The 138,494-nt window shown below is 42.7% G+C and overlaps 1 protein-coding gene and 1 long non-coding RNA gene across 2 annotated transcripts; one reads left to right on the top strand and one right to left on the bottom strand.

Moving 5' to 3' along the window:
* Window positions 1-279: 279 nt before the first annotated feature.
* On the bottom strand, window positions 280-17,542 carry LOC137341973 (uncharacterized). The gene is made up of 2 exons (XR_010967172.1): window positions 17,466-17,542; window positions 280-963 (listed from the first exon to the last, which is right to left on the bottom strand). It is a non-coding gene; the product is annotated as an uncharacterized lncRNA (long non-coding RNA).
* A 152-nt stretch (window positions 17,543-17,694) lies between these two features.
* Window positions 17,695-106,922, top strand: mapk1 (mitogen-activated protein kinase 1). Its single transcript, XM_068005531.1, has 9 exons — window positions 17,695-17,861; window positions 70,477-70,659; window positions 71,653-71,842; window positions 83,663-83,779; window positions 89,136-89,250; window positions 93,710-93,841; window positions 97,265-97,374; window positions 98,801-98,944; window positions 100,504-106,922. Exons 1-8 carry the CDS (start codon window positions 17,734-17,736, stop codon window positions 98,918-98,920), a joined length of 1,095 nt encoding a protein of 364 aa, XP_067861632.1. The 5' UTR covers window positions 17,695-17,733; the 3' UTR covers window positions 98,921-98,944; window positions 100,504-106,922.
* Window positions 106,923-138,494: the final 31,572 nt, after the last annotated feature.

Here is a 138,494-nt window from a genome sequence, read left to right on the forward strand (position 1 = left end):
TCTGCCCTCTCCTTAACCTTCTCAATTTCCCCCTCCCCGTGGGAAAACATCTAGCCTCTGCTCTGAACCTGCTCTTCCAAATTGTAAGATTTAGATCAAACATTCAGTGCAAGGGAGCTGAACACCTGGGTTCATGGAATAGTACATCATGCTGCAGAGAAACCTTTCAAAGTCCAGCAATATTTTCTGACAAACCTGCAAAAACAATACCAATTTGCAAATGATGCACATTCCAAAAAGAAAAGCCAAGAAACTGAGCTTGTTTTTAGTGTCCTGGGATGAGATACATAACATGGAATTTAATAATAACTCACAACCATGGGGATCTGCAGGGGATACTACATGCCCAGCAGGGAGTTACACAGTGTGCAGAAGTCAGTGGGAAAATTAAATAGAGGATCACAAGATATATGGACGAGGAAAGCCAATTGGCCCATCCTAGCTCAGCCATCAGAAAGAACCCACAGTATCTCCATCACAGCATCCAAAATGATTCCAAGGTTTTTGCCTTCATTATCTTACCAGGAAATCCATTCCATGTGTTGACTACTCCTGAAATCAGTCCTGAATTTTGCTGTTTCCCTCTCAGTTAGCTGCTTTTGATGCTAGATAGCCCAAGTTTTTCCTCATAACTCAGTTCTGTAATGCTGGGGATTGGCCTTGTGACTCCTTCCTGAACTACAGGGCTTGGACGTCTTCTCGTGTCGCAATGACCAAGCTAGGACGCAGCACTCAAGTGTGGTCTGAGCAGAGCCCTCTACAGCTTCAGTGTGGCACCTTCTCACTTCGACTCTAGTGTTTGGCTATATAATTTAGCATCCAGTTTGCTTTGTTTTTTTCTCTTCCGCGGTGATTGGACATGTTGAGCAGCAAGCCTACTAATACTCTCGGATCTCTTTCAACTTCACCCATAGCTTTTTCAATGCCATTCCTGGAGTAATGTCCGTTGCCATTTTTTTCTACCTATGAGCAATATTTTACAAATATTTATAAACTTGTGTGCATTATAAAGCCTCAGTACAACCTCTGTAGACTGATCTCTATTATTCTGGATACCTATTCTAGTTTTTTTTTAAAATTTGGTTTCTGCACTGTCTCAACATTGAAAGTGACCGTCACTTCCTGGTCCTTTCTAAATGCCATTTGCCAATTCTATTCCCTCACTTGCTCATTTTTTCCTCCTAAACATGCAATACTTTGCATTTGTGAGCATTGAATTTCCTTTGCCATATGCATAAAAGATCGACATCCATCTGTAAAAAATGTAACTGCATCCTCTATCCCCACTGCACTCTTTATTTTAGTGCCACTTGTAAATACAAGCTTACAATTGGTTACTGCATCTAGGTTATTCATGCAGGCAAGAAACAACAAGGCCCAAGCACTGATCCCTGTAGTACTCCACTCAGCACTCCCCACCCCCTCCCCAAGTCTGACATGGTGGGGGGAATTTTAACCCCCAAGAATGGGTGGCTTGGGGGCGGTGGGTAGTTAAAATAATTGATTTTTCGAGCGCAACCCGGCTCCAACACGGCCACTTCTGGGTTTAGCGGAGGCACGTTTGGATGTGTGCGAGTAGCCCGCTCACTGCAGTCGGGATCCTAATTAGTACAGGTGGGCGGGTAGTTCTCGGACCAATTAAGGTCCTTCTGCAACGTTAATTAGGTCTTCTATAATGAATTTCACAAACCTTTAAATTTAACGCCTCTGGCGCAGGTTTCTCAGGGCTTGTGAATCTCGCCAGTGAAAATGAGTAGAGATCATGAGGTAAGTGCCTTTATTGCACTGCTTGTGGGCCAGGAGGAGCAGGAGTGTTTCCCCCAGGCCCAACGAGCTTACCTGCCGTGATCGGATCCCCTGCCTACGTCTGACCTCAACCCCTAACTGCACAAATATAATTATAAACATTTACCCACCTTCCAGCACTCCAGCATCTGCTTGAAGTGATCTCTCTCCTGGCATCCGCTCCCCGGATGCTTCCCCACCCGACAGGCAACCAGCCTGTGAATCAAGCTGGCTATCAGGCAGGAAACCCTACCTTTAAATTCAGTAGGACCAGCGGGAAACCCTTACTTCCGGGTTTCACCCACAAAGAACCTCCTCCCCTCTCTTCCCAGCTCCAAGTTAATATCGGAATATCAGGCCTGTGTCGCTCAGAAGTATTTTGTTTCCTGTTTATTCAATTCTTTTTGCACTTGGTCATTATCCCCTGGATTTCCATTGGTTTTAGTTTAACTTTTATTCTGTCAAGTAGGACCATGGTGAAGACTTTCAGGAAGTCCCAGTAAACTATCTAATAGGGACTTCCACTTGTGATAAATGCAGACTTTCCTTCCTGCATCAACTTGGAAAATTTCTGTATTCTAGACAAGTCAGTTTTTCTATTAACGACAGTTAAGCTTAATGGCTTTGCTAAGGTTCAAGATAGAGACTGGAATCCGGATCAGGAAAACAGATCAAATTGATTGATCTGGTAATTTGATAGATGAGGGAGGTTTTCTCTAGATGTTCCATTTGTACATTGTCTCAGGCCTTGGCAGGTCAAGACCCAGATGATGTGTGTCAAATTGCTCATAACTATGCCATGCAGTGGTCCTTCATATAGTGTCTTAGATCTCAGGTGATGGAGGCTGTCATCAGGCACCAGAAATTGTTTAAGAGCTGCGTTTTCAGTTCATTTCGTTTTCTGAAACTGACACTGGGGGGGTTAATTTTAACCCCAAAGAACGGGTGGGTTGGGGGCGGGTGGGAGGTTAAATAACAGCTTTTTGAAGCCTGACCGCAACCCGGCTCCAACGTGCCCACTTCCAGGTTTAATGCGGGCCATTTGGATGCGCATACACATCCGAAACACAAAAGTCGTGTCCCCAATTAATGCCAGCGGGCAGATCGTTAAGGGGGCAACTTACCTACTTGAAATACGAGGTGGGTAATTTTTTGTTGATTTTGAACCTGAAACGAATTTTATTTCACCTGCACAGGTTTTCCATGGCTTCTGAATCTTGCCATTGAGACGGAGGGGAGATGCAGCTGAAGTTGATTTGGCCCTTTAAACCTGTGATTGACACATATCGGTAACAACTCAGCTGGTCTCAGTTCTCTCAGGCAAACGTTTGGCTGAGTGTTCTCTGTGTTGGACCTCGATTCACTCTTCCAGCCATCACTCAATTAAATTAAATATTCAGAAAATAATCAATTGTTAACATTCAGAATCAATCTTGAGTATGTGCACAAGCTTATATTTTTAAGAATGATGACAAGATCTGAAATATTCGAATATTCTGCAGTCAAGTTACTTGAAAGAATCATAAAATTTTATAAGAACTTGGCGCTTTTGCTAATATAAATTCTAGTACTCCTAAATATGTTTCCAATTCTCATCCATTCGTTAACTTTGTATGGTCCATCTCTTCCCTTCTTTTTCTGGCTTTCTCTCTCCATCTTTGGCAATAGGCTTTCCATAGATATTTATTATAAACTCGGACTCCCATAACTATTTGGATTGTGTTTCTTCCTACCCCACTTCCAGTAAATACTTCATCCCTTTCTTTAACTTTCTCCTTCTCTGACATATCTGCTCTAATAAATCTACATTTCACACTAGAGTTCCTAAAGGTCCTTCTTTTTCCTCAGCTGAATCTTCTCTCAGCAGTGATTGATGGACCCCTTGATTGAATCCATATTTCCCATATGCATTAGAAAATAATTGCCAGGGCCATCCGTTATGCTTTTCATCTTTTAATGTTAATACTAGTGCTGGTGCTGCTAGGAAGTGCAAAATATAAACGTTATTGCACTGATCATCAAATCAGCTACAGCATGGGTTAGATAGAGTGGACTTGAATGTGGGGGGCTTGATCAAGAAGTTTGCAGAGGATACAAAAATTGGCCGTGTGGTCGATAGTGAGGAGGAAAGCTGTAGACTGCAGGAAGATATCAATGGACTGGTCAGGTAGGCAGAAAAATGGCAAATAGAATTCAATCCAGAGAAGTGTGAGGTCATGCATTTGGGGAGGGCAAACAAGGCGAGGAAGTACACAATAAATGGGAGGATACTGAGAGGTGCAGAGGAACATGTCCACAAATCCCTAAAGGTAGCAGGACAGATGGTTAAAAAGGCTTACAGGATACTTTCCTTTATTAGCCGAGGCACAGAAGAGCAGGGAGGTTATGCTAGAACTGTATAAAACAGTGGTTAGGCCACAGCTTGAGTACTGCATAAAGTTCTGGTCACCACATTACAGGAAAGTTGTGATTGCACTAGAGAGGTTACAGAGGAGATTTATGAGGATGTTGCCAGGGCTGGAGAATTTTAGCTATGAGAAAAGATTGGAAAGGCTGGCATTGTTTTCTTTGGAACAGAGGAGGCTGAGGGGAGATTTAATTGAGGTATATAAAATTATAACGGCACTAGACAGAGTGGATAGGGAGAACCTATTTCCCTTAGCAGAGGGGTCAGTGAATGGGGAGCATAGATTTAAAGTAATTGATAGAAGGATTGGAGGGGAGCTGAGGAGAATTTTTTTCACTCAGAGGGTGTTGGGGGTCTGGAACTCTGCCTGAAAGGGTGGTAGAGGCAGAAACCCTCAACTCATTTAAAAAGTACTTGGATGTGCACTTGAAGTGCCGTAACCTACAGGGCTAAGGACCAAGTGCTGGAAAGTGGGATTAAGCTGGATAGCTTTTTCGGCCGGCACGGACACAATGGGCCAAATGGCCTCCTTCTGTGCTGTAACTTTTTATGATCACTTCTCTCCTGCGCACCCCGCTATATGTTCCTTCTTTCTGGCCTGAATCTGGAGCTAGCTCTTCATGCCTTCCTCCCCGTGCAGCCTCAATGCTGACCGGCATGTACTGCAATGGGTGAGAGATGCTGGTGGCTCCCATTGACTCTGCTCCACTTCAGTACGTTGGCTGCTGGTCTTTCCTTGTTTAATATTGATATATGTTGTCTGCTGGCTTCTCCCCACCAATATATGGTCGGTAATAAAAAACGTAATGTTGTTTGTAAACATAAGGAAGTGTAGAGTAACTTAAAAATAAGTAAGTGTAACCTCAAAGAGTAAACATCTGTGGAAATCCAGGATGGTTGAAACACACACAGAATCAACAGTAGAATCCTCAGAGCAACAGGCGACCCAAAAGAATGAATCCCAAATAACATGAAACACATAAGCTAACCAACAATTGAAAAAGTCTGTTAACAAATCTACATGAATTACACTTGTGGCTGGCGGCAGGTATACTTGACCTGCAAATAGCTCCGCAAACTTCCGACCTGCCGAGGAAACTACTAATCGGACTTGATGCTGATTTCTTGGGAAGCACCAAGACATCCTATCCAGAAATCGGATAAATCTCAAACTCCTGCCTCATTGCCCCTTCCCCCACTTGACCCCCTCACCTGTTTTCCTCCTCTTCCACCTCACCTTCTTCTCTCCCTCGCCCCTCCTTCTGAACCCTCTCTCTTCCTCCCCATCTTTTTCATTTTCCCTCGCTCCTCTCCCTTACCTTCCTCCTCCCCCCACCCTTCCCCTGTCCTCACCATTTATCTGCACTCTCTCCCCTTCCCATTCCTCCCCATCACTGCCTCTCCCCCTCACTCAGTCTTTCACTTCTCACCCTCTCCGTTTCTCTCATCCTTTCCCTCCCTGTCTTGGTTCAATTATCTCCCTTGGTTGACCTGAAAAGTTGCATTGGTTTTGACTCCCAATGCCAGGGGAGATCAACTAGCGAAAACTGCAACCAATGAAAAGAAATCTCTCCCCTGCAGCACTACCATTGCATCACTTTCTATATCCCCCGGTAGAATAATAAACGTGGCCCCCACTCAACTGAGCAAAAAAAAACAAATCAAACTCCACCCACTGAGCAGAAATTGGGAACCAAGCCATCGAGTGTATATCCGAGAACAGCCCCCCAAAAAATGACCATAAGCCCAATTGTATCCCCACAACACAGGACCACACCACATAGCAGAAATTCCAGGATAGGACAACAAACCTTTGCCTCCCCACCACTGAGCAGAAATTCTGGCATAGGATCAGAAACTCTCATTCACCCCAAACTCAGAAATGGCTGGTTAGGATTTAACCCCCCCACTGATGGCCGAGAACCACCCCTCCCCCCCAACATCTCTGACCCCCTCCTCAGACTTTACCTGGCATCCGCTCCCCAGCTGCTTACCTTTCCACTAGGCAGCCAGCCTGTCAATCTGGCTGGCTGTCGCACGGGAAACCCGGAAGCAAAAATAATCGCCTTCAATTGAGTTGCGATCACAGATTCCGATGCACTCCCTTGACTTCCAGGTTTCCCATGAGAGTTCCCGGCTCCAAGTAAATCTCATGCCCTTGGACTCTGTGGGACAACGTTGGAATCATGTCACCTACATCTATCATTGAAGGTCAACAAGAGACTGTTTCATCCACAAGCCTTAACGAAGTGTGTAAGGAATATATCCTAGGAAAGGATATTTAACCCTTTGCGGATTGATTCTATCTATTGTTTCAAAGTATTGTACTACAAACGGCTGATTTTATCAATACGTTCCTGGCAGAGCGAGTGCATATTGGGATATCGAGGGCACACTTCCCATGATTTCCTGGCTCTAACCACTCATTAACTGTTACTGTACTAAAAAAAAGTTTTATTACCGTGTTTAACATCCTTTGCTATATTCCTCTCCAGTGCCCTTTTTGCACCCGAATACTTCTTTTAAATTGTTTTCATTTTTTCTTACTGTTTTCCCAAAGCTCTTCTCTCTCACTTCCCTCCAGTTTATGTAGAATGTTTTACACTCTTTATTTCCAATTTAATTCCTCTGTTCATCCACCGTGGAGACATTTGGGAGTAAATTTTCAACTTGCTGCCCGGAGGTAAAACTGGCGTTGTGGATCGGCCGTTTGTTAAAGAAACCACCGGATTTTTATTTACATTGAAATCAAGTTGAAAATCTACCTGTTTGTCTAGTTTACACTTATTTCCCTTTGTCATCGATGTGTCTTGCATATTTAATATTACATTTTTACTGTTACCTCTCAGCAGTACTTACAGCTAACTTACATTAGTTCACCCCTCAATCCACTGATGCTTTATTTCTGAAAATCAGATACTTCTGTCCTGGTCCATGCTGGCGCCAATTACCAGATGACCTCAAATTTGATTGCATTATGGTCACTTGTCCTGAGAGGTTGGTTCCATTACTTCTAAATTATGGGTGCCATCCTGACTCTAAGAACCTAGACTGGACGCCAGTTTCGACTTAGCGATCAGTTTGTGTGCCCACATTATTCATTCCTGCTGATTCTAAGATAGATTCTGCGTGCAGACGGAGAAACTAGCAAAGCAGCCATATAGCAAGCGCAACACTGACTGCTGGGAAAATTTAAAGGAGACAGCCACTTGATCGAATGATACAGCACAGAAGGAGGTCATTGAGCCCATCGTGTCTGTGCCAGCTCCGTGAAAGAGCTACCAATTAGTACCCCCCACCCAGCTCTTTCCCCATAACCCTGCAAATTTTTCTTTTTGAAGTCCCTTTTGAAAGTTGCTATTGAATCTGCTTCAGCCACCCTTTCAGGCAGTGCATTCCAGATCATAACAACTCAGAGTAATAAAAATTCTCACATCCCCCTTGCTTTTTTTGCCAATTATTTTAAATCTATGTCCTCTGGTTACTGACCCTCCTGCCAGTGGAAACAGTTTCTCCCTATCTACCCTATCAGAACCCCTCATAATTTTGAACACCTTTATTAAATCTCCCCTTAACCTCCTCTGTTGTAAGGAGAACAATTCCAGTTCTCTAGTCTCTCCAGTTAACTGAAACTCCTCATCCCTGATACCATTCTAGTAAATCTCCTCTGCACCCTCTCCAAGGCCTTGGTGTCCTTTCTAAAATGTGGTGGCTAGATACAATACTCCAGCTCAGGTCTAACCGGTGATTTATAAAGGTTCAGCATAACTTCCTTACTTTTGTACTCTAAGCCTCTATTTATAAAGCCAAAAACCCCATATGCTTTTTAACAGCTTTATCATCAACTTGTCCTGCCACCTTCAAAGATTTGTGTATGTGAACCCCCAGGTCTCTCTGTTCCTGCACCCCCATTAAAATTGTATATACTGCCACTTAACAGTAAATGGCTGCATATGGAAGCAAAAAAAAAGCTTTTAAAAAGGCTAGAAAAGTTTCTGTTGTAGGTTTCAGCCTTTCCTGTGGAGGTAACTTTAAATTTATATAGAACCTTAGTTAGACCACATTTGGAGCACCGTATGCAGTTCTGGTCTCCATACTACAAAAAAAGGATATTGAAGCACTGGAAAAAGTACAGAAAAGCATTAAAAGATGTTACCAGAATTAAGAGGATGCAACTATCAGGAAAGATTGAGCAGATTGGTGCTCTTTTCTCTGGAAAAAAGACTAAGACGATTCCTGATAACAGTCTATAAAATTATGAAGGGGTGCGAAAGGGTGAACATATAGAAACTGTTTCCGCTTGTGGGTGAGTCCAGAACATGGGGGCATCAATGTAAGATAGCCATTAACAGATCAAATAAAGAATTGAGGAGGAATCTCTTTACACAGAGAGTAGTGAGAATGTGGAACTCGTTGCCACATGGAGTGGTTGATGTAGAAAGCATTGATGCATTTAAGGAGAGGCTTGATGCATACACGAAAGAGAAGGAAATAGATTAATACACAGGCAGGGTGGGGAAAGGTAATTCGAGTGAGAGGAGACTCATGAGCAGTATAAACACTGGAATAGACCAGTTGGGCTGAATGGCCCCTTTTTATGCTGCAAATTCTATGTAATTTGAACTTCTCAAATTAGATTCCAATCTTGGCTCAGTGGTAGCACTCTCACCTCTTAGTCAGAAGGTTGAGGGTTCAAACCCCATTCCAGAGACTTCAGCACATAATTTAGGCTGACACTTCAGTGCAGTACTAAGGGAGTGCTGCACTGTTGGAGCTGTTGTCTTTCGCACGAGACATTAAACCGAGGCCCTGTCTGCCCTCTCAGGTGGGCATAAAGGATCCCATGGCACCATTCAAAGAGCAGGGGAGATCTCCCTGATATAATGACCAACATTTATCCCTCAACCAACATCACCAAAACAGATTACATAGGAACAGGTTCTCAAACCTGTTCCACCATTCAATTAGATCATCACTGATCTGTACCTTAACTCCATTTTATATAGAATTACATAGAATGTACAGCACAGAAACAGGCCATTTGGCCCAACAGGTCCTTGCCGATGTTTATGCTCCACATGAGCATCCTCCCACCCTTCTTCATCTAACCCTATCAACATATCCTTCTATTCCTTTCTCCCTCATGTGTTTATCTAGCTTCCCCTTAAATGTATCTATGCTGGTCACTTAAACTACTCCAAGTTCCACATTCTAACCACTTTCCTGGTAAAGCCCTTTCTCCTGAATACCTGGTTGGATTTATTAGTGACTATCTTATATTTATGGCCCCTAGTTCTGGTCTCCTCCGTAAGTGCAAACATCTTCTCTACGTCTATCCTTTCATAATCTTGAAGATCTCTATCAGGTCACCCCTCAGTCTTTTTTCTAAAGAGAGGTTGAGCCTGTTCAATCTTTCTTAATAGGTATAACTTCTCAGTTCTGGTATCATCTTCGTAAATCTTTTTTGCACCTTCTCCAGTGCCTCTATATCTGTTTTATAATATGGAGACCAGGGCTGTACATGGTACTCCAAGTGTGGTACAACCAAGGTTCTATACAAGTTTAACATAACTTCCCTGCTTTTCAATTCTATCCCTCTAGAAATGAACCCCATTGCTTGGTTTGCTTTTTTTTAAAAAATGGCCTTATCGCTGCTTTTAATGATTTATGCCTCTGTACCTCAGATCGATCAGCTCCTCTACCCCATTTGGACTCTCATTTTCCAACCTGCCTCCTTATTCTTCCTACCAAAATGTACCACCTCACGCTTATCTATATTGAAATTAATTTGCCAATTACATGCCCATTCTGCAAGTTTATTAATATCTTCTTGTATTTTGTCGCAGTCCTTCTCAGTATTAACTATACCCCCCAATTTGGTGTCTTCTGCAAATTTTGAAATTGTACTTCCAATTCCCGAGTCTAAATCGGTTATGTAAATAGTGAACAACAGTGGTCCCAGCACTGATCCTTGTGGAACACCACTTCCCACCTTTTGCCAGTCTGAGTAATGACCTTTCACCCCTACTCCTGTTTTCTGTTTTGTAGCCAGCTTGCTATCCATTCTGCTACTTGTCCCCTGACTCCACGTGCTCTGACCTTAGTTATGAGTCTACTATGCGGTACCTTATCAAAGGCCTTTTGAAAATCCAAATATGTTATATCTACTGCATTACCCTTGTCTACCCTTTCTGTTACTTCGTCAAAAAATTCAATAAGGTTGGTCAAGCATGACCGTCCCTTTTAAAATCCGTGCTGACTAGTCCTCATTATATTTTCCATTTCTAGATGTTTTTCTATTGCATCTTTGAGTAAGGATTCCATTATCTTTCCTACCATCGACGTTAAGCTAATTGGTCTATAGTTCCCTGGACTTGTTCTATTTCCCTTTTTAAAAATAGGAATCACATTAGCTATCCGCTGGCACTATTCCCTTTTCTAATGAAGTTATCTCTAGATATAGATAGATAGATAGATATATATATATATATATATATATATATATATATGTATATATGCCTCTGCTATCTCTTCCCTAACTTCTTTTAATATGCGTGGATGCAATCCATCCGGACCAGGGGCTTTATCCTCTCTAAGTTTGATTAGTTTTTCAATTATCTCCCCCCTTTTTATCTTAATTGTCTTCATATATTTTTCGATCTCTTCTTCTAATGTCATGCCCACCTGGTCAGTCTTCCTGGTAAATACTGAGGCAAAGTCATTATTTATTTAATATTTCTGCCATTTTGCTTTCATTACCTGTGAGTTTATCATGTGTATCCCTTAGTGGCCCTATCCCCATCCTGATTTTTCTTTTGATATTTATGTGTCTGTAGAATAATTTACTATTTCTTTTTATATTCCTTGATAATTTAATTTTGTAGTTCCTTTTTACCTTCCTTTTTTTAAAAAAAAACTTAATTCCTAACCTTTTTGTATTCCCTTTTCTCATCCTCTCCTTCTTTGTCTATGTACTTAGTGTATGCTTTTTTCCTTAGTTTCAAATTTGCCTTTATTTCTTTATTCATCCATGGTGTGTCATTACTGGCTAGTTTGTCCTTGCTTTTTAGTGGGATATATTTCTCCTGGACTCGATCATCGTTTTAAATGTTTCCCACTGCCGTTCTATTTCTTTGTCTGTCAGTAAATTTTTCCAGTTTATTTTCCCTAGTTCCATTCTCATTCCCTTAAAATCATAATTTTTTCAATTTATTACTTTGGTCTTTATCTTACTTATGTCTTTCTCAATCTTTATCTTAAACATTATGTTGTGATCGCTAGTGCCTAAATGTTCCTTGCGCTTACTTCTCTTATCTGTCCTGGTTCTTTTCCAATTACTAGATCCAGCAGTGCTTCCTTTCTTGTTGGGCTTTTTACATACTGGGTAAGAAAGGAGTCCTGTAAAAACTCCATTCCCTGTGCCCCTTTACCTACCTCTTCTTGCCAGTTTATTTGGAGGTAGTTAAAATCTCCCATGATTATTATTCTATTTCATTTACTCCTTTACTCATTTCACATATTTAGAATCATAGAATAATAGAAAGGTTACAGCACGGGAGGAGGCCATTCGGCTCATTGAGTCCATGCCGGCTCTATGCAAGAGCAATCCAGCTAGTCCCACTCCCCCGCCCTATCCCTGTAATCCTGCAAATTTTTTCCTTTCAAGTACTTATCCAGTTTCCTTTTGAAGGCCATGATTGAATCTGCCTCCTCCACCTCCTCAGGCAGTGCATTCCAGATCTTAACCACTCGCTCTGTAAAAAAGATTTTCCTCATGTCACCTTTGGTTCTTTTGCCAATCACCTTAAATCTGTGTCCTCTGGTTCTTGACCCTTCCACCAAAGGGAACAGTTTCTCTCTATCTACTCTGTCCAGAACCTTCATGATTTCGAATACCTCTATCAAATCTCCTAACAACTGTCTCTGTTCCCAGGAGAACAACCCCAGCTTCTCCAGTCTATCCACGTAACTGAAGTCCCTCATCCCTGGAATCATTCTAGTAAATCTCTTCTGCACCCTTTCTAAGGCCTTCACATCTTTCCTGAAGTGCGGTGCCCAGAACTGGACACAATACTCCAGTTGTGGCCGAACCAGTGTTTTATAAAGTTTCATCATGACTTCCATACTTTCGTACTCTATGCCTCTATTTATAAAGCCCAGGATCCCATAATCTTTTTTAACGGCTTTCTCAACCTGCCCAGCCACCTTCAATGATTTGTGCACATATACCCCCAGATCTCTATGTTCCTGTACACCCTTTAGAGTTGTGCCCTTATTTATATTGCCTCTCTTCGTTCTTCCTACCGAAATGTATCATTTCGCATTTTTCTGCATTAAATTTCATTTGCCACGTGTCCGCCCATGCCACCAGCCTGTCTATATCCTCTTGAAGTCTATCACTATCCTCCTCAATGTTTATTATCCTTCCAAGTTTTGTGTCATTTGCAAATTTTGAAATTGTGCCCTGTACACGCAAGTCCAAGTCATTGATATATATCAAGAAAAGCAAGGGTCCTAGTACCAACCCTTGGGGAACCACTGGACACCTCCCTCCAGTCCGAAAAACAACTGTTGCTACTGCCCTCTTTATTCCATGGGCTGCAACCTTGATGATAAGCCTACCATGTGGCACTTTATCAAACGCCTTTTGAAAGTCCATATACACCACATCAACTGCATTGCTCTCATCTACCCTCTCTGTTACCTCATCATAAAACTCTGTCGAGTTAGTTAAACATGATTTGCCTTTAACAAATCCGTGCTGGCTTTCCCTAATCAATCCACACTCGTCCAAGTGACGGTTAATTCTGCCCCGGATTATCGTTTCCAAAAGTTTCTCCACCACTGAGGCTAAACTGACTGGCCTATAGTTGCTGGGTTTATCCTTACACCCTTTTTTGAACAAGGGTGTAACATTTGCAATTCTCCAGTCCTCTGGCACGTACGGATGTTTGGAAGATTATGGCCAGCACCTCCACAATTTCCACCCTTACTTCCCTCAGCAACCTAGGATGCATCCCATCCCGACCGGGTGACTTATCTATTTTAAGTACAGCTAGCCTTTCAAGTACCTCTTCATCATCAATTTTTAGCCCATCCAGTATCTCAACTATATGTTCCTTTACTGAGACTCTGGTAGCATCATCTTCCTTGGTAAAGACAGATGCAAAGTACTCATTTAGTACCTCGGCCATCCCCTCTGCCTCCATGAGTAAATCTCCTTTATGGTCCCTAATCGGCCCCACCCCTCCTCGTACAACCTGTTTACATGTCTGTTGAAGACTTTTGGATTCCCTTTTATATTGGCCGCCAGTCTGTTCTCATACTCGCTCTTTGCCCCTCTTATTTCCTTTTTCACTTCCCCTCTGAACTTTCTATATTCTGCCTGGTTCTCACTTGTGTTATCAACCGGACATCTGTCATATGCCCCTTTTCTTGTTTCATCTTACTCACTATCTCTTTCGTGGGATTGTGCCTATTTTGTACCCAAGCCATCTCCCCTTTAAAGGCCACCCACTGTTCAATTACAGTTTTGCCTGCCAATCTTTGATTCCAATTTACCTGGGCCAGATCTGTTCTCATCCCATTGAAATTGGCCCTCTTCCAAGAGAGTATTTTTACTTTAGAGTTGTCCGTGTCCTTTTCCATAGCTATTCTAAACCTTATGATACTATGATCGCTGCTCCCTAAATGCTCCCCCACTGACACTTGCTCCACTTGGCCCGCCTCATTCCCTAGAACCAAGCCCAGCAATGCCTCCTTACTCACTGGGCCGGAAACATACTGGTTAAGAAAGTTATCCTGAACACATTTCAAAAATTCCTCCCCCTCTTTGCCCCTTATATTATTGTTGTTATCCCAGTCTATATTAGGATAGTTGAAGTCCCCAGTTATCACTACTCTATAGCTTTTGCACCTCTCTGTATTTTCCCTGCAAATTTGCGCCTCTATATCCTTCCCACGAGTTGGTGGCCTATAGAATACCCAGTAGTGTAAAGGCACTTCTTTTATTTCTTAACTCTAATCAAACAGATTCCGTCCAGGTCATCCTCTCTCTCCAGTATTTCAGTATTCTCCTTAAATCAATACTGCCAACACCCCCCACCCCCCCCAACTTTCTTTCCTTCCCTATCTTTCCTGAACACCTTGTATCCAGGAATATTTAGCACCCAATCCTGCCCTTTTTTGAGCCAGGTCTCTGTTATCGCCATGACATCATATTCACATGTGGCTATCTGCACCTGCAGCTCACCAATCTTGTTTACCATGCTTTACCACATGCACTGCAAACCAGTCTTAAACTTTCTTGTACTCTCTCTTAGTATGATCCCATCTAATCCTTTGTTTCTCCTTTCCATTGCTACATCCTGGTGCACATCCCCCTGCCAAATTAGTTTAAACTCCCCCCCACAGCACAAGCAAAGTGCCCCTTGAGGACATTGGTCCCAGCTCCGTTGAGGTGCAACCTGTCTGGCCTGTACAGGTCCCTCCTTCCCCAGAACTGGTCCCAATGCTCCAGGAATCTAAAGCCCTCCCTCCTGCACCATCTCTTTGGCCACGCATTCACCTGCTCTATCCTCCTATTTCTATACTCACTAGCGTGTGGCACCGAGTGTAATCCGGAGATTACTACCTTTGAGGTCCTGCTTCTTAATCTCTTTCCTAACTCCTTAAACTCTGCCTGCAGGACCTTATCCCTCTTTCTACCTATGTTACTGGTACCGATGTGGACCACGACCTCTAGCTGTTCACCCTCCACCCCCAGAATGTTCTGTAGCCTCTCAGTGACATCCTTGACCCTGGCACCAGGGAGTCAACATATCATCTTGGAATCACGTCTGCGGCCACAGAAACGTCTGTCTGCTCCCCTAACTATAGAATCCCCTATCACTATTGCTCTCCTGACCTTTCTCCTCCCTCCCTGCACAGCTTAGCCATCCATGGTGCAGTGGACTTGGCTTTGGCTGCACTCCGCAGAGGAACCCTCTCCCTTACCAGTATTCAGAACACTGCAGTAATGCCAGCTGCTGCTCAAGCTCCTTTCCACTATTAAGTGGTCTGTAGTATATCCTTATAAAAGATTCCTCCTTATCTTTTATTTCAATCCCTATGGATTCTGTTTCTATCCTTCTGTTAATTAGCTCCCTTTTTTTCTACTGCCCATTATGTTATCTCTAATTAGTCCACCGTCCCCCTTCCTTCCTTATCCTTTCTGATTATGTTATAACCCATAATATTTAGTTGCCAGTCCTGTTCTTTGTGTAGCCATGTTTCAGTTATGCCTACTACCTCTGGTTCCTTGCTATGGATTATTCCCTCCAGCTCCCTAGACTTATTTTGGACACTGCGTACATTGCTGTACGGGCAGTTTAATTCACATTTAATAGTAGTTCCTTCTACTTTATTTTTAACGGTCCTTTTATACTTGTGTTTTTTAACTCTATTAGTTCTTTGACCGTTTCTGTTATCTTTATTCCTTACCCTGGTCTGACCGGTACACTCATCTCCTGTGTCTTTTATCTTTAGGCTTTTCTATTGTTACCAGATCCCTCCCCCCCACCTTGCTAGTTTAAAGCCTTATCCACCGCCCTATTTATCCTTTCTGCTCGGACTCTGGTCTCATTCCGGTTCAGGTGGAGTCCGTCCCAACAGTACAGCTCCTTCCTGTCCCAATACTAGTGCCACTATCCAATGAAATTGAACCCCTCCTTCCCACACCACTCTTTCAGCCACACATTCACCTTTCAAGAGTGCCTATCCCTATGCCAATTACCACATGGCTCCAGTAACAATCCTGAGATTAACACCCGTGAGGTCCTGCCTATTAATTTAGTTCCTAGCTTCTGATATTCCATTAGCAGGACCTCCTCCTTGTTCTTCCTCGTGTCATTGGTGCCGACATGGACCACGACAACTGGATTCTCCCCCTCCCTTTCCAAGTTCCTCTCAAGTTGCTCCAAGATATCCTTTACCTTTGCACCAGGTAGACATAACACCTTGCTGGACTCTCGGTCGCGACTGCAGAGGACGCTGTCTATCCCCCTGATTATAGAATCTCCCATGACTACAACCTTTGTATTCTGATCCTCTCTCCCCCTTGGACTGCCTCATGCTCCACGGTGCCATGGTTAGCATTCTGGGCATCCTCCCTGCAGCCTTCATCTTTATCCTCATAGGTATAGATATGACCAGTGTCTGCAGGACCTCCTTCTCTACCTATCCTTGGTTCCCACTATCTTGATGACTGACAGTCACACTCTCCCCTTTCTGCATCTGTACTTTCATCTAAGGTGTGACTATACTCTGAAGAAAAGTATCTAGATATTCCTCCCGCTCCCTTAAGCATCAGAGTGTCTGTACCTCGCACTCCAGCTGAAAGACTCAGAGCCGAAGTGTGTTAAGCCAAAGACATTTACTACAGATATGGCAATGCAGGACAGTCTCGCTGCCCACAAACTCCAACACAAGTCCTGACACAAAGCCTGTACTGCCATTTCTAGTTTTTATTTATTAGTAGTTTATTTCTAGGACCAATAGAATCACTTGAGATCTAGATTATATTTAGTAAATGGATTTAGCTTGATTTTAAAATAATTAGTAATTTCTCTTATTTTATGTTTTTTTAATTTAAGTTTTAAAAGTTGATGGATTAGTTTATAGTCCCTTGGTTTAAATCACTTTGCACCTGCTTCCCCCTCTAAACCTAATTCCCACACTCACCAAATTCCTAATTGAAAGTCTGTCAGCAATTCACTCCATTATAAGTTCACTCTCTGTCCTTACCAACCTATGTACTTTACCTGCCTTGCTTCCATAACCCTTAATAGCCTTGTCTAACAAAAACCTATTTATCTCAGTTTTGAAATTTTCCATTGAGCCCCCCAGTATCAATAGCTCCTTGGGGGGAAGAGAGTTCCAGATTTCTACAACCCTTTCTTTGTGTGAAGAAATGCTTCCTAACATCACCCATGAAAGGCCAGCTCTAATGTTAAGGTTATGTCCCCTTGATCTGGACTTCCCCCATCAGAGGAAATAGTCTCCCTCTATCTACCCTATCAACTATTTTAAGCATCTTAAACAACTAAATTAGATCACCCCTTAATTATCTAGTCATAACATTGCTGCTTGTGGGATCTTGCTGTGCACAAAAACAGCTGTGGTGTTTCCCACACAGTTCAAAAGTTCAAAATTAGCTGTAAAGCGCTTTAGGACGTCCTGAGGTGATGAAAGGCACTATATAAATGCTAGTTTTTCTTTCTTTTTCTTTACTCACCACCTTCGAACACTTCCCCCTCTGGGAAACCACTAACCGCTTCCATCGTGCGCTCAGTTCACAGGTGATCTCTGGCCGTCCAATCGAGTCGGTAGCTAGACGGTGCGGGTCAGGTGATCTATCACTGTCCAATAGCGCTGCTCGCTGGGCGCAGCGGGTCAGGTGGTTTCCAGTTGTCCAATCGTGCTTCTCCCTGTTGGTTTGCCGTCACGTGTGCCCGCCAGTCCAATAGACGCGATCCTTGGCCATTCCGGGTGAGCTGAGTAAGATGGCGGCCGCGCCGACTTTGCCTCAGTGCGCAACCGGGCCTGAAGTGATTCGTGGGCAGGTGTTTGACACCGGACCTCGATACACCAACCTCAGCTACATCGGAGAGGGAGCCTATGGCATGGTTTGGTGAGTGCGGCATCGAGGGGAGATGGACCGGAGCCCGCAGAGGGAATGGGAGGGGGCGGGAGAGGAGGCCAGGAGGATGGTGGTGAGGTGGGGGTAGAGGAGGAACAGAGGGAAGTGAAATATAGGGAAAGAGGCTGGATATCCGCGGGGATGAAGGTGCAGCAAAGGAAGGTGTGCAGTTTGGGGAGGATAAGATGCTCGAGAGTGAGGTCAGAGCGTTGGGCAGGGTTGAGAGAGAGAGAGAGAGAGAGAGAGATGCAGGAGATGAGGGTGGGGATTTGGAGGGAAAGAGAAAAGACTGGGGGTTTGGAGGAGGGGAAAGAGGTACAGGAGAGGGGGGATGTGGAAAAGAGTCCGAAATACATGCGAGGAGTTATGAGATGCATGATGGAAGCTGGGGACTTTAGGGAAGGAGGAGGGAGATAGAGAGAAGTATAGGAGAGAAGCTCAAACATTTGGGAGACCAAAAGAGGGAGCTCCAAGAGGTGAGACTTTGGGGAGGAAAAAAGATAGAAGAGGAGGCTGAGCACTTGGGAGTAGCAGGAAATAGATATGAGGGGAGAGATTGGATTTATAAGGGGTAAGGAAAGTAGATCATGATGCAGGGTGTGAGGCTATAAATGCAGTATTTAAATTGGGAGTGGGTCCTGTTGATTTATTCTGAAGTCTATTAATTTTCTTTTGGAGATATAGTTGTAAATATGATTGACATGGCTTGAAATTCTTATTTACTGGCATGCATAGATGCAAATAACCTGTAGAATATACAGTGTCCAAAATTGAGAGATCCAAATGTGGAGCTACTAGCTAATCTTTTTCTTTGATTAGATATGGCAATGCCTTCTATAATTGCAATGGGCTCTTTCAGAGGCCTTTTGCACTACAGCATTGATGCCACCAGGGGCACCATAGAGTGAATTAGGCAGTACTGTCTCAAAGTACAGAGAACCACCTGAAGACATGATTTTTCCTGGAACCTGTGGAGCTTTCTGTCTGCTATGACAGGCCAGTGGTGTGACTACTTGCCTGTGCTTGCATAACTGTTGTCATTGGTGCTGTAATGTGTATGAGGCAGATTCAACAGTGCTAGCAGTCTTAGTACATAAAAAGGTGGGTACAAAAACACTGGACACACATCTGGGGTAATCTCTAATACATTAGTATTTTTACAGATCTTTTGTTGAGAAACTCCTGTGGCCAGGGGATTTTAAAAGTTTTTGTGAATTAGCAATCTTCTCAGGCCAATGATTTTAGCTGAGTTGTGATTCCGTTGGCATTGGCAGCCCTCCATTACTTTGTTTAAGTGGCCATTTTTCACGTCTCAGTCTCGACACTGAGCATTTTCAGACTCTTTGACTCGTGGGCAGTGCAGCCCTGCCCAACTATTTTTGCCCAGTGTCCATGCATACAATTTCCAGCAAGGGTTGCTGGTTGAAGATCAGAAGAGAGAACCCAGGCTGATTTTTGTTTTTCTCCTCTGTCTACAGGAGAAACTAACTGTAGAACCCCAGCTGAGATTACCAAGTACTTTCTGGACTGTCGGGCTCAGTATCATACCAGACAGTGCCTTTGCTTGCTGTTCCATTGAGAAGCAGCTTTTAAAAAAATCTTCATGATTGCTGCATTAATGTATGTAGTGTAAGGCACTTGTCGATTGCCCCAGCACAGCTTTCCCACAGTAATGTTTAAATGTCAATTGTGGCTGGGTTTTTATCCCAGAATTGAAGCCTCATTTCCTGGAGCTGTCATGCTGCTGATAATGGATAGATGTTAACTTGAGTGAAACATTACATCATCAGCTATCTGTTTAAAAATTCACAAAAAGTTGGTTTTGTATAAAGCCTCATTGTTTAAAACTGTTTTCCTGATGTGCTTGTAAGTTTATTTTTCTGAAGTAATGTGTCATAGTACCAGCTAATTCCAGTTTTGTAACTAGGCTTTTTACCAAAGCTTAATGGAAAAATCTCAGCACGGAACTGCCTTGATGCAAAACAAAAATCGGAGCATAGTTTGTAGAAGTCTCATTTTCTGGTCTATTCAATTACAACAAATAAGACAGGGTCAACTGGAAATTTGAATAATGTCTTTTTTTGGGAAGGAATGAGAAAATTGCTTCCTTATCATAGCTTGCTGTAGCACTTTGAGGCCATGACTACTTAGGTTATTAGATCAGAATGGCCTGATTGCCCAAGAGACAGTAGATCAATGTGTGGTTTTAAAAAAAAAATTGCCATAAGCATAGCCAACCCTAAACAATTATATCCCACCACTGCCCTTGGAAGATTAATTATATTGATAGGAAAGTATAAGCTTGTTCTATGTTGTATTCGGGCACCTTGTGCTAATTGAAGCATCTTGGCTTAATGTTGTGACTTCATTGCCTCTTTGGTCATAAAATAAGTTGGAATCTTACAAGCATTAATGTTTGCTCTACAAACAGAGAAGCCATATAAAAGTGCTGTGTAACCCATCCTCTGATATGGCACTATTGGCCAGGATTCCCTCACTAATAGTAAAAATATGTTGTGTAGTTATTTAAAAATTAACTGCCCTTTTTTGTTCAAATGCTGCATTTTGAGTTGGTGTCCCAAATTCATACTTTGGTGCTTTTTGTAGTCACGTCCTTCATTTGCAAGGAGTCTTAAAACCTACTTTCTAAACTGACCCCAAGAGCATGTTATACCAAATCAGACAACTGCAGGCTTTTTGTTCTGGGACACACCCTCCCTGTCCACTCCCCCAAGGTACACTTTCATTTAATGTGTGCTACAGATTCTTTGTATGGCTTTGGGCAGGTAAAGTGTTTTGATTTCTTTTAAAACATACAAACATACTTCTAATTTTGTGATGTTTGAATATGCTTGTTTTCGTGATATTTGCTTCTGGAAAGTGTATAAAAATTTCCCTCTCCATAATGCACCACCCTGTTTAGTTTTTCTGTGGCTTTCCTGTGTGATTAATAATGTCGCAGGATGTCACTGATGTGATGTACTATTTATCCCACTTAACATAAATTTCACTGGTCCCTACTTTTATTTTTCTTTTGCTGCTCTGAAGCCTGTTCAGAGTCTTTTTCCTTCTGATGTGTCTGTTCATAATCTGGTTTATTCTGAAGGTTTTTTTGAACAAAATCTATATTTTCACCCATGCTACATAAAATTCCCCCACTAAAGTCCTGGTCAATGGAGGTGTTCTCAATTAAACTTCCTATATGAAAATTTCTACTTTGCCTTTGCTTGCTGCTTCTCTTTGGCATTGCTGGGACTGGAGTTCACCTGTTGGAGGAACTGTGGGGTTAATCCCACAGCATAGTGGAATGTCATTGTGCCATCTGGCTGCTTTTTGCCCATTCCACATTTTCATTTCAGCTGGAATGTGATTCTGATCTTTCTGTTGCTGATTCTCTTAAATATTTTGCTCCGAACTACAGATTATATCATGTATTCAAACTTCTCCCCTTACATTACTTGTCAATGAAGCAAAATGAAAATATTTTCATAGAATCATATAGCACAGAAGGAGGCCATTCAGCCCATCATGCATTTGCCGGCTCTTTGAAAAAGCTATCCAATTAGTCCCACTCCCTTGCTCTTTCCCCATAGCCCTGCAAATTTTTCCTTTTCAAGTATATATCCAATTCCATTTTGAATCTGCTTCCGCCTCCCTTTCAGGCAGTGTTCCAGATCATCATAACTCAGTGCGTTTTTAAAAGAGATCCCTTCATCTCCCCTCTGGTTCTTTTGCCAATTACCCTAAACATGCGTACTCTGCTTACCGACCTTTCTGCCAATGGAAACAGAGTAAATAGGGAGAAACTATCAAAACCTGTCATAATTTTGAACATGGATTCAATAAGTGAAATGCAGCAGGTGGTGTTTAGCTGGGTCAAATATCCTGTGTATCACAGGGCTAGAGATGGTGGACTTTGGACAGCTTTTGGCTGTTAGTTATACCAGAATCGTGAAAGCATGTGCAGAAAGAGTAGCAAATTGAGCATTGGTGAACAACAGACTGGTGATCTTGTAATGCATTTCTTAAAAGGAGCACCCTGTCATACAACAGCATTCAGATACATCCGTGACTAAAAAATAACACTAATTAAATGCGTTTAATTTTGAAGTTGACTCCAGTGATTTACCTTGCGTGGTGGTTTTACACGTGTGAAGCAGTTCACTGCATGTGTGGAGTTAAGTGCCCATTCAGACAGTTTTTGTGGGGGGGGGGTGGAGAGGGGGAGAAGGGAGAGGGTGTGAAATTGGACTCAAATGTTGTTGCCTTCTGTCTAAGATGATAGTGTAAAATGTCTCCTATGCTGAAGTATGGAAAGTGCATTCTGTTCTCTGTCACTGAGCAGGTGCTTATGGTTTCAGTGAAGACTTTTTGCTCCCTGAAATAAATGCAGTAATTTCTAAAAGATTTTGCACATTTTTAACTTCTTAAAGGAAAAAAAACAAACCTCTTGTACTAATAATCATTCTTTGAGATTGCGATACAAGTTCAGTCTTTTTTAATGGATGGTAGTAAGAAAACTAAACACCACACCTCAAAAGCTGCTTACTTTTTAAATATACCTGGATGTTTGTGTGTGGCCTGTACATTTGCTGCTATTTGCATATCCAGGTATTTCTAGGTGCTGTATTTACAGTACTCTGTAGAAATCCTTTTCTTGAAGTGCTTTAAAGAGTAAAGCACTATTACGAAAGTTGAGCACTGTCCAGATGTGCAACAGATTTGTCACAGTTCATTCTGCTCATTATGTACGGTTGTAACACAAACTTGATTGGAGCTCTGAACTTGGTACTTGTTTTATCTTGTTGCTGCTCTCCCGTCAGGCAAATGATTTGTAGCCTGCTACAGAATGGACTATACAATAAGTGCAGTTAATGGCAAGTTATTGCAGATTTTCCCTCCCCAGCATATTGCTGATGTAGCTTTCTTTAAAACTTCAATGCCATGTTAGGGCTACTACTTTTCATTTTTATTGTTTGTTGATAGCCTTTATATTGTAACAACAGCAACAGGCATTTATATAGTGCCTTGAGCATAGGAAAATGTCCTAAGGGGCTTTGCACAAGCATAGTCAGACACAAATTGACACAGAGCCAGGGCTGATTGGTGAGTGGGACTTGGTGCTTAGGATATTGGCGGCAGAGTTTATGATGAGATGCAGTTTGTATGAAGTGGATGATGGGCGATAGGCCAGGAGATTTGGAATATTGCAGTTTGGAGGTGACAAAAGCATGGATGAGATGAGGCAGGGGCAGAGATGAGCATTGTTATGGAGGTGGAAGTAGGCAGTCTTTGTGATGGAGAGGATATGGGGTCGGAAGCTCAGCTTAGGGTCAAATAGGACATGAGGTTGCGAACAGTCTGGTTTATCTTCAGATGGTGGCGAGGGAACAGAGTTTATGGTGGGGGCAAAGACAATGGCTTTGGTCTTCCCAATGTTTAACTGAGGGAAATTGAGGCCCGTGGATGTTGGACATGCAAGCTATCAACATAGAGGTGGCGGAGAGGTCTGACTAGGTGGTGTCAACGTATATGTGGAATCCAATTTTATCCTTTAACAAATGTTGCAGTTAGTATACTGCATCTTTTCTAAATGTAGTTTGAAATGGACAGGGAGCTTGTTTTGAATGCACACTGCCTTTTCATCTTGCAGCAGTTCATTTTCAATAATGCAGGAACCAAATCATCATTCAGATGACGTGTTTTGCATTGAAGGTCAGAATATTCAGTAATATGTTGTGCTGTGGCCTCTTATTGGCCAGTCTTAATCTACAGACATGAAACATTAAGCATTGTTAAAGAAAAGAAAGCTTGCATTTATGGAGCACCTTATCACAGCTCTCAAATGTCTCCAAGTGCTTCACAACTAGTGAATTCTTAGAATTGAAATGATCTGAATCGTTTCTGCCGATCAGCTATTTTGCACAAAGATCCGACAAACAGCGGTATGATGAATGACCAGGTTAGTCTGTTTCTGATGTTGAAAGAATGAAATGGACCAAGACACTGGAGAAACTCCTTGCTCTTTGAATAGTTTCCATGGATCTTTTATTTCCACCTGTGCAACTGGTTCAGGAAGGCAGACAGGACCTTGGTTCAATCTAATCTGATAGTCGACAGTTCTGAAAGTCCACTAGTCCCTTATTGCACTGGACTATCAGCCTTAATTATGTCCTCAGGTTCTTGCATTAAGCTTCAACATGTGATTTTGCATGGGACCTTTTGCTTACTGATACGTTATAGGAAAAATCACACGTAAATCCACTTAATACTGCTTGGTCTGCTTGTGTGATACTCAGCTAGTCACCTCAAATTGCTCCCAACAGACCTCTAACCACCTGCACTTTACCCCAGTTTTATACAGTGCACAATGCTGTTTCTGGATACTACCCAAGTTTGGAAGGACAGAATCTAGAATTGTACTGATGGGTGGATTTCACAGTTGAATCGAACATAGTGAATGACTTTGCAATTCCACTATTGCGCTTTACTTAAATCCAAGTGACAGTACTTACACATGGAGGGGTACTGCAATGTCTGCAGACGCTCTCAAACAATTACATAGTCACAGCATTTGTGTGGGACTGACATCCAGTGATGGCCAAGGTTTATTTCTAATCTGGTTTAAATAAAAATAGCTAAAGTAATGGAGAAAGCAAATTTATTGATTGTAATTATTAATCTCCCATTTTCATGTGACTACTCACCAATATTAACATGCTGACCGTCACCTAAAGTGTTCTTATCATATGTGTAAATCAAGTTTTCTTTTAAGAGTTACTCTGTACTTGAGGTGAAGGCTGATGGGTGTGCCCCATTGAATGTTACTAAGAATTATAGTTGTCTAGAATAATAGCCTTCAAAGTTCTGTCTATGGTGTACCCCCATAACAATTAACACACTCTTAGGGACCTCTGCAAACCGTGACTCCCTGTTCAAACTTCGGAAAACATCAGCTGCCGAAAGAAAAACAGTGCTTTAATTGCAGATGGTGTCTTTATTGGTTTACAACAGAAATAAACATGCAAGAATGCAGAAATCTGATGACAGACAAACATATCTCACCCCAGTTTGAAAACTCATGGTTCACTATTTATTGAGAGAAATCTGCGAGGCAACTGGGTGGGGAGGAGTTTGCCAAATGTGCAAATTCCAGCTCCTAATATTTGTTTTTACAGTACAATCGAGTAATAGCACCTGTGTTGTACAGGTAATACTAGTAAGTCTTGTCTATATTGCTAACAAGTAGTTACTGTATGAGTCCATTGAGACTAGAATCCAAGTTTCAGATATAGGAAAAGGTAAGTGCAATAGTGCTGTATCTGTATGAGATAACAGCACTTGTTCTAAATTAACAAGCCTGATGTCAGTCTGAAAGCCAGCATGATACTTTTTATAACAATATTATGTACTTCGCCATCTTTACATTGCCTCTTAGCACAGCTTCTGTTGCACCATTACTCTGCCAAGTGAAGCTAATTGGATGGGAGCATCCTAGTGTGCTGACAGGCTTCTATTGGAGTTTAAACTGTGTGAACACAGTCCTGATTTGGGTGTTGTATGCAGATTGTAACGGATGGCATCTGCATATGAACAGTCTCTTAGTTACTATTCATATCGAGGCCTAGCCTTTGCCATAATGAACACTTGTGATAACTGCCCAAGCCATGTGACAGTCCCTATTCTCAAGTGCTATTTCTTGATCCAAAAAACAGTTAATCAGGGTATAAAATTCCAAAAAGTTGACTACCTAGGAACAGGAGTAGACCATTCAGCCCCTCGAGCCTGTTCCACCATTCATTGAGATCACGGATGATCTGTAGCCCGCCTTGGTTCCATATGCCTCAATACCTCTGGCTAGCAAAAGTCTATCGATCTCAAGATTTTAAAAATTATTAATTGAGCTAGCATCTGCTTTTTGTGGGAGAGAGTTCCACACTTTTACCACCCTTTGCATGAAGAAGTGTTTCTTAACCTCTCCTGAATGGCCTGCCTCTGATTTTAAGGTTATGCCCCCTTGTCCTGGACTCCCCCACCAGAGGAAAATGTTTCTCTCTACCCTATCAATTCCTTTCAAAATCCTAAAAACCTCAATCAAATCACCCCTTAACCTTCTCCGTTCCACAGAGTACAAACCTAGTTTATGTAATCTCTCCTCATAATCTAAACCGTAGAGTTCTGGTGAATCTGCGCTGCAGTCCTTCCAAGGCCAATATATCCTTTCTAAGGTGTGGTGCCCGGAACTGTACACATTACTCCAGATGTGGTCTAACCAGGGCTTTGTATAGTTGTAGCAAAACTTCGTCCCCTTTATATTCTAGCCCTTTAGTTATAAAGGCTGACACTCCTTTAGCCTTATTGATTTTTTTTGTACCTGACTACTACATTTTAATAATCTGTGTACATGGACCCCTAAATCTCTGGACCTCCACTGTTCCTAACTTTTCACCATTTTAAAAAATACTTGGATCTATCCTTTTTTGGTCCAAAATGGATGACACCTTTTGCGTTGAAATCCATCTGCTACAGTTTTTCCCACTCACTTAATCGATCAATGTCTCTTTGTAATTTTATGCTCCCGTCTACACAACTTACTATGCCCCCAATCTTTGTGTCATTGGCAAACTTGGATATATGGCTCTCTATTGTTATCTAAGTCATTAATAAAAATAGTGAATAGTTTAGGCCCCAGCACAGATCCTTGGGGGACATCACTAGTCATTTCCTTCCAATCCTAATACATACCCATTATCCCTACTCTCTGTCTTCTACCGCCTAACCAATCTCCTAACCAGGTCAATAATTTGCTTTCAATTCCATGAGCTTTAATTTTAGCTAACAGTCTCTTATAGAAGGCATTCAATAAGATTCCACATATGTCCATGTAAACTACATTCATAGACATTCCCCTGTCGACTGAAGTCACTTCCTCAAAAAATTCAGTTAGGTTTGTTAGACATGACCTTTACAAATCCATGTTGGTTCTATCTAATCAGCTGAAATTTCTTTTAAGTGCTCAGTCACTCTATCCTTAATTAAAGATTCCAATAATTTCCCCATTATAGTTGTTAGACGAACAAGTCTTCAATTTCCTGGTTTCTCTCTCTCACCTTTCTTAAATAATGGAGTTACATTTGCAATTTTCCAATCTGAAGGGACAGTTCTTGAATCAAGGAAGCTTTGGTCATTTATGGCTAAAGCATCTGCAATTTCCTCACCACCTTCCTTTAAAACCCTGGGGTGAAACCCATCTGGTTCACTAATGTCCTTTAGGGAAGGGAACCTGGCGTCCTTACCTGGTCTGGCCTATATGTGACTGCAGACCCACTGCAATGTGGTTGATTCTTAATTGCCCTCTGAAATGGCCTAGTAAGTCATTCAGTTTCACAATCTCGCTTATATAAAAAAAAGTCATAAGAATAAAACCGGACAGACCACCCGGCATCGGATCACTAGGAACCAGACACGACAAAGGCAAACAAAGCCCAGTTGACCCAGCGAAGTCCTCCTCACTAACATCTGGGGACTTGTGCCAAAATTGGGAGAGCTGTCCCACAGACTAGTCAAGCAACAGCTTGACATAGCCATACTCACAGAATCATACCTTTCAGCCAATGTCCCAGACTCTTCCATCACCATCCCTGGGTATGTCCTGTCCTGTCCTACCGGCAGGACAGACCCACCAGAGGTGGCGGTACAGTGATATACAGTCAGGAGGGAGCGGCCCTGGGAGTCCTCAACATTAACTCGGACCCCATGAAATCTCATGGCATCAGGTCAAACATGGGCAAGGAAACCTCCTGCTGATTACCACCGACCGCTCTCCCTCAGCTGATGAATCAGTCCTCCTCCATGTTGAGCACCACTTGGAGGAAGCACTGAGGGTAGCAAGGGCTCAGAATGTACTCTGGGTGGGGGACTTCAATGTCCATCACCAAGAGTGGCTCGGTAGCACCACTACTGACCTGAAGGACATAGCTGCCAGACTGGGCCTGCGGCAGGTGGTGAGCGAACTAACACGAGGGAAAACCCTACTTGACCTCATCCTCACCAATCTACCTGTCGCAGATGCATCTGTCCATGACAGTATTGGTAGGAGTGACCACCGCACAGTCCTTGTGGAGACGAAGTCCCGTCTTCGCACTGAGGACACCATCCAATGTGTTGTGTGGCACTATCTCCATGCTAAATTCGATTGATTCAGAACAGGTCTAGCAGCTTAAAACTGGGCATCCATGAGGCACTGTGGGCCATCAGCAGCAGCAGAATTGTATTCCAGCACAATCTGTAACCTCATGGCCCTGCATATTCCTCTCGCTCCCATTACCAACAAGCCAAGGGATCAACCCTGGTTCAATGAGGAGTGTAGAAGAGCATGCCAGGAGCAGCACCAGGCGTACCTAAAAATGAGGTGCCAACCTGGTGAAGCTACAACTCAGGACTACATGCATGCTAAACAGCTGAAACAACATGCTATAGACAGAGCTAAGTGATTCCACAACCAACGGATCAGATCGAAGCTCTGCAATCCTGCCACATTCAGTCGTGAATGGTGGTGGACAATTAAACAACTAACAGGAGGAGGAGGCTCTGCAAACATCCCCATCCTCAATGATGGTGGAGTCCAGCATGTGAGTGCAAAAGACAAGGCTGAAGCATTTGCAACCATCTTCAGCCAGATGTGCCGAGTAGATGATCCATCTCTGCCTCCTCCCGATATCCCCACCATCACAGAAGCCAGTCTTCAACCAATTCAATTTACTCCACGTGATATCAAGAAACGGCTGAGTGCACTGGATACAGCAAAGGCTATGGGCCCAACAACATCCCGGCTGTAGTGCTGAAGACTTGTGCTCCAGAACTAGCCGCGCCTCCAGTCAAACTGTTCCAGTACAGTGACAACACTGGCATCTACCCAACAATGTGGAAAATTGCCCGGGTATGTCCTGTCCACAAAAAGCAGGACAAATCCAATTCTGCCAGTTACCGCCCCATCAGTCTACTCTCAATCATCAGCAAAGTGATGGAAGGTGTCATCGACGGTAGGAACATGGGTAGGGTCTGAGAGACATCAATCACTGTACAGATATGTAGGAACAGTGCTATCAAGTGGCACTTACTCACCAATAACCTGCTCACCGATGCTCAGTTTGGGTTCCGCCAGGACCGCTCGGCTCCAGATCTCATTTCAGCCTTGGTCCAAACATGGACAAAAGAGCTAAATTGCAGAGGTGAGGTGAGAGTGTCTGCCCTTGACATCAAGGCAGCATTTGACCGAGTGTGGCACCAAGGAGCCTTAGTAAAATTGAAGTCAATGGGAATCAGGGGGAAAACACTCCAGTGGCTGGAGTCATACCTAGCGCAAAGGAAGATGGTAGTGGTTGTTGGAGGCCAATCATCTCAGCCCCAAGACAGTGCTGCAGGAGTTCCTTAGGGCCGTGTCCTAGGCCCAACCATTTTCAGCTGCTTCATCAATGACCTTCCTTCCATCATAAGGTCAGAAATGGGGTTTTTCACTGATGATTGCACAGTGTTCAGTTCCATTCGCAACCCCTCAGATAATGAAGCAGTCCGTGCCCGCATGCAGCCAGACCTGGACAACATCCAGGCTTGGGCTGATAAGTGGCAAGTAACATTCGCGCCAGGCAATGACCACCTCCAACAAGAGAGAGTCTAACCACCTCCCCATGACATTCAACAGCATTACCATTGCCGAATCCCCCACCATCAACATCCTGGGGTTCACCATTGACCAGAAACTTAACTGGACAAGCCATATAAATACTGTGGGTACAAGAGCAGGTCAGAGGCTGGGTATTCTGTGGCGAGTGACTCACCTCCTGACTCCCCATAGCCTTTCCACCATCTACAAGGCACAAGTCAGGAGTGTGATGGAATACTCTCCACTTGCTTGGATGAGTGCAGCTCCAACAACACTCAAGAAGCTCGACACCATCCAGGACAAAGCAGCCCGCTTGATTGGCACCCCATCCACCACCCTAAACATTCACTCTCTTCACCACCGGCGCACAGTGGCTGCAGTGTGTACCATCTACAGGATGCACTGCAGCAACTCCCCAAGGCTTCGACAGCACCTCCCAAACCCGTGACCTCTACCACCTAGAAGGACAAGAGCAGCAGGCACATGGGAACAACACCACCTGCACGTTCCCCTCCAAGTCACACAACATCCCGACTTGGAAATATATCGCCGTTCCTTCATCGTCGCTGGGTCAAAATCCTGGAACTCCCTTCCGAACAGCACTGTAGGAGAACCTTCACCACACGGACTGCAGCAGTTCAAGAAGGCGGCTCACCACCACCTTCTCGAGGACAATTAGGGATGAGCAATAAATGCCGGTCTCGCCAGCGACGCCCACATCCCATGATCGAATTTTCAAAAAAATTATTGGATAGGACCAGTGCCTGTGAGAGTTCCTCTTTCTCCTCTCTGTTCCCACTACACTGCTGACAGTCACACTCTCCCCTTCCTGCTTTCCTCTGAGGTGTGACTGTACTCTTGGGGAAAGCTATCCAGAAACTCCTCCCCCTCCCTTATGTGTCGGCATGTCTCTAATTCTCACGCCAGCTCAAGGACTCTGAGCTGGAGTGTCTTGAGAGACAGTTTCTGCAGATGTGGCAATCTGGGACAGTCTCACTGTCCACAAACTCCCACATATCTCACTCTCTGCCATATCTAATATTTATTGGTAATTTAATTCTATATATATAATAGAATTACTTGACCTAGATTATATTTAGTAGATGGATTTGGCTTGATTTCAGATTAATTGTAACATTCTTTGTTTTTTGTTAATTTTATTTTAGTATCCCTTTAACTCCCATTTATTATTTGTGTACCAGATTTTTATTTAATGCAATTTGGATCCTTTTATTGTTATCCCTTAGATCTAATTAATGACTGATTATTTATATATTTACTGTTGCCCCTTGATTTAAATTATATAGCACCTAATACATAGCACCTAATTCCCCCACTCTCCCAATTCCTGTTGTCACTCTGCTTAGCACGTCATTCTGTTTAGCAGATTTACCCAACTCTCACCAAGCTCTGTGCTTTTGCTCTTTTCTCTTTTCCCCCCCCCCCAAAAAAAAAGCAAATAATATCTATTTTAGTGAAAACTGCTCTCTTTTGGAGCTTTCAATGTTTTCAGTGCTTTCCACTGAATGTTTTCCTTACTGCTTAAAAGGTTGGAAAGCGTGATCAGTATATAACCTGTACTCACCTACGGGCTAGGAGTGACCGGAATGCTGGACAGCAGCCCATTCTGTTTCCTTCTCTAATATGCTCGCAGTTGTTGCATTTTATTTCTAAAGTGGCCTGTAGATTGTTTGCCTGGCAGCTTGAAAATAGCCACATTGTACCTTGCACATCATCCAGTCGTCCTGCTTCTTCAGTATTGGTGTCTTGGTGAATGTTTTTGAAGTAACTGTACTTAGCGGTGCTGCTGGTGTTGATAACTGGCGCATTAATGACCTGACCTGTGTCATGGGTGCTTTTACTAGAGTGCCATCAACGGCACGAGCTAGCATAAATGGACTGGCAGCAGAGACCCACCTCCTCCATTAGCTTGTTTAATATACTGAGCAGGTTCAGTGCATCAGTCTGCTTGTGTTGATGCGAGTGCCCTGACACAAGACTGGCTCAGTGTCATGATCTGCAATGTCATTCATTATGTTGGAAAAGTTAGTTTCACTGTAGGTAATGCACAATGATAGTAGCAGCAAAAGGGCAATCATCCTTTGGTCAGTTCTTGGGATGCTCCATATATGGAAGAACCAATCCTCGTGCACTCTTTTGGCTTCCAGTGCATCTACAGAAGATTGGTGGCTGCCTTAAGAATAGAATGGGAAAGCAGCATAGGGCATTCATTCTGCCATCAGTCTCCCAGGACAGAACTGCGCAGAGTTGTAACCTAATAGTGGCTTTATTTCCCCAAATGGTAGATGGGTTCAAGCGCACATGTTTCTCAAAATCCATGTGTAAATTGCTTGGATTTTAGATTTTGGAAGCTTGAATGCTTACAGGGGTGCTCAGCAGGGAGTCGTTGTAGGAGTTTGGAGCATGAATGCTGTCAGACTTTCAACACAAACAGTAACTAGACAGTGATGTTTCAAGATCTGGTTTGATGAGCTAAATATAACTGTTGGAATGCAGGGTTACAAAAGCTGTAGCCAGCACTCAGCCTCCTTAGTCACACCATTAGGACTCATTTTAGAAGTAGTAATTCTGCTTAACATCCTCTTTTGTTTTCTGTACATTTATAATATGTTAGGTTATTGGGGAATTAGGTGGGAGGAGTTAAACTCTGACAGCTGAAATGATCACGGAAGCACCCTGGGTTAATGACTATGTTTACTGATAACTGCTTTATCACACTGGCTCTGTAATGCCTCTCAAGACAGTTCTCCTGATGTCATTGGTACTTGATGTTTAAACAAAAATTGCATAACATCCTTTTTTGCTTTTTCAAATTGGGCACATATGGTGACTAATTTCAAGCTCTTGCTATTATAACAAAACTGTAGAAAATTGGAGGGTTGGCTGATGATGCAGGTTCCTGTTCCATTCTGTTTGCCAGCCCTAGTGATAACTGTAGCATGAAGCTGATTTCTCCGATTCCTTTACATGGTAGCTACAACTTAAGTTAATGGGGGCACAGTGGTGTTTGGTGATTTTTGTTGTACCAGCCATTCGGAGGGAGACCTGACTGCACCACTTTGACCGTTGCACAAAATTACATTTTATTTTCATTGCAAGAATTCAGAGGAAGAAAGAGAAGTGACCAGGTGTGCAAATATATGATTGTGTGATATTAGAAATGAATGAGGCACTTATTGCATATTTCTATAGCTTTGACTTAATAAGCATGAAATCCAGCAATGTTGCTGTTGCCGTGCAGATTTGAGTCAGCTGCTAAAAGTATAGCGTATACAGTACTTAAAGTTTGTAGATTTACTGTGTTTTTTATTTTCTCAGCATGAGCAGCCATTCAGTTCCTGCTGCATATTAATAAAGTAATGTTACCAAAGGTGTCCAAGGCAAAGAATGGCCTGCTACTAGCAATGCCACAGAGTTGGCAGGAAGCCTCCCCCATCCCCCAGTTAGTGTGCTGTGCACCATCTAGGTCAATAGGCAAACACCACCAATGGCACTGTGTAAGGATGCTTGGAGGTGTGTGAAGATGTTATGGTTTGACTTGTGGCTGATTTTTTTTTTAACATCTCTGGGGGAAAATGGCCTTTGTGATATTAAAGATTGGAAACTATACCTTATCAATGCATTGGGAGCATGGTCTTGAGTAAATACTGGACAGGTAAAACAAAGATATGAAACTACTTATTGTGTGGGGAAGAGCTGCCAGATGACTTTGTCCCCTTACTATGCTTGGTCATATAACTTCATCACTTTCAGAAGGCTGTTTGGTCATGAGAGTTGCTGATTTGTGATCGAGTGGGAACCCTGAATAACCCTTTTTCCTCCCTGGCAGAGGCCAGTTATAATACTCCCACAGCTACATGGCTGACATCAGCTAATTTAACGTAGACTATGAATCAGATTTAGGATTTTTCTGGTCTGTACCATACCACATGGTGAATTTTCTCTGCTAACCTGGCAATGGAGGGTCACTTATAATTTTATTCCCTGAAATAAATAAATAATTAGGTGCTGTAATTCTAAATACTATAAGGTTTTTTGCTCATGTATAAAATCCGTTGGTCACAGTCTGCAAATAGGCCTTTTGAGTGAAGAAAGAACAAACTTGCATTTATATAGTGCCTTTCACAACCTCAGGACATCCCAAAGCTCTTCACAGCCAGTGAAGTATTTTTGAAATATAGTAATTGTAATGTATGGAAATTCACACACATTAAGCAATGAAATAAGCCGCCAGATAATTTGTTCTAGTGATGCTGGCCAGGAAACTGGAGGAACTCCCCTGCTTTTCTTTGAATGATTCCATGGCATCTCTTGTTCACCTGAAGTGTCAGACAGAGTCTTGATTTAATTTCTCATCTGAAGGACAGTACCTCAGACAGTGCTGCACTGGAGTGTCAGCCTAGATTATGTGTTCAAGACTTGAACCCACAACCTTCTGACTTGGTTGAGAGTGCTGACACCACCTTGGTCTCAATATGAATGGGCAGTATTGCCAGTTCACGACTAAAAAGAACCTAGACAAATGGCTGCTCCCAGTTTTCCATTAAAAACAGCAGGAAGTGAAGTAGAGATGTATGGGTAGTATCCATTTTATAACACCTGATCATGTGGCAGTTCAAATTTACTCTTGGAGGGAGACTTTTGTAATTGATTGTTTCGTTGAAACAGCTGGAATTTTGATGAGTAACACAGGGAAATTAGACTCCATTTAATTCCCTTTGATTTCAACTTGCTCCTCCTGGCATGGAATGAGTCGGATTGGCTGTTTGGGTGGTGGTTCTGTCCCCAAGGTTGCACAGACTCATTGTAGCTACTTCATGCTGTTGGTCAGAGCGTTCGGTTAAAGGAGTTAGGGCTGGAACCAGTGGGATTGGAGCCTCAAATTAGCTTAGATCCTGAATGAATTAAACTCCAGAATTGGTTTTCAGCCTATTGCAAAAAAAGCTTGCCAAAAATTCTGATTATTTCTACAGGTTCAGTCTTGCAAAAAAAAATTGCCTGAGGCCACATAACTAGCAACTGGATTTAAACAATACACGATACTTGGACAAGAAAGCAATCGCTTGTGGCTGTCTGATCCTTAATCTGAAAGGGGCTTGATTGTGTTGATGGGAATGATGTGGAGGGAGGATGGGATGCTCCCGAGTATTACATATTCAGATTGTTAGTGCAGGAAGTGAATATGAAATGATTTCATGCATTGGAATTTTATTCTTACATCTTCCTGGTAATGGCGCAGGAGCTACTGCAAACTGCATGCATGGTTGGATAGACATGAGAAAGCCACATGCAACTATTTTCAGTTTCACGGTTGCATACATGAGTATAAAGTTTGCATGTCTCTGCATGCATCTCACTGGATAGTTTAGGTATTAGTAGAAGCAATGAAGAAATGTCACCTAAAAATGTGGCTATCTTTTTAAAAAAATCTTTAAAGATAAACATCTGTGTTTCTCAGTTTTTTAACAAGATTTTCAAGGAGCTGAGGAAAAAAATTTTCACCCAAAGGGTGGCAGGGGTCTCGACCTCAGTACCTGAAAGGGTGGTAGAGGCAGAAACCCACATCACATTTACTTGAATATGTGCTTGAAGTGCCTTAACCTACAAGGCTACGGACCAAGTGCTGGAAGGTGGAATTAGGCCGGGTAGCTCTTTTTTGACCGGCACAGACACGATTGGCTGAATGGACTCCTTCTGTGCTGTAAATTTTTCTGTGTTTTAAGTTGGTTTATACTTTTCAGTTGTGGGGAGGATGAGCGATATGGAAGAATGGGTCATAAAGTGGGAGGGGTGAACTCTGTTTCTAGAAGGCAAGTTACCACTCTTTTGGTCTTAAGCCTTCCTGAGGGACTACCTGGAGAGGAAGCTGAGCACCCTTGCCTGTGTACCTCCACAGTCAGCCTAGCTAGCTAACCTTCCATTCTCTTTAATCATGAACCAACAAAAGAATTCTACCAAGGCAGAGTCTTGGTTTAAGGAGCAACTTTGGGCTTTTGACTTTCGGCATTACTGTGACTGTCTCACTGGAATCTTCAGTAATTATCATGGCATTTACAAACTGAATTTCATTACTTATCAGAGTTTCAATTTAGGTGTGCTTTCCCTCTCCCTCTCCCCCCAACCCTCCACATGAGACATAGCTGTCTAGTCCAGCAACTGATGGTGTCAAGCAAATGTTTTCAAATTGCGCTGTTCAGATACTTGGGAGGGGGGTGTTGTCGGCCAGGATCCCTGAAGTCCTCAGAATTCCATGTTTTGCTGTATTTGTCGACTTACTAGCAAGTTATTTACGTTGTTTATATATGCTGAAACATTCTCGTTATAGGATTGTTTTCCTTGAGAACCTGATATTTCTGTTCAAACTTGGTAGGAGTTGCTCTGGCATTTGGCATGGTTCTCCGGGAGAGTGTCAGTATTTGCAGAGGTTCTCCAGGCATGCATAAATATTTGCAGGAGTTTCCAAGGAGTGCAACAGTATTTTCACTGCTTCTCTCTTGCAGGAAAAATAAGTAAACCATTGGTATCAATATGTTTGTGCCTAATTCCTGATGGAGAATGTACAGCCGCACTTGGTATGGTACTATTCTCCCCCAAGATTCTTCTGATCTCTAGTGTCACTGTAGTTGGGGGGAAAAATATACCATTTTGAAATTAAAATCTGGGGCTTGAGAGGTTCTGCATGGCAGACTATTTTACTTTGGTCTTATTGTGAGGGACTTGTTCCAACTGTGAGGTCATGGTGCCACACTACCTGGAGTAATGTTTTGCAAAAAAAAGTTGTTTTCATTTTGGTAGATCCACACCTCACTGCAGGAGCCAGGATTATTTTTAGTAACTTGGGATTTAACTTTTGATTCTCTTGCTTCCCTGATAATCTAAATTATTAAAAAAGGTCATCAGCCAGAATTCATGGATGTGTAGGAAACTTAGTCAGCAGCAAGAGAACTCTTGTCAATCTGGGCTTTATATAAACCCAGTTCACTGAGGTGAAAGGATAGTGTGTTAGCCCACTCTCTGCCACCCCAGCCTCTTTCTCTACCACCACACATCAAGGATTCAACTTGCAAATCGTGCTGGCTGGAGGTTTGTAATTTATGAAATACTTTGTTGTAGTTTTACACAGGTGGCCACAGTATATCTATTTCAAATAAATTGAAAATGGAGAGGTGCAATTAGAAGAGGTGAACAGATAAACTTTTTTTAAAAAGTGGCCACACTTACTCGTGTACCGTGAGTATATCTTAAAAGCCTCAAATTAAGGAGTTAGTGTTTATTTGTAGCATTTTTCAGTAGCAATTTTAGAGCAGCTTCATAAATTGTTTTGATGTAGGTGAGTATGCTGCAGTTTACAGTATGCTGCTGTAAGTGCACAATGGGGTAGCTGAGCTACCTGGGGTTCTGCTTACATTTTTTTTAATCCTGGGATGTTTTGAAGTGAAGCTTCAGTGTACAAGCAAGATCTGAACATAAAGTAGTTAAATTTTGGGTGATTTTTAAAAATTATTAATGGTCTGTTCCTTTTGAGCTAGGTAGCCACAAGAAAAACTAACTTTTATTGTAATCATAGTATTGTGGTTAGTAACTAAACCCGAGCCACTGTTTTTCTATCCATGTGGAAACTTTTCCAATGTCATAGGCTTTCCTTACTGGTTACAATGAGAAATTGAGTCCCTGCCATATTGATGCACCCTGCTAATTCCTTAATTAGAGGAGGCTTTAGTTAATCTGTATTTACAGTGCGTGGCTCTTTTACGAAAGTGCACTTTAAAACATTTTGTAGAAAGAACATGTGAAGCTGTGAGGATTGTTTCTACTGTTTTGCTCTAACCTTCATTTAACATTGCTATTTAGTGTAAATATTACATAATACAACAACTTGGATTGTTGCTTTACAAGGTTTAATGTCGCAAAAGCGCAGTGATTGTAGCTCTTGGCTCCTCTGTCCTTATGTAAGAGGTTAGGTTATCTTACTTGGCAACACTGTTCCTCCAATGACCCAGTCAGTAAAAGACCAAGCTACACAGATCAAAATGTCCCAAGTTTGATCCCTTGTCTGTGCTGCACTAGATGATTTCAACCAGGGCAGTAGCTAGAGTGATGGAGTTGGTCTCAGCACCTCTGGGTTAGGGAGCTAAAAATCCAGTGGTCGTTGCTGGAAAGTGGAGGATAGCTGAGAACAGCATTAGGCTTGAGGCTACAGTGCCCTCTGTGGTTGAATAGTTACTGATAATCCCCGATCTAGACTTTCAGATGAAGAATTAACTGCTTAGGCGGGAGAAAGGGGGCTGCTGGTGCACTCTACTATAATAACAACTTGTATTTATATAGCGCCTTTAACATAGTAAAACGTCCCAAGGCGCTTAACAGGAACGTTATCAAACAAGAGTTGACACCGAGCCACATGAGATATCAGGCCAGGTGAAGAGGTAGGTTTTTAGGAGCATCTTAAGGATAGAGAGGTGGAGAGGTTTAGGGAGGGAATTCCTGAGCTTAGGGCCTAGGCAGCTGAAGGCACGGCCGCCATTAATGGAGCGATTAAAATCGGGGATGTGCAAGAGGCAGGAATTGGAGCAGCGCAGAGATGTTGGAGGTTTGTCGGGTTTAGGAAGGGGCAAGGCCATGGAGGGATTTGCAAATAAGGATGAGAACTTCACTATAAACTAACAAGAGTCGGGGTGCATTTAAGGGAAAGCTGGATAAGTACGTGGGGGAGAAAGGAATAGAAGGTTATATCAATCGGGTGAGGTGAAGTAACTGGAGTGGGAGGCTTGTGTGGAGCATAAACACTGGCATAGTTGAGCTGGATTGCCTGTTTCTGTGATGTAATTCTATGTAAATGGGGGCCAAAACCAGGCACATTTAGACGACCATGATGGACATACCTGGATGAGAGGATACACGTCGTTATGACACTCGTAGATCAGGGGGACATTTTTGCGCAGTATTTAGAATTTTCAACAGCTTTGTTCGAATTGCACAAGTATTAGTTGGTCAAACCAATCAGGCTGCAGCTGACCCATTGCTCTTATTGGAACCTCTTGTCAGTTGACTTCTCATCACTTGCTATTGTCTGACCAGTAATGGGCACTACCACCAAAGACCAGTGTAGTTAGTTAGAAAACTATTTATTTTCATTCCTGTTGATACCTTGTGGTGTTCTGGTATCAACAGTAGTTATGAGCAATGTTTGCTGTTGCTGATGTGCTGTATTTCTCCTACGTCGTGATGTTTGCAAGCAGCCTGCATAGTTACCTGTCTGCAGTAAAACCCTTGAGTACCTTTTTGTCTCTAGAACAAATCTTCAAAGTATTGGCTCACTTAGTGTTGTACCAAGAAACAGAGTTCATTTTTGAGAATCTGAATTTTTTTTAGTGGGGGTTGTGGGGTGTGGTGGGATAGGGGGTGAAAGGTGCAAGTGTGTAGTCATTTATTTCTGATAGTCTGGTCATGAATAACCAGCTTCATTTTGCTGCTGGTATGATCAATAGTTGCACTGCAATCCTGTACTGAAAACTGCAGGTTACTAATGGGTTATGACTGACATTTCCTGCATCTCCAAATGATGCTTACACATTGCTTTTTAGAACTTATTTTTGTGTGTGTGAATTTTGTCCTCATGAAGCTGAGGATGTTAGTGCAGAAATTAAACACTTCTCTCATTTTGCACTTCAAATGAGAGCATTCGTAATATTCTGGTCAGATCTATATCGGCCCCCATCAGATACTCCTCGTACCCAGGAGTGCAGATGCTATTTGATCATAAACAATGTCTGGAACTGGGTTGACTGCCCATAATTAAATACTCATAGAGTATAAGCTTGGTTATAGTATGAGATGTTAGATTGGGACCCATATTTGGGCAGAGAGCTTTACTCTACATCTGACTCTTGCTCTACCTGACCTGAGCGATTACAATGCTGATAGTGAGGGGGTGAAGGAATATTGAGTAGCCCAGTATGGACAGCTTTTTACCTTGATGCATAGTTCAGAATTCTCTATTCAAACACTTGTTTGAAGTCTCATCCTGCCTGGGGCAACATAATGTGGAGATGCCGGTGATGGACTGGGGTTGACAATTGTAAACAATTTTACAACACCAAGTTATAGTCCAGCAAGCTTTCGGAGGCTTCCTCCTTCCTCAGGTGAACGATGTCACATCGTTCACCTGACGAAGGAGGAAGCCTCCGAAAGCTTGTGAATTTAAAATAAAATTGCTGGACTATAACTTGGTGTTGTAAAATTGTTTACAATGGGGCAACATAGTAATTTAGAGTCTTCTGTTGCTTTGTCTGTGGGAACAATGCCCAAATGTTTTTGTAAAGCTAAATGCTGTTTGTTGTGTGTGACTTTGGGACAGCAAAAAATATTCCCATATGCAAAAGGCTGTAGTTAAATTCTACCTCCATGGTGTGGGTATAGTAAAGTGAACAAGCCTGTCGAAGCACCAAGACTTGGCTGCCATCAGACTGAGTGGATCAGCTTGCCCATGTAAACCAGCAATGTATACAGTAAACTACTGTATTTTAGGCTATGAGCGAGCGCAGCATGTCAAGCAAACATCTGATGGTGTGTAGTATTTTATATTTCACAACTGCCTCAATGATCCGATTTCCCCCCCCCCACAAAAGTCCTGATGCTGTGGCTGACCTGTTTATATTGCAGGATGGATTCCACTGCACCACAAAAACTATGCATGGGACAGTTGCTTGATCGTCATAGTTCAGAATGGGAAGCTACTTTCATTGCTAGTTTACATGGGTGAGCTGATCCACTCAATCTGATGGCAGCCAAGATATATGGTAGGTCTTGGAGCTTCTGGAGGCTTGTTCACTTTACTATACCGGGCTGGACTGTTGTCAGTTGTGTCACTGTAAAGTAAATGCCTCGTGAGACTAACGAGAATGCGAAACAGCGTTATTGCTGTTTTCAGTTGACTAGGAACGGTATAACTAGGCATGCACATGCAGTACTGCTGCACTTTGTTATCTTGTATAAATGCACTGTGTTTAATGAACTCTGAAAGCTTTTAGACACGCTGCTTAATTTCTGCTGGAGACGTCATTGGTGAAATGGAGTGACCACAAAAAGCGTCTTTCTCCCATTCAAAATAAGAGGGTAGAGATTGAATGGAGATCTGTGTCAGCTCTGAAGTAAGAATGAAACTCTGTGGTAAGAGTCCTGCAGACTTCAGAATGGGGTGTGCCTTTGGCCCTGAAACCTTATTTCAGTTAATGAGCAGCCAAGGGATAAAATGACTGCTGTTGTAGCATTCATGTGCAGTGTATAGTGTGATCTTTAATCCATGTTCATGCTACACGTATTTTCATTGGCCTTTGACGATAAAGTGAGGCAACTGAATTTTGTTGTGATATGACCCTTCACTGCAATCCAGTTGTCGTGCAGCTATCACATATTCCTGTGTACACTTGCAAGGACCTTGAAATGTTAACAATTGGATCACGATAGTGATGACACTGTCGGAGCACACATTCCACCCCCCACCTTAAGCAACATAAGTGCCTCATTGTACTATTTCATGTTGCTTCCTGTTCTCTCCCATCGTATGGAATTCTTCATGAAGCCATAACATGTTTTTAGTTTGGTTGCCAGGCAATTTGGGAACACGGTGAGTTTGTGATGCGCCATTTTCTGCAAGAATAACTCCTTTTTGCTTTGGTCTAGTAGACATTCCCAATATTGAGATTGCCACAGTGTAGGTTTCCCCATTTAGTATGTTTCTGATCTCTCAGCTGAACTGTCAAGTATGGAGCAAAGGTCAGGCATAACCCCATTGTTGGGGGAGAAGAAAATTGAAGAATGGATTACCTTGGATGCTTATAGTGGCTAATTATAAAGCAGCACTGATGAGATCTGGAAACATGTTGCTCCCTGAACTCTGAAGCAGCACCAAGCCTCATTGATCAGGGGAAAAGGAAGAACCAGCAGTGTGCTTCCATTGTTGAGGTGCTTTGTAACAACAATGAGAGGCTGGGCACTGGTGTCCTTTTTATTACTTCATTTAGAATATGACAATATGCGTTTTATCACCAAATGTTTGAGTAACTTGACACATTTTAATTTCCTAGTGAACATTTTGGTATGACCAAATCTCGCACTTCTTCCTCAACACTTTATGCTTTGTTTCTCAATCTTGTATGCTAATATTTATTGTAAAAGATATTTGCTTTCTTTTGTCCTTGCCTTTAAATTGGGTAGCAAATTACACTTGCGATTGATAAAGATTGAGTTACAGTGCGAGGCTTGTGCACCATAGAATCATTAATCAACTGTTAGGGGTGGGTGAGAGAGGGAGGCTGTTCACAGTACCAACTGAAGAGCACTTTTTTAAAAAAAGATTAAGATTTTGGCTTAGAACTGTGTTGCTTAGGATAGCATTTTACATATTTTACTGTTTTAAGTTAGTAAGTGTTTTGTGTACTGTTGGCTGATTTCTCCAAAACTAGTGGCATAGATGTTTCAAGGCTTCAGAAACATGTCTTTCCTTCGGTCAGCTGCATGAGACTGGATTCTGATTCTTTGATACATTTACATTATGCTGTAAAAGGTGATCTTTCCTTAATAACAATAATGAGAGTCAGTTGCAAAATGACTGATTTTAGAAACAACACGGTGACATTTAAAATACTGTAGGTTGCCCTGGTTGTAGGAAGTTTACAATATTACTAATCCAAAGGAGAGATTTCTTGATTAAATTGATTCTCTATTGGAGCTGAGCTGAATTGTCTGCAGGTCACCAGGATTAGTTTTCACTATATAAAAGGCATGTGTAGTATTTGGGTGTCTTGATTATTTTGTGTGTTGGACAAGACAGGAAAATCTGTTGGCATTGAGTAATCATACAAGTAGTGCGGATTGTTACAGTCTTGAGACCGAGCTGTGCTTTTCCAGGTGACCTACTGATTTGCTGTTGCTCTGTCTGGGCACTTCAGTTAGTCACTATTTTAACTTTTTGTGAGGTCTTCAAGTCCCTCCATTATCACATTTTCTCTCTTACCTCCCACCCATCTCCCATATGCTTCCTGCATGAAGAAGAATCCCACCTGAAATGTTCATTTTTCAGATGCTGCCTGAGCTGCTGTGCATTTCCAGGATTTTCTATTTTTATTTCAAATTTTCAGCATTCAAGGTTTCCTTCCATCCCAACTTTTTTGTTCTCACCGCAGTAATGCTGACAGATGAGGTTAGTGCTCGAGTGCAAGGGAGTTTTCAAACGCCACTATATGTAACTGTAGGTAAACCCTCCCAATTAGAAGGGATGATTAGAAAGGTGTCTTTGCTTCTAATGTTTACATTCTCCTTCAGCGAGAGCTTTATCAGCTGTTTGGTGCTGCTATTTGATCTGTAGTTGAAAAAAGATAAATCTATAACAGTCAGTAGTCTGTTTCCTTAAAATCCCCTAGCTGATATTCCTAGCTGGAGAGAGAAAAAGGTTCGTTGGTTGTCATGGGGACACAGCTATCCCTGAGACGAGGCTTTAGGGTAGGGAATTCATTGGTTCTCTGAAAATCGAATCTGTAATTTAAGCTTTAAATTTTTTTAAATTAAAATTTCATTGTCGACGTGGTGTTGGTACGGTTGCTTCAACACTTTTTTTGCAACGCGGTAGCTGAAGGGAATTTTTAAAATTAATTCTCGGGATGTGGGTGTTGCTGGCAAGGCCTGCTTTTATTTATTGCCCATCCCTAGTTGGCCTGAGAAAGTGGTGGTGGGGGCCTCCATTTTGAATTGCTGCAATAGCGGTTTGATACAACTGAGTGTCCTCTGAAGTGACCTAAAAAGCCAGTTAAGAGTCAACCACGTTAGTGTAGGACTGGAGTCACATATAGCCAGACCGGGGTAATGACGCAGGTTTCCTTCCCTAAGTGAACCATTTGGTTTTTACGAAAATCCGATAGCTTCAAGGTTTTTTTTTAAACTGATACCAACTTTTTATTTCCAGATTTTTTTAAAACTGAATTCAGATTCGCTACTGCCATGGTGGGATCTGAACTCACTGAAGCTATTTGTAGATAAAACCTGCTTGTGCTTCTAACACGTGGTTTATGCACAATCTGTATCTTTATCAGAAATGTATGTTAATCAGGTAGCTAGATGATATTTTTAGATGTTCTGGGTGAATGTTGATCTTTCCGTTTAATCTGTTGGGTCCTGGGGACCAGCCTGCTGCAGTAATGACATGCTACACTTGCCATGTAATGTGATTGTCACATGATGGAGTGGTGTTTCATTAACTACCAGCCTTATAGCACTAATCAGATTGTGGTGCTGAAACTGTTACAGTACCACGCCTTTTTGGCAGGTTTGAACATTAATGTTTATCACCAGTGGAGCACTGATTGCAAAGCAGCTTAATCCATGCAGTTACCACTCTCCGGCACTCGAGCAGTACTCTAAGCACAGGATATTGGAGGTTAGAGGGAATCAAGGGATCTTTGAGAGTGGCTCATTTAGACTTTTGGGAAAAGGTTGCACAGGTGGGTCAGCATCCTTCAGGGGATGTCGCTCTGAAAACTTTGAAGAGGACAATGAGGCAAATGCACAGCGAGATAGTTTGTCCAACTGGGATCAGGTGCTTTTTTATCAAGGCTTTGTATTAGGTTTCATAGATCTGATCCCAGCAACCTTGTTCAATTCTTTCAGCAGATAATGTCAGATTTTCACCTGATCTTTGGGTCTTCATTTGAGTATCTTATGGCTGCTGATTCCCACCACCCCCATGTAGGAGACTGTACAGGGGAATAGGACACATCAAAAGCATCTGCCCTTTTTGACGGTTGTTAGTGCTTGCCTGTCCTCATTGCTATATTACATAAAGCACAGATGTATTTAAAATGTTCTTTTTAATGTCCTTGCTTGGCTTGAGAGGACAGATAGCTGAGCAAATGACTTGTTCGCCTACATAATAGTCACTGCACTTTAAAGTAATTCATTGTATGCAGAGTGCTTTGGGACATTTCTGAGAGCTGTGATGAGACAAATGCAGGTTCTTGTCTGTAAAATAAGCTTTAGCTGTCATGAGAGATGGGCTATTTGTAGCAAATGATGGTGTAATATTGATTGTATTTTTATATATGTAATGTCAGTGGGATTGAAATGAAACTGGAGTTGAATTCAGTTAATGCTGTATGTTGATGCATGCTCCAGTAATGGAGGTTTTATTTTATGAAAGACAGCTCTTTTTATCAATATGATGGCGATCAGTGAGCAAGCACTTAACCTCTGAATGATGAGGCTTGCCCCTTACTTGAGCACAGTGTTGCCAATGCAGCAGCAGGGTGCCAGAATTAACTGTCTTTGGCTTCTAGGACAAATAATTGGGCGGTGTTGGGGGGGGTGGTGATGGATGAGATGAGAAAGAGTGGAACTTTACGATGAGTGTTCGTGATTCAGGTAAATACCATAATGTTAGACCAGCTCCTGCACACAGCTATCGTATGGAAGACATTCGATAAGTTGCCACACGAGGTTGTTACACAAGATTGGGTCTCATGGGATTGGGAGTAATATATTAGCATGAATTGAGGATTGGTTAATAGATAGAAAACAGAGTAGGAATAAATGGGGTGTTGGCAGGTTATAACTAGTGGGGTGCTGCAAGGATCAGTGCTTGGGCCTCAGTTGTTTACAATATAGATCAATGATTTGGATGAGGGGACTGAATATAATGTATCCAAGTTTGCTGACGATACAAAGCTAGATGGGAATGTAAGCTGTGAGGAGGACAGAGTCTATAAAAGGATGTAGACAGGTTAAGTGGGCAAGTAGGTGGCAAATGGAGTGTAATGTGGGGAAATGTGAAATTATCCACTTTGGTAGGAAGAATAGAAAAGCAGATTATTTTTTAAAGGATGAGAGACTAACAAATGTTGGTAGTCAGAGGGATTTGGGTGTCCTTGCACATGAATCATAAAGTTAACATGCATGTACAGCAAGCAATTAGAAAGGCAAATGGTACGTCAGCTTTTATTGCAAGGGGGTTGGAGTGTAATAGTGTGTTGGTCTTGCTGCAATTATATAGGGCTCTGGTGGAACCACATCTGGAGTAATTTGTACAGTTTTGGTCTCCTTACCTAAGGAAGGATTTACTTGCCTTAGAGTGCAACGAAGGTTCACTGGATTGTTTCTTCAGGGCATTGGTGAGACCACAGCTAGATTACTGTGTGCAGTTTTGATCTCATTTAAGAAAGGACATAATTGCTTTGGAGGCAGTTCAGAGAAGGTTCATTCGACTTGAGAGGTTGGACAAGTTGGGCCTGTATACATTGGAGTTTAGAAGAATGAGAGGTGATCTTATTGAAACATATAAGATCTTGAGGGGACTTGAAGGGATAGATGCTGAGAGGATGTTTCCCCTTGTGGGAGAGACTAGAACTAGGGGCCACGGTTTAAAAATAAGGGATCTCCCTTTTAAGACTGAGATGAGGAGAAATTTTTTCTCAGAGGGTTGTGAGTCTTTGGAACTCCCTTCCCCAGAGAGCGGTGGAGGCAGGGTCATTGAATATTTTTAAGGTTGAGTTAGATAGATTCCTGATTAACACTGGTGTCAAAGGTTATAGTAGGTAGACTGGAAAGTAGGGTTGAGGTCACGATCAGATCAGCCATAATCTTATCAAATGGCAGAGCAGGCTTGAGGGCTGAATGGCCTACTCCTCTTAATTCGTATGTTTGTATGATTCCTGGGATGAGAGGGTTGTCCTATGAGGAGAGATTGAGTAGAATGTACCTATATTCTCAGTTGTTTAGAAGAATGAGAGTTGATCTCATTGAAATATATCAAATTCTTAGAGGGCTTGACAGGTAGAGGGTAGATGCTGAGAGGCTGTTTCCCCTGGCTGGAGAGTCTAGAATTAGAGGTCATAGTCTCAAGATAAGGGGGCAGCCATTTAGGACTGAGATGAGTAATTTCTTCACTGAGGGTTGTGACTCTTTGGAATTCTCTACCCCAGAGGGCTGTGGATGCTTAGTCGTTGAGTATATTCAAGACTAAGATCGATGGATATTTGAACACGAAGGGAATCAAAGGATGTGGGGATAGGGCAGGAAAGTGGAGTTGAGGTAGATTAGCTGTGATATTGAATGGCAGAGCAGGCTTGAGGGGCCATATGGCCTACTCTTTTTATGTGCTTACAACAGCTTGTATTTCAAAGGGATTTAAGGGTAATTTGGCGAGTATAGAAGATTGATCACCTTGAAGGATATGCATTAGCTGCATTGGGGTAGCCTTAGATTAAAGTACTGCACTGTAATTTGGGTTGAGCGCCATATTCATGCACGTAACTAATGTTCATGAGAACATGGTGTTTAAATGATGCTTAAAAAATACTCTTCAAACTAGAAGCAATTGCTGTTTGCATTCCTACTGTTAAGAGGCAGGATCTGCTCAGTACAGAAATGGTTCAAACTCTGCTGCTTTACAAAGACATCCTTTCACTGTCCTTTCCCCTCTAAATGAGAGGTGGCTTTTTCATTTGAATTTCCTGTTCAGCTGATTAAAATCATTTTCCTCTAGTAAATGCCATTCCATCAGTTATTCTTGTGACTTTTTTTCAAAGACTTAAATTCTATTGCATAAAAAGTACTATTGTTTTTGGAAGATTTCTATGGGTTAAAATTGTTTAGACCAGCTGACACAAAGGATAGAGATGCTAAGCAGAAGCAAAGGGAAGAGAGGGAATATCTGAAGGTGAATCTTCCCTACTTACTAATTCATACATCCGAGCAGCATCAGTGGAGGCTGTGGGAGAGAGGGAGGAAGATGAATGTAAAACTACACAGGCCTATTGCAGCTGTCATAGACCTTTCTTAGTCGAGTCAGATGCTGTCTGCCGTGCAGATATACTAGTTGTGATGAGTAAGTGCACCTTCTGGCCACAGTGCCGTCCAGAGTACAATTAACTCCCTGACCAGTTTTAGTGGAGGTAAGAACTAGTGAAGTGACAAATTAACCTAACAAAGGAACATGGCATGAAAAATTACTTGAATCTTGACCAATAAATAGAGGTGATGTATATAAAACCAGGCAATGTTCTTCCACATGGGAGTATATAAGGTAATCAGGCTGGCCCACTATGGATGTGTTCTTTAGTCAATAGTCTCTTTAGCTGTTGCAGTATTGTTATTAGAATTTCAGTAAAATATTGGTAGGCATGGGAAATTTTTGGATTGTGCCAGCTTGGAGTGGTAAAGTGCCCAGAACTGCAATTAGATTATAGATTTGATCATTCCAAACTTGGTTGTGTCTGGGGAGAGTATTTACTGTATAAACGGTGGTTTTGCTTTGCTGCACTGCTTTTAGGAGAGTGGCACTATAGCTTCACTTCCCATTTAGATTTCCATCAGGTGTCTGGTAGGTGCAGGGCTGCGGAATCTGGTGGCAGTTCCTCAAACCCATGAAAAGTGGGCTTCTGTTGCTGCCATTTATATTCCTAACTATAGTTAATGGTGGGAGAACAGGCTGTTTGCCATTGATTTCACTTTACAACGTGTTTAAAAGCTACATTGAAGTAGTGGAGGTAGGACTGCCATAAGTAGTGCAGTTAGAGGTGACAAATTAAGAGCATCACAACATGAGTGTGTGGGTGCACCAGTAAATGGTATTGGTTTAAAGTATTTTTGGGCCCCCTCTGGTGTACTGGTACCAATATACTGAATAAGCCTGGTCACAGCACTGTATTCAGAAGTAAAGGACTGCTGTGGGAAAGATGTGAATGACAGTGAGTCTGACTTGAATTGTTATGGTAAAAATCTCCTTTACTGAGTTTCGGGGGCTTTTACCTTGATAATGGCGACACTTGCAAGTTTAAATGTCCTGACCGTGGCACAGCTGACTTTGTTTCCTAACCGTCAGTTGTGATAACTGCCTCCTCCTGTGGTCTGCTATAAGCACCGAGTTGTGTCATGGTACAAAATGGTATCAGGAAGCAAGAACACTAAAGCACAGAAGCAGTTCAGTGACAAATTCCATGGCTCACTTGCTCATGTTGGCCCCAGAACTGGTGGCACTGTGTAAAGACCAAGCTGGTACAGGGTAGTTGTGTACAGTGAGATTAATCTGCCTTTGTGTGCGAAACCAGTATTTATTGCTGCACAGTGGCAGTGACTGAGGAAGAAACTTCGCCTCTCTCTCGTTGCATTGCTGCTGCAAAGCAGGAGGTTTCAAGGTGGCAATCAGAAGGTGCTTGTCAGGCAGGAAATTGTTAATCCTCCTGCGTCATTGATTGGGGGTAGCCCCTGCTACAAATCCTAGAGGTTGCATGCAGTACCTGCCCATAATTTAAGGTTCTTTTTGTTTTGGTGGGAGGAAGGTGATGGTGAGATGACAGGGAATGAATGTGCAAATAGGGCTTTACATTTTTCTGTTTGGAGACCAAGATTTTTGCTTGGACGGGTAGCTGATTTCAGCAAGTGACATTCTATATGATGCACTCCAGATCTGGGTATGGGATAATTGGGGTCCCGCTTTTTTTCCCCTTCCTTTCCCATCCTAATTTTGCCCACCTCAGTTGAAGCCATTGACCTGTGCTGGGGTATGATTCCATGGGTACTACTGCTCTCCAGTATGTGATCATTCCCTATACATGAGCCATTGACTGAATTTCAGTATTGTAGCCAAACATTCAGGGTCCATATCCACTTTTCAGTACACTGGATAGCAATCAGTATTGGTGACTCTATCCCATTCTCCTTAACCCAAGAGTGCAGAAGCCAATTCTGCCCTTGGCACTGAGAACTAACTCAGCATAGGTTGAAAAATTGAACTAAACCTGTCCCTTGTATGGCTCCGTTCCGCAGTCTGTAGCTCATTTGCCAACAGAGCCATCAGAGGGAGTGAAGAAGAATGTTTTCTCCTTTCTCTCCTGAATTGTAAACAATTTTACAACACCCAAGTTATAGTCCAGCAATTTTATTTTAAATTCACAAGCTTTCGGAGGCTACCTCCTTCCTCAGGTGAACGATGTGTCCTGAAGACATGGACTCCTTGCTAGAATGTGGTTTATGGGTGCCAGTTTCCCTCCAGTACCTGACACAAGTGACCATCATTCTTCCTTGATGGTAATTATCGGCAGGTTGTTTAACTGTGAGGGTGCATCACAGCCAAACCTAATCCTGTAATTGTATGTACTAAATTACTCATTGGATTGTGATCAGAAGTGCTACTCTCCGCTATTGATTTATTTTTCCCTTTTCAGCTTTACATCCATCTACTTATCGAGATGTACCTGGAGTCAAATTCATAGTTTAACCATGATTTTTAGAAACTAATCATCCGCATACATGGAAACCCGGCCTTGTGTTTAGGTTTTTGTTTCTGGTGGAAACTAATTTCACTCAATACTGATCAGGAGTGAGGACCCATGTCCAGGGGCACCCAGGACAATCTTGGCACCTCCACTGCTTCGACTGTGATCAGCTAACTCGGCACAGATTGAGATTTGAGGCTGTGACTTCCTGGTGTGCAAGACTCCCTTCCGTGCAGAGCAGTGCATTTACTAACTGGCTACGGGGGAATGGGGAAGAATGGTCACTGTTATCTCCTGGAACTCATTTTGACTGTCTTCAGGATTGGCGAAGAATCCCAGAATTCTTTTTCCTTGAATGGTTTCTGTCTGCCATTTTTGTATGTTTTAGAAATTTTGAAAAGCTGACGCTCATGACTGATTCAAGTTGGGTTTGTGGCATATTCAACATGTCTTCAGCTTTACTTCGGTTTAACTCCAGCTAACTCACCCAGGAACATTTTGTATGCATGTTAATCTCTCCCTGTTGCTAACTTGTAGATTTTCAATCGAAATGGTTCGGTTTCTTTTAAGCTAAGGAGTCTGCATTGCACTATAAAGAGGTTGGCTCAATTTTAAGGTTTTTGTGTCTTTTCAAAGCTGTGAATCTATTTTAGTTATGTAGCACAAAGTTTTCTGTGTTGAATGGCCTGTGTTTTCACTCTTTTTGAGGCAGCATTGTACAAAAATGTTGGGCTGACTGGGAACCGTGCCATATTATAAATCTGGTTTGGGACTGCTGCCCACAAAAATGCCGGGCGGGGTTTGGGACTGTTGCCCAGAGTAACGCTGGGCGTTGGGAGTACTTCCAGAGTCTGTCTAAACTTAAATTCTACAGTTCTGGTTGCTTTGTTTCAAGTGCTAATGATGTAAAGGAAGACTGAAGTCCAACTCACATTTTAAAAGCCCCAAATGTTACCAATTTTTTTGGAGTGGGGGCGACAGGTCGGAGAGACCGTAAAGTGATAGTTTTACATTTAAGCAGCAATTGCACATCTAACCAGCTAACAGTGTAGGAAGGTCGATGACTAGCCAAGGACAAATATTGAATATCATGCACCACAGTAATGAGGAGTGGCTAAACCTGGCAGTGTGGTTAAGTACTGATACCGCATTCAAAAATTAAAATGTCTGGACTGAGCTGTGCACAGGGATGGTTTTGTATAGTGTGATGCATTAAAGGTGCAACTAAAATGTTTTGCCATCCCGGGCTTCTTTTAAATTCCAAATAGTTACAGAATTGCAATATAACATTATATTTGCAAGTTTATATTTGTGTGCTGATGACCTCATTGGGGACAGTATCTGGTCCATGATGAGTTAATCTACCCAACTGAAATGAGAGATTTTGTTTATCACCTCTTGCTCTGACTGATCTTGATCAGAGGGCTATGAGCAGTAAGTGCCAGATTCAGTATGAGAAATGAAAAGCTATATCTGTGACAAAATGCTATTTTAATTCAGTTTTGAGCATTGTCCAATTTTGGCTATCAGGTAAGGAAGTTTGGAAAGTTGCTGACACCCTGAATATTGGAGATCTGAATGGACCTGACAGCTGTCCAATTCAACCTCGTAGCCAGTGTAATTCTGGTGCTTTGAATTGGTTCCAGCATGGGGTAAATCCACCTCTGAGGTAAATTTCCTGTTGGGACTAGTTGTTTAGAGGCACCCAGTGGAACCTCCTGGATTTCTTCCAAAACTGCTCCATTCAGTTGGTCATGTAAAGTTAAATGGGTTTGCATCCAGCTGGTAGAATATTAGATGCACCTTTGGGCTGCAGTACCAAGGGGTGGAAGTGCACTCGGTTTGATGTGGATTTGACTGCCGTACCTGAATTAATTCTCTGGGATCCAATTATGTATGAGCTAGAAGAGGGAGAGCAGTAAGTGAGTCCATTAATGCTCAGGGCAAGCTTTTTTTTCAGTGTAGTGTATATCTGTATCCTCTAATAGGGATGGTGGCAGAACTCAGAAGTTGTAGTGTGGGGTAATATTTCATTTGTTTTCTTTGTACACTGATGTAACCTGTTGCAATTCACTTTGATATAAAAGTGCCATCTGAAATCTTCAAAGACCTCTCTCCCCATGACACTTTAAAAGGTTGGTCTATAGTTGCTCCTGTTGACCTCCTGAGTTTGGCTGGTGTGTGAAGTTCAGAGAGTTCAGTTGCTGAGGCCATTGCACCGCAGATGCCTTCCATAGCTATCCTCTTCAAAGTGCAGAAAGTATTTTAAAACGGTGGGCTGCTGCTAAAATGTGCAATTTTGGAAGTCTGTGTAGTATAATCTATAACAATTAGTGTCTGCTGGAAGCAACTGGTGAAATTTCAGAATTATCTTACTCCCCAAACATTATCCTTAGTCCTGTGTAATGTTTGTTGCTTCGTGACTTTCACTTGGCGCAGGCTGCAATCCAAGCTGCAGTGTAGGCCTCGTGTCCATGGCAACCTCCACATAACTAGCATTATTATTGCACACAAAGGTAAACTGTTCAGTCTAAAAATAGTTTGTGGAAAATTCAGTTAATTGTATAAAATTGGATAAATCTGTAGGTTAAAATGGGCCTCTTTTTAAACCACCGTCTGCTGCTGACACTAGCTTAATATTTCATCCCCCTCCAGCTTTCTGTTGCTGATGTGTACAGCATCTTAATCATGTGGAAAATGTGTTGAATAAACAAGGCGCCTCTGACTGGCAGTTTATTTGCACAGTAACTAATTCTGGCATGTTCCCAGTAATATTGAGAAGAGGCTACTGGTGGCACCGGGTGATACAGCATTGACCTAGTACCCCACGGGATGCCTACTCAGCAATTCTCATAACTATTCTGCAATACTGCTTGGCCCGAATTGTGATGGATTCAGAAGTCTGAGCCATTAAGGAGCAGTCTACGAATGAAAGATGATGTGGAGCAGTACCCTTTGTTCTTGTAGTGGGAGCCCATGATTGCAGGTACTGTTCCACCAAAATGCACCATTTGTAAGAGCTGTAATTTTTACTGTGGCCTGATCCTAGAATGCTTGACCCTCGCTGTTTGGGTACATAGTGGAATGGTGTTTCCAGGTACTCCCTTCATCCTGTTAATTATATACACAAGAGATTAATCAGGGACTTTGGGGGTGAGTTATTTGCTAATAAAGAAGACAAGGCTGTACTACGTGGTCAATGCAGGGTACTGTGTGAAAACATGCCCTATTTAATACCCATACAGGTCGTTTTTTTTTAATTGCCTGGTCAGTGACATGCTTATGTTGTCTTCGACTATGACTTAAAAATACAATTTCACAGCCTAGAGGGAAAAGGTATCGCCCACGACAAAACTAGACTGTACAGTCCAGGTTCAATTCCTGATTTTAGCTGAGTTTGCTGATCTGAACTGGAGCAGGGATCTGGTCACTATAGTTGGCCTCTGTGCTCAGAAGGCTAGGGAGGGAACATGACAGCCCAGATTCTTGCTCTTGATCGCAGTTCAGTGATCCTTGCTGGAAAGATCATGTGTGTGGCCATCAGATGAGGACGGGCTCAGTTGCCATGCCCTCATGGTTGAAAAGCATTTCAACACTTACCATCTGGAATCCCAACTGAGATATCAGAGTGGCCAGGCCTGAGGGGGGCGGGTGGGTGGGGAGAGAGAGATCCTTGACTCCTTTCTTTCCTATATTTCCTTTTTTTTTGCAGTAGTTTTTGCTCCTGCTTTTCTGCATAGTACGAACCACTCAATCATTGCCTGCTTTAAGCATTTGGGCATGAACCACCAGCATTCAGGAAGTAATTGATAAGCTTTTCAATAGCAGCTGCCATTTTGATGACTGGATTGCTTTGTCAGTCTGTTTAACTTTACCATCTGAATTACTTTCAGGCCAGGATTTCAAACTTTGCCTCAACAGTACTACAGGAGGAACTGAGCAAGATGTTCCGAATTTGTGTTGTCTGAGTAATTTCAATATGGAGGAAGGAGGATGAAAGTCAGTGAAGACAGCATTGGAATAGTTGAATCTGGAGGTGACAGAGGGACAAGTGAATAAGGGATTTGATGCTTGATGAAAGTGCTAATAAAGAAGTTATGGTAAAAGTGATGTGGACCACCTATAATCAAACAGCAAGCCGTTAGCTCTTGCCTGTGGATTTTTTGTGGGTGCGTCAGTATTAAATTTTAGACTGATATTGGATACTGCTTAATACTGTGCTGAAGATTTGTTACGTGCAAAGTGTATCATAAAAGCCCATCATTGGTGATCACTGCCAATCAAAATACTTACAGCTCTTTGCAAGATATTTGCAGGTTGTAAGGAGGATTGTATTACTGCATGTTATCTATGTGGATTTGCAGAAAGAGGGGTTAAGATGATCGCACTGTAAAACGCTGACTACTGTAGTGCCCACTGTAGGCATACAAACCTAAAGGGCTCAGGTTTGATTCCTGGTGTGAGCCGAGTTAGCTGATCTCAGCCAGGACAACAGCTGGGGCATCATAACTGGCTTCAGTGCTTCTGGACTAGAAAGAGGAAAATTCAGCCAGCATTCCAGCTCCCAATTGCTATCCGGTGACTCCTGAAAAATGTCTGTTTCGATGCCTTTTGAGAACGTGATTGGGTTCAACTTTGAATTCCTCGCTGGTTAAATAGCTTTCAGACGTGAACTGTCTACTAAAACAACTACTTCCATTTATGTAGTGTCTGTAATGTTAAAGTCCTTTGGTGCATCAGAGTAAGCGTGTGGAAAACTGCTGAGCCAGGAAAGGAGAGATTAAAAGCTTGGTTGAAAAGTTGAGTTTTGAGGCAGTTTTTCAAGGATGGGGGAAGAGACATTTAAGGTGAGGGAATTCCAGACGGTAGGACCCACGTGGCTAAAAGCCCTGCCACCAATGATGAGGCAAAGGGAACGAGGGGGGGATGCACAGGAGGCTGGAGTCGGACAGAATGTTAGGGGCCGGATGAGGCTGGAGCAGGTTACACTGATGGTGTCGAGCAAGGCAATGGAGGAACTTAAAGACTGGGATGAGGATATTTAAAGTTAATGCATTGATGGACAGAGAGTTAAGTAGGGGTGAAGATGAGTGGGGCCTAGCGCAGGACAGGATGGAAGATGGAAAGCCAGCAAGGAGAGCTTTGGAGTAGTTGAATCTGGAGGCAAAAGAAGCATGAATCAAGGTTTCAGTAGCAGGATGATTGAGGCGGGCACTGTTAGGGAGATAGAAGTAGGCAGCCTTAGTGATGGAGAGGATATGGGATTATCTTGGGGTTGATCAGAACACTAACGTTGCAAATAGTCTGCTTCAGCCTGCGGCAGGGGGTTGGAGTTGGTGACGGGAACAGAGTTTGTGGCAGGGGCTGAAGTCAATGGCTATTTATATTTACCTGGGGGAAGTCTAGGTATACAAATGAAGAATGGACAATGTAGCAGATGGCAATTGTTGCCCATGGAATGGTACCCTAGTATGAGTCAGCAATGAGGTCCTACAGATTTTTTTCAGAGCTCTTCGCCGATGATTTTAAATGCTGGATTTGATGTCAGCAGTGTCGACTGATTCAGCTTTGGGATCTGTGACTTATCGGATGCTTCACAGGCATCTTGAGCTATTGTATGTAGCACAGTTCTGTACTGGACATGCGATTGCTGTAAATAAATAGTTAGTCTGCCAAATCTGAGCTGAGACCTCATCTCGAATCTCATAATTTGTAATTGAATTACTGTTTGTGGTGGAGCTGAAAGGTCAGCCAGGTTTCTGAGTTTGACCTGTTTGCTATTCTGTATTCAATTACGAAGAGCTTTACAAAAAGTCTGATACCGGATCCATATACTAATGTGATGTGGTTGAGATCGGCATGCAGAAAAACTGTAAGGCAGCAGATCTGCAGCAAAATGCTTTGTTTTGTATAATTCCCTCACTGTTTTTGTGGTCTCCCCTTTCAGTGCTCCCATGTTGTGCACCATTTCCCATCCAATACTCTTTGTAACCAGCCACCCGCATGTGCCATGCATCATTACCCAGCCAATGGCCTCTTAAGTAGCCTTTGGATCATGGCATACACCAGTCCCTAGCCACAGTTAATCTTAATATTCTGTGAAGAGGTTCTGATTGTCATTCACCATAATCACTTGAGAACCCAGCTGATGTCAGGAACTCATAATGTGGAAGAATAATTTGGACACACATGACATTTTACCACTGGGCCAATTTAAATGTTAATGTACAGTTGGAGTGTCCATATGATTTAACATTAGACATAATCAATGCTGCACATACCATGAAGAGGCGTAAATCCCTGACCTGGTGCAGAGTATTTATAGATGGTTTTAATGCACTTAAGATTATCACTTATTTTGCTCTAATGTATTGTGAGGTCGGCTGTGGGTAAAGTACTGCTGTAGCAAGCCTTAACAGTTGTGTTGGTGCGCTTGCAATTACTGCAGTAACAAAGTCCAAGGGCACAATCCGAATTGAGGCAGTACATTAGCCTGATTAAAATATCAGTCGGAGCTGCAGAGTATGTGCAGGTTCATCTACTGCCTAAGGAGAATATTTTGAGTGTCACTCGGGCTGTATGCTAACGTAGAGAGCAGTACATGCAAGGAGCGTGCCAGTGACAGGTTAATTACACCATTATCAGCATCTAAGCCATATAGAGTTGGTGACATTGACTGAAATTGTTCCGCTTCTAATGTGGCTGAGCAGAGAAATCAATGTTAGTTGACACTTTTATGCTGAAGTTGGCAGTTTGTGACCATTTTCATCTGCGTATACCCCTTTGCAGCTAGTAACCATATGGCAGCCCATCTCTGGGGAGACTCAACCCTTCACTTACCCATGATATCTTTTGTTAACAATATCTGTGCTCTTTCTCCATTCTATATCCCCACTGTGTTGAACTCGAGGCTCGTTATACTCTCCTACTCTAACTCCTTCATTTTAAGCATTTCTAAACTGTGGAACTTGTCTTCAATTTTCCTTTCTTACAACCTGCAGGCATTTAAAACCTAAGCTTGGTGTAGCCTAATAAATACTTGCTAATTAACCATGTACCTTTTTCTGCTTTGTTCAGCCTTGGTGGTGTCCTGCACTCTGGGTCTACAGGTGGATGTAGATTTCCATGCAGCTTGATTTGGCGATTAATAAATGTGATGGGTTTCTGCATGTCAGACACCTTACTGATCAAATAAAAGCCTTAAACTGGATATGAGTGTACACAGTACTTCTTTGTGATTAATTTTGGTCTTATTTTCCAAAGTATGGTAATTTAATGCTTTTACCGGCTGGTAATGGCACAGCAATTCTAGATTCTCATTTTTAAATAAGGAGGATAATTGCTCGGAATCATTTACAATATATGCTTTTTCCCTGTCAATTCTTGAGTAAATTGTATAAATTAGAAATCCTTTCCTGTATCAGATGATTGAATAGTGGATTAAACTAAAACAAACGTGCAGCAATAAGCTGGTGCATTGCAGAGAGAGTATATTAAAGCAACAGGATCTCTGCTACAGGATCTCTGCTGCCCCAATGGCTCATATAGTTGAGTGATGCAGGCCAGGAAACTCCCAGATTTGATCCCTAGTCTATTCTGAATATGATGTGGAGATGCCGGTGATGGACTGGGGTGGACAAATGTAAGGAGTCTTACAACACCGGGTTATAGTCCAACAGCTTTATTTGAAATCGCAAGCTTTCGGAGCTTTCCTCCTTAGTCAGGTGAGTGTAGGATTCCATAAAGGTACAGCACATATAGTCAGAGAACAATGCCTGGTGATTACAGATAATCTTTCCAACTGCCCGTTATCACACCTCGGTAGAGATATAATCAAAGGCGTGGAATGGTGTTCAGACAGAAACATTACATACAAGACTACTGAATACACAAACGGTCAGAACACAGAGAGAGAGACACCCGAAAGGCAGTTGTATTGACCAGTTGTATTAAAAACAGATAACTTTTTTTTCGCTGGTGGGGTTACATGTAGCGTGACATGAACCCAAGATCCCGGTTGAGGCCGTCCTCATGGTTGCGGAACTTGGCTATCAATTTCTGCTCGACGATTTTGCATTGTCGTGTGTCTCGAAGGCCACCTTGGAGAACGCTTACCCAAATATCGGAGGCTGAATGTCCTTGACTGCTGAAGTGTTCCCCGACTGGGAGGGAGCCCTCCTGTCTGGCGATTGTTGCGCGGTGTCCGTTCATCCTTTGTCGCAGTGTCTGCACGGTCTCGCCGATGTACCATGCTCCGGGGCATCCTTTCCTGCAACGTATGAGGTAGACAACGTTGGCCGAGTCGCAGGAGTATGAACCATGTACCTGGCGGGTGGTGTCCTCTCGTGTGATGGTGGTATCTGTGTTGATGATCTGGCATGTCTTGCAGAGGTTGCTGTGGCAGGGTTGTGTGGTGTCGTGGACGCTGTTCTCCTGAAAGCTGGGTAATTTGCTGCGAACGATGGTCTGTTTGAGGTTGGGTGGCTGTTTGAAGGCGAGTAGTGGAGGCGTGGGAATGGCCTTAGCAAGGTGTTCGTCGTCATCGATGACATGTTGAAGGCTGCGAAGAACATGGCGTAGTTTCTCCGTTCCGGGGAAGTACTGGATGACGAAGGGTACTCTGTTGGTTGTGTCCCGTGTTTGTCTTCTGAGGAGGCCTATCCGATTTTTCGCTGTGGCCCGTCGGAACTGTCGATCGATGAGTCGAGCGTCATATCCCGTTCTTACGAGGGCGTCTTTCAGCGTCTGTCGGTGTCCATCGCGTTCCTCCTCGTCTGAGCAGATCCTGTGTATTCGCAGGGCCTGCCCATAGGGGATGACCTCTTTGACGTGGTTAGGGTGGAAGCTGGAAAAGTGGAGCATCGTGAGGTTGTCCGTGGGCTTGCGGTAGAGTGAGGTGCTGAGGTGCCCGTCTTTGATGGACTGATCTCAGCTGGAGGCTGGGTGGAATTTGAATAGGGGAGGATAGGGTGCAACAGTTGACCTTGTTGTCCCTGGGTTAAGGAGGGGGAAAATTGGCCATGGTTCCCATTTATCATCGTTATCCGTTGTTCCTACTGGAAGTGCGAATACTTGGACATAAGGTGAGGACAGGATTGTAATGCTCTTGTGATTGAGTAGCCTGCTGACATCACTGGTCGATGCCCTTTAAACTATATCTCCGCAAGAGGCCAGTGCCTTCAGGGAGGGGATAAACTGATTTCTCTATGAATAGAGTGTGAATTTTGGGAATTTGCAGAGAAGGATTCAGGATCCTGTAAATTGTAAATGGAGATATACAAGTATAGCATTGATGTAGCAAGTCCAGGGGTCAAACAGAAACCATTGTTACTGTGTTTAGTTTATTGGCTATGTCGCAAGCCCCCTCTCGACCACCTAGACTTTGAAAGCAGTAGAATGAACGTTATCAGGCAATGACTTGAGATAAACTAAAGAATGGGTTTGTTTATTTTTAAAAAGGCAGATAAGCCATAATAGACAATAGAACAAATTACAGTAGCTGAAAGAACTTTACTGACACCTTCAATACAAAAATAGTGAACAATACAACTCTTTGCTAATTCAATAATACAAGAATTTGCTTTAGCATCCAAAACATAACTTATACTTTAGGATTTTATTTGGAATGGGGATTGCGCGACCCCTAATTAAAGTGGCCTCTGGAACAACTGTCATAAGATTGACAGAGGTACACTTTTTCCAGCAGCTTTGAAGTTCGACCCAAAACAAAGGAAATCAAATATGCATCTTTCAAAATCAAATAAAGCCACCAATCATATATAGAATTAAAGACACAGAATATCTGCAATCCCAAGGGCCACCACTGGAGTGCTCACAGATTCCACCTGCAACAGTTTGCATTTGTATAGTGCCTTCAATGTAGAAGAATGACCCATGGTGCTTTGCAGAAGCGTAATCAGACAGAAATTGACACCAACCCAAAGAAGGTGATATTAGGAGGGGTGGCTAAAAGCTTGGTCAGATGTAAGTTTTAAGGAGGGGAGGAAGGTGGAAAGGCAGAGGTTTAGGGTGGGAATTCCAGAGTGTAGGGCCTGGACAGCTGAAGGCACCCCCACTAATGGAAGGGCGAAGGGGATGCACAAGAGGCCAAGGCTGGAGGAATGCAGAATTCTTGGAAGATTGTAGGAGTAGAGGAGGTTACTGAGATGGGGAAGGGTGAGGCCATGGAGGGATTTGAACACAAGGATGAGAATTTTAAATTTGAGTTGGGCCAGGAACCAATCTAGATCTCAGACTGTGAACTATTTATAACATAAGGAAATATAGCGTTTATTGTCTTTCTCTGTCAAAGCAGCTATTTTTACTAGTGGGGTGGTTGTTCACTGTGCATCTTATGACGAGACAAGAAATGAATCCAGATTCATATAACTGGTATCAGAGTCAAGGCTGGAAGAATAGTTCAAATGTGTCAGCAAAGCACCTAGATGAGTTTGGATGGCATAGAAGATTGTAAATGTAGGACATTCACAAACCCAGCCCTCACAATGTGACAAAAATGTTGATGGCCTACTGCTCTGTGAAATCCTGGACTTAATGGGTTGTAGCCTCTGATGAGTGGCTTCCAGCGAGGTGTAGCTGTATTTCGACATGTATTCCCATGTCCATTTATAATAGTTTGAGGTGTAAAAGACCTTCGAGCTATTTGCTGGAGTAACCATCCCCTAACTCATGCGTGCTATTTTGACATGTCCCACTGCAGTCCCCAGCACCAGGATGGTACTGCTACAACCCTGCACAGTTGGTGTCAGCAGTAAGATGTGAAGTCCAGTGATGTACAGTAGATGAAGAGTTCCCTTTTAATTCGATTAAAATGCTGTTTAGTAGATCTTTCCTCAAACCAATTTTAATGCAGAACAATTGCTTAAAGAAAACTTGCATTTATTTAGTGCCTTTCACATCCTCAGGACATCCCAAAGCACTTCACAGCCAATGAATTACTTTTGAAATGTGGTCAGTGTTGCTATGCAGGGAAATGTCAAATTTGAGCACAGCAAGGTCCCGCAAACAGCAGTGGTAGTGTTGGTTGAGGGATACATGTTGGCTTTGACATTGGGAGAACTCTCCAGCTTCTCTTCGTATAGTGCCTTAGGATCTTTTACGTCCACTTAAGCAGGTAGATTGGGCCTTGGTTTAACATATCGTTCAAAAGACAGTACCTCCAACAATGCAGCAGTCCCCCTGAAGTGTCACTGAAGTGTTAGCCTAGATTGTGCTGAAGTCCTGGATATAGGCTTGAATCCACAACCTTTTGATATGGAGTTGAGTGCTACCTCTGAGCCAAGCTGACACTTAAGGTTCAGTCCTTTTGAATAAAGGATTTTTTTTGCAAGATTAATTATGTAAATCTAATGCAAGTATATTTCCCCCCTCCTTGCTATTCCATGAGAGGAGCATAAATTTTGCATTCCCAGGTTTCTTACCATTTCTGTAGATAGTTCCATATTTTCCCTCTTCTGTGTTCTATTCTCAGCTCATATATAGAGATTAAATATTTGCAGCATTTTACCTCTTCACTCTCCTACATGTAATTCTTGACCTGGAGCTTCCTATAATTTTCCATACATACATTAGATCTGAAAGGGTGCATACAGGATGGTTAGTGCTGAAACATAATTATTTCACAAGATAATTAAGGATGAGGAAGTCCATTCAATTCCTCTTTCATCTATCAAAAAAGAACCTAAAGCTCCCTCCATTGCAGCATCCAGATCTTTAAATGATTCCAAGGTTTTTGCCTCCACTCTATCCAGAAGTTGATTTCATGTATTGATCACTTTGTTAAAATAATTTTCTGGATTTACCTCTGCCGTGCAGTCAAGTCACCTCTCAGATGCCACCTTTGACACGAGGGATCTGCTTTGTAGCTCTTCTCTGCCTCTAGCATGTGACTGTCTCACTTGTGTCTTGGTGACCAGGGCATTGTACAGTTTGATCATGGCTTCTTCTGACTTGTATGCTACTGCTTTGGCAATTATAGTTCAACATTCAATTGGCTTTGTTGACTGCTGCTCTGCATTGGTTGGATGTATTGAACTTTAATCTACTAGGACTCCCTAGACCCCTCTCAATTTCATCTTAAGCAATTTCAACACAATTCACGGAATGCGGGTCGCCCATTTTTCCTTCATATGCAGAGCACTTTAATTTGGCCACATTAAATTTCATATGCCATTTTTCTACCCACTTACAAACTTTGCCCATCTTATTCTGTAAATTGAGTTGCCTATTCTGATTCTACTGCTCTACTAGCTTGGTATCTTCAGATTTGATTAATTTGTATCGAGTTTCTGAAGCCAAGTCAGAGGTAAATTAGAAACAGTAATGATCTCAATACTGCTCAGGACCTCCACCTCCAGTCCAGCAGAACTCCACTAACATACTTGTTGTTTTCTATCTTCAGCCAATTTTTTTTAATCTATTGTGATCCTCACAGCTTTTTGTCAAATGCCTTTTGGAAGTCTGTGTGCACTGTTAAAGCTTTCCAGAATCCACTTACATTGTCACTTCCTCAAATAAGTCAAGTGGTTGGTGAGGCAGGATCTTCCCTTTCTGAATCCTTGCTGTTTACGAGATTAATATTGTACAGATAATCCTCAAGTTAACCCCTGATTAATTTATTAGCGACTGCTCCTAGCAAGGGTCGTTCATTAGGCCTTATCCTGGAATATTGCTCTGAGATGGAACTAACTAAATGCATCATAGTCCTCTATATTGTGATGTTGAAATATGAATTGTTTTTGATGTAGTTAAATACATGCAATTAGACCACATCCATTTCCCCTTCCCTTTAAACCCAGACTCCTTGTACAAATGTGAAGATTCGTATTTTTATCTAACCCACTGTCTGCCCTAATAGTTCATAGTTTCAGGAGGTGCTGGGACTATCGAATGGTGTTATCAAAACATGCCAACTTGGACTGTCTAAATTATTTTTGGATGATTGCTGTCATCAGGGTGATCTTTGGTTTGTTCCATGTATGCCTGATACCAATGTACAGTTAGTTTACTCTATCTCTAGCTAAGCTAACCGACTTAGCTAATGTAAAGTACTGGAGGGGTTTGGATACCATTTTGAAGCTGTAGTAGTTTAGTCATCTGAGCCCATTTTGTGAGAGCCTTAAAATTCCTATATATAAAAGACTTAATATGTAGCCTAGGTATTTACAGAATTGGAACTTTGCCATTGGAGTTCTGCTTGACTTAGTGTTTTCTGTAATTGTCATTATGATCCTTTTTTTGGTTTGGCATTTTTTTTGGTTTGGCAGTAAGTCACATGATAGGAAATGATATTTTGCAACTGTTATGATAGAATTATGGAGTCAGCTGACAGGAAGTGAGTTTTAGGTGAGAATGCCACTGCTGTACAGATGTATAGTGGAAAATTGTATATTACAAACAGTCCCATCTAAAGCTGTGAAATGGGATTAGTCTTAGATCTGGCTGTTATTGATGTTACCTGGGAAGTGGGGTGCAGAGGAGCTGCTGGATGATTCTCCACAGGGAGAGTAGTTGCTCTTCCTCATTTATAATAGCAAGTCTAGTAGCAGGTTGCTTGCCTTCAGTGCATGATACGGGGAAGGAATAAATGTGATGCCAATCCCCCAATTAAATAACACTTGCCTGTTTGTAAAATTAAGACCCAGTGTTTGGTGTCTGTTTGGTCTCCTTTTATAATTAGCTGCAGTTAATCCAACAGAATTTGCCTTGATCAAATATGGTTGATTTGCTGAGTGTACTTGCTTTATTTTGCCAATTGATTGGAGTGGTGTGTGGAAACATGCCCCTCCCATATGTGTGCTGCAGTTTGGCTTTCAGCAAGAACAGTTTTTATGCTTTCTAAAACAGGGAAATTAGCTCATGTCAGCAGCAGCAGCTGTAATTAAACACTGATTGTGTGGCAGACCTTTTAATTGCTGATCAGAGCTTTGGCAGCCTGGTGTTTCCATGACACATCGCTGTCCTTTGTTGCTCTCCTGCTGTTAATTAAATGGACGAGGTATAGTAAATTCATCTTGCCAAGATGCTCATTGAAAAACTCCTTTTATCTTAATGAAGCCACGTAGATGTGAATGGAAGAAGCTGTTGTTCCAACACGCTCAGGCTAATCCCAGCAGTGCTGATCTTTTGTGTTTTGGATCCCTGCTTGAGTGATTTGTGAATTGTGAAAAAGGATGGGAGATTGACATGCAAATTGAAATATTTTTTGAGGGTGGAGCAGATAAGTAGAAATGAGGGAGGGCCATTCAGCCTATCTTATCCCATCATACAAATCCATGTGCAGAAGTCACGCGGACCATTTTATCTTTGTCCTCCCAGGACACCTTTAAGCTCCATGTTGTACAAATGTGAGTTGGGAGTGTCTTTTGTTATAAACTAGATAGCCACATGGTGACGGATGGAATACTAGAACCTAGTCTTCAGTTGCTTCAAGCCTTTATTCAGAGATCCACATTCACAGAGATCCACATTACCACCTGAATACAATTAACACTAATTAATATAAATCACATGGATGCAATTAACTTTTTTTTGTCAATGTTTTCCCCTCTGCTGGGGTTGCCATCTCTGACTGTACAATCCCAAGATCATCAGCAATTCTTTGGTAGTTTACCCAAGTGACAATTCATGTGAGCTGAGACAGTGCTACAGGTATAACTGTCCTTGATCTTCTCTGCCTGATGTCAACACACTTGCACTTTTTGGGAACTGAGTTATTTTTAAACCTTTCCCCTAATTGCTGCTGTGGCTGAGATCAGGTAGCTCAGCACGAACTGTAAATTGAACCTGGGCCCTTCTCGTCTGTATAATTGAGTACCACACTGTGCTGCCTTAGTCTATCGGGGTAGCCTTTCAATTTTTTTTTGAATGCGTCAACCAAATCTGAATCCACTGCTGCAGACAACAATCTTATTATCTATTTCTCTGGAAGCTTTTAATTAAAGCACCTTACTGCTATCTGCCCAGAGTGGCTGTATAATTAAACAATGCCTGTTTAAAAGGTATACCCGGTGTGAGAATAAAGTGGTTTGTTGTTTAATCTTTAAATTTTGCAACAATATCCTAATGGATGCAGCTAACAATATTGATTGGGGTCGTACCACTTTTAAATGGATCATAACCACTGACTTCAAACATGAGCACAATTTGAGATTGGACTTTGTGTGGAGGAGATATTAGGATGAGTTTGTTGCTTAGTGTGTTTCTTTATGCAGTTGATTGTCCAATAGCGATTTAGTCTGGTTCTGGACTGACAACTGAGCTTTTGCTGTTTTTGGCAGTTCTTCATTGTAGACTGTATAACCCACGCAGTTTAATTTTCACTAGTCTTCTCAGTAAAACCACAATGTCTGCTGTCGAAGCCTGGCCACCACCAGAAGGTGTTGATGCACGCAGATACCTTTAAGCAGTTACTAACTGAGGTTACCCATGTGGGATGAGTTGTGGTTGTGAAAGTATTTTTTTTGCAATGTTAATCAGGACAGGCTGTGCACTATTAATTGGGTTGATTTGAATTTGATACTTTGTCATGTTTTTGCTGCTTTCAGTGCTAGTTTTTAATTCTGCAATCTGATACTTTCATGGGAATTGTTTAAAGTTGCCTTCTGTAGAACAGGCTGCTTACCTCTATCAAAAAGCATCAGGACAATGTTTCAGCTGTATCTGGATTACTGATTTAGTGGGTTGAGATATTGTGCCTGTGGGGCTGAGGTGTTATGGATGTGTGCAGAGGCCGACTGGGATGGTATAAACTCAGTGCTCTACAAATGCCCCCAAGGTCACCAAGATAATCTCTTAAAAAGATGCCTCAAATTTAGCCATTCCACTCACTGAAAGGGCTGGTGGATTGAGCAGCACTGTGGTGCTACAGATAGCAACACAGTTCTGTTTCCACCTGAGCTTCATGCTGCACAGGATGGATGCTACAGTTCTAAAAAGATGGGACTGTAGAAAGAGAAAATAAATTGGCAAAACTGAGACACAAATAACCAACCAAATGGCAGTATAGTCCAAGATTGCCCTGGTCTCTGACAAAAGTGACAATAAGTTAGGTTTGTGGGGGGGGGGGGAAGAGAAAGAGAGGAAAAAGAATTTACTTTGGACCCTACAGTAAATTGCTAAACTTAGTGCAAATGTTCAATTACATAAATGCTTTTGAGAAAAACATTGACCTCATGGATAATTTTTGGGGATCATTATTCCTTAAATTGAATTATGAGTAGGAAATTGTCCTCTCTGCTCCACCACTTTCCTTACATAGTATGTGTAATCTTAATATTGCTGCTTCAGCTTTACATTGACATGGGGAGCTTGGGCTTAGTGTACAAGGTGAAGCAGCAATACTCTCAGGGCGGTAGAAATCCATTGGTGACCTTGACGCATATTTGGCGAGCCTTTAGTCTGTAGATAATCAGCTTTTGGAGATGTGTACATGTGAATCTGGAGGTTGTGCAAGTGATCACCATCTTGTACATTATTATTTGAGGCTCTAAAGACCTGTTGATGGGCAGATGACGACTAGGCTGAGACTGCCATCAGTGCTTGCAATCTGTGCTGTTTGGAATAAACAGTGGCTTGAAGTCCCTGTTTGCACTTCCACTGCTTGTTCATGCTGACTGCAAATGAAAAAAAAATGTAAATGTAACAGTGTTCAGCTACTGCAGGTCAAAGCTATCAACTTTGTGACGGTAAAGGAGCTGCCTGAGCACTTGTGTGCGAATGGCCTAATTTAAACAGTAATTGTGTATGTACAGTGCAGAGAATAATCTACACATGGTAGGCTATGTACTAACCATGTAGCTGAAGACCTTCCTCTGCCACCACAGACTCACGGGGCACTTTACTCGTGAGTCGTTTTATTTAAAACACCATGTTTTACTTCAAATATATTATCATTCCATCTGCTGCTAAAATAGCTGGATTTCCTGCAAAAGTTAACCCCAAAATTAAGAGAAACAGAGCTGAGCAAACGCACAACGAGTTGACCAGTAACTGAGAAAGAAAGACCGGTTTAATATTTCAGGTGAGATCCTTCAGAACTGGTGAAAGGTTACACTCCATGCTGGCCTGTCTTTTCTTCAGATGCTGATCGGACTGTTAAATATTTCCAGCGTTTCCTGTGTCCAGCATATACTATTTCTTTTCATCCCTTAAACCATAAATCCTTGTTGGGCTGGTGAAGCTCTTGCACACTTCAGTAATCTTACAGCTTTTGTCATTGGTCACTCCAGGCTGTTGATCACGTGAGCTGGAGCAGGATAACAATTACATTAAGTAGACTGCTGAACACCATGCCACGGTCTTGGGAGAGCAAGCTAATTGTGCTGCTCTCCCACATTTAACTTCTTTAATTTGAGGTCGTGCATGCGCTAATTGAATTTGATATTTTGGTCATTGCTTGTGTGCAAAATGATGTCATGAAGCTCCATCATGAACTAGCCGCCAAAGCAAGCGACGCACTTATTGGCAACAGGAAGGCTGGTGGCGATCAAGAAGAGCCAGTACAAAATTGGTCTCCCTGGCTGCCAGTTTTTAAAAAAAATTCTAGCGGGTTTATTTTAGTGGGGCTACGTGAGAGCTGCAGTACAGAACCCAAAGACCAACATATAAGCAGCTTAATGGATGAGAGGGTTGTCCTATGAGGAGAGATCGAGTAGAATGGGCCTATATTCTCTATATTTAGAAGAATGAGAGGTGGCTTCATTGAAACATACAAGATTCTGAGGGGGCTTGACAGGGTAGATGCTGAGAGGTTGTTTCCCCTGGCTGGAGAGTCTAGAACTTAAAGGGCATAGTCTCCGGATAAGGGGTCAGCCGTTTAAGACTCAGATGAGGAGGAATTTCTTCACTCAAAGTTGTGAATCTTTGGAATTCTCTACCCCAGAGGACTGTGGATGCTGAGTCATTGCATATATTCAAGGCTGAGATAGATTGATTTTTGGACTCCAGGGGAATCAAGGGATATGGGGATCGGGCAGAAAAGTGGAGTTGAGGTCAAGGATCAGCCATGATATCGAATGGCGGAGCAGGCTCGAGGGGCCATATGGTCTGCTCCTCCTCCCATTTCTTATGTTCTTAAGTATCCAGCTGTAAATCTCATACACTTCATTAACCATTCAGTGCCCAGCAGTACTGACAGCTTTTAACTGGTCAGCTACATGTTGTAGCTTGCCAGTAGTTATACCTGTGTGTATTCTGTCCATGAATGATAGGAAGGCAATGCAGTCACTAGGCATATTTAGCGTGATACCTGTACGTTTTCATTTTGGCACTTAAACCAGTGCAGTTTCTAATGTGTCAGTCTCTTTGCTCTTAATTCATCGCCTCAAATTTCTCACTGCTATCACTGCCAATTACAGGCCAGCCACCCTAATGTTACACAGCTTAATGTCGCCCTAATGGTACACAACTTAAAACGCTCCCCCCAACGATAGAACTTGACTTTAAGCCAAGATCCATAATTGTACTGCTAGGTATTTCTTGCAGTTCAACTGAGACAGTACAAGAACTTCATACATTGTACTTTCCTGAAATACAGTGTTGTAACTAGAGAGCAGGGTGAAACCTTGCATTGAAAGATGTGTTACCTCTGGGTGGTGGGTGCATGTACTTTGTTTTTGTTTTGCTGTGACTAGACTAATGCCCAGAAGATTTGAATTAATTCAGATATTAGTGTTAATTTTGTGAACCTGTAAGATGCACAGCCAGAAATGAATATTAACTGGTCAGTGACATTCCAGATCGTCTGTCTTCCCTGCAAAATGAGCTTACTCATGTGCCTATGTGACTATACTCATAGTATTTATAACTAATGAAAATGTGACACTGTCCCCAGTTGACTATTTGTCTGGTTTGGGTTAATTTTTTCCCTAATTTTATTACATTTCTACCATGGATGTTTTTGCCCCAGTTTTCTCCCCTCCTCTCCCAGAGCCACTGACCGGTTGGCTCACGATTCCACAGGTGTTGGTAGCCAAGTGGTCATTTTACATGAGTTTAGAGTTGAGGTCCAAATTTGTGTCACATCTGTCCCGCAAACACCGGCAATCATCCCACAAAGAACACCACGATTTGTTTGTACGTGCAGCTTGAGATATGCTAATTAATGAGAACGTGGACTAAAACCTTGTGTATGGCCCTCAAGGTTCCATGGTATGCACCTAAGCAACCCTCAAAGATAAAAAGATTGTGCCTTCCTGGCCTAGATGATGAAGGTCAACAGTGTTTGGTCAGTCAGGGCGTTGCAAGTGAGCGCGATCCAAACATACGTGCATCCCACCGTATAGAATTATTGCAAATACTTCATTCACGTTTTTACAGCCCAGGTGAGGGTTGTGAAATAGCTCTTCAGAAATTATTCTACTTTGTCAGGTATGATTTATGGAACTGATATTCCAATGTTAAATTGACTTAATTTAGTTAAGTTATGTTATGTCTTATGCATTCTAGTTGATGTACAATAGATCTAGTCTTCTATGAATGCCAATTTTAATTCTCTACTTCTATCACACTACGTGATTCTGGGTATCCTGCATACAGTTACAGAAGTGAGCTGAGCAAAGAGGTGCAGGCTGGATGTCTCGCATTTAGACTTAAGGAACCGAAGGATCAATTGGACATGGCCAAGTTGGAGGTGTGCTGCTTTAAATCTAAAGCAACTAAACTGATCAGTTGAACATTTGAAACATATTCTGTAGAAGTCACGCTTCTTGCTGTGAGGTGTCATTTTCCCAATGAGAGTCCTGCATCTTAGCTTATCTGGTAGCACTCTTGCCTCAAAGTCAGAAGGTTATGTATGGGTTCAAGTCCCATACCAGGGTTTAGTCTCAAAATCTTAAGCTGACACTGCAGTGCAGTGCAAAGGCACTGTCCTTCAGGTGAGATGTTAACTTGTGGCCCTTGTGTGTCTGTTCTGGTAGTTCAAGTGAATCGTAAAATCCTATGGCACTGTTCCAAGAAGGCCAGGCAGTTCTGGTTTCCTGGCCAACCCCCTCAGCAAATGCTACCAAAAATCCAGATTAATTGGTGGTCATTTTACTACTTGTGGGCTTTTGGTAGGCCAAAAATGGCTGGTATTTGCCAGCCTAGTAGTTATTACACATCAAGTAATTCATTGTATGTAAGTGCCTTAAGATACTTCTCAGACTCAATGAGGTGTTTTTACAGTATGGATTGATTAGGATAATGTAATGGCTAACTCTTCCCCTCCCCTCTTATCTACTCTACAGCATTGCCACTAGGACATGACTCACTTCTCCCCTCCTTCACCCCATTCCTTTCCCATGAGCAAACCACTGAGTTCATCTTCCTCCTCTTGTCCTCCCCAGCCTCCCCCTGATAAGATTAGAACTCATTTAGGGGCTTTTGTCCTCAGATGCCATTTTGTAGTTTATTGGGGCACCCAGTAGTGGATGTTTAATCTGTCACTCAACTGCTATGACCTTTGACCTGATACTGTTTTTAAAAGATTTACCCATCGTTATCCCTGACCTGTCTGATTTTTAAAAATGTCTATTTTACCATGTCTATCCTATCCCTGTATATTGTGCAGGTTTATTGCTGAGTGTTGCCAGCCTTTACAGGGAGCTTGCTTCTTGATTAACTTGTGTTCCAATCCAATGAAACGTTCTGTGTGTTTTTACAGCTCAGCCCATGACAACGTGAATAAAGTTCGTGTGGCCATCAAAAAGATCAGTCCTTTCGAGCACCAGACGTACTGCCAGCGGACCCTGCGTGAGATTAAAATTCTGCTGCGCTTCAAACATGAGAATATCATTGGCATCAATGACATCATCCGAGCCCCTGCCATTGACCAGATGAAAGATGTGTATCCTAGTCGTACAGTAGTCTTTTTTTCAATGAGGCTGATTGATACATGGGATTAGCACACTGCCCTTTCATCTCTAGATCATCTGAGTTTGAATCCAGCCAGGCTAATGGGATGAAAGGTTCCTCTATGTGCTGATTGTAAGGGTCCTACATGAAAGGAAATGAGCACTATCAACTCAATTCCTGGTGAGTGTTGGCCCAAAGCAGATAAGTATGTATAATTTAGCAGTGAATTTCAATATTGCTCAAAGTCTACAAGGATGGCTGGTGTGCGGTGTGGAAAAATTCCCACTTGCGCAGTGAGGATGCTCTTCTGGTGTCAATGCATCTTCTTAGGGCAGAATAAATGGAGCTTTACCCAGCATCTGCCTTCTGCTACACCTGATCCCAGAATGTAATCATTCTGGCAAAATGTTTCATTCCCCAGTACTAACTATCCTCCCCTTGAGTGCATATGTGCACCCCAAAAAATGAACAAAAATAATGAACATGCAGTTATCTGACTGTAAATCACTACAACATCTGGGTGCAGTGCTGACAACTTTGTTCATTGGATGTAATTTAATAATCAATCGTCCCCCATGTTGAGTGTCTGGTGACTATATATGGAGAGAAGGCGTGATGGTTCTGTGCCTTTGTCACATATAGCTACACCCTCCTGACCAAACCAGTGTTGAGTTGATTTGTGACACTCAGAGGAAGCTCTTCTGAGGAATGGTTGTTTTACTCTGTCTGTCGGTGTTAATACCATAGATCTGGAATGTGGTTAAAGAGCAAGGGAAGAGTTTTCATTTGACTTGCATGTTTTATGAAGTCGCATTGCAAAGGTAAATAGAACGTTACTGGAGCTGCAAGTTTCTTTTAAGTTAAATCGTGTATTTTCCTGTTGAATCCCTCGGTTCCATTTTTCTTCTTTAACAGGTTGCATAGGTTTAACGTAGGGCATTCCATGTTGAGCATATTGGTGTGGCTTCCTTGACTTTGTTCCCAGGTACATTGTTCAGGACCTGATGGAAACAGACCTGTATAAACTGCTGAAGACTCAGCATCTTAGCAATGATCACATCTGTTACTTCCTGTATCAGATCCTGCGAGGGTTAAAGTACATCCACTCTGCCAATGTCCTTCACCGGGATCTCAAACCATCCAACCTACTGCTCAATACCACCTGCGATCTGAAGGTTAGTATCATTGCATTTCCCTTTTTATTACAAATTGCAGTGGAATTGACAAACTAGTGAGAGTGAATGTTGGTGTACCAGTGGCTACTCTGAAGGGGCACTACAATCCCATCCGGTTGTCCCCTCAGACTTTGCAGGGAGTGTGATTAATGCCTTTTGGGTAACAATGAACTAATACTGCAGAGCAGGCGCTTGTATATTGCGCAGCAGCAGAGTTGGCCTTATTTGCACTGGCAGTTTGACAAATACATGTATACATATAACATGTAATTAATAAATAATCTCCCACTCAAATGTACAGTACACACCTGAGACAGCTGCAGCTTCTGGTAGCTAAGATTCTACCCATTCCTTTCTCCTTCCTCCACCTCCAATACAGTTGATCATTACTGGACTGCTTGCTCCATTCTCTGTTAGCCTTTTAATTCTGTCAGCAGTTGTGGGGATAAAGCTGGTTGCAGTTGCAATGACTGTTGGGTGTTGGATAACAGAGGAGCTGGGGATCTGTGCAGGTAATGTGGAGCCGTTGCTGTGACCGTTGTCTGCACTGGGTCAGGAGAGCATGAGAAAGAAAGCCTCGGGCTACACCAAGCCTGGTGACAGTAGGGAAATTGGGGCTGGGTGGTGGAGAGCCAGACTTTGGTGTCATATGGTAAATCTTGCATTTGATTTGCTAATGAGCATTTGGGAACGAATCAGAACGCTGATATAGTGGCAACAACCAATCGGAGCTTGGATTAAAGCTCGCTACGAACAATGACTCCGATACGAGTGGACGGACATTTAGGTTCCTCGAGTTAGATGTATACAGAGTGAATTTTTTTGATCCTCCATTGTGACTGCGGGGCACTAAAGAGGGTGTAATCTGAGCTGTGTAAATGCTGTGTTGAAGTCGTGTTACAAAATCTCATTTTGAGGTAGTAACTGAGCTAATGTTCGGTAGCTGAAAGGGTATAATTAGGGCTTCTGGATTCTTGTATTTTGAGTTTTTGTTTATTTTTGGTCAATTTTGATCCATTTTAACCAAATCATTTTCAGTTCTGTCATTAATCCAAGAATAGGCAGTAATTAAGTTTGAAATTATATGGCTGAAAAGCTCACCTGTTGGCCCATCAGTTTGGGTCAGACTGAGACAAATTTACATCTTAACTCAAGCAAATTATTATTGGTGGTATTAGGGTTTAAACCTAACCTCTCCATATAATTAACTCATCTTACAACTCTGACCTGTGGGAATTACTTAGGTTGGCCACAAGTAGTGGTACCTTTAAATAAACAAGTTAAGATACAACAATTAATTTCTTAAAAATTGAAGTGACACTTTAATTAGATACTATGTTTGGTGAATTATCCAATTTACTCAGATTAAGGGGGATTTATCTTAATAAACTGGTTCCATATCCAATTAAACTTTCTTATTAAAAGTGTCATTTTTTTCAGATTGTCAAATGGTAAGCTTTGCAGATGTCCAATTTCAAAGGATTTAGGGTTGAGCAGCATGAAAAATATTTATAAGTAGATAATCCTTGTGCGTGCACTAATGTAGCATTTATAAATGGAAATACAAGGTATATTTTTCTATGATCAGTATGTACTTTCAGCTCTGGCAGTCCTCACTGAACACACAAGATTCCAAGTACATGGTTAATGAAATTAGAATGTTATCTCACCCTGTATTATTCAGTGAATTTCTGAGACCGACCCAGTCAACTAATAGTTTTGAATGCATTGCCAACAAATCAGAATAGCCAAATGTTTAATGAAAATTTAATCTCTGATGGCGCCAGCTGTTGAGGTTGGATAGACTGGAATGTTTGAGATGTTTCTAACTGTTCCTTTTTTTGATCTGCCAGTGGACCCTGCAGTGTAGTGCTTTCTCATCCACTTCGGCAGAGCTATAAAACCTAATCGCCAGTAACAAGTGGTATGTTTCTGTGTATTTCTATAGTATAAACCACCTCAACATCATCCAGCCAGGAGTCAGTAAAACTGTTTTTTGCTTTTGCTTTGGTTTCTTTTTCTTCAAAGCAATTGAGTTTTATTTTTCAATAAAATGCAGTAAAATCTAAAACAGCTGGAAGATCAGAACATTATGCCAGGGTTCAGAGATTTCTGAACCTGAATTGGATTACATACTCTCACTCAAACTTTTTAAGAACTTCTAAACGTGCCTATTTAATAGCCATGATGTGGAGATGCCGGTGATGGACTGGGGTGGACAAATGTAAGGAGTCACACAACACCAGGTTATAGACCAACAACTTTATTTGAAATCACAAGCTTTCGGAGCTTTGCTCTTTCACCTGACGAAGGAGCAAAGCTCCGAAAGCTTGTGATTTCAAATAAAGCTGTTGGACTTATAGCCTGGTGTTGTGCGACTCCTTACATACATATTTAATGAACTAGCAGGACAATACAACTAACTGCAAAGGATAGCCACATCACCCAATGATGCCCACGGCAAGGGGATTGCATTTTTTTAACCTGTAGGGATTTTTTTATGATATAATTTTTGTAATAGGTATTTTTAATGGATTTTGGATTTATATGCAGTAAGCCAGCAGTTATGAAACTGGGACAGCAACACTGTACATTCCTGCTTACTGTCTAATGTCGCAATCAGTGCTATCACATCTGATCACGTTCTCTGGTGGTACTTATGTTATCCAGTGGCAGACTGCAGGGGTATCGAGCATTTGCAAATGTTACATAATACTGATATGGGCTTGGGTAGAGAACTTTTCTAGCCCCGAGGCTGTCATTAGAGTCCATCTGTCATGTTAGAGGTAAAGTTGTGTCTGCTCCTGACTGGCCTTGCCTGGTAGATCATCTCACTTTATTAAAATGATTCATTTGTTGATTGAAAATCCAGTTTCTTCTCTTCCCAAATCTTCCCTCCCCCAGGCAATTATTTAAAAAAAATAAGTATGCTTCCAGATATATATGATGTGGAGATGCCGGTGATGGACTGGGGTTGACAATTGTAAACAATTTTACAACACCAAGTTATAGTCCAACAAATTTATTTTAAATTCCACAAGCTTTCAGAGGCTTCCTCCTTCCTCAGGTGAACGGTGGGTTATACTGCTGCTGTATATAATCCAGTCAGAGCAAGTGTCCAACAATTTTTGAGGCACGGATTCAAACTTGTGTCTTTTTAGTGTGCAACTTGCTTTGTATAAAATCAAATTCTCTGTGACAAGAATGAAGCATTTTTGTGTATGGTGTATTATTTTATTCCCTTTTCTTTGGTCATGGTACATTCGAGTTAAAACTAATTACTGCTAGCTCAATTTTTTTTCAAGCTGTGGGGAATAAACATTATGGTCTAGTATGCTCAAAGCATTGATACACATCTGCTGATGAACAAAGGGGAGTTTAATATGCTAACGTCTGAGCGGGGAGCCATTAATCCCAGTAGTGTCTCTGATAACTGGCTTCGCAAATTGATAATTTCTCATCATTCAAAGTGGGGCAAGCATCCTATGTAATTGACATCTAAAGTAATGGGTTTGATTGATAGCTATACAAATTGGGGGCATACAATTTTAATGTCCTTTGTTCTGGGTTATCTTCAAAGGAATTTGGCATGCATCTTGGCTGAATTGCAGTCAGAGAGCAGTTCAGTTTGAGACTTCCTTCAAACTTCCCGTGTTCAAATCCCTCCATGTTCATGTTGAGTACTATTCACTTACCTGTTTAATGCCAAATAAATCTGTTAACTTATAGCATGAGCCGCAGTCTGATGTGTATTCTTTGATCTCCTGAAGTTGAAGCTATATGATGGCACACAATATATTCTGGAATTAGAGTCTCGGGGCAAGGATTTTCTTGTTTAATCTTTGGATCTTAATACATTTATTTGGATTTTGGGCAGGAATAGTCTCTAGTTCATGGAGGATGTGAGGTCCACATATGGACATGGTTAGTGACACTGAACCCAAGGAGACTATCTGGCGTATAACCCCAAAAACTTAACAGTTCCTTAAGTTGCTAGAATCACCCCTCAAAATTATCAGACTTAATTGGATTCAGTTCCTTTTGGGGCCTGCAGGTAACTAAATAGAGTGGAGAACCGTTTCAGGCATTTGCTTTGTATAAGTGACCTCCTTTGTTAAAGAGCAACCTTTCATGATTAAATAATATAGTCATGAGGTGTTGATAACAATCTATCACTTTTCATCCTCTTTGTTCCCTTCCCTCCAATACATGCAAACATACAAGAATTTAAGAACAGGCAAAAAAGGCATTAAGCCCAACAAGCCCATTTATTTTTCATAGATCAGAGGCACTTGTCCCTCCTCATCTTATCCCTTAATATTCGTTCCTCATAAATGCCTATTTATACTGTCTGCTTTGTTTGCTTTCCCAGCTAACCTGTTCCAGAAGTCTTTGGCACTTTGTTAAAGAGAAATTGAAATGGTATCTAAATGCAGTGCCATCTATCCTATACACCATCATTAAACAGGTGGAGTAAAAAGACAGTGCAGGAAGTGCAGAGAAGGCCCATCAGCATCTAAAAAGAGAAAAGACAGGTTACTGTCTCAGTTGTAGACCCTCAGTTCTTTCATTTTTACAGGTACTGCTGGGTCTGCTGTGCAATTGCAGCTTTTTCTGGTTGTTTTATATTGTATTATTTGACAGCTATCAATGGGATTTATGACTCCCCTGATGGTCCAGTTGGTAAAGGCCATACACACCATAAGGTCGCAGGTTCAATTCCTAGTCTGTGGCTCACACTCTTGGTTGCTATTGAGGGACCACTGCTGAAAAGTGAGTGCTTGAAAGTCAGGTGAGGTCTGGCTCAGCTGTGGTGACCTCCCCCTTCCCCTGGTGGTCATATACTCTTGGTACCCATTAGGCTTATACAAAGAGACTAGTTACCTGGGTGAGTGACTGGTACCAAACCTCAGTGGGACTCTGTGCCTTCAGGGGACAAGTGGGTGGGGAGAGGAATGGAATCTAGTTTTGAAATTGGCTACTTTGAGGTCTCCCATTAATATACTAGCATACCACACCAAGGAGTTGTAGGCTGCAGGTTTGTCAGTTGTGCTTTCACATGAAGGAGACTTCCAGCCTAGGTATGGCTAACGGAGCGAGTTGGTAGGTGGGTTTCAGGAGCTTTATCTCAAGATGGAAAATCAAACGGTGATCCAACATGGACCTTTTAAGGTCCACTAAAATAAGAACGTAATAACTACTGAAATGCCAAATATGGAGCCTTGTAACAATAAGATGAATCACAGTATGCACTCATTAAAAGCCTTACAACAATAACTTGCCTTTATATAATGCCTTTAACGTAAAACATCCTAAGGCGCTACACTGGAGTGTAATCAGGCAAAATTGACTGAAAAGGAGACATTAGGACAGGTGAACAGAAGCTTGGTCCAAGAGGTAAGTTTTAAGTCTTAAAGGAGGAGAGAGAGGTGGAGACGTTTTGGGAGGGAATTGAAGTCTTAGTGCCTCGGCAACTAAAGTCACGGCTGCCAATGGTAAGGCGACAGAAGAGGGTAATACACGAGAACAGAATTGGAGGAATGCAGAGTTCTCCAGAGGGTTGTAGAGCTGGAGGATGTTAGAGATATGGAAGGGCCTCTGCAGCCAGGAGCATGTGTCCCGAAGGCAATGTTGCCTACCCTGTGCCAGAGTTAAGGACCTCTCCGGGCTGGAGAAGAACTTGGAGGGGGAGGATCCAGTTGTCATGGTCCACGTAGGTACCAACTACATAGGTAGGACTAAGAAAAAGGTTCTGCTGAGAGTTTGAGCAACTAGGGACTAAATTTAAAAAGCAGAACCACAAAGTGGTAATCTCTGGATTATTACCTGAGCCATGAGCAAATTGGTTCAGGTAATAATCCTAGGGTCAATAGGATCAGGAAGATGATACGTGGCTCAAATATTGGTGTGGGAGAAGTGGATTTCGATTCATGGGGCACTGGTACCAGTACTGGGGGGAGAGAGAGCTGTTCCATTGGGACGGACTACACCCAAACCATGCTGGGACCATCAGCGAATCGAATAATTAGGGAGGTCGATAGGGCTTTAAACTAAATGGGGGGGTGGGTGGGGGGTGATAGGGTCCCGGTGGAGAGAAATCTCGACTATTAAAGAGGAAAGACAAGGAAGCAGTGCAGGAAAGTGATTGGGGTAAGGATAACCAGATTGTGTTAGGAAGGGACAAAGCATACAAACAAGAGTGCACTAACAAATAGGGTCCAGGTAAGAAAAAATGGTAATAAGACAAATAGGGCCACAGTACAAAAAAAATGTTAAGATGTCTAAAAATGTTAAGACAAATCTAAAGGCACTGTATCTGAATACACGAAGCATTTGTAATAAGGTAGACTAATTAACAGCACAAATAGATGTAAATGGATATGATATAATTGCAATTACAGAGACATGGCTGCAGGGTGACCAAGGCTGGGAGCTGAATATTCAAGGGTATTCGATATTTAGGAAGGACAGGGAAAAAGGAAAAGGAGGTGGGGTGGCGTTGTTAGTAAAGGATGAAATCAGAGCAATAGTGAGAGGATATTGGCTCAGAAAATCAAGATGTAGAATCAGTCTGGGTGAAGCTAAGAAGCACCATGGGGCTGTAAACACTGGTGGGAGTTGTCTATAGGCCTCCAAACAGTAATGGTAATGTAGGGGATTACAAGAAATTAGAGATGCATGTAACAAGGGTACTACAGTAATCATGGGTGACTTTAATCTACATATAGACTGGCCAAACCAAATTAGCAATAATACTGTGGAGGATGAATTCCTGGAGCATACACGAGATGGTTTTTTAGATCAGTGTGTTGAGGAGCCAACTAGAATAAGCTATCCTAGATTGGGTATTGTGCAATGAGAAGGAGTTAATTAATTTTGTGCAGGGTCCTTTTAGGGAAGTGTGACCATAACATGATAGAATTCTTCATTAAGGTGGAAAGTGAAGTAGTCCAATTGAAACTAGGGTCCTAAATCTAAACAAAGGAAACTACAAAGATATGAGGAGTGTGTTGGCTGTGATAGATTGGGGAGCTTCATTAAAAGGCATGACGGTGGATAGGCAATGGCTAACATTTAAGGAACGAATGCATGAATTGCAACAGTTATACATTCCTTTCTGGTGCAAAAACATGGGTGAAAATAAATTCACATCTAATCTGTGGTAAAGTAAAAGATGCAGTTTATTAAAACAGAGCTCTGGGAGAACGGTCTGCGAGCACCTTCTCCCCGATCAACAAAATTCACAAGCTTATATACAGTACAAGACTGGAGCACACCGATGGCCGTTACTACATTACTTATTCCTTAGCCAATCCGGCTCCGTGGCAACATTCAAAAACAACCTAATTATAACTTTGCATCGTTAGCTAAACCCCTTCTTTTAGTTCTGTCTTTTATCTAAGTTTGTCCAGTTATCTGGACAGTAAGGTCCATTTTTGCTGTATCGTGGCTTCAGTCGATCTGAGTCAGTGACTCGTGATTGGACATGGCTCAAAGGTTAATCAAATATACCCCGCATACACCCGCATGACAGTTGCTACTTCGTAACCCGATTGTGCTGCAAATTTTAACCTTGTTATTGCAGTTTTTTATATCTCCACATGCTTAATCACTTTTGTAGTTCAGTTTCTGACCATCTGTTCCATTTGTGTTTTTTTTTATAACTAGTCTCAGCTGAAACTAGGTTGTCATTCTGTGTCGCTCGACTGCAACATTCAGCTGGTTCAAATCCCAACCCTTCAAACACAAAAGGAACAGTGGCCCAACCATGGCTAACAAAAGAAATTAAGGATAGTATTAGATCCAAAGAGGAGTCATATAAAGTTGCCAGAAGAAGTAGCAAGCCTGAGGATTGGGAGCAGTTTAGAATTCAGCAAAAAAGGACCAAGAGATTAAGAGGGGGAAAATAGAGAGTAAACTTGCAAGGAACGTAAAAGTGGACTGTAAAAGCTTCTACAAGTATGTAAAAAGAAAAAGATTAGTGAAGACAAATGTAGGTCCCTTACAGTCAGAAACGGGAGAATTTGTAATGGGGAACAAGGAAATGGCAGAGCAATTAAACAGATACTTCGGTTCTGTCTTCACGGAAGAGCACACAAATAACTTCCCAGAAATGCTCGGGAACCAAGGGTCTAGTGAGAAGGAGGAATTAAAGGAAATTAGTATTAGTAAAAAGAAAGTGCTGGAGAAATTAATGGGACTGAAAGCCGATAAATCCCCAGGACCTGATAATCTGCATCCCAGAGTACTAAGAGGTAGCCATGGAAATAGTGGATGCATTAGTTGTCATCTTCCAAAATTCTATAGATTATGGAACAGTTCCTGCAGATCAGAGGGTGGCAAATGTAACCCCACTATTTAAAAAAGGAGGGAGAGAAAACAGGGAACTACAGACTGGTTAGCCTAACATCAGTAGTAGGGAAAATGCTATTGTATTATAAAGGATGTGATTACAGGTCATTTAGAAAATATCAACGGGATTAGACAAAGTCAATGTGGATTTATGAAAGGGAAATCGTGTTTGACAAATCTACTGGAGTTTTTTTAAGGATGTAACTGGTAGAATAGACAAGGGAGAACCAGTGGATGTGGTGTATTTGGATTTTCAGAAGACCTTTTGATAAAGTCTCACATGAGGTTAGCGTGCAAAATTAATGCACATGGGATTGGCAGTAATATACTGGAATAGATTGAAAATTGGTTAACAGAGAGTAGGAATAAATGGATCTTTTTCGAGGTGGTAGGTGGTGACTAGTGGGGTACCGCAGGGATCAATGCTTGGGCCCCAGCTATTCACAATATATATCAATGATTTGGATGAGGGAACCAAATGTAATATTTCCAAGTTTGCTGACGACACAAAACTAGGTGGGATCGTGAGTTGTGAGGAGGATGCAGAGAGGCTTCAAGGTGATTTAGACAAGTTGAGTGGGCAAGTACATGGCAGATGCAGTATAACATGGATAAAAATGTGAAGTTATCCACTTGGGAAGGAAAAACAGAAAGGCAGAGTATTACTTAAATAGTGATCGATTGGGAAATGTTGATGTAGAAAGGGACCTGGGTGTCCTTGTACACCAGTCACTGAAAGCAAATATGCAGGTGCAGTAAGCAGTTAGGAAGACAAATGGCATGTTGGCCTTCATTGCAAGAGGATTTGAGTACAGGAGCAAGGATGTCTTACTGCAGCTATAAATGTAAGGAGTCGCACACCACCAGGTTATAGTCCAACAGCTTTATTTGAAATCACAGGCTTTCGGAGCTTTGCTCCTTCGTCAGGCGACTCCTTACATTTGTCCTCCCCAGTCTATCACCGGCATCTCCACGTCATTACTGCAGCTATACAGGGCCTTGGTGAGACCACACCTGGAATATTGTGCAGTTTTGGTCTCCTTACCTAAGAGAGGCTTTACTTGCCATAGAGGGAGTGAAGCGAAGGTTCACCTGACTGATTCCTGGGATGGCAGGGTCTCGTATGGGGAGAGATTGGGTCAACTAGGCCTGTATTCACTAGAGTTTAGAAGAATGAGAGGGGATCTTACTGAAACATATAAAATTCTGACAGGGCTAGACAGACCGGATGCTGGGAGGATGTTTCCCATGGCTGGGGTGGGGGGGCCGAATCCAGAACGAGGGGTCATAGTCTCAGGATACGGGGCAGGACATTTTAGGACTGAGATGAGGAGAAATCTCTTCACTCAGAGGGTAGTGAACCTGTGGAATTCTCCACCACAAGGCTGTGGAGGCCAAGTTACTGAATATATTTAAGAAGGAGATAGATTTCTAGACACAAGGCATCAAGAGGTATGGGGAGAGAGTGGGAATATGGTATTGAGATCGGGCCATCATCATATTGAATGGCAGAGCACGCTCGAAAGGCCGACTACTCCTGCTCCTATTTTCTATGTTTCTGTGGAAGCTCAGCTCAGTGTCAAATAGGACGCTGAGATTGCAAACAATCTGGTTCAGCCTGAGACAGTGGCCAGGGAGGGGGAATGGAATTACAGATAAAGGTACTAGTTATCCCTGCACCTGGCCTGTTCTCTAGGAGGTAAGTATTTAACCGCACCTCGTCGCTGGCTACCACAGTTCCCCAAACAGTTTGTCGTACAGGTTTAGAAATGACAGACCTGCTGCTGTGCCTGACAGTAGATCAGTGTGGACTTTGGCAACGATGGCACACGTTGGTGTGTGCCACCCAAAAATATAACTTTTAAGAAGAACAAAATTGTGGCAGAAACCCCATAGAAGACCAACTGGAGGATTTTTTTTGTTTTTTCCTAAAAGTGCTAAATGAAGTGACCTGTTGTTTTTGGTAGGTTACCGATATCCGAAGCCTAATTCTAATGCTGAGGTGATTTTAACATAAGAGTGAGGTTTTTGTATGACTTTTCAGTGTTTGAGACTTCTAAATATGCCTGAGATTTGTTCTGTCTGTTGAAGTAGCTCAGTCTGTTGCATTTCGTATTTATCACAGGGAAAAAAAGATTAGCGAACAGACTTCAGCTGTTGCAGCAAGTGTTTGATGCCAAATTCACATTGGTATTGATGTAAATCCAGTGCTAAATTTGTAATACAACAATGATATGCAAATCAGCATCTCTACATGACCGTCTCCCATACTTGTGGAACGTCTGATGCCAGATTCACATGGTGTTGGCCCCAACGGTCATACTGTTGCCATCATAGTGCCCATAAACTGTTGTGCGTCACATCACAACTGGCACAGGAACCAGTCTGCTAACTGGCATCTGTTCAACCGCTCTTGAACTAGTGTGTGAAAGTGTTTGTGAACGGGCGTGAATTTGGCACTGGAATTGAAGTAAAACAACATAACCCTGCTGTTCCTTTTCTGGCTGCTAAACAGTAAAACTGAAAATCCACGTTGATGCTGTAAAAATATAAATTAAGTGAAACGTGTAGTAAACACTGTTTTTCCAACAGACGATTCCTGTTCAACTAGTGCTGAGCCTGGATTTAATGGTCTCTATTGCTACTGCAGTCAGTAGTAAAATTACTAGGTTGATATAAATGAGCTTTTCTAAAAGGTTGCCGGGGTTGGGTTTCGGATGTCAAATTTCACTATTTTGTCTGTGGCTCAGCATTGCCAGATGCAGCATCCAATTCAGTGCAGTCCCCAGGGTGACCATTTAGTCCAATTTTCACTGTATTTGGGCATCTTCACCTCCATTTACTGTCAGTCTGAGAGTAATTTCCCAATCAGTGAACAAACTGATATCAGCTAACAGACTGAAAACCTCTCTCTATGCCTCCTGGGTTTCTTGACTGTCTTAACACATTCTATCAAACAAAATTAGTGTTGAAAATCAACGGTTTTGTTTAAACTGTAGGGCCAGACAGCAGTGTCCTGCATTCCACAGGTCTGCTTATCACCCACCCAGTCAAATGTCTGTTAATGGGGGAAGGATGCAGTGCCTTGTATGGGTTTTGTGCATTTTCTTCAACTTCCATTGTTTTAAATCTAAAAATGAGGATGCAAAGTGAAGAGCTTTTGTATCCAATTTGCTCGAGCAAATTAGACCTCCCGTCAATATAAGACTAGAGGTAATGTGGGTAGGATGTATTACCAGAATAGTGGATGGGAGTTTTGGGATGTATGGATTGGTCATAAAGCTTTAATCTGCAATTTTGGTGGAGGTAGTAGCAATACTAACTTACACACAAGGTCTGTGGCTCAGGTGTGGCTGTGGGCCTGTCCTCAAATATAGAAAACCTTTTCTTCAGATGTTCAATACATGGAGTGGGAAATGCTGTGGCTTCCTGATACATAAATAATGCTTTGTTTTTCCTCCCTTACAGATCTGTGACTTTGGACTGGCACGTGTGGCTGACCCAGACCATGATCATACCGGGTTCCTGACAGAATATGTTGCTACCCGTTGGTACCGAGCACCTGAGATTATGCTTAACTCCAAGGTGAGCTCTTTCACCTTTTTTATTAATCCTAACCCAGAGGTGACAATGTAAGATTGAGGCTGTACAAAAATAAACAAGCAATGTCCTAAAAATCAAAGACCTTCTGCTGCTCAGTCCCTAAAGGTGGCTGTGCTGTGTCTTCCTGTAGCAACACAACATCTTCAGTTATTTGTTTTCTGTTGAAACTCAAATCCATTAAGTACCATTGTTAATTGAATATCCTTGTTGTAATTCAAATTAAAAACATTGAGGCCCCCCACCAGAAAAAACAGGGTAGTAGTATTGAAAATGACAGTACATCGAACTATAGTGAGCAGCCAAATATTTTGGTTTGGGAATGTTGGATGGCCTCGGAGTGGGTTTGTCTTCCTTCCTGTTTTATTCTGGTTCAGTTGGGAATTGCCTATAATACAGTTGCATCATTTGTCATTCGGTGAGTATAAGAAATGGTAGCGGGAATAGGCCATGTGGCCCCTCGAGCCTGTTCCACCATTCAGTAAGTCCATGGCGGGTCATCTGCCTCAACTCCACTTTTCCGCCCTATCCCCGTGTCCTTTGATTCCCTTAGTATCCAAAAATCTGTCGATCTCAGTCTTGAATATACTCAACGACTGAGCATCCACAGCCCTCTGGGGGAGAGAATGCCATAGATTCACAACTCTGAGTGAAGAAATTCCTCCTCATCTCAGTCTTACATGGCCGACCCCTTATCTTGAGACTATGACCCAAGTTCTCGACACTCCAGCCAGGGGAAACAGCCTCTCAGCATCTACCCTGTCAAGCCCTCAATGTTGTATGTTTCAATGAGATCACCTCTCATCTAAACTCCAGAGAATATAGGCTCAATCTCTCCTCATAGGACAACCCTCTTATCCCAGGAATCAATCTAGTGAACCTTTGTTACACCATCTCCTAAGGCAAGTATATCCTTTCTTAGGTAAAGAGACCAAATTGGTACACAGTACTCCAGGTGTGGTCTCACCGGAGCCCTATATAATTGCAGCAAGACCTCCTTACTCATACTCCAACCCCCTTGCAATAAAGGCTATCATACCATTTTCCTTCCTTATTGCTGGCTGTACCTGCATGTTAACTTCCTGTGATTAGAGTACAAGGACACCCAAATCCCTCTGACTACCAACATTTCTTAGTGTCTCACCTTTTAAAAAATATTCTGTTTTTCTGTTCTTCCTACCAAAGTGTATAATTTCATGTTTCCCCACATTATACTCCATCTGCCTCCTTGCCCACTCCTTAACCTGTCTATATCCCTTTGTAACCTCTTTGCATCCTCCTCACAGCTTACTTCCCCACCTAGCTTTGTATAGTCAGCAAACTTGGATACATTACACTCGGTCCCCTTGTCTAAGTCGTTGATATATATAGTAAATAGCTGAGGCCCAACCACTGATCCTTGCGGCACCCAGCTAGTTACAACCTGCCAACCCGAAAATGACCTGTTTTAATTCTCCTATTTTCTGTCCGTTAACCAATCCTCAATCCATGCTAATATATTATCCCCAATCCCATGAGACCCAATCTTGTGTGGCACCTTATTGAATTCCTTTTTAGAATCCAAATATACTACATCCACTGGTTTCCCCTAATCTACCCTGCTACTTGCACCATCACCATGTACTTACTTCAAGTCTGTCACTGGTGGGAGCAATTTAAGCTGACAAATTAAACACATCACACGTAAACCATGTTGGCTTAAGTGATTTTTTAAAAAAAAAATACGTTAAATATTCCTGGAGCCAACACTGATAGAGATGAATTCCACTAAATGGGTTTGAATTAAGAAATTTAAGTGTTCACATTATATCTGCACTTTCTGTTGTAAGCTCTGAAGCTTAGCTTGGATCACAGAAGTTAGGGAGAGGAGGCAAAATCTGCCAGTGTGATGAATTGTTTTGTTAAATGCCATGATGTCCCATAGAGCATTTTAAAAGCTGCTAATAACAGCAGCTGTGAATCTTGTAAAGCTTGTAGGAATGTTGATGCTAGCTTGTACCTGAGGCAAGGGGTTGATAGATTCATCATGAGAGGAGCCCCTCTCTGTTTTGTCTGGAGTTTCTACTGTACAGATACTGAATTATTTGGCTGACTAGTCTTTGTCCAACTTTAAACTGGTCACAATGTTCCCTGTGTGCTCATGGTCCTGGTCATCAAATGAGAAATAAGATTAACAAGGCAGTAACAACTACAGGGCTCAGCTGTTGCTCCTGGCTTACATGGGTTTTGACTCTGACAGATTGTGTTGCTAACTCCATTCTCAATAGTTTTTTTTTGTCCTCCTTTGAACAGTGTTGGGGAGAACTGTTGAGGGTGGTGATGTGAGTAAATCTAGATTACAAGTAATGTGGCCAATTCTATAACACGAATCTTCAGTTGGAGAGTATGAAAGGGTTATTTGTCAAATAGCCTATATAATAGGCTATGGAATATTGTATTAGATGTGCATGCTGTCCAAAGTTGGGTAGGGCCAGTGCCTCATAAGTGTGCACATAAGGTCAAAACCAACCAGGAGTCTCATTTGTTTTGTAAAATCTCTGCAGTTTTTTTTCCAAATTGGACCTTGTGTTCAGTTTAGTTACTGAGTACCACATAGCAATAGATAATTGGTGTCAGAAGTGCAGCTTTATAGGATAATTGACCCATGATATCAGAATGTGAAGATTATCATGTTCTAAGGAAGCCACAGGAACCAGCATTAGATAGTTGGTATGTGTAGATTCTCAGTGTCTGCCCCAAACTGACTCCCAGATTTCTTTAAAATCTGATCTGAAGAAATGGCTCGTCCTGTTGTACAGTGACAAAGTATTGCACTGACTTGTTTTCTCGTAACTCCCACCTGCAGCTCTGGAGGTCTAGGTATTAAACACTTGCAAAAGCAATGTTCATTGCTAATTTTGCTGCAGAGGAGAGGCCCTGTGCAGAGTCCAGTCTATAACATTATGCAGCTGTATGGAGGGGCGGTGCCAGGTGCTGGAAGTGACTTGCCCTGCAACAGAGTTGAGGCTGAAACTGAAAGCAGTTGGAGTCCCGGTGTCCCTGACTATTGCACACGAGTTAAAGACATTGAAATTAAGCTGAATTGTTTCTCTGTACCAGTCATCCAATTGTGCGACTTCCCCATGGGTGTAATAATTCTGTTGTAATTTATAAACGTCTGTCGTTCCATTGTTCATCCTGCAGTCTTGAGTAATGTCTGGTTGCAGAGAAGTCAAGTCTCCACAGTTTTAAAATGCTGCTTTTGTACCTTCGGAGCATCAACTGTCAGTGAAAGCCAACCTAATCATTTATGTGCCTCGGTGGTGGCTGAGAATTACTGTAATTAATTCTGAATACTGAGGGCATTTTGTTTTGTTACAAATGAACTTGCTGTCTGTTTCTTCGGTGCTTGTGAAAATCTGCACAGCCAAGAGGATGCCCGGCCTGCTCCTTACTGCGGACACAACGTTCTGCTGTGGGTCACGCCAGACCCCCATAGAGCATGTGGAGATAATGTGTAGCTGATAGAAAGTAGGATGAATGAAATTTAATGAGTTGTAAAGCGCAAATGCAGGAAATCAAATAAACCGGCAAATGCTGGAAATTACCCCATGTCAGTCAGCATCTGGGAAAGTCAAGCCAGGTAGATTAGTGCTTTGGGTGCCACCTTGCCGACTAGCCCCACCTGCAGTTAGTTTGTCTTTTCTTTTTACCTGCATATTTCCAGCATCTGCTTTATTTTTTACTTGAGACATTTTAACAATGTTTGTACAGTCTGCTTGTTGGTGCTTTTCAGGGGCTAAAGTATAAGGAGGAAAGGTAATAAGGTCAATAACATACTTGTTCTAAATGAACAAAGTTAGACTTGCAGTGGGCTTGAATTCACTCTGGTACGTTAATGTCTATTCAATTGCAGGATTACATTCTAGTTTTCTGAATCACTTCTCATTCGTTGTGTTGAATTCCCGGTCAGCAGACAACTGCGTAGTTATGGTTTCTGCAAATGGGCCATTGTCGACCTACCAGCAGTTTGAATCTCGGATTGGGATTTAAGTAGGATGATCATATTGTAAAGATCCTGCCTCCACGGCACTTCAAGTTTTCACTTTTTTAATCAAATTTTCTGGGAAGTTTTAAGTTTACTAATTTAAAAATTGAGTCCGTTTGAACATTGTGAAAGAAATTCAATGTTCACAAGCTGGTCAGTTTTCAAATCTGGTTTTTCCCGGTTTACTTACCCTGCTTATACAAAACTTGTGTTTCTAATGGTGTACAGGAGAAGGGGTAATTTGAAACACTATAGACAACATCGTAAACTCCTTGCACAGCAGAACGGCGCCCAGAACCAATCTCGCATGACTCAAAAGTTGAGATTTCTAAAAATTGCTGTTTAGCAAATCTATAATTTTTTTAAAAAAAAGTGAAAAACTGATTTTAAAATCCAGGAATTTATCAGCTCAAATGGATTGATCTACTGTGATGGTAAGCTTGCATCATCTGTGATTTCTCTTCACACATTTCTAACTTCACTGTGACATTGGATGTGCCACTTCCCAATAACCAGTTGGTTACTCTCTCCCTCTTCCCCCTGCACCCCCCCCTCCCCCCCAGAAGATGGTGCCTTGGGCTGGAATGCGATTTCATGGGCACTGGTAGCACCAGTACCTCATCCAAATGGCAACTTTCATTTGAGTCTAGACATTGTCAGGCTATTTAACTGTGGATGCTACAACTGAATTCAACTATGTCCACAGTCTTTGTGCACTCTGGTATGGCAGGGAATGTTAGCTTTTAAAAAAAAAAGTCAATCCCTTTTTCTTCCTAGCCCAGAGACACTGTTGCCAGTATTGTTACCCTGCCGCATCCCCTGGTAGAATCATAAAGCTGTGCAGACTGGGGACCAAAAGCACTACCTCCTTGATCTAATAGCCTGTTAAAGAGCAACATTGATAGAGACCTAGGAATAAGTTGCTCACTTTTGTAGTTACTCGTGCTCAAAATGGAGCGGTTTGTAAGTTTATCAGAGCCCTGAAGTTTCATACAAATGTTCTTTTAATTTGTCTTGTATGTGTATCAATTTAAAGCTGCACTTCATAATCATGTGGCTGCCACTGCCTATCTGATTATACATCACTGGACTTGGAGAGGCAAGGGCAGCATGAGATTAAATGGCTGCCTCCTGTACTTTTTGTGACTGTACCCCTGACAGCAATGACAAGGAAAAAGTAAATACTTTCTGATATCGGGGTTCAGGATTTATTGCAAAGCTACTTGAAGTCTATATTCTGGCTAGTCTATGTTTATAATTCATTTTTAATGCATAAACCTAGGAATGTACACTGCAGTTCTGTTTTTCTTGCAGGGTTATACCAAGTCGATTGATATCTGGTCAGTAGGTTGTATCCTGGCTGAGATGCTCTCCAATAGACCCATCTTCCCAGGCAAACACTATTTGGATCAGCTCAACCATATCCTTGGTAAGAAATACAGTAGCACCTTAACTCTCCTAGAGAGCATGGCCTTGCTTTTTATTTGAGTTTGAGAGGAGACTGCTTAGCAGCCGAATAGTCCCCACAGTATTTAATAAATTCTTTCTGAATTGTCTTTGGTGGGGTTGGGAAGGAGAGTGTGCAATTTGATCAGTTTTCTTCCTAGTAATTTTTGCTTGTCCCCTGAAATCTGTTAAATTCTTGCTGGGGTACAGCTCCATGATGCCATCCACACCCCTCTCTCCTCCCCCCCCACCCCAGTATTTAACTCAAATGGCCTTCATGTGTGAATGTTTGCAAGCTGTTGGACCTGGGGGATGGCGAGTGTAGAAAAAGGGAGAGGAAGAATGCATGTGCATGATAGCCCAGCTCAATCCTGTCCCCTCCCAATTTCTCCACGCTTCCAGTAGAGGTTGCTCAGTAGTGATCAGGATTGGGAACCCTGGCTGGATAATCTCACTGGGCCATTTTTGCCTCTTTTGAGAAATTCCATTTTGAAGTTTGTACTTTCCGATGGCTTATTTGCACTAAAACTAAAACGTATACACAAGGAAAGGTTGCAAGTGAGATGAAAACATGGACCTAAATGGTTAAATTAGGGAGCTTGGAGAAATCAGAAAAGAAACTTGATGGCTTTGAAGCCAAGAAAATGGGAATGAGTAAAATTGGATATTGCACAAAAGGCAGAGGTTTCGAAAAAAAAAATGTTATTTGTTCATGGGATGTGGGCGTTGTTGGCAAGGCCGGCATTTATTGCCCAGCCCTAATTGCCCTTGAGAAGGTGGTGGTGAGCCGCCGCCTTGAGCAACTGAGTGGCTTGCTAGGCCATTTCATAGGGCGATTAAGAATCAACCACATTGCTGTGGGTCTGGAGTCACATATAAGCCAGACCGGGTAAGGACGGCAGGTTTCCTTCCCTAAAGGGCATTAGTGAACCAGATGGGTTTTTACGACAATCTGGTAGTTTCGTGGCCACCATTACTGATACTAGTTTTTTTTAATTCCAGATTTTATTTAATTAATTGAATTTAAATTCCCGTGCTGCCAAGGCAGGATTTGAACTCACGACTCTGGGATATTAGTCTGGACCTCTGGATTACTAGTCCAGTAACATAACCACTTTGCTACCATACCTGTTAGCTGTAAAGAAAATTAGGAAACAAATCTCGGGCATTTGGGTAAATAAACCCAATTCTAGGAGCATACGCCCAGCTGGTAATCTATTAAAGATTAAGGAGTTATTTAATGATGGGTGCGATAGGGTGGAAAATGGGTGTTTATCCATACATAAGCAGATAGTGTGTTAAACGAGCAATGTTTCCTTAATGCTTTCTCAAAGCTGTCTAACTCTTTAGGTTTTAATATTCTAGTTTGAAAATAGGTTAGCAGGTAACATAAAAGGGAACCCAAAAGTCATTTTATAAACATATAAACAGTGAGGAGGATAGTAACAGACTTCAGGAGGACATAATCAGACTGGTGAAATGGGCAGACACATGGCAGATGAAATTTAATGCAGAGAAGTATGAAGTGATGTATTTTGGTAGGAAGAATGAGAGGCAACATAAATTAAATGGTACAGTTTTAAAGGGGGCGCAGGAACACAGAAACCTGGGTGTTTATGTACACAAGTCTTTGAAGGTGGCAGGACAAGTTGGCCTTGCCAGTGACGCCCAAGAACCCACATCCCAAGAACAAGTTAAAAAAAATTGAGAAGGCTGTTAAAAAGGCATACAGGATCCTTGGCTTTAAAAATGGAGGCATAGAGTACAAAAGCAATGAAGTTATGCTAAACCTTTATAAAGCGTTGCTTAGTATTATGTAATTAGTAAATGCTGGAGTATCATGTCCAATTCTGGGTACCACACTTTCAGAAGGCTGTCAAGGCCTTAAGGTACAGAGGAGATTTACTAGAATGGTACCAGCAATGAAAGACTTCAATTATGTGGAGAGACTGGAGAAACTGAGGTGGTTCCTTCTCAGAGCAGAGAAGGTTATGGGGAGATTTGATAGAAGTGTTCAAAATAGTGAACGGTTTTGATAGAGTAAATAAGGAAAAACTGTCTCCAGAGGCAGAAGGGTCTGCAACCAAAGAACACAGATTTAAGGTCATTGGCAAAAGAACCAGAGGCGACGTGAGGGGAAAAAAATTTATGCAGCGAGTTATGATCTGGAATGCACTACCTGAAAGTGATGGAAGCAGACTCAGTAATAGTTTTCAAAACTGAATTGGATAAATACTTGAAGTGGAAAGATTTGCAGGGCTATGGGGAAAGAGCAGCGGAGTGGGACTCATTGGATAGCTCTTTCAAAGTGCAGGCATGATGGGCCAAATGGTGGTCACCTGGATGGAGCATGGATAGAGGATTGGTTAATGGACAGAAAAGAGAGTGGGGATAAATGGGTCATTCTCAGGTTGGCAGGCTTTAAGTAGTGGGATACCGCAAGGATCGGTGCTTAGGACTCAGCTGTTTACAATCTATATTAATGACTTGGATAAAGAGACCGAGTAGTGTATCCAAGTTTGCTGAGGATACAAACCTAGGTGGGAAAGTAATGTCAGGAGGGCAAGAGTCCGCAAAGGGATATAGACAGGTTAAGTCAGTGGGCAAGAAGGTGGCAGATGGAGTATAAGTTATTCACTTTGGTAGGAAGAATGGAAAAACAGAATATTTTTTAAATGGTGAGAAACTATTAAATGTTGGTGTCCAGAGAGGCTTAGGTGTCTGATACAAGAAACACACAAAGTTAGCATGCAATTAGGAAGGCAAATAGCATGTTGGCCTTTATTGCAAGGGGCTTGGAGTACAAGAGTAAGGAAGTCTTACTACAATTGTACATAGCTTTGGTGAGACCTCACCTAGAGTATTGCATATAGTTTTGGTCTCCTTATCTAAGGAAGGATATACTTGCCTTAGAGGTGGTGCAATGGAAGTTTACTAGATTAATTCCTGGGATGAGAGGGTTGTCCTATGAGGAGAGATTCAGTAGAATGGGCCTGCACTCTGGAGATTAGAAGAATGAGGGGTGATCTCATTGAATCATATAAGATTCTGAGGGGATTGACAGGGTTAGAGGCTGAGAGGTTGTTTCCCATGGCTGGAGAATCTAGATCTAGAGGGCATAGTTGCAGGATAAGGGTCGGCCATTTAAGACTGAGGTGAGGAGGAATTTCTTCACTCAGAGGGTGGTGAATCTTTGGAATTCTCTACCCTAGAGGGCTGTGGATGCTGAGTCGTTGAATATATTCAAGGCTAAGAAAGATAAATTTTTGGACTCTAGGGGAATCTAGGGATATGGGGATCAGGTGGGAAAATGCAGTTGAGGTTGCAGATCAGCCATGATCTGATTGAATGGCAGAGCAAGCTCAAGGGGCCATATCGGGTCCTACTCCTCCTATTTGTTATGTTCTTGTGTTCCTGTGCTGTATCATTCTATGATTCTAGTATATAGACTATTTGATTGTTATGCTAAACCTTTGCACATCACTGGTTAGGCCTCAGCTGGAGTATTATCCAATTCTGGGCACCACACTTTAGGATGGCTGTTAAAGTCTTGGAGAAGGTGCTGAGGAGATTTACCAGAATGGTACCAGGGATGAGTGACTACAGTTATGCGAAGAAACTAGGATTGTTCTCCTTGGAGCAGAGAAGGTTAAAGGGAGATTTAATAGAGGTGTTCAGAATTCTGAAGTTCATTTTATCAAAACCCAAGGAGAATCTGTTTCCACTGGCAGGTGGGTCAGTAAGCAGAGAACACAGATTTAAGATAATTGGCAAAAGAACCTGAAGCGAAATGAGAATTTTTCTATGAAGTGAGTTATGATCTGGATTGCACTGCCTGAATTGGTAGTGGAAGCAGATTCAGTGGTAACTTTCAAAAGCAAATTGGATATTTCTCAAGGGCAATTAGGGATGGGCAATAAATGCCGGCCTTGCCAGCAACGCCAACATCCCATGAACGAATAAAAAAAAGAAATTTGCAATGCTGTGGGGAAAGAGTGGAGGAGTGAGACCAATTGGATAACTCTTTCAATGAGCCGGCACAGGCTCTTTGGGCCAAATGGCTTCCTTCTATGCTGTTAAGATTCTATGATTGTGGGGGGTATAAGCTGTGCTTAATCCTGTCCTGGCATTGATACATGTGCACTTTATTGCAGGGGTCACTGGTTAGGGAGTTGGAACCATGGCTGATTTTTATTTTTCCCTCATCCAGGGGCCCTAAGTCCTGTTGTAATACCCAAGCTGTCACTCTAGCTGAGATCAGCTAACTCAGCACAGACTGGTGATTGAACATGGCATCTTGTCTGCATGGTTCAGTGCCACACCACACGGTGTATTTACTGGCCACACTGTCAGTGAACTGTCCTTTCCAATTCTTGTCTGGTTCTCAGTGAAATTTTTATCCCAGCAATGAAGTTCCAGTATAACCCACTATTTGTTTTTAGGTATTCTTGGCTCACCCTCTCAAGAGGACCTGAACTGTATAATCAATGTGAAAGCCAGAAACTACCTGCAATCTCTGCCTCACAAGAACAAGGTTCCGTGGAACAGACTGTTCCCCAAGGCTGATGGGAAAGGTAAGAATCAGCACAAAGTGCCAATCAGGAGTGTGCCTGCAGATCTGCCTGCATTGCTCAGCTTAAGTGAGACTTAAGAGATCTGAAAGTTGAGGTGCAGAGAACTTGCTTTCCATCCAGACCTGCAATCCTTTTGGGAAAGAACTGTAAATGATTGGGTATTAGTAATTTTGCCTCTGGTCCAAGTAGAAGTGCCCTTATGTAGCATGGGAACAACAGTTCATATGGAGGATGTGATAGCCAAAACCCTTTTTTGATTTGCCCTGTTAATGATTCATGCATTCAAAGAATGAAATGGAGTGTACCAAGTACTTAACTATTCACTTGGACCTTTGGAATTATGATCAGGAGTGAATATCCAATTCCATTCATGCATTATTAGTTTGTATTCATGAATAGAGAATTCACTATTCCTGCTTTCTACAACTCACTATTGCAGTGCTGTCTATCATTTTCTCTTTCCTGCCCAAGTGAATTGAGTCCCATTGACCCAGCTGAAATTAAATTGAACACACTAAAGACTAAAACCTGGGACGTTCCTGGTTCAGTTCCACATTAAATACTTTGATCGATTGACCTATCAGCAAAGCAGGATCCTTCTCTTTCTGAACCACTTCATTCTTTGATTGCATGAAGCCTACACATACTGCAGGAGTGAGCCCAACCCAAGTCATCAACAGGGCAAATCAAATAAGTATTTTTGGCTATCACATCCTCCATGTGAACTGTTGTTCCTATCCACTCTATCTAGGCCCCTCAGAATTTTATACATTGTTAAATCATCCCTCAGCCTCCTCTGTCCCAAAGAAAACAACTCCAGCCTATCCAATCTTTCCTCATAGCCAAAATTCTCCAGTCCTGGCAATATCCTTGTAAATCTGCTCTGTACCCTCTCTAGTGCAATCACGTCTTCCCTGTAATGTGGTGACCATAACTATACGCAGTACTCAAGCTATGGCCTAACTAGTATTTTATAAGTCCGAGCACAGCCTCCCTGCTCTTATAGTCTATGCCTCAGCTAATAAAGGAAAGTATCTCGTATGCCGCCTTAACCACCTTATCTACCTGTCCTGCTACCTTCAGGGATCTGTGGACATGCACTCCAAGGTCCCTCTGTTCCTCTACACCTCTCGGTATCCTCCCATTTATTGTGTACTCCATTGCCTTGTTTGCCCCCCTGCCAAATGCATTACCTCACACTTCTCTGGATTGAATTCCATTTGCCACTTTTCTGCCCACCTGACCAGTCCATTGATATCCTCCTACAGTTTAAAGCTTTCTTCCTCACTATCAACCACATGGCCAATTTTTTGTTATCATCTGCAAACTTGTTAATCATGCACCCAACATTTAAGTCTAAATCATTGATATATACCACAAAAAGCAAGGGGCCTAGGACTGAGCCCTGCGGAACCAACTGGAAACAGCCTTCCGGTCACACACACACCCGTCGACCATTACCCTTTGCTTCCTGCCACTGAGCCAATTTTGGATCCAACTTGCCACTTTCCCTTGGAACCCATGGGCTTTTACTTTTCTGACCAGTCTGCCTTGTCAAAAGCCTTGCTAAAATCTATGTAGACTACATCAAATGTGCTATACTCATCGACCCTCCTTGTTACCTCCTCAAAAAATTCAATCAAGTTAGTCAGACGCGACCTTCCCTTAATAAATCCATGCTGGCTGTCCTTGATTAATCTGTGCCTTTCCAAATGACGATTAATACTGTCCCACAGAATTTTTTCCAGTAATTTGCCCACCACCGAGGTTAGGCTGACTGGCCTGTAATTATTGTCTATCCCATTCTCCCTTTCTTCCCTGTATTGGAATGTACAGCTGTTGATCTTTTGGTATAATTTGGGATTTACTGATGCCACATATGAAAAGAAAGGCAGGAGAAGAACATCAAACTCTCTGCACCTGGACAGTGCGCACCACTGATCCATCTCTCCCAAACATACAACATCTTGGGGGAAGCAAGAACAGAGAAAAACCTACAGCTAATTCAGGAAAACTTCTGGGAAAAACCTCTGATTCCCCAAGATAATCAAGCAAAGCTCAAGGAAGTTGTAGTAGCGCATAGCTCCAAATAATCCCAACTAACCAGCAACTTATCTTCTATAAATAAAAATGTTGTCCTCATGTAGGAATCTGTCAATTTCCCCCATAAAAGACTGCAGTAATGGAGAGTTGTACAATCATCACTAAATTGAAAAAGACCTAGCGCAGCTGCTCTGGCAGTTGTCCCACACAATCCCTGCTTTTATTTGTAACTAGTCGATCTCCTGTGGCTTTGTGCACAGTAAGTCAGAGGATATAGCCATTCTCTTATCTGACTCTGCTGTTTCTCTCTTTGCTCTTGTGCTTCTTTCCCCTTAACTCTAGCTGCTTTTTGTCCTTTTCTACCCTTTTCAATTGGCAGATGGTGGGTGATGTGACTTGGTGTGGTGGGGAAAGGAGCCGCCCTTGCTTTTTTGTCATTGTCTCACCCCTGACCCTCCATCCACTCTGCCTCTTTTCTCCCCCCTCCTCCCTCCTCCCCCCCCCCCCCCCCCCCCAGGTGAGTGATAAAGGGCCAGTGGTCCCCTCACCCGCAACCATGTTCCCTCCTTCCTCTTAGGCATATTTTGCTAAATCAATTTTTTTTTGATAGTAACTATCTATCTGCCTTCCTCTGTTTGTGTGTCTTTCAATTTCTCCCCAGCTTAATACATTTTCTAAACTTTATAGATCACTGGACAAAAGCTACAACTGGTGTGTTAACCAGAGCATCATTTTTCCTTACATGTGTGTGTGCCCCCTCTCACGCTTTGTTTAAAATAAACGCAATATAACTTTTGAAATTTGCCCCCTCCAAAATTATATGAAGAAAAGCTACTTAGTAGAAAGGGTTAGAAGCTACAAATAAATATTCCATCAATGCAGCTGACCTGAACTGATTCATCCTGGAAAATTAGGTACACTGCACGTGTTCAGATTACACAGTCCAATTCAGCTCATACCTGGGCATAGTAACAAGGCTAAGTCCAGGCTTTTGGGAGATGCTAAGGCCTTCGGATGAAAATTTTAGAGAAGGCATTGAAAGACCACAGACAGTTCAATGGATAAAATAGATTGTTATAAAATATGCAATTTTAAAAAAAAATTGTCCAACCCTTATTTTGGACATTACAAATTTGTTGCTAAAGAAAAAAGGTAGATGAAAATAAATTTCAGAAAGCATTTTAAGTGATTTGCAGGAACCTCGTGGCTCGATTGCACAAACGTGTTTGCACAGAAAACCCCATTATGACTGGACATAGGAATTTGTAGTAGGAAAAATTTGGCACAAAAATGTGACAACCGGAAGCTCAGTTGTACAGATGGGAAGATGCGCGGTCACAAGATTTTCAATATATTACAGATGTTTCCTTTTTGTTGCAGCTCTGGATTTATTGGATAAAATGTTGACCTTTAATCCACACAAGAGGATTGAAGTGGAGGCAGCTCTTGCTCACCCTTACCTGGAGCAGTACTATGACCCCAGTGATGAGGTAGGGCAGCGTACATTTTTGCTGAGTTCAGGCTTGCACTACATTGTCTGGGCTGCATCGTGGGACCTTGGCAGTGCATTGTGGCAACTGCTGCTGTAGATGGAGGTCTTTGTTTTGGTCTTGCTAGTTGTGTAGTGTCGAGGTCAGTGGTGGGAATATACTTCAGGGCTTCACTAATTTAATAGAGAGGAAATAACTATTGATAAAGGAAATGCTGTGGCTGTTATATTTTAAATAGATTTTCAAAAGGCATTTGATAAGGTGCCACATGGGCTTGTAAAAATGAATGCTCGTGTTATTAAAGGGAGTGTGGCAGCATGGCAAAGCAGTGGTTAATGGGTGTTTGAAATAAAAACAGAAAAGGCAGGAAGCACTCAGCAGGTCTGTCAGCATCTGAGGAGAGAGAAACAGAGTTAATGTTTCAGGCTGATGACCTTTTGTTAGAACTGGAAAATGTTAGAGATTAACAGTTTTTAAGCAAATACAGAGCCAGGGAAAAGAGGGTAGAGGAAAGAGCAATGTGGAGGGCAGGAGTGATTAAATGACAAAAGTGCAAGGCAAAAGGTGGTGGTAATGGGACAAGTAAAGAAACAAAAGATAGAATCATAGAAGTTTACAACATGGAAACAGGCCCTTCGGCCCAACATGTCCATGTCGCCCAGTTTATACCACTAAGCTAGTCCCAATTGCCTGCACTTGGCCCATATCCCTCTCAGAAGATGAGTCCAGAGGAGGTGTAAATGATTACAGCAGAATAGCAGAGGGGGAGGGAAGCATGGAAAAGCAGAGAAGGCTCCCGTGGCCCGAGAATGTGGTGGAGAAAGATGGGTCGACAACAGCACATTTGGGGACTTTGGGGGGATGGGTGGTTGAACATAGGAATAGGAACATAGGAAATAGGAGCAGGAGTAGGCCGATCGGCCCCTCGAGCCTGCTCCGCCATTCAATAAGATCATGGCTGATCTGATCCTAACCTCAAATCTAAATTCATGTCCACTGGATATTTTGATGAGTGGGCGATGAGAGGTTTGAAAGGGAGGAAGCCAAATCCATAATAGCTTTTAAAAGGGAAGTGGGTAAATGTTTGAAAATAAAAATTTAAAGGAGCATTGGGGAAGGGTAGGGGAATAGGACTAAATGGATAGCTCTTTGTCGCACAGGTGCGGTCAGCTGAATGGCTTCCTCCTGTGCTGAAAAATTCTGTGGTGTATTGATTGACATTACAGCTTGACCTACTGTGGGACCATTTCATATTAAGTTGGGGTGCTCAGAAAATGAAATGCTAGCCACACACTTACAGCTAGCTTGACCGCTTTGGGGTGGTTTGAAGCACAGGAGACCCCCTCAGAGAATGGGGCATAAAAGAAACAAATAGCTTTTGGTATTTGTTCCCCAGAAGTGGTGCTAATTTGTAGTGTGTTTTCAGCCTATTGCAGAAGCACCCTTTAAGTTTGATATGGAGCTGGATGACCTACCCAAGGAGAAGCTGAAGGAGCTGATCTTCGAGGAGACAGCCAGGTTTCAACCCCACTATCAGCATTCCTAAACTATACAGCGCCCTTGCATACAGGTAATCTTTCACACATGACTACTCTGGTACAGTGTGGTGATAAAACATGGTTACATTTTAGATACTCAGTGAAGGCTGTATAGGTGATCAATCCTGTGTAAAAACAAGTGTCATTCTTCCTCGCTCATTTATCCTCCCAATGTTTTAAGCTTGTTCTGATGAGTGTTGACTGATTCCCAGCTCTACTGCAAAGGCTGGAGTTAGCACAACTTCCCTAAGAGGCTGTAGTTGCTTATGAAATCTTGAAGTGTAACGCGCTTCTAAAAATGTCATTTTTATGTTCATCAATATGAGGGATGCCAGTGATGGGGAATGGACCCGATTCTACACTGGGTGTTTATTGTCGGCGTCAAGCACCCTGGCCACGTGTAGAATGAAAGTTCTTTTCACTCTACTCTAACCCAACTCATCCCATCCTTGGAAGCACTGGTGTGAATTTGTTTTCATTCCCACACCAGCCACCCTTGCAGCTTCTTTGATTCGTAATGCCAGTTTAATGGGAGTTTGTGTTGAGAGGATCAGCCTTCTAGCTAAATTGCATCCTAACTTGGTGCTATTTGAGTAACCAGAAATCCCCCTCTCTTTACAAATGGAAAAAGATTTTATGTTGATGGCTGGGAAATTTGTTCAGTCACTTGGACCACCTTTCTTTACCTTCAGCACTTACCTTGGGTCTATCACCGAGACTAAGGGTGTATATAGTAGTTCTTGCTGCCTTGCATTCTCCCACCAGGCATATGTCTTTGGGGAGAGATGCTTTGTGCCAAGATATTGTGAAAGGTATAGGATCTGAAAGTCATTCTTCTCAAACTCACGGAGGGCCCCTTTGAGCCAATGGTTTCATATGATCTCCACCTTGTAATTAAAGGCAGTTGCTTTGCTGACTCTTGTTTCTGAATGTTGGTGTAAGGGAGCTTCACATTCTACTAATCTGCCACCTCTTATTTTGGCAGTTCACCATGCCAATTTTAAAATCTTCCTTTTGAGGTTTATCGCTGAAGTGTTGCAGTTTCCAATTGTCCCATTGGTCATTGGCATGTCAAACTTTAGCAGAGCTCTTAATTCTGACCTGATTAAATTGAGCATGAATGAGTTGTGACATTGAGCAGGCATCCAAAAATGAGGGAAAAGGAGAAATGTACAGTCAGATAACAGGGCTGCAAAGATGTAAAAGCATCAGGTGGGTTTTGGGGCAAAATGATAACTATTATAATAAAGGGTTACTAGTCTGTGAACTGCACCCTACATTAAAGTTTTAAAATGGAGCTGGGATTGAGTGTTTTACAGTGCAGGTTAACAATATCATGTATTCAACTACTATAAAGCATTTGAAATTAAAAACGAATAATATTGGAAATCTGAAAGAAAAGCACCAAAATGCTGGCAATGCAAGTGATGGGTCAACAGTTGAAGCACTAATGTTACTCAGCTGCTAACTCTCCTGCTGTACATTACCACCATTTTCTCTCTTTATTTCAGGACATTTCCTTGGGGCAAGGGGAGGGAGTGTACATAAATCATCCCCAACGTTACTAATTTTCAGTATGTTGCCTTTCTAGGGCCAGGACTGCAGGACTGGACATGCTCAGAGTTCGTTTGTTTCTAACTCCTCCTGAATCCTGTCTCGTGCATCTCAGCTTATTCATTGTACTCTCTCTTTAAAAACTCTGCCGTGGCACCTGTAACCATGGAGATTATCCATTCTGGAAGCCATGGCGTTTTTTGCTTGCTTTGGACTCTTTCTCGACTCGGAGGCGAGAATTCACACTCCGGTTGTATTGGTGTTTGCAAAAAATCTGAAAGCTGTACAGCCAGTGCGCACTCATTTAGTGATTTACATCCCATGTAACTTAGCGATGGTGTTTGAAAGAAAGCAGGACTGGCTTATTGAACTAACACACACATATGGCAGACACCTTTGATTTCAATAAGCACTTCAGTTTAGTTTTTTTTTTAAATGCACTTTGAGAAATATCGAAGTATAACTGATCATTCAGTATTACAACTGCTCGGTGTCCGGTCACATCAGTGAAAGGTCTGTCGTTTCAAATCTTTGAATGCATTGCATGGGATTTCTAAATCTTGCATGTTCCTGTGCAATCCCCACACACAGGCCTAGTGAAACATTTAGATATCCAATGAGAGGAAAAGGATGTGATTGTAACCTGCATTCTTTTAAACCAGTGTTGCTCTGTTGGTTGGTTGTATAGATTGTGTGTACTTGTACACTGTAAAGATGGCTGCCCTGCCAAGGTAGCTCCCTCACTAATGAGTCTTTTATAGATTTAAAAGTAAATTACTGGTATATATCCCTGAAATGTTATGTAATGTTGATATATATCAAGGACACTATTGTGTTTTACTCTAGTTTTCTTTTAATGACATTCCATTCGATATATTAAAAAAAACTAACTATTCCATTTCAGAAACGTAGACTTGATAACAGATCCGAGTTTAAAGTCTTACCTGGTCCGTAAGAGGGTTCAGCCTCACGTTGTCCTGTAACGGTTTTCTGTAATAACTGGCTCTATCAGAGGAAGTACAAATGGAGGATGCTTTAGGTTGAAAATGTATGAGCAGTTGTGAAGGAAACCTCAATGAGCGGGTCTTCTTGAGAGCAGCTTAGAATTCTAAGACCCTGTGTGCTTTTGGCATTGAGAACGAAGGGTGCCGTAAAGATTCCTGTCCCTTTTCTGTGTTCGCAGAGTGTTTGTGGATGAAGCCTGTACAATGTGGAGCTTTCTTAGCTATATTTGAATTCAAAGTGCAGTGCCTGATCCTTAGTCTCGAAACCTATTGTGGTGACAATTGCCTTGTACAATTTACCGTGTCCAAGCATGACTGTTAAGCTTTGTATACAAAGACTGTCCAAGTGCCACACACACACACACACGTGTACACAAATATTTACTACGCACGCAAACAGACACATAGTATGGGTAAATCTTATCGCTTCTCCAAGCTTCGTCCTAATCCTCTCATCGGTTTCCTCTCTGGTTTGCTTCCTGTATAAATCATGTAACAATTAGCTTTGTTCCTTTCTTTTTAAAAAAAAAGAAGCCGCCTTTTGCAGACTCTGTGATGTAACTGTATAGAGCACTCTGTTTCTATCATGTATCTTGTTCAGTTGGCTTTTTGTTCTGGTTGGTCTGTTGTTGCCTTTATAAATTGTGTACCCTCCAGAGAAATCTAAACATCTGATATAATAAATGGAAAAGCGGTTATGATTAATTTTTAAAAGGAGAAAAAACCCTGCAACAATAGGTGTCAATGTGATGTGACCGCATAGACATACCTGATTGTATTGTGACTGGTATTGGATTAAGCATATTATATATATGGACAAACTTGTAGGTACAAAAAGATTTATTTTGCCTTAAGTTTTTTTCAATGTTATATATGTAAACAAATTTTAATCTGTTAATGAATGTTCTTTTTGTTTCTGGCACATACAGCTCTTGTAAAATTCTTTAAATCGGTGTCTCCCTGCATCTTTTAAATACAGTATGTTCTATACACAACTTCCAACAGCGTGCGTGACTGATCTCTTCAGTTCTGTTCCTTTTATACGTCATATATATTAGAGTTCTTTGAGGAAATAACGGGCAGGGTGGATAAAGGGGAACCAATGGATGCAGTATATTTGGATTTCCAAAAGGCATTTAATAAGGTGCCACATAAAAGGTTACTGCACAAAAGCTCATGGTGTTGAGGGTAATATACTGATATGGATAGAAGATTGGCAAACAGAAAACATCTGAGTCGGGATAAAAGGGTTATTTTCAAAATGGCAATCTGTAACTAGTGGGGTGCCGCGGGGATCGGTGCTGGAGCCTCAACTATTTACAATATATATCAATGACTTGGATGAAGGAACAGAGTGTCTTGTGGCCAAATTTGCTGATGATACAAAGATAGGTGGAAAAGCAAGTTTCGAGGAGAACACAAAATGTCTGCAAAGGGACATTGACAGGTTAAGCGAATGGGCAAAAATTTGGCAGATGGAATATAATGTGGGAAAATGTAAAGTCATCCACTTTGGGAGGAAAAATAAGAAAGCAAAATATTATTTGAATGGAGATATATTACAAAATGCTGTGGTACAGAGGGATCTGGGTGTCCTCGTACATGAAACACAAAAAGTCAACATACAGGTGTAGCAGGTAATCCAGAAGGTAAACTGAATATTGGCCTTTATTTCTAGGGGGATGGAGTATAAAAGCAGGGAAGTCATGCTACAACTGTACAGGGTGCTGGTGAGACCACACCTGGAGAACTGGGTACAGTTCTGGTGCCCTTATTTAAGGAGGGATATACTTGCATTGGAAGCAGTTCAGAGAAGGTTCACTAGGTTGATTCCAGGTTTGGAAGGGTTGTCTTATGAGGAAAGGTTGAACATGTTAGGTCTATACTCATTGGAGTTTAGAAGAATGAGAGGAGATCTTATTGAAACATACAAGATTCTGAGGGGACTCGATAGGGTAGATGCTGAGAGGATGTTACCCCTCATGGGGGAATCTAAAACTAGGGGGCATGGTCTCAGAATAAGGGGTTGCCCATTTAAGACTGAAACGCGGAGGAATTTCTTCTCCCAGAGGGTCATGAATCTTTGGAATTCTTTACCCCAAAAAGCTGTGGAGGCTGAGTCATTGAATACATTCAAGGCTGAGTTAGACAAATTTTTGATCAGCAAGGGAGTCAAAGGATATGGGGAAAAGGCGGGAAAGTGGAGTTGAGGTAAAAATCAGATCAGCCATGATCTCATTAAATGGCGGAGCAGGCTGGAAGGGCCAAATGGCCTGCTCCTATCTCTTATGGTGCTTCGGACTTATTTTGAACTCTTGTTTTTCTGGGCTCCTGGAAAGTGCAGGATACATGCAATGGTTGCTGCCTGGTGTTCGCTGTTGGTTAAATGGAGTCAGGGTTACAAGAACGTGAGCTGAATGGAGCCAGTGCTGACCTAGGCAAAAACTTACAATTATGTAATGGAGCATCCAGCAGCCTGGTGACCTCTGAAACCGGTTCCATGTGCCAGAGGGTTAGCAGAAAGAAGAACCATACATGACCTGAGCACAGTTGGAAAGGAGCCATGTTTCGACAGATGGCGCTGTGAGAGAGGGAGACACAATTTGGTCACTGACACTTTATACTGTCTGAGATGGTTCATAGTTTTTCAGGGGCCAATTTGTTACAAGTTGCATACAAGTGGAAGATTTCCACACGGTCCTGAGCTGCCAATTGTGGGATTCAGCATAGCTCCCTCTCCAATGGGATATGTGGTAGGGGAATCAGAAAGTTGCACTATCCCATCAGGTGTACAATGAGTGGGAAGGAGCTCTGTTAACTGTAGTGAGGCTATTGTTTAAAAGGGGGTTTGTGCCTCTTTGGATGATGTGAAACTCCTAGCTCCAAGTGGGAGTAGGAGCTAAGTTCTCCCATGGCAGTCAAGCAATCCTAAGAGCAGAATGGAGGGTTAAAAGACAAATCATTTACTTTCATAGGAACCAGGATCCATACATAAAATTATTTACAAATGAGGAAAATACAGGCTGGTATATGTAAGCAGCTTTCATTGTGCAAAGCAGTGCTCTGCATTGAAACCCTGTTAAACTTCTCTATGGGATCTCAATTTATTTTTAAATGTACACACTATTGATTCCCTTCTTTCTCCCCCCTTACCCTCCCCCCACAATTTTCTCCCATTTAAAATGCTGACTTGCACTGTTGGTATGGTACCACAGGTGCCAAGTGCCCTCTGCTACCTTGCCCAGGTGGCCATTCTTGTGATACATGTCAGTTCGTGTGAATAAGCTAATCAAGGAGGGCATCACCGCAAAGCCTGTTCCTCTACTTCGTCAGGGGTTTTTTTGACCTCCGTTCCTCAGAGACTCTGTCGGAAGCCAATTGTTGCTTGTCTAGCATTGTCCCCTCAGAACTATAGCAAACAAAAAAAGTGTCAGCTTTGAGCAGTTTTATTGGTCAAGGGATTAATGACCAATCTTTGTGTTGCTTTCTTGCAGTCTTGGCTGCAGCTAATTATATGTCTCTGGTCCAACCAGTGAAGTCAGGCCAGATGAGGCATAGGATTTGGCAGCTTTCTGTTTGCACAGTTATAGCTCTGAGGTGGTCCTATATGACCATTTCCATGGTAATTGCATAGAATTACAAAGAATGTATAGCACAGAAACAGGCCATTTGCCCTAACATGTCCATGCTGGTGTTTATGCTCCACACGAGCCTCCTCCCTCCCTATTTCATCTAACTCTGTCAGCATATCCTTCTGTTCCTTTCTCTCGTGTTTATCTAGCTTCCCCTTAAATGCTTCTCTGCTAGTCGCCTCATCTGCTACTTGTGGTAGCGAGTTCCACATTCTAGTCAATCTCTGGGTAAAGAAGTTTCTCCTGAATTCCCTATTGGATTTATCATTGACTATCATATTATGGCCCCTAGTTCTGGTCTCCTGTGCAAGTGGAAACATCTTCTCCATGTCTACTTTATCAAACCCTTTCATAATCTTAACCTCTATCAGGTCACCCCTCAGTCTTTTTTCTCGAGAAATTGCTGCTCATCGGTTTTGAGCACTGAGTGGTCCAAGTGCACAGTGAGAAAAATCTCATTAATTTCTCTTCATTGTGACCAACAACGAACAACATTGCAGTGACTGACATTAGAGCAGTTTAATCTGATTTTTCTTGGATTATGCAAAAGAATTGCCTCTAACCTTACCAGGGTCATAAATAGAATATAAATTGGGAGGGTTTGATATTTGCTTCCCATTTTCTCTATAACCCAGGCATCTGAGTACTAGAATGGCAGGAAAATAAATATACTACAACCCATCTAGCGAATATACATTTCTAAATGTTATTCTAACAGCACTGGCGATCTGCTAATTCAGAAGCTCTTCAATAATTGCATAGTCAGACATTGCTGTTTTATAATGAATCAGTCAATTGCAGGAGGATATGCATCTGTCTTTTCGCTGAACTGCATTTTAGATCAGATCAATGGTGCCTAAATTCGTTAGCATCCCAAGGGTTGCCTTCAAAAAAAAAAGTGAGTATTGACACCACTGTACCAGCCAGTGAGGTTGGGGCAGGCGGGACTTACAACAGTCTATTTACTCAGCAAACAGTCTACAGTGTCTATTTAAGTACGTTACAACAAACAGAACTCATGACCGAAATTATAGTAGACTCTCCCGATAAAAGCAGAATTATTTCTCCAGCAAAATGCGGTGAGTGGAGGATAGTTACATCATACAAATTATGTGCATTAAATCAATCCCAGTCACTTACAACAGTGCGGTCTCCAGGTGTGAATGATGGGGGAATTACCTCCAATCTGGCTGGGACTTGTCACAATATGCAGCCAAAGAAAAAAGGCCCTGACCAATTTAGTAGTGCCCAAGCTCCCATGCAGATAGGGTGTGAGCCTCTGCATTGCTAAATTGGTTATTATTGAGCCTGTTGCACCCATTTTATGGGCCTAAATGTTAAATTTAGACCCCAATGTACTGGATAATCTCAGTGCTTCTCATTAGTGGATGGATAGACTATAATAGTTTGGATCATTGGGTCAGGCATTTTTGGGAAAGGGACAAAATAGTTCCTGTTTGGATGGGAGACCAGCTTCATGTGTGGGAATTGAGTGATTTGATCAGAACATCCCAGTAATATTCTAACAGTGAGTTGCTGCTCAGCTGGGCTTCCAACGTCAAGTTCTCTTTGTTATCATAGAGACGTGAAGCTTTCTGAATGTTGACCTTCAAGTGCTACAGAGGGTTTTATTTTTAGGTTCGGGGAATATATGAATCTAGAAACGTTCGGTGATTCTGTACATTTCTATTTGTAACTCGATACATCCGTTTATATATGTTTGTACAAACATGCAAGTTTTGCATAGAGGGATCGGAGAGTGAAGGGCAACTTAAGTATGAAGACTTATTCAGAGTGAAATAAAAGGCAGATTACCCTGACGTGGACTGCGTTAATCCTGCTGTTCTGATGCAATGGCTTAACAGCAACTTGTAGCAAAACTTTACAGAGGAAATAAAGAACCTTGAATGCATTTTGTGGAAATAAAAATTAGGTATTTAAAAGCAGAAGCAATACATTTCTCTCCAATTTCATCCCTTCCTGTAGGAGTTGAGATGCTAGAATACGTCTTAGATGGTCATCAAGCTCACCAAAGTGATTCTTGTGTGGGTCTTTACACCGAACATTGGCTAACTGTCCATCCCTGTGTATATCACAGCTAAATCTGATATTTTCATCCTAAGTCCAACATCTATACTCGTATATTGTGTCAGCTGTGGATAGCAATCTTCCCTCAGTCAGAAGGTTGTGGCTTCAAGTCCCACTCCGGAGCCTTGAGCACAAAAATCTAGGCCGACACTCCAGTGCAGTACTGAGGGAGTGCAGCACTGTCGGATGAGATATTAAACCGAGGCCCCGTCTGCCCTCTCAGGTGAGTGCAAAAGATCTCATGACACTCTTCAAGAGCGGGGGAGTTTGCCCCATTATCCTGGCCAATATTTATCCCTCAATCAACATCACTAAAACAGATAATCTGGTCATTATCTAATTGCTGTTTGTAGGAGCTTGCTATGTGCAAATTGGCTGCCGTGTTTCCTACATTATAACAGGTCAAAATTGACTGAGGCTGTGAAAGATGCTATATAAGTGCAAGTTCGTTATGTTGTTAGGAGGCACAACTGGAGCACTGGTTGATCCTTTCTTCTATTCCCTGTCTCTGAGGCCAGTTCTTTTACCCCTGTAGCTGTCCTGGCTGACTGCACATGTTGGGGATTGAACCTAGAACCTTCCTGGTCTCTAACTCAGCTCGAGTTTACACATTAGTTACTCTGGCCCTGCTAAAATAAAATTTTGGTGAGGGGGTGGGTGTGGACTGGGGGAGATGGGGTAAAGATTCCCCATTTCCAGCTGTCTTTGTGCTCTACATTAGGGTAGGGAAGCATGTATTATTGCTCTTAAAGTGAAAATGCATTAGAAATGTAAAGATTATGTAAAATTTATACATGGGTCACTTTTATGATATGTTTCTTTCAAGTCACTACAACTAAATTAGCTGAAAGTGTTGAGAATGCAGCGAAGATTAAAGCAGTTCTGCTCCAGGATATGACCCGGATTTGGAACTGCATATGTCACGAGGGCTATGCCCCTGAATGCAACCATTTTATGTTGCTCAACCATAATGGCTAAATCCTTGTGCTGAGAGCCAGTTGTATCTGTGAGGCATGTCGTGGGCTAAGAATCTCAATGGATGCAAATGAAGTCTAAACTCAGGATGAGCAAAAACAGGCCATTTAGCGCAATGGATCCATGCCAGTGTTTATGCTCCACACAAGCCTCCTACCCTATTTCATCTAACCCACATCTTTCTTTATCCCTTTCTCCCTCGTGTGTTTATCTAGCTTCTCCTTAAATGCAACCGTGCTATTTGCCTCAACTACTCCTTGTGGTAGCGAGTTCCACATTCTAGGGTGGTTAATATACTAAATCAGAGGTGTCCAACCTTTTGGACCAAAGGGCTGGATCCACATGCCACAATTAGTTGAATGGGTTGCATATGATTAAAACATCAGGCAGATGAGCAGCTAAAGCATTCCAAATATCTCAGGATGTGAGTGTTAACTTTTTTTTATTTGTTCATGGGGTGTGGGCGTCGCTGGCAAGGCCAGCATTTATTACCCATCCCTAATTGCCCTTGAGAAGGTGGTGGTGAGCCGCTGCAGTCCGTGTGCTAAAGGTACTCCCACAGTGCAGTTAGGTAGGGAGTTCTAGGATTTTGACCCAGCGACAATGAAGGAACGGCTATATATTTCCAAGTCTGGATGGTGTGTGACTTGGAGGGGAACGTGCAGGTGGTGTTCCCATGTGCCTGCTGCCCTCGTCCTTCTAGGTGGTAGAGGTCGCGGGTTTGGGAGGTGCTGTTGAAGAAGCCTTGACGAGTTGCTGCACTGCATCCTGTGGATGGTATACACTGCAGCCACAGTGCGCAGGTGGTGAAGGGAGTGAATGTTTAGGGTGGTGGATGGGGTGCTAATCAAGCGGGCTGCTTTATCCTGGATGGTGTCGAGCTTGAATGTTGTTGGAGCTGAACTCATCCAGGCAAGTGGAGAGTATTCCATCACACTCCTGACTTGTGCCTTGTAGATGGTGGAAAGGCTTTGGGGAGTCAGGAGGTGAGTCACTTGCCGCAGAATACCCAGCCTCTGACCTGCTCTTGTAGCCACAGTATTTATGTGGCTGGTCCAGTTAAGTTTCTGGTCAACGGTGATCTCCAGGATGTTGATGGTGAGGGATTCGGCGATGGTAATGCCGTTGAATGTCAAGGGGAGGTGGTTACAGTCTCCAGTTGCACTGTGTCCTAGTGGCAGGGATATCAAAAAAATTAGAATACCCAAAGATTTAAGAAATGGTAAATTATTCTGGAAAATAATTAGTGCTTCTGGGACATCCTGGGTCTTGCTTAAGGGATCCGAGAGGAAATTTTGACAAGACTTCTGAAGTGGCTGCAAGGGGTAGAATTTCCGCAAGTATCCTGCCAATTGCTATAATCTTGATGGAAGATCAACGCCACCCTTTTCTCCAGGGTTTCTGTGGATCTTCTGCCAAAGTTACGCTGGATAATCGGGAGAACCCCCGTGGAATTTCACGACTCTAGTTTTTTTTTGCCTTTCCCAGGAGGTGGGGTGAGAGAGGGATGGTTGGTGCATGGGGATGAAATCATCTGAAGGATGGTGATGGCCTTTTCTCATCCAAGATCCATAAGCCAATGCAAAGTAAAGCTTATAGGAAGAGAAATAGATGTCATATGTACTCCGTAATTGGTGTTGAAACAGTTATGGGTGACATTGAAATAGCTGAAGGGGTATTAGTAGATTTGGTGCCAAACATGTTCAATTACTGTGGAGCAGCAAACAAAAAGGAAATTGTATTCTAAGCCATGGAGTCAAAAATGTGTCACACCACATTTTGAGTACCATGTTCTCTGGTCACAAGGGAGACATTCAAGCCCCAGAAGCATTACAGAATAGAGCCATGCAACTGATCTCTAGTGTTAGAAGGGAAGACTGGAAAAACTCTGGCCTTTCAACCTTGAAAAGAGACAACTTGAAAGGGGATATCATAAAATACAGTGAACGTAGAATGTACAGCACATGTCCATGCCGGTGTTTATGCTCCACACAAGCCTCCTCCCACCCTATTTCATCTAACCCAATCAACATATCTTTCTTTCTATTCCTTTCTCTCTCATGTATTCATCTAGCTTCTCCTTAAATGTATCTGTGCTATTCGCCTCAACTACTCCTTGTGGTAGCGAGTTCCACATTCTAACCATTCTCTGGGTATAGAAAAATGAAACCTGGAGCACAAATTAAACTGTTAGGGCAAACCAGTACAATTTCAACCCAGTGAAAGGCAAATTTATGATATGGCAAGAAGTTCTATAACCAAAGAGTGATCAAAACATGGAATGGACTTCACAACTGAATCATTTAAGAAACAGCTAAGTGCTGTGGTGGGGCAACTGTATGGTCTTTCTGGATGTGAGCTAGGATAGGCCAAATGGCCTTCTGCATTGATTCCATCATGTGAATTGCAGAAATTAAGTGACATGGAATTCAACCAGAAACTTACTGTACATCCCTCTTGACCGGTCGAACTCCCAGTCAAACCTTGTGTGTCGTCTCTTCAAATTGAGTCACAATTGCCCTCAAATTAACATAGAAACAACGTTCCTCTTAATGGTATTAACCAGGAGCAGTCAATGGGTCCAGGCTCTCGGGTCTGGGTTACCTTGCGTTGTTTGGCAAAAAGAGATCGGATACTTCTTCACTCTTGGCCCCATCCTGCTTCTAAGGGTATCAAAATTCCATTTTTGTTTTAAGTAGCACCTTCCTTCTACCCAGCTGCCAGGTCAGGCAAGAAGCCTTTGTTTCACCTGCTTAATCATATTAACAGCCTTAAGCCCACAAAGCATTACTGTTCAATTTTACATCCCAAAACACTGGCATCCTGTTCTCCGGTTAGATACAGCAAAATGCATACAAACCAGATACAGCAAAATGCATACAAACCAGACACAACTTGAGAATTTTAGCAAAACCGTAAAATACTTGTCTATAATTAAGAGATCATGTCACAGTGTTTGTGCTGTGATTCTGCATTATCACAAGATTCATGCATCTGTTTTCATTACAGTTCCCTTTGATTCTCTTTGTAGCAAGTTCTTGCTGTGGACCAGGTCAAAGGGGAGAAAGTGAACTACTTCTGGGGAAGGAAGGAAAATAAAAAGTTGAATCAACTAGGCCTGCTCTTGTTTGTCTCAGCTACAGGCAGCTACACAGAGATGTTGGTAGAGGCTGGCCAGTTGCTCCCCTTTCTATTGTCAGATGGTGCCTCAAAGGGTGGTCAAGGACTTAATGAGGAGAGAGATGGTATAAAAGTAGGAGATAGTACTCCACAGTCTGTGCCTCACTGTAATCGGATGTTAGTCAGCAACTGCAGAACCTCACCCACAGGAAGCTGAAGCCATGCTGTTATTGGGAAGAGAGTGAAGGCTAGATGCTTCATGGTGAGGGAGGATCAGTGGAATATTTACCCTGCCTGGGACACTGTTGTACAGCTGGCTGAAGAGCAATAAAGGCAACAGAGGAGAGAAAATTAAACATAGTGGATGTCCCACATTTTTCTTTCTGTCACATTTTCACGTTCCCAAAAATACTTTGTGGCCTGTAATAGTTTCAATTATCATCTGATTTGATTCTTTTTTTGGGCAGCTCAGTTCTCTGACACAAAGACTGACCTCTGACCCTGGAACTAATTGCATTGTAGTAATGATTAAAGGAATACAGAAGGGGGAAGTACTTGTTCATAAACAGGTCCATGAGCCAAGATGAAGTAATAATTTAAATAAACTAGTGGATCTCCTATAGGATTGCTCATGATGAATCGAAGGATATACTAAAAGTCTGTGAGAGATGTAGTGATAGACAGTGAAGTTATGTGGATTAAGTGCTTTTTCACTTGTTCAAAAATTCCAGAAACCAGTCAGGCAACACTTAGTGTAATGTATTATATGCAAAACTTTTACTATATTTTGAATCTACTGAGGCACGGCTCATGGTGAGTGAGATGATATGCTGTTTTATAAAGATAGGGACATTGTACTGTCAGTTAGAATATAGGTTCATATCCCTTTAAGGTTTGGATGCGTAGTTTGTGAAATGAATAGTGGGGTCAGTTGCAGGTCAGCCTAAAGATCAGAACTCTGGTTTTATTGATTGATGGGTCAGTTAGCTAATTGAGAGACAAAATCGATATGTTCTTGGAGGGAGGCAGGGAACTTAAGTGCTGAGCGTTTTAAGAGTTTTTGCATCTGAAAGAAAGAGTTGGGTAAAGGAGGTAGAAAGCAAATGATCCTAATTGCAAAAACAGTTTCAACTTTCCTACAAGCTTGGAACTATTCAATTGTGAGTTGGGGCTAGTGGGGAAATTATCAGGGAAATAATAGCTGGCAGCAAAATACCAGTATTGAGCAGAGTGAAGAGAAAAGAAAGCATTTAGAGCTTATACATCCCCAAGACTTTTATATTTTGTTTCATTATTCTAGTCGTCATATCATATCTTCACACTCTTCCCTGACACGAGGCCACACGTGCCTTGGCCTTATCAGAGTGTCAGCACTCTTGTCTTTTAGTCAAAAAGCCGTGGGTTCAAGTCCCACCCCAGGCACTTGAGCACAAAATCTAGGCTGACATTTCAGTGGAGTACTGAGGGTTTGCTGCACTGTCGGAGGTGCCATCTTTCGGATGAAACATTAAACCGAGGCACCTTCTGCCCTCTCAGGTGGACGTAAAAGATCCCATGGCACTATTTCAAAGAAGAGCAAGGGAGTTCTCTCTGATATCCTGGGCAATATTTATCCCTCAACCAACATCACTAAAAAGATGATCTGGTCATTATCACATTGCTGTTTGTGGGGCCTTACTGTGCACAAATTGGTTGCCGCGTTTCCTACATTACAACAGTGACGACACTTGAAAAGTACTTAATTGGCTGTAAAGCGCTTTGGGATGTTCTGACGTCATGAAAGGCGCTATACAAATGCAAGTTTGTTTTTTATTGTATTTGGCAAGGTCATTAGTATTACAGGACTCAGACAGGAGTTGGCAGCACAGCAGGTGGAACCACTGTTTGGGCTTGTCAACACAGTCACACATCATTGAGTTACTGTCATTGTAACCCATTCCCACATCATTACTTTTGAACAACCAGTATCAGCGCTTTAGTGGTTGAGGCATTACCAGGTTGGACACAGTTCAGAGGCTCCAGCTGGGAGATGCTCATCAGGTTCGATATCCAGATGCTGCGGCTTACTCCCCAAAGCCTTTCCACTATCTACAAGGCACAAGTCAGGAGTGTGATGGAATACTCTCCACTTGCCTGGATGAGTGCAGCTCCAACAACACTCAAGAAGCTCGACACCATCCAAGATAAAGCAGCCTGCTTGATTGGCACCCCATCCACCACCCTAAACATTCACTCCCTTCACCACCGGCGCACTGTGGCTGCAGTGTGCACCATCCACAGGATGCACTGCAGCAACTCGCCAAGGCTTCTTCGACAGCACCTCCCAAACCCACGACCTCTACCACCTAGAAGGACAAGGGCAGCAGGCGCATGGGAACAACACCACCTGCACGTTCCCCTCCAAGTCACACACCATCCCGACTTGGAAATATATCGCCGTTCCTTCATTGTCGCTGGGTCAAAATCCTGGAACTCCCTTCCTAACAGCATTGTGGGAGAACCGTCACCACACGGACTGCAGCGGTTCAAGAAGGCGGCTCACCACCACCTTCTCGAGGGCAATTAGGGATGGGCAATAAATGCCGGCCTTGCCAGCGATGCCCACATCCCGTGAATGAATTTTAAAAAAAGATGTGTTCTCTAGGCATTAATTCTTCACTGTTTCACATTGGAGTTGAGAGGGTTGATAGAGTGCAGGAAGCTGCGTCTCGACTTCAGTCTACTCTGAGCAGGACGGTGCTGGAACAGTGGATGGCGAGGATCGTTAGATTGTCTGTTTCTTTCGGCTCTGGCCACGGCTGCTCTTTGTATGTCTGGAGGTGTAATACCCAACAGTAGGTAAAGATCGCCTAACCTGGGTAGGTTTAAGGCAGCCAATAAAGCAATGGCAGCAGGTATGAGGACCTCAGTTCAATTTATTTACATAGGCAGAGCATTCCCATACCAAGCAAGCATATTCGGCAGCAGAAAAAGAGTGCCAGAGCTGTAGTCCTGATAGTGGTTGGATCAGTGCCCTACTTTGAGTTAGCCAGATTTTGTAGGATTTTATTCCTAGCTCCTGCCATAGCTTTGATCTTAATGATGTGTTCCTTCTAATTCAAAGTGCAATCCAGTGTGTCACCCCAAGGGAGACAGGGTTGAAACAATGGTCTTTCCTCTACCACTCAATATGTTTGGCTTCTCTATTCTTAAGGTGGAATGCACAGATCTCTGTCTTATCCAGATTGGCTTTGAGTTGATTGGAAGTATAGTATTGTGTCAAGCCAGCTAGTTTCTTTGATCCTATCATAAGTCCAGCTTTGAGCAGTAACACAAAGATCATCTGCATATAGGAAGCTTCTGATACCAGGATGGACAGCTTAGTCATTGCTATGTAAATTGAATAGCACATGTAGGAAATCTGCCTACTTTTCCAGTGGTTCTTAAACCTGGACAAATAGTCAGACAAAGGAAGTCCCCATTCAAGGCAGTTTCGTTAATCAAAAGTGATTATTTAATGATGTTATAATTCACACAACATGAAACAAAATCGAGCAATGCATGCAACCGTACTCCACACTTAAACAAGCAAATCAAGTAATAAATATCACCTTCAAACCAGGGATTTCTGCTTCAAGACCTGTTAAGATTGATCAAGTCTTTTGAAGACATCCCTCCTGTGGGTGAGCTTTGATAGACTTCCACCTGACTGCAGTACTAATTCCATCCTGATGTCTTTGCTCTTTTGGGGTTGATGAAGTAGGGATAATGTCATTTTGGCCAATCAACCCCTGTGGCTAGGCTTCAACCATGACTAGGTTTTAATGATTGACAGTTATGGCTTGGGACCAGGTGCAATGGTTGCATATGTTTTCCAGACACCACAGAATGTGTACTCCCTCAGTACTGCACTGGAGCATCAGCCTGGATTATGTACTGAAGTCTCTGGAGTGGGACTTGAACCCACAACCTTCTGACTAAGGGGTAAAGAGTGCTACCACTGAGACCACGGTTGACACTGGGGCTACTAGTTAGGCCAGATGTAGACTTGGTTTTCCTGAATTTAGACAGTTCAGCACCAGCAGCATTCAAGACCATCAATTTCAGGAAGGTGACCTGAAATATGCGTTAGGCCCCTTATTTGCATATATGCATGACCAGTTTGTCTGCTTCACCATGTTTGGTGGAAGAGTGCTGAGAACTGACCAAAAACTGCCCTTCCTCATGGAGATGATCGGAAATCAGCAGTCCTGTACAACACCTCTTGCTACCATCATCGTGCACAAAAGCCAGTGTTCAACGCTCCCCCAGTGAAGTAACCTGATCCAAATTGGTGGTTAGGTGTCGGGTGTGTCCCTGGTAGCTTTATGGGAGACATTTACTGTCATATCTCCCATCAGTCAGTGGGAGCCTAACGTAAAGACATTTTTTAGTAAAGAATCTGAGTCGGGGTCGGGAAGCAGAGAGGGAAAGATTTTAATCAGGCTGGGCAGGGGAGACGATGGGGGGCAAAAACGAGGCAGGGCTTAGTGTTGAGCGGCAATGCTGCAACTTGGTTGGGCCAGAGCTGGGCGAAGAAAATGATAAAGGGGTGGTCAGCTCACCGACAGGTTGTCGAGCAGTGATGTTGAGAAGGTGCTGGTTGGGTGGGAGCCTGCATCGGAGGCCGGTTATAGCGGGCCGAGGCTGGGAGAAGATAATGAAAGAGAGCTGATGGCTTTGCGGGGGCTGGGGAGATCTGGCTGCCCAAGAGAAACCTTTAAAGAGTTGCAGCCAGTGCTAGGAACCTTTGGCGAGGCTGGGAGCCAGGAAGCCCACTTGAAGAGCTGGGAAGGAAGAGGCTGATGGTTAAAGGTCAAGAAGCTGCAGGGAGAGGCAGTGGAGGCAACAAGGCAGCGGAGAAGAGGCAGCAAACAGAATAATAAATTAAAATAAAATTTAAACAAGAAAATTTTAAAACCTGCCTGCACAGAAGGCAAAATTGTGGGCAAAGCTGGGTGACTTGTGCCATCGCCACCAATGGTGGGAGAACTGAATAGTAGGGCTCAGTGTTACCCATTAAAAGTCATAGAAACAGATGTTATCACTTGGTGTTACCAATGTTACAGAAGCGTTACTAAGTTGCGAGAGCAGGATCTAGATGTGACAAGCTGGTGGTTTCAAGAATTTTAATATATTACTAGTAAATTTCCCGTGGCGATGGCCACAATCAGTTGATGAATGTAGCTATGACTATGTTGGGACAGAGACTTTAGAAACTCACTCTGCAGAGCCACCTCTTGGTCAGAGTCTGCAACTACATCGTGACAGTTGACATAGCAAAAGTGAATGGGAACTATTGGCACAACAATTTACAATGGCAAATGTTGACAGCAGGAAGTAAGGTTTGTGGACAGGAAATGCATGCCCTGTGCAATATTTTTAATAGCATATTAGACAGATCGATTACAGATTGATAAATTCACACTAACTTTGTACCTGTCAAAAACCCTTGGTGCTTTTTACCAGATTTTTCCGCTGGTTCATTGATACCTTCTCAAGCTTCAAACAGGCACTTAAAAAAAGAACTGGTTCTAATCTTGGGAGCAGTAGAATTTGTAGCCCGTGTTCGTGCTAGGTTGACTCGACACATTTCATGCCTGTCGAATGAGGTTGGTGAGACTGTTCTTGCTGGTGACAGTTGAGTACGGGGGAGGAGTGTGGGAGCCCGGAGCCATCTGTCTACCCGCGGTGCCATTGTGTTCACATCTGCTTTCATCTCACTTTTCAAAAAACACCCTTAAGTGTTTTATTTTTCTCCTCCCTTTTTGTTGTAGTGGAGGTCAGCTCCCTCAGCAACACCAGGACTGGCTCAGCTGTCTGCAGGGAGGTGACTAATGTGCTGCCACGGTTACTCGGGTCCTGATGGCTCGGTCCATTGACAAATTAATTTAACCTCCGATTTTGTTTCCTTCTCATCTCCCGGTCTACAATTCAAACCCAAGAAGAAGTGAAAACAGGCGGCAGTGGTGTTCCCTCGGTGGCTGCGAGTGATGGAGGGAACGGTGTTACGAAGGTAAAAGATGCTGAAGAGTAACGAATATCCATCCCAGATTTCCGACCCTCCCTCCCCCCCATCCTCTGGCTGAGGAGCACTGCACTGATTCCCTATTGTCGATGTCGCTGGTTTATTGTGGCACATGAGCTAAATTCCACATTTATTAGATGCATTTCTTGGATTTTTACTGGTGTTTTGGGGATCATATTCCATGATTTGATCCATTTTCCATAAAACGGAAAAGTAGTCCTTCTCCATCTGTCTATCTGTATTAAAACAGTGCGTGCACGTATTCCCAGTCTGTCTGATCACACTTCTCTGCCACGCTTAATTATAGGCAAATTTATTCTAGCCAAATTTCTTCCAACAATCCTTTTTTCAAATAAAAGAGGCAACCATTTTCATTCTGACTTCGAGCTGGAAAATGTACAAGCACCTTCCAAACTGCAAACTTTCCTCAAACAGCAATTAAACTCTAATTGACTTCAGGCAATTGGGTTTTGCGCCCTTAAAGGTACAGGCCACCTTAGAGGCCGAATAGTACATTTTGCATTACATTGAATAACAGCAACACACCAGCCATTATAAGACAGTGTATCGTCTGACGTTCCATGAACAACGACACAGGAAAATTGTTAAAATATATATATCTTGGGGGAAGATTGATGGAAACCCTGGAAAAATAGCATCAACGGCTGTTTTTAGCTTTTATCCACTTTCTCCAGGGATTCTGACGATCTTTTTGCCCGCATGCACTTCCTTTCAACTTTTTCCATTAGCAATTCCCAAGTTCACATTTTTTTTTCCTGGAAACTGCTAATGTAAATCAGGTTGTAATTGTAGCATCTCTCCCTCCCCGTACTGGAGGTGCTGCAGCGCTACAACTAGCAGGGCGGTGTAATTACAATGTGACAAGTTTACATAGATAGTTTCCATTACAATTGTGGACAGAGTTTATAATGGCTGCTGCGTTTCTTATATTACAACAGTGACTGCACACCTTTATTGGCTTGGAGCGATTTGGTTGGGTGGCGGGATATCCTGAAGACATGAAAGATGCTATATAAATGCAAATTATGTTTTCTTTGTGTTGTATTTTTACCTACCCAAAGTGGGTAAGGAAGGAAAGTAAGAATTCCGGTTTCCAAAAACATCATGAGAGTTTGCTGGCACGGCCGCATTAAGCCACCTGAGAACCCTTTGGTTACAAGGGACCCTGACTTGAGGGGGGCCCTGATGCCAAGCCGAACAAGTCTTACGATTTATCGTCTCGATGTTGGTGAGTTGCTAAATGTGCACTGATCAGCTGTTCAGGTCCCGAGAGATTGGAGAGCGTCTTTTCAGGGTGGTTGGGAGAAATCATTGGAGGAAAAGACAGTGGAGGTCACCGGGGTAACTGAGAAAGCACCAGGGGTAGTGAAAGAGTAACAAAGGGATAGAGAAAGAGAAAAAGAGAGTAAGAGAGATATACGGAGAAGGTAACAAAAGTATACAGACTAAGGGGGGAGTAACAGAGACACAAAGAGTAACAGAGAGACGCGCACAAAAATGGGAGAGTAACAAGTCAGAGAGAGTCAGGCAGAGTAAAGGGAGAATAACAAACACGAGAATCAGAGAGAGAGAAAATTTAAAGTAACAGAGACACGGGGAGAGTATAACAGAGAGAATTGTAATGAGCCAATAACACCAGTTCTGGACCTCAAAAAGATTCTTGAGTGAGGTAAGTGGATTTTATCTGAATACAACTGGAGCCTCCTGCCTTGTTGTGCCCCAGGAACAATATATCAACGGCTAGAATAGAAAAACGCAGCAGGCAGATTGCACCATTTTACGTGAACATTTCTATGCTTTTCTAGGGCTGCTAGTAGACCGTTTCATTCCCCCTCAATGTACATTACGTGCACTTGTGAAATTAGAGACAAGTACAGAGAAGTAGAGGGTGAGGAATCGTGTGGATTCTTGCCCTTAGCTTGGGAATACTATGTGACAGAACAGGATCCCCTTCAGGTTACCCAGTCTGGTTCTTCACTCATATTTGGAGGGATTATAGCAAAGCTTAAACCCTAGATCTTAAACCCATGAAGTGTCCTTATCCATTCTGATATTACAGTATCCTAGACACGTGTGATGAATCTATTGGAGATGAAGCCTAGTGTCAGTTCTGTCCTCCCAGATATTATAAAGGAGTCAGTTCCCTTACATAGTTCATGGACAGGATGATTTTGAGGAATGTAAGCTCCTCTGTACAGTGTGAGTCAGGTCTGGAATTCCTAGAGCTGCGATGCACTCTGTGGATTATTAAAAGATCTTCTGATCAACTTACAACTGGAAGGGGGAGGGGCACCAATTCCATCTGATTAAGTTACAGCCAAAGCAGCCTTTAAGAATGCCATTGTAAAGGATCTATTCCTAGTGTGTGATGGGTTAGCTGATCTCAGCTGGGGCAGCAACTGGTGTATGCTATGATTGGCCTCAGTGCCCCAACACTAGGGAGCTGCGAAATCAGCCCGGATTCCCACTTCTGATCACTATCCAATGACTCCTTCTGGAAAATGCCCATATGTAGACATTGAGCGAGAGCAGTACTGAGCTTAGCTATGATGTCATCCTCGGTTGGACTTCTCAAGGGCAATTAGGGATGGGCAATAAATGCTGGCCTTGCCAGTGATGCCCACATCCCATGAACAAATAAAAAAAAGCTCCCTGTTGATGTTCATTGACTAGGTTTAACCATGAAGAACAACCACTTGGGAGGAAGCAGCAGGGAACGGCTGGTGCCTGTGTGGAACTGTACCCCAATACATCAGTACCCTCAGGACAGAAACTAAGGGATGCCAATATAAAGGAAGCATCCATTATATGGGGGAGGAGGCCACTTTAGGATTCCACAATACTATGAAACCCATTTAAGTGGTCAAATGTTCACTTTTTCAGAATCCCAATGCATTTGCTATTAACTCACCCTAGACATTCTGGCTAAATGCACAGTGGACAATTGTTTGAGAATTGAGTGCTGCACTCCCAGCCCGTGGGTTAAATTCGACAGTGTACAGATCAACAAAAAGGTTAGTGCCTTTTAAGCTCCACTTGCGCAATCTGTCCCGTGCTGCAAACTTTACATCTGAGGAGCACTTCCTTGTTAGCCTGTTTTCTTTCTGTTCAAAGCAAGTGATCTCTTCCACATGACAAATATTATTTGTTTTCTGTTCTCTGCTGTTGCTGTTTCAATAGAGCACTTCTGTCAGGAGAGAGAAAAACTGCCTCCTCAGTAGTGAACTAAAGGCTGCCCGGAATGGACTTAACAACTGACTTTACCCGGGAGACCTACCAAAAAGCCAACTCTAATGAGTGCCACCTGGCTGACCTCTCTCTGGATCTGCTCCTTGCACAAGGAGTCTCTCTCTGGCTGCCTCCCACACTTGAGATGACTCAGGCTGCCGAGTGCTATCGTGCCCTCATTCCAATTTATGTACACCACACTTTGCAGCAGAGATCACCAAATAGGTGGCAGCAGCGATAATCCTGACTGATTTCCCCCTTCTTAACTCAAGAGTGCTCAGGATCGACAAGATTTTTATTAGGTAAAGCTATCAAGGGATATGGATCAAAGGCGGGGGAGTTAATCCATGATCTAATTAAATGGCAGAACAGGCTCAAACTGCTGCTGTTCCCATGACTCATTGTAAGGCCCCATTGAGCACCCCGGCTATGATCAGCTAACGCAGCATAGACCTGAGACCTTATATTGAGTCCTTGAATTTGTTGTTTTTCAAGGAAATTAAATGCCTGTGGTACAGATAATGTAAGAGTTGAGATCTTAATAATTCTATTGGGGTGGGGAAGAAGATGAAAAAGATTGTCATATTTTTGGGGGTTTTTATGCTAGATATTCTCTTGGGCTCACCGTCACTCCTGTGAGCGGATCTCATGCCCCATATGATCTGGAGTGCACCCTTTTTCTGCCTAATATTTTGATAAACAATATCATAATGTGGACCCTTACTCCATGTATCACATGCAGCCACACGAGTTCTCCTTTCTCTACAGACTGTGGACTGGATAAACACTCTTACCAAATTTGAGTCAAAGGCTTTGAATTAATAGGTGAATTTATTTGCTTAAGATAGATGAATAAGCAGTATACGTTTAAGACAGGATCTTGGGTCTGAAACTACTGTATTAAATTTAAATAAGGGCAATTATAAAGGAATGAGGGCAGAATTGGCTAAAGTGGACTGGGTAAACAGATTAGATGGTATGATGGTGGATAAGCAGTGGCAAACATTTAAAAAGATATTTTATGACTCGCAACAAAAAATATATCCTTGTGAGGAGGAAAGACTCCACAAAAAGGATGAACCAACCATGGTTAACTAAGGAAGTAAAGGATGGTATCAGGTTAAAAGAAAAAGCATACAACATGGCAAAGATAACTGGTAAGCTCGAAGATTGGGAAAACTTTAAAAACCAGCAAAGGATGACTAAAAGAATAATAAAAAGGGAGAAAATAAATTATGAGAGTAAACTAGCAAGAAATATAAAAACTGACAGTAAAAGCTTTTACAAGTATATAAAAAGGAAGAGGGTAACTAAAGTAAACATTGGTCCCTTAGAGGATGCAACTGGGGAAATAATAATGGAAAACAAGGAAATGGCAGAGGAACTGAACAGATATTTTGTATCTGTCTTCACAATAGAAGACACTAACAACATACCAATAATAGTAAAAAATCAAGGGGCAAAGGGGAGGGAGGAACTAAAAACATTCACTATCACTAGAGAAAAAGTACTAGGTAAACTAATGTGCCTAAAGGCTGACAAGTCCCCTGGACCTGATGGCTTGCATCCGAGGGTCTTAAAGGAAGTGGCTACAGAGATAGTGGTTGTAATCTTCCAGAATTCACTAGATTCTGGAAAGGTCCCAGCGGATTGGAAAACCGCAAACGTAACACCCCTATTCAAGAAGGGAGTGAGACAGAAAGCAGGTAACTATAGACCAGTTAACCTAACATCTGTCATTGGGAAAATGCTAGAATCCATTATTAAGGAAGTAGTAGCAGGACATTTGGAGACTCATAATACAATCAAGGAGAGTCAACATGGTTTTATGAAGGGGAAATCATGTCTGACAAATTTATTAGAGTTCTTTGAGGAAGCAACGGGCAGGGTGTTTAAAGGGGAACCAATGGATGCAGTATATTTGGATTTCCAAAAGGCATTCAATAAGGTGCCATATAAAAGATTACTGCACAAGATAAGAGCTCATGGTGTTGGGGGTAATATACTGGCATGGATAGAGGATTGGCTAACTAACAGAAAACAAAGAGTCGGGATAAAAGGGTCATTTTCAAAATGGCAATCTGTAACTAGTGGGGTGCCGCAGGGCTCAGTGCTGGAGCTTCAGCTATTTACAATATATATCAAAGACTTGGATGAAGGAACAGAGTGTCTTGTGGCCAAATTTGCTGATGATACAAAGATAGGTGGAAAAGCAAGTTGCGATGAGGACACAAAGTGTCTGCAAAGGGATATTGACAGGTTAAGTGAATGGGCAAAAATTTGGCAGATGGAATATAATGTGTGAAAATATGAAGTCATCCACTTTGGGAGGAAAAATAAAAAAGCAAAATATTATTTGAATGGAGAAATACTACAAAATGCTGCGATACAGAGGGATCTGGGTGTCCTCATACATGAAACACAAAAAGTCAACATACAGGTGCAGCAGGTAATCTAGAAGGCAAACGGAATATTGATCTTTATTTCTAGGGGGATGGAGTATAAAAGCAGGGAAGTCATGCTACAACTGTACAGGGTGCTGGTGAGACCACAACTGGAGCACTGCGTACAGTTCCGGTGCCCTTATTTAAGGAAGGAAATACTTGCATTGGAAGCAGTTCAGAGAAGGTTCACTAGGTTGATTCCGGGTATGGAAGGGTTGTCTTATGAGGAAAGATTGAACAGGTTGGGTCTATACTCATTGGAGTTTAGAAGAATGAGCGGAGATCTTATTGAAACATACAAGATTCTGAGGGGACCCAATAGGGTAGACGCTGAGAGGATGTTACCCCTCATGGGGGAATCTAAAACTAGGGGGCATGGTCTCAGAATAAGGGGTCATCCGTTTAAGACGGAAATCAGGAGGAATTTCTTCTCCCAGAGGGTCATGAATCTTTGGAATTCTTTACCCCAAAAAGCTGTGGAGGCTGAGTCATTGAATACACTCAAGGCTGAGTTAGACAAATTTTTGATCAGCAAAGAAGTCAAAGGATATGAGGAAAGGGCAGGAAAGTGGAGTTGAGGTAAAAATCAGATCAGCCATTATCTCATTAAATGGCGGAGCAGGCTTGAGGGGCCGAATGGCCTACTCCTGCTCCTATCTCTTATGGTCTTATGGAGATATATATTTACCTACACCTGAACAAAGATGCAGTTTGCTTTCTATCTTAGCATAGGCCCCAAAAACCTGGGATCCCCCTCCACCACCATAGCAGTGAGGGAGCATTAGGGTTCCCAACCCTCCCGGAATGACTGGGAGTTTCCTGGAGTTGAGGGTTCTTCCCCCGAACACTGCCTCCAGCAGCCCGGGAGATCAGCGATTTGAATTTCCTGCTGCAGTGCTCCACCTCACCACCTCCCTGCTCCGTCATGGCACTGGAGAAGCCTCCGGCTCAGTGATGTCACCCACAGGGAGCCACAACCGCGTGGCATGCAGGGAGGGGGCTGGAGAGTCGGCAATCGGGGAGTCGAGGCAATCGGGGAGTCGAGGCAATCGGGGGTGTTGGTATTTTATGAGTCTCAGCAATCTGGGAGTCTCGGTAATTGGGGGCTCTTATTTGGGGGTCTCTGAAATGGGCGAGTCTCTGAAATGGGGGGGAGGTTCCTCAGTTCCCCCTCCTCCCCACCCTCAGTTTCCCCTCCTCCCCACCCTCAGTTTCCCCTATTCCACTGCGAACGGGTGGTCTCCTGGTCCTTGGAACTTCTAGCACAAAACCATGAGCAAAAATACTCAACGTCAGGGGACCCAACCATTGTAAGTTAAATTAAATAACATTTGTAGAAGTCATGTGATCAGGCATCACATGGTCAGTTATCACATGATCAAACCTCCAGGAATACCTCCAACCAGAGTTGGCAACACTAGGGAGCATGGACTTCTCTGTTGCACGTTTATGTGCATTGACCCTGTCTGAATTCCTGGAGTCAGACTAGGTACATAACGCTGGCCGGCAACCTGCAGCAGTATCGGCGCAACTGGGACATTCGCTAGGAAGGGGAGGGCCGGCAATAGCAGCGTTGCTCAGGCTTTGAAGACAGAGCCGGCGAGTCCGTCAGAAGAGTGAAGAAATTGCAACGAATGGGCCTCTTTGTGACCGGTCACTGTACGGAACACAGCCTGTTGTTAACCCTGTTTCAGCCTTCCAAAATGTACAGTTTGCCTGTTTCATGCAGGCGGGACACCAGAGACAGGACTGGTGGGAATTCCAGTGGGGTGAATGTCATCTTGATAATCCAGCCTCCTTCTGGGACATTCATGTCAAAGGAGATGTCTGCAGGAGCTGCCAGTCCCCGCCCTCTCCCACCCACCTCAGGAAACTGCAGCACTTCTTAACAGGGCACAGAACCCACATAAAGGGGAACGGCGTAGAATTCACCTCTGGATGCTCTGAAGACATTGTGGGCATTCAGGGCTATAATCTCTAACCATATGTTTACTTACTACAACCTCAGACTAACCTCACTTGTCAGGCTGGCATGGTACTTTTAACACAGTCTTAAGCTGGTGACTGCAAGTTTTAAACATTCTGACTGCCCTCTCCGTCCGACTGACTTGAGATAATATAAATCTGTGAGATGAAGTCTCTGCCCACAGAGCTGTCAACCACAGAAGGCTTCAGCCAATCAAAGGCCCCACCCTTTCCTCAAAGGACTCAATAACAGCTGTCAATCAAAATCAAGCAATGGCCTGACCTTTGAACTGTGACCAAAGGGTTTCCAGGACTCTCGCTGGCTATGTGCCACACTGGGCAAATTGGAATAGAGTGACACGTTAAATAGCGATGTGTCTCAATGTACAGGACAATGGGAGCCTGTCTGACAGTAGCACAGGATGCTCGAGATGGTAAATGACACACCCTCTGGATGATGAACTATTTCAGACTTCAGACCACCATTGCATGGACCAAAACAATTTACATCTCGAGGGGACCGTTTCCAGTTTCCTGACAGCTTCTGTTAACAAGAATATTTTGAGGGACCTTGGTGTTTAAACCTTTTTATGCTGCTCTTAGTAGCACAAGGTTAAAAAAAATTCAACACAGGCAAAAATCCATTTTACCACAATAAAGTTGGGGTTCACTGCCCTTCACTCAATCGAACAAATAAAAAAGGAAAAAGTGAAAGGAAGAGGGAAATGAGAGGAAGAAGGTTTATATCACACAATATATTTGATGCAGTTGGAAAACAGAGACTTTATTTTTTAAAGAGCTAAACGTTTTTACGCTGGGTTTATACAGAAGTGAGATGCAGTAGTTTTCATCGCATCACTAACCCTCTTCTACAAATGTATTATCTATGTTTTAGCTTTAATTAAAACTGGGATTAAAATGTCTAAACGGTGTTAGGTAGATTTGTGACACCTCTGCTAACCCGCCTGACAACTCCCCTGTTTGGTGAGACCGGCCTCTTTAAATCCTTGGACCGGGGGTGGGAGTAGGGTCACTGACTCCTGGTATAAAAATCCTGGGGTGGGGGATGCCATAATATGCAAATAAACATTCAAACAGCAAACAGTAAGGAAAAAAAAGATGTCAGACTGTTAGTCCAAGCGACAATCACAGCTGAACATAAATCCAGGTGAGAGGGGAGGGCACATTCAGATTAATATTCTGTTTTGGTGCAGTCGAGATTTTCTTCATGTTAAAGGGAGCAAACCATCAAGCACCAATATAAAAACACTGAAACAAACTCAAACTGCCCGACCGGCTGAGTTTTTCCAGCATTTTCTGTTTTTGGCACCTATTTAAATTTGCTCTGAAACTGTGTCAGACACTGCCCTCAAGTGGCTCAAAGCTCTTAAACATCGACCATTGCCTCCCTGTTATAGTCCAACAGCTTTATTTGAAATCAAACTTCAAATAAAGCTGTTGGACTATAACCTGGTGTTGTGCGACTCCTTGCATTTGTCCACCCCAGTCCATCACCGACATCTCCACATCATGCCTCCCTGTGCAGACTCCGCACTGTCTGGACACTTGCCTGTGGGACGCACGGGTGACCAGCGAAAGTCATGATGGATTGACTGCATTGAATCACTGGCAGTTGACTTTAGCTTGGACAGACTCCCCGAGTTTTGTTAGTGGGGTCTGCTCCTTCCAGGGAGGGTCTTTGTAGATGTTCGTCCAAGCCCACCCACCACTGGTTTGCAGAAAGCAGTATGTTGGCCTTGGTGCTTTCCGCGCGAAGTGCAACTACGGAGAAGCAATTATATATGTTTTTTAAAGAGTTAATTCAGAGTTTGTTTTGTAAACATTTCTTTCTTCTCTGCTCTCGTGCACTTTGGGAAGCAACAGTCTAGCTAGCAAGAGGCAGCGGAGAGCAGTCTTGTCCCCACATATTGCTCAAACTGCCTTTGTTTCCAGCAGGAAATGGCCGTACAGACCAGGGAAGTTGCAGGTTCAATCCCAGGTCTTTGTTGATCTCAACTGGAGCAGCAATGGGGCAATGCAATTGGTTCAGTGCCCATGGGGGGAATCAGCCAGGGCTCTTACTTCTAACCGCTATCCAGTGATCCCTGCTGAAAACTTTGTGTGCGTTTGAATATGTGTGTGAATGAAGAAAGAAACAAAATTAATGAATGAAAGCTAGCTGTATAAAGAATGAAAGAACGTGCATTTATATAGATCCTTTCACAACCTCAGGACATCCCAAAGTGCTTTACAGCCATTGAAGTAGCTTTTGAAGTTTTTCAACCAATTTGCACACAGCAAGGTGCCACAAACAGCAATGTGATAAATGTCCAGATAATCTGTGATGTTGGTTGAGGGTTAAATATTGTCCAGGACAATGGGAAGAACTCCCCTGCTCTTCTTCAAAATAGTGCCATAGGATCTTTTACGTCCACCTGAGAGGGCAGACGTTTCATCCGAATGACTGCACCTCCGACAGTGCAGCACTCCCTCAGTACTGCACTGGTGAAAACATTGGCTGAGGACAGGATTGGGCCGAGCTCTGAGGCCCCTCATGGTGCAGTAGCTTGCCGACACTCACTGCACAGGCAGAGTGACTATCTGGGCGAGGCTCTGGACTGCTCCTGGTCCTTGCAGAACTGCACTTCAGCAAAGGTTAATTCGATCAGGAGGGGTGGCAAGAAAAGTGTGTTTAGACCAAGGGCCTTAAATCCACATGCAACCCCCAATCCTTTGCAATTCAGCCCCTGAAGGCCATAAATTCAGGCCTATTTGTGCTTTTTAAAAAAAAAATTCCAGCTTGTTTGCTTAAATGTTTTGGGCCTTGGGGATTAACAAGTGGCTATTTCTACCTATGTTAAATCAGAACACTGTTGATATTTAATCTGTTGATATTTAGCAACTTGAAATCGACACAAATTGAAGGAAATACAGATTTAAACTTTAAATGTGGCCCCCAAGGCTCTATGGTTTGCAGCCCACAAAGACAAAAGCTGAGACCTGCCCCTGGGCTAGGCCAACTCACTTATCAGACGGAAGAGACCTTTATCTCCCCAAAGCCGGATCTGATTCCTTAGCCCTTGGCTTTTGGAGGAATTCCCAATGCTGTCCTCACTGACTTACAAACTCATGGAATTCCCAGAATTGTGACTGGGAAAAGGATTGTTGGCTGATTCTTTCCTTCTCCGGCCTGAGGATGTAGAGACAAACTAGGTACTCCAGCTGTGATAGCAACCGAGATCAGCTAATGCAACATAGACCAGGAACAGAAAATGGGACCTTCTGTGCCCCTATAGCTCAGCACCACACGGACAGTGCCTCGACTCACCGGGCAACCCACAAACATCTATTCATGGAAATGTATTTATTCTTATTATGGCAATGATGTACTTCTCAACAACTACAATAACAACAACAAATTGCATTTATATAGCGCCTTTAACATAGTAAAATGTCCCAAGGCGCCTCACAGGAGCGTTATCAGACAAAATTTGACACAGGGATATTAAGAAAGAGGTAGGTTTTAAGGAGCGTCTTAAACGAGGATAGAGAGGCGGAGAGGTTTAGGGAGGGAATTCCAGAGCTTAGCTGAAGGCACGGCCGCAAATGGTGGAGTGATGAAAATCGGGGATGCGCAAGAGGCCAGAATTGGAGGAGCGCAGAGATCTCGGAGGGTTGTAGAGCTGGAGGAGGTTACAGAGATAGGGAGGGGCGAGGCCATGGAGGGATTTGAACACAAGCATAAGAATTTTAAAATGGAAGCATTGTCGGAGCTGGAGCCGATCTCCATATCCCAACTTGACCTGTTCCCTTACTCCTCTGGCACTTTTGAGTATTGGAAGCAAATATAGGTTAAGGTATTTAGGGGAACCAGGCTCGAAAGGGTTAATTAGTCAAGGCTTTGGCTGAAAGTACTGTACTACAACGTAAACAGTTTTTAAATTAACTTACTGCAGCTGCAGGCACTAACAGCCATGAGAATCTTGTTATTGCAAACTAAGGGAGGCACATAACGGTACCCCCACTCCTTCAGACATACTGCAATGCTGAAACTGGCCATCTCCTGTCACCTTTGAGGCCTATAGGATGGTTTATCAACCGCAAGGACTGAGGAACATTGTGCTAAGGATAAGGAGGGATGGGGGGAGCGGGGGGGGCCACCAAGGCACCGTCTCTTCTGGACAAATGCGTGTTGTCTATATGATTGGGTAAATTAAGGGGAATATTTTGGAAAATACCTGATTGGATGTATTTTGCCGCAGCTCTGTTTTTGGGGTATAACTGGGAGTCAGAGCCTTTGTTAAGTGCAGAGGACAAAAAAGAAAGTACCAGGCAGGTAAATGAGAACAAGAGTACGTGCATGAAGGAACGGGGAACGAGGTCACGGCTTCTACCTAAAGGACAACAGGGTAATATAATTCTCAATTGTGCTTTGTAATCTACTGCTTAAATACTGTAATGTATTGATTCTTGCTTGTGCTGAATAAAGCTAAATGGCTATTAACCATTATGCTGTCAGTCTCAAACAGTTGAACAGAGTCAAATTGACTACAGTACCTCACAGTCTACCATCCCTCACACATCTTCAAATTCCTCAAAGTCTGATGACTTGCTTGCTGAAAACTCTTCCTTATTCTCTTCACATAACCTCTGCACCAAGCAGTTCTTCATCCTCATTATTTTAACCTGTACCTAAACTCTCTTCCCCCTTCCTCTGATTTCTCCACTCTCCTCTCCTTATTCAACTTCACCCTGCAAGTTAACTCCCCTCCCCCACACACATCCATTGCCATTCCCTTGATCTTGCCATCTCTGACCACTTCATTATCTTGCCCATCCCAAGTCCTTCTGCCACTTGCCCTCTGCCACTGAAAACTATCCTGAGCTCCTCTCCAAACACCTCTCCTCCAAACTAAATCTCCTTTGGTCCTGCACATATCATGATATCACCACCTCTGTTGATCTGCTAAGTAACTGTCTTGTCTCTGCCTTCAACACCCTTCTGCCCACCAGATCCATTGCAGTTACTGCTCCAATCTCCCTGGTCCAACATCCATCTTTAGAACTTCAAACCCAAGGGTTGCTGGCAGGTATAATATTCTACTGGCCATGTCATTCACCGTTCGATCTTGTGACACAGTGTGACCTTGCTCTTTCTGCTGTCAAACCCTCCTACTATTACAGGATCACACTGACTGATTACGGCAACCTCAACTCTTCTCCACAACAAACTGCCTTCCACTCCTGCCCCTATCCAGGCTCACATCTGATGCCGGATGCAAATATGTCATGGGCTTCTTTGTTTCCAAAGCTGAGACTATCTACTCATCTGCCTCAGCCTTCTGCTGCCCAACTATCTAACCTCGCCCCTAACTGTGACCCTAGCAGCTTCTCCTCTACCTCTCCCCTCCTCAGCTTTCATCAGATTCATCTCCATGAAACCCACTATGCGGTCCTTCAACCTCCTCCCGACCCAAATCCTGACCACTCAACTACCTCTCCTTGGCCCAGTGCTCACTGACATTGTTAACCGCTTCCTATCCTCAGGTATTCTTCCCCTTGCCTTCAACATTGCCATTATCACTCTCTCCTTAAAGAGCCCACCCTTGACCCTTCCATGCTTAACCAACTACTGTCCATTTCCAACCTCCTTTTCATCTCTAAAATTATTGCTACCCAGCTTGGCATACCTCTCCCTCCATTCCCTATTCAAATCCATTCAGCTGTTGTATTTTATATTCTTGAGATGTGGGCATCGCTGGCAAGGCTCAAGTACTTGTCCAGATTTATCTACAGATAAAATATATTGACACAAAAAGACAAAGCGAGATACTAAATAGCACAATATTTGTACACTAGAGTTGGAATCAATGGCCCTTTTTTGGCAACCCACTTCTTGCAGTTTCTTTTCAGTAACTTTTTGAAAAGATGAACGGTGAAGGTAAATTATGAAATGATTCCACACAAAGCATCTATTGGCCCCCAACACCTATTAAAGGCAAGCTGAATAGAAAACTGGGGACCATGAGAGGGTTCCTGGATCACAACAACATCCTTACTTTGATGTAGAAGCATAGCTGTTCACAATGACGATCTTTGATTGAACTAGCCACCAAATCAACAGTGATGCTATGACAATGGCACTAATCCTAAATCAATCTTTACAATGGATCTTCTAATGGAACACATATGTCTGCATCTAGCAGATGATACCCAATCATCCCAATCTGTACACCTTTAAACTTATTTCCCTTGCCATCAAAGGGAATCCTTTTATCAGCTATGGGTTTATTTTCCTGCAAATTAAGTATCAATAAATGAAGACAGCCTTTATTTGACACTAGCTCTTTTTTAAAAAAAACAAAGATATAAAATAAAGACAAAAATTCCCTACTTTTCACCGTTGCCAAGAGGAAGCATTTACATGAAGATTAGGAAGTGGCCAAGGAGGAACCTTAGACCACGCTGGAGGTGACCCTATGGAGATGGGGGAGAAGCCATTGTATGAGATGCCCTGACTACATAGGGACAGGTAAGAACGAATGCACGAGTAAGCTGTGCCACAGAGATAGACTGCAGAGGAGAGGCAGTGGACAAGGATGGAATGGTCAACTTTATTGATGGCTGTGGACAGGTCAAGCTGAAGGAAAGATCATGTGCCATGGTCATGGTCACACAGAATGTGGTTGGTGATTTTGCCTATGACAATTTTGGTGCTGTGGGCATGTCAGAGTCTACTGGAGTACGGTAGTGTAGTAGTTATGTTACTGGACTAGTAATCCCAGAGAACATGAGCTCATAATCCCACCATGGCAGTTTGAGAATTTGAATTCAGTTTTTAATAAAAAGCTGGTATCAGTAAAAGTGACCGTGAAGATATCGGATTGTCATAAAAACCCAACTGGTTCACTCTAGTCCTATAGGGAAGGAAACCTGCTGTCCTTACTTGTTCTGGGCTAGCTACTCAGTTGCATCCAGGGCAACTAGGGATGGGCAATAAATGCCAGCCTTGCCAGCGAGGCCCACATCTTGAGAATTAATATATTTTTTAAAAGACTGAAGGGATTTGAATATGGAATAGCAGGCGAGGTATGCGAACAAGGTCTGCTAGCGTGTTATCGTTCCACCTTCTGAGGTGATAGAATCAAATCACCATGATTATGGGGAAATTGTTTCGCTTGGGCTGGGCCAACCCATATCCACAGAGGATAAAGACACAGCTTTCAGTTTATAATAGACGCAGGGGCATAGTTCTCCTGATCTCCCACCATAACAACATCTTGCATCTATATAGCGCCTTTAATGTAGTAAAACATCCAAGGCGCTTCACAGGAGCGTAATCAGACATAAATTGACACTGAGCCGAAGAAGGAGACATTAGGCCAGGTGATCAAAAGCTTGTTCCTACAGATTGGAGGGTGGCAAATGTAACCCCACTATTTAAAAAAGGAGGTAGAGAAAAAACAGGGAATTACAGACCAGTTAGCCTAACATCAGTAGTGGGGAAAATGCTAGTCTATTATAAAAGATGTGATAACAGAACACTTGGAAGGCATTAACGGGATTGGACAAAGTCAGCATGGGTTTATGAAAGGGAAATCATGCTTAACAAATCTACTGGAGTTTTTTGAGGATGTAACTTGTAGAATAGATAGGGGTGAACAAGTGGATGTGGTGTATTTGGATTTTCAGAAGGCTTTTGATAAGGTCCCACACAAGAGGTTAGTGTGCAAAATTAAAGCACATGGGATTGGGGGGAATATACTGGCATGGATTGAGAATTGGTTGACAGACAGGAAACGGAGAGTAGGAATAAACGGGTTTTTTCCAGGTGGCAGGCAGTGACTAGTGGGGTACCACAGGGATCAGTGCTTGGGCCCCAGCTATTCACCATATATATCAATGATTTGGATGAGCGAACTAGATGTAACATTTCCAAGTTTGCAGACGACACAAAGCTGGGGTGGAATGTGAGCTGTGAGGAGGATGCAAAGAGGCTCCAATGTGATTTAGACAAGTTGGGTGAGTGGGCAAGAACATGGCAGATGCAGTATAACATGGATAAATGTGAGGTTATCCACTTTGGTTGTAAAAACAGGTAGATTGTTATCTGAATGGTGATAGATTGGGAAAAGGGGAGGTGCAACGAGACCTGGGTGTCCTTGTACACCAGTCGCTGAAAGCAAGCATTCAGGTGTAGCAAGCAGTTAGGAAGGTGAATGGAATTTGGCCTTCATTGCAAGAGGATTTGAGTACAGGAGCAGGGATGTCTTTCTGCAGTTATACAGGGCCTTGGTGAGACCACACTTGGAGTATTGTGTGCAGTTTTGGTCTTCTTATCTGAGGAAGGATGACCTTGCCATGGAGGAAGTGCAACGAAGGTTTACCAGACTGATTCCTGGGATGGCAGGCTGACGTATGAGGAGAGATTGGATCGACTAGGCCTATACTCACTAGAGTTTAGAAGAATGAGAGGTGATCTCATCGAAACATAAAATTCTAACAGGACTAACCAGACTAGATGTAGGAAGGATGTTCCCGATGGCTGGGGAGCCCAGAACCAGGGGTCACAATCTCGGGATACGGGGTATGCCATTTAGAACAGAGATGAGGAGAAATTTCTTCACTCAGAGGGTGGTGAACCTGTGGAATTCTCTACTACAGAAGGCAGTGGAGGCCAAGTCATTAGATGTATTCAAGAAGGAGATAGATATATTTCTTAATGCTAAAGGGATCAAGGGATATGGGGAGAAAGCGGGAACAGGGTACTGAGTTAGACGATCAGCCATGATCATTTTGAATGGTGGAGCAGGCCCAAAGGGCCGAATGGCCTACTCTTGCTCCTATTTTCTATGTTTCTATGTTTCTATGGTCAAAGAGGTCTTAAAGGAAGAGACAGAGGTGGAGAGACAGAGAGATTTAGGGAGTGAATTCTAGAGTTAGGGCCTGAACAGCTGAAGGCACGGTCGCCAATGGTGGGGCGCAGGAAGTGGGAGATGCACAAGAGGCCAGAGCTGGAGGAACCGTAGAGTTCTTGGAGAGTTGTAGGGCTGGAGGAGGTTACAGAGATAGGCAGGAGCGAGTCCATGGAGGGATGAGACACAAGATTGAGAATTTTAAAATCAAGATGTTGCTGGTTTGGGAGCTAATGTAGCGAGCACAGGGGTGATGGGTGAATGGGAGTTTTGGATAAGCTCAAGTTTGATGAGGGTGGAAGATGGGAGGCCGGCCAGGAGAGCATTGAAATAGTCGAGACTGGAGGTAATAAAAGCATGGATGAGGGTTTCAGCAACAGATGGGCTGAGGCGGGGCGGAGATGGGCGATATTATGGAGGTGGAAATAGGCAGTCTTGGTGATGAAGAGGACATGGGGTTGGAAGCTCAGCTCAGGCTCAGGACGGCGAGGTTACAAACAGTCTGGTTCAGCCTGAGACAGGAGGGGGACGGAATCAGTGGTGAAAGACTGGAACTTGAGGCGGGGGCCAAAGTCAATGGCTCTGGTCTTCCCAATGTTTAATTGGAGAAAATTTTGGCTCATTGAGGACTGGATGTCGGTCAAGCTGTGTGACAACACAGAGGCAGTGGAGGGGTCGAGGGAGGTGGTGGTGAGGTAGAACTGGGTGTCGTCAGCGTACATGTGGAACCTAACATTGTCTCTTCGGATGATGTCATCAAGGGGCAGCATGATGATGAGAAATCGGAGGCGTCCAATGATAGATCCTTGGGGGACCCCAGAGGTAATGGTGCGGGAGCGGGAAGAGAAGCCATTATGTGGAAGATCTGCAGAAACTCTAGAGAAATGGCGTAAATGGCCATTTGTCTGGGGTTTCTGCCGATCGTCCGCTGAAGTTACGGTGGGAGATCGGGAGAAGTCCTGTGGAAATACTGGCCGTCAGTCTGCTTATGGATACTGTAGTCCACCTGGGAACATGAGGAAGGTGTTTGGGAAAGAGCATGAACTATAATGTCAGTGATTCGGCTTTGCTTCTCTAGCACCATGATGGTCACAGTGCTGTCTGACTGCCTGTCTGAGTCTTAGAGAAACCAAAATCACCTCCAGCTAAACAGCGGCAAGACAGAAACCATCCTGTTCGATTCTTGCCAGAAGCTTTGCACCCTCTCCCCTCAGATTTCATTCCCCTTCCCAGGCTGAACTCAACAGTATGCAACCACTGTGTTCTGCTTCGCTCTGAGCTGAGCTTACTACCACAAATCCAGTCCACCATTAACAGTGCCTATTTCCACCCCTCGACTTCACCCCGACTGGAACCCTCATCCACGCTTTTATCCTGTCCAGCTGGCCTCCTAAGCTCTACCCTTCACAAACTCCAACTCATCTAGAACTTGGCCTCCCCACAGGCAACTATGACTCACCCATCACCGCAGTCCTTGCCAATCTCCACTGACTCCTTATGCACCAGTGCCCCCAGCACATTGATTTCAGAGTCCTCACTTACAAATCGTTTCATGGTCTCGCCCCTACCTAACTCTGCAACCACCTCCTGCCCTATATCCCAAACCCTACAATCCTCTGCGACCCCTTTGCTCCACCATCCATGGCACAATATTAGGCCATCACTGCTCTACATTCTGGAATTCTCTTCCTAAACCCGTGCTACATCTCTCCTCACCGTCAAAAATCTTCTCAAAACTTATCTCTTGGACCATATCTTCGGGTCTTCTAACCTTCTCCCAGGATCTGCTCGGTATCTATTATCCCTCCCTCCAAGCACCTTGGGGATGTTTAGTTATGTTTAGGCATTATCTAAGTGTTAATTGTTGTGTTTGTTTCCTGGATTGTTGCACCACATGCAAAAGTTCCATCCCATTTGAGCAGTCTTCCAAGACATGGAATCAGATACAGGCTGTAACAGTCAATCTCTTTTCATGTCGACTCCACTGTACAACTGCAAGGGGCTGACCAATGACTGAGAAGAATTGGGGTGGGGGGGGGGGCGACACCTTCCTAATCACTTCATTTCATCAATGGCAGATGATGGTGGTGGATCAGAGGAACTCTCAATACTACAGCATGAGCCGGAGACGCCAACATCCAGTGAATGGAGTCACCATAGTCAATGCCTCATGAGTTTAATTAAGTCACTAACTATATAACCAAATATCTGATTAAGAATAGGCTAAGGGTAGCATCTCCTTGGAACGTTCCTGTGTAGTTACCTCCTAATTTACTAGTCTGTGGTTTCATTAACTCAGTGACAGGGTAATGTTTGGACATGCTGCTTTACAACTGGTTACTGTAGATCAGAGTTGTGCTGTGAATGAAGGTTGCACATTTAACTCCTGAACGGGTGCTGATCTCTCAGTCAGGTAAGTTATTCCATAGTGAAAACTACATTGCATTTAGGAGTAATCTGCATGGGACAGGGTGTCCTTGCCAGCTTTATGTGTGGAGGGGTCTGGAGGCCGAGCTGAAAAGAAAGATATATGTAAAGATTTATAAAGCGCCTTTCACGACCTCAGGACGTCCCAAAGTGTTTTACAGCCAAGAGAGTACTTTTGCACTGTAGTAATGTAGGAAACACAGAAGCCAATTTGTGCACAGCAAGTTCCGACAAACAGCAATGAGATATATCACCAGATAATCTGTTTTAGTGATGTTGGTTGAGGGATAAATATTGGCCAGGACACCATGGAGAACTCCCCAGCTTTTTGAAATAGTGCCATGGGATCTTTTACATCCACCTGAGAAGGCAGATAAAGGCAGATAAGGCCTCAGTTTAACATCTCCCCTGAAAGACAGCACCTCTAACAGTGCAGCACTCCCTCAGTACTGCATTAAAGTGTCAGCCTTGATTTGGTGCACAAGTCTCCAGACTGGGGCTTGAACCCACAACCTTCTGATTCAGAGGCAAGATTATTACCACTGAACCACAGCTCATACATTTTGAGGCACTTCCTCTCAGGACATTGCAGAAAGTGAGGATGATTTTTCCTCTCTGTTTTCTCCCCTACAAGGTGCTGACTTGGGGTCTGGTTCCACAGGTGTATCTGCTGGTCCCAAGTGACCATCCTTTATGTATGAGTCTAGATGGTGTGAGTGTACAGGCTATTTGACCACAATGGGGCATTGTAGCCGAAACTAATCTTGTCCAATGGGCACACTTTCCAGCAGGATTCAGTGGATGGCAGTCAGGAGCAAGAACCATGGCTGGTTTTGTTCCTCCCGAGCCCAGGGACATGGACAATAATGCTAGCATCACAACTGCTGTCCCAGCTATGATCAGCTAAAAGTCAGACCAGGGATCGAACATCGGACCTTCCCGCTCTGTATGACTGCTTTCCACACTGGCCAGTGCATTTATCAACTGAACAGGAGGAAAACCTTTTGTTTCTATGTTTAATAAAGAGCTGATCCAAACCTCTGTTGCCCGTATTCTAACTCGCACCAAGCCCCGTTCACCCATCACTACATTGGCTCCCGGTCCACCACCGCCTCGATTTTAAAATTCTCATTCTCATGTTCAACTCCCTCCCTGGCCTCGCCCCTCCCTATCTCTGTATCCTCCTCCAGCCCTACAACCCTCCGAGATCTCTGCGTTCTTCCAACTCTTGCCTCTTGTTCATCCCTCACTTCCTTTGCCCCACCATTGGCGACTGTCAGCCGTCTAGACCCTAAGCTCTGGAATTCCCTCCCTAAACCTCTGCCTCTCCACCTCTCTCCCCTCCTTTAAGAGGCTGCTTAAAACCTACCTCTTTGACCAAGCATTTGGTCACCTGTCCAAATACCTCCTTCTTTGGCTCGGTGTCAAATTTTGTCTGATTATGCTCCTGTGAAGCGCCTTGGGACATTTTACTATGTTAAAGGCACTATATAAATGCAAGTAGTTGTTTAACAAATGTACAGCTGTTGGAGAACCCTTAAGGGGGATCTGGATAGCAATGTTGGCATTGTATTGCTGGCTGAATGGAAATTTCTGACAATTGGTTACATACTTGTGTTGGAAAGCACTATGGGGTACGGAGAGAGGAAGAGAAATGCGAGCAGATGGCTGAGTCTTGGGCAATGGAAGTCTGTCTCCAGGTTCAGTTTGCATCAGGAATTCCTAATATGTAGGTCTCTCCCATTGAGTGAAAACAGCAGGCAGTTCTATCACCACTGTACTGGAGAGCAGCTAAAAATGAGACCCTTCTAGTTTAGGGGGGTTTCCATGAAGTGAGTTCACAGTTACTGTTGTCCACACAGCGAGTCACTGCTGATTGAGGAAAGGAGCTGGCTGCAGGCCAGATCAGAAATCCACTCTCTCCGCCACGGGCTGCTCTCATGTGATTCCTGGTGATCAGTTATAAAGCGTTCCCCACAAATCAGAAAAGGGAGAAAGAATTATTATTAAAAAATCTAGGCAAGCCAGTATTTCTAACTCCGTTAAAAAATAACTTCCTCAGCCTGTGCAGCCAGTGATTTACAGCACTTACCCATAGGGGGCAGTAGGGTATTAAACATGCACACTGCTGCCGAAGGCTTTATGTATGAACGACCTAAGCCG

The sequence above is a fragment of the Heptranchias perlo genome, chromosome 25 (genome assembly GCF_035084215.1).
Source record: "Heptranchias perlo isolate sHepPer1 chromosome 25, sHepPer1.hap1, whole genome shotgun sequence".
NCBI classification, from domain to species: Eukaryota; Metazoa; Chordata; class Chondrichthyes; order Hexanchiformes; family Hexanchidae; genus Heptranchias; species Heptranchias perlo.

Coding starts and splice junctions, on each gene's coding strand:
- mapk1 (XM_068005531.1), top strand. CDS start 17,734: ATGGCGGCCGCGCCGACTTTGCCTCAGTGCGCAACCGGGCCTGAAGTG. Junction 83,780..89,135: donor AGATTATGCTTAACTCCAAG/GTGAGCTCTTTC, acceptor TTTTTCTTGCAG/GGTTATACCAAGTCGATTGA. Junction 97,375..98,800: donor ACTATGACCCCAGTGATGAG/GTAGGGCAGCGT, acceptor GTGTGTTTTCAG/CCTATTGCAGAAGCACCCTT.